The sequence below is a fragment of the Pieris brassicae genome, chromosome 5, assembly GCF_905147105.1.
Source record: "Pieris brassicae chromosome 5, ilPieBrab1.1, whole genome shotgun sequence".
NCBI classification, from domain to species: Eukaryota; Metazoa; Arthropoda; class Insecta; order Lepidoptera; family Pieridae; genus Pieris; species Pieris brassicae.
Window position 1 is genome coordinate 2,951,307 of NC_059669.1, and position 135,081 is coordinate 3,086,387.

Consider the following 135,081-nt stretch of genomic DNA (forward strand, 5'->3'; position numbering starts at 1 on the left):
TCTTAGGAGATAATCGTATAAGGGAAAAATTAAAAATTCGTAAACTACATCATAATTTTACATATACCCCTAAAAATATAATAAAAAAGAAAGAAATAAATAAATTCAAAACTACTAGTACATTTTCCAAAATTCACACATAATTATACTTGTATACAATATAAAAATATTAACATTAAATACTATACAGATTTATCGCAGACAAGTATTACTTAGGGATACGGCTGATATGACCATTAGTTTTCATTAAATATTCTTATTAGACTGTTCTACTCTGGCTGACCTTTTCCTAGCAATTAAGCTATGAATTAAACATTACATTGCATAAGCTAGATATTATTTCTGGAATTAAATTCCAAGGCAGTATACAGTGAAAAGATCAATTAACCCACATCCAAGTGTCTAGTCTGTGCTAGAATATCTTAACGTATCCATGACAATTGGCACCGATTTATCTATTCCACTGCTCAATGAAATATTGCATACTATCGCATGGAAATGAGTTAAAGTCACTTGCGCCTAGCATGCTTGCGCTGTAACTGTTTTTGTGTATTTAGTCGAAATATAAAAGCACACAAAACTTTGTTTACAGATTCTGTTGAAATTTTAATTGCAACATATTTTTTACAGTTGCCATGCAACTAGATGTTCTGCAAGGAAAACGCTGAGGTTGCGAAACGGGTGAGCCGTGCGGCGAAGGTGAAGGCATCGCCAGTCGCTTGCACGAGAGAGCGGGAAAACGACGCTTGCGCGACGCACCTGGCATTACAACGCGCGCGCATTTTCTCAAGTGCTCGCTGCACTATTCGAAATTCAAATTTTTCGTGTAACCAGCCAGTGAACTGTGGATTTGTGTGTGCCGACTGTTTAGTGTTAGACTAAGTGACGTGTAACGGTGATCTGACGGTCTATCGGCTGATTAATATCGAATTAGTGTTGTGTTAAAAGCAGTGTGCCAGAATTTTAACGGACTGTCTGAACGGAGGTAAGATCGGATGTTTACAGTTATGTCGTATTGTATAACCTGCGATGTGAAAGCTCCAACAGGTTGCATTTGATTATATCTCATAATACTATGTTATTATTGGTGTTATAATTGCGTTTCTCACGATTTTAGGCTCTTCATTGAGCTTGTAAATGTTCACGTAAAATTGGGAGGTAAATGCTAGTTAAAACTATGAATATTGATTCGAAACTTTGTAAAAGACAATACTGGTGGAAACGGTATAAAAACGGGTTTACATAGACATGAGAATAAACAATTTACTAGTGAAAAGGTTCCTGACTCATACGCTGCGCTCGTGAGGCTTTTGTTTGGAATAAATTTACTTTTAACGTGACTTGAAATGTCTATTTAGTAAACAAGAGACGGAGTTGACCTTTTCTTTTGGACATTTTATTGTCTTATTGGCATTGAGATTTTATAATTACCTTAAGGTTTCGTAAACAGGTACGAAAATATAAGAAGAAATATAAGAAAGGCTTTATAGAATCCATGGGTTAATAAATGTTATACTTGAGCATGGTTCATCATTATTTTTAATGTGTGGTGGGTTAGGTACCCCTTGTTTGAATAAAAGACGTTACAAAAAAAATCTTGTAACTAATAGATAAATGAGATATAATTTATTGTCAATTTAAAAGTGATTAATTTCATTAATTATCAACGGTTTAACCATGGTCAAAGTTATTTACATTTTACAAAGCAAACCCGAATTTGATGATACTGATTATGTAGGTATCTTGATTGGAACTCCCTCCTGCCAATATTGGCTGCCGGAGTTGTGTCTTAAGTATAAAAAAATTAAATTAAATAGTGTGTATTGTATTGAAGCTATACAAATAAGTATTATACAAATATTTATTTGACATTAACCATAAAAAAAATATGTAAAAATTCAAATACTGATCTAAAGGAACTTACATTTTAAGTGTTTAGAAAAAAATATTTTTTTGTAATTCCAATAGCTTCTCAATAGGTAAACAATTTAAGTGGCAAAGACCGAATTACTGGCAATTAATCTGGTTTATTAATACAGTTAGCGTGCAAGAACTCGCGTTACTTGCATACTTACAAACAATGGTATAACAGTTTAACTCTAAGGTCACATACTAGAAAATAGAAAAAAAACACGTTTACTCTAGAAATATAAATCAATTACTCCCGGTTTCTATATTCAACCTATTCGTACCAGTTTTAAGAGTTTTATTTAAACGATTAAACGAGGCATTAAATGTATAAAATTATACATTTTATATTTAAAAAATCCTGGAAAATTGAAAAAAAAATCTCATACAAAGCCATATTCAGTTTTATTATACTTATGAGTGTTTTACAAAAACTATGCGATCTCGCTGGAAGCAAAAATGCAGATCTTTAAATCACGTTCATATTTATTAAACGAAAATGTCTGATATCTATAGACACTCAAGACACGACTTATGAAATCAGGACTATAGATATCATATTTATTACCATTATAAAAATGGTAACCATGGTAACAAAGGCCATATAAGGTGGTAATAAAAGGCCGTGTTATTTCTTTGTTTATTAATATATTAATAGGTCTTATACATATACAATGTATAATATTATTTTATTGAAGTAGTTTTAAAACGAATAAATTCATTTTATTGCTCATACACGGATGTATTTAAGATTAACGATAGTAAAATGATTTTCATAACACGTTAGGAATCAGTTTCGTCATCTTCAGATAACGTTCACGCACTTGCTTCGAAGCTAATATTATATTCACATTACATGACATCAAGTTAATAACCTCACCACTATAATTTGCTGAATAGATGTTGTAATGAATTTTCAATTTGATGGAATTGATAATCTCTCGAGACGGTGCAAATAACAAAGGGGTTTCGTCTTTAAAAGGATTCTGATACTCTCACTTGGTAAGCTAAAATTTCAGCGCAAGACCAAAGACACATATATGATCAAAGATAGTAATTACGCCACAGCTAGGTAATTCTTAGTTCTTAGCCATGTTTTTAAGTACGAAATAAATGAATAACGACAAATTTATTGATATGGCGGATAAATAAGGCGTTACACAAATATAAATATCTTAAAATACCAGTGGTTTTTGTTCTGGGGTTCTGATTTCTATATCTGTTTCGTGATCATTTGATTTTTTTATAGTAGCTCAGCTCTCTGTGCCTGATATGGAGTCGCCTTTTTTATTTTTTGGTGCATGCTGGCATCACAGTGATTTTTTCCTCCGCCGTATGAGCAAGTTGTAAATGCTCGCATGTAAACAAAGTCCATCGATTCACCTGGAGTCACAACCGGGATTCGAACCTACAACTTGACGACAGAAATGAGTCGCACTCTGAAGCCACTAGGTCAACACTACAAGGACAATGCTACAACTAACACTAAATATAAAACTATTAGTTCTAAATGTGTTACAGATAAAAAAACGTTTCGTTTTTGGTATCAACTAAAAAAATGACAAAGATTTGCGTACCATATCCTAATGGTTGCAGCTACTTACAAACGTTGTAAGGAGCCTCAGAATCCTCCTTTAAAACTTAGCGATTAAAAAGAGTGGCGGAGAGGTTATTGCCAGTTCTTCTCTTCCGTTCTACGCCCTTGATTTGAAAACTGGCAGTAAATGTAAAATTAGAAGCATTTAATAACTACTTCAAATTAGAAGAAAGAAAGAGTGAAACGTTTAAGCTGGTACTCCATTTACCCACGAAAACCTAGCAATCATTTATAAGCTTGGTATAAAATTTTAAAGGCCAAGTAGTATAATTTCCAATCCGGGGGCGTAATAGTCCACAATATACCTAAGTTGGCATCACAAACTTGTTTCGCCATGTTCAATATTGTGCTTGAATTGGGTCGTCCAATGAGTCAGAGAATGGTGAAACTTGTCTCTTTGGTTAAGTCTGATTAAGAATCAAATGCACTGATAATGAAATGGGATGTTGTCGGGTTTACGTTATGTGTCCTTATAATATTTTTAGTTTAAATTTGTTTGTTTAAAACAAACAGAAAATTGTTAATTTTCTTCTAAACTGATTTAATCTGAATTATAGATCCATGATGGTGGCAGACCAGGCCCATCTGTGGCCATCATTTCTTCAAAACGTGCTCAATATTTACCTAACACATTAAGTGCACAAAGAAAATAAACCGGTGACCAATTGACAACGGTACTTTGCCATTTTTGTTCTTTTTTCAGCTGAAAAGGCTGTACACAGCTGAATGGCAATACCTTGACATTCAACATATTTTTACGTTTAATAGTAGTACTTCAAGAACTGCGTTCATATCCCGCAAGTGAAAATTGTTACATACCTCTTTACCATCATCATACACACCGTATACGTCATATACGTAACTTCTATATAATTGGTTGTTACATGCGACAATAACGCGTACCCAAAGTTTCCTGGTGTTAAAATACTGGAACACACGTATACTCACCTTCACCTACCTCAACATTACCGGCCTGTAGCTTTCATTAGCGGTCCCGAATTCAATATTGAGTTTTTGTACAACGCGAAGCTTGCGTCAGCCACCGTATTCTGAAATTATCGCATGCACTTACGAAGTCATTATACCTACTGTGGTGATTGGTCGATTACGCGTCTTCGGCGAATCATAGAGCTAGTGAAATCTATCAGACATTAACTAACAGGATCGCCCAACTGAGGGTTGAAAAAACTAAATAGAAATTTCGTGAAAGTTATCCCTATTCGACGTCATTACGAACGATAGTGCTGTTTGTATAAACCCACAGTTAGGGGTACCATTCCCCGTATCATTGTCACTTATCAGGAGCTTTATAACGCCCTTGTTTGAACGTTAAAGTTAACACGCGTTCCTATGATAACATATGTACATAGATAAAAATGTTGACGTTCAGAGAATGTCTACGTGGTGCTTAGAGTAGATTCAGTGTTTACAATAATTCACTTATCTCTATCGTTATGTTTATGGGACTCGTGGATTAGTTAAAATGATTGTTGATGGTATGTATTTATTGTACTTATCAACTAAAATAGATGATATAAAACTGTTGTTACAAAGTTGGTTTAATTTGACAAAATCTTTTAATTTCATAATTTTTTTCTAAATAATAAGAAGAATTATATTCTCAATAGAAAAATTGTGTGCAGTATACCACCACATAGTAAAAGTTTTAGAAGTTTAATAAAATCCTTATCTGTGCAAGTAGTCTATGGTCACCTTTTTGGCCATCACTTGTAACGGCGTAGTGCGTGATTAAACAAAATAAAATCTAATCTTCGCTAGATTGTTCCTCTTAAAAACTTAACATTCATTGTCCACTTATCATAAAAAAGTGACAGTTAATTTACGGTTAATGTAAATATCCCTTTTGCATTTACCAGACTGATTGAATAAACCAAGAAACTTGAAATTCCGTAAATAACTAAAAAACAACTATTCCAAGTTAAAAAATAAAGTCTTTTTCTATTTATTACAACTTAAGTGCTTTATGTTGCTATGCATTTTGTTTTTATTGTATGCAGTCGCCAAAAGGCGATAAATGATATTCATATTGTCTCTAAATCCAAAAAGGTCAAGATCAAAAAGTTTGACATTTAAGCGTCCGCCTTGTTTGCGAAGATTTTATTTATGTATGCTTAATTGCGATGCGATAATGACGTAGGCCGTTCTACGAGTTATTAATTAACTAGAAACTGATGTTTGAGCTCTCTCGTGTCAAACTTGTTTACTTAGTCTGTGGGATATTTTGTTTTCCATTTAACAAGAACTTGATTTCATGTTGAATTGTTATTTTTTTGGGTTTGTGAAACTTGATAATATTTTTAATGCATTGTTAGTGCGAGTTCAACGTTATATTATTTAAAAGTTGAAATTTGGAAATATAGACTCAGTATGAATCTAAAGTAGAAGAAGGTAGGAGGAAACATTCATATTATTTATTTAATTACGACATATACGCCAAACAATAATGAAATACTAACTTACATTCATTTCTCAAACAGTCTTCCCAAACCAGTCACAAATATATCATGATGCCGAACTAAGGAAACGCTTAACCAGGAAGATCATTAGTGTAATCGGTCACTGCTGGTGGAGTACAGTTGGTGAGCTTCACTCTGACAACAGAGTATGCCTCCGGGATCTGAAATAATTTTCAGGCCCGTTCAGTCTGTTCTACGCCTCAAAACATTAAGAAGATTGCCGAAACTTAGATAACTCTTGTATCCGTTTCGGCCTTGTAACAAAAGTGTATCCCTGGGATAAATTTCAAATTCGTTTAGGTAATTTGACGTCAACATATAAAAATAATATTAATTGTTCGTGAAATAACTACTGGAATATTACATTAAATAAAAACGCATTCTGTGCGTCCCTAGCATGCATGTTTGCACAATTTTCGCCCACATGTTTATTAAGGGCATTTAACTGGAGCAAGGCAATTTTTTTGTAGAAGCCACTTTTAAACTTGATTTTTGTCCTGAGGTATTTCATATGACACTAAAAGGTTATAAACGTTAAATTGATAAATATTGGCAGCAGCTTCGATTTTTAAAACACTACGTATTTATTAAAGTTCACCTCATTATATATAATGCTTATATCTTATAAAAAAATCAAATCAAAAGTTGAAACAAATTAAAATAAAAAAAAATTCAACAGAAATATAACACTTCCAATTTTAGATTTTTTTAGTAACTTTTTGCTTAAGAATAAGCAGAACAATGCTTTTTTTAACGTAAAAAGTACATATCAAACCTATTAATATGTATTTAGACAAGATTGCTTTAAAATTTAAATAAAAAAAATCCGGTAATCTATACTAGTTTTCATGCCTTATTCATGATTATACATTAGTTGATCTTTAAAGCTAACTAGTTCAAAATTCTCAAGGTTTAAAGAAAAGGCAACACGGATCTGTAAAAATCGTGATCTTGGTAAGGTCTCTTGCATCAGCGAAAAATGGCGCCATTTCGACGCGTTACTCTTTATTTTGCAATCACAAAGAGATACTATTTAATGATTTATAATGAAGATATAATATAAACACTTCTTTATTAGCTTATAAGTATTTATTTTATGGTTTTAACAATATAGCTTGCATTTTAAAGGGTTTATATCTAATATTATATTAACACGTTATTATATGTATGTAACATCTATGTAAAATTATATTTAAGACTAATTAGCAAGCCAGTGGGGCAGAATATGCGAGCCTTAATATTTTTGTAACAAATAAATTATTATAATTAAAATTATTAATTATAACTTTATAACAAAATGGTATTGAAACAAATAATTACTTAGCAAGATTAGAGAAATACATTTAAAGCCCATGACAATATTGGAGTTAACGCCATCTAGTAAACGATAAAGGAAACTCTATATTAAAATTATTGTCACGACGAAAAGTAGATATTGGAGCTTTTATTGTGTTTATTTAGTGGACTGTCGGACCTCGCGGCGACCTCGCAACAGCCTCGCTGAGCGCATTCACCAACGCCATTGGCTATACCCGATCGCAGCCAAATATAGAGTTTTTATTGGTATCAACCTTACAATAACTTTTCTTTTTGCATTCAATAATGTCGCAAATCTTATTTCACTTTTACAGATTTTAAAAACACTCAATTCGGCGGAATATTTTCCATATTATACCATTAACTGTATTAACAGTGCATAATATTGTATGCACTGTTTATTCGATGGGCTTTTGTTTATTGTTTTGTAATTAAAAAATAGGTGTAATATTGGTTACCACACTCAAAAAATAACTTTATAAGTTCTCTCTTAGATGATCTATTCGGTATCTAGGTGGTCCAGAGAGATCTAAAAACAAAAGACAACTATAGTGTGGAAATAAAAGTATTCTTTTATGTCGGCGATTGTACATATAAGATCATATAAATATGTAAATCACCTTGAAGTTAACGATATAACTGTTACGAAACGTGTATTATATCATAGTTGTAATGAGGGTCATTCGTTCGCACGCTTTGCCCTTTTATTATGAATTAAATATAATAACAGCACTAAGGTCAAAACGATACATATTGATCCTTATCTCTATACAAATAAAAATTAGATAATTTTGATCCTAAAGGATTGGGGACGTCTATTAAAAGTATCGAAAAGAAAAGTCCAAGAACATTTTCTAGTTCTTTCACCTTCCGGCATTATGCCGATTCACGTTAGCCGTCTAACTCGAACGATACGTATATTTTTCAAAGAGATGTTATAATTAAGTGTAATAAAGCGATATAAATACTATTTTATTCTCCGGGAGGAAATTATCAAAAAAATGAAAGTTGAGAGAATGTCAGTTTAAGAATCAACGGAATTATTGAATAGGTTACCATCTGAGAACGAAATATTGTAGGTCGAGTTCTTACAGAAACGGGGATAGGTATAAAATTTTATGTGTAGCAATAACACGAATCGTGCTTGACAGCAATTGTAACAATTTTGATTATCTTTCGACACACATGTAGAAACTAGAGACGAAAATCAATTATAGTAAATGATTGTGTCAAACTGTGGTTAAAACGTTGCCATAGGTCCAAGTAAGTAAGTAAATTGTAACCCAGATATTGTGACTAAGAAAATGATACAACTCGCGCTTATAGGTTTTCATACCTTTTTTTACCTTAATCAAAAAGTTGCTGTACACAGACAAATAAATATATAATTTAACAGTATGAAAATTACTAGCCGTATATATACATAACTGCAAAGTCTTATTCATTAACGATAGTACACTAGAAAAAGGCATTCGATAAAAGAAAAAAAATGGTAGTAACTTTTTGCAGAGTATGTACTCTGTCCTTATATGTAAGTAGCACTTTATAAGCTTAAGCTTGTTCTTGCATCACTGTACCCGTAAGAATTACTTTTTTTTAAAGTGAAACTTCTTTATTTATTACCGTCACATTTTTCCGTTACGTGCCATCATTTTCTTGGCCCTACCACGGTTGATTCGAAGCCATTAATAACAAAAACATAATTACGATAACAATGATAGGAACATTTTTTTTAGTAATAATAAGGTAAATGACATAATTGTATTCATGTCTATGATAATAAAAACATTTTGTTAAACTTTATCTACTTTAATTTTATTTAACCAATTTCTGTAAAGTTGAATATATTAGATCATTTTTTTAAAAATAAGGTCATAATGAAGTTTCACTTCTTACACGCACACATTTTTCTTTACATACAAATCAGTGTCAAGTTTTAGAATTTAAGAAGTTCCAAGGTAAACATTGATTAAGCATAGTGCCCTCAAACCGTAATCTATAGAGTACCCACTGCCCACCTACCAATTGTTTTGAAAACAATGGCCAAAATTACTTGCACGCATGAATCTCAATTGTTTTGAAAGTGACCTGCAATTTGTATTTAAATTGTTTAAGCCTTGTATGCCCCAGATGGATCGAGGCCCTTGTGGCTTAAGGGTTTCTATTTGTTTTTGTCAGATTATTATTACTTATTATGTTCTAAGCCTACTTTCCATCCGTTCTCTCATAGGGAAATGTTGTGCTGCAAATGCAATTGTTCTGTTGTTGTAAGGACATTGATAATAATATAGAGATGCTCGACCAAAGACTAAATTATGAGTTGTTTTCACTAGGCGGTGACAATAAAGCAAGTTTTCCTGGATTTAGAGATTTCATAAAAAACAAGAGCGCCGTTAAAGTTAGAATTCAAGTTTTTCACTTCCAGTTTTATTACCGGTATATTATTGTTCGTAGTAAAATCTTAAATGTATCTCAACAAGAATATTGGATAAAAAAATTCGTCTAAATTATTATACAATAGTCAAAATTTTGTAAAATCGTAGTTTGTTTAATCAAGATAACATACCATGCTGTACTTATCAATATTTTAATATAAAATATTATTATCAAACTTAAACTGGTTGTTACTATAGTAAGGAAGCGTCATGGGTATATGTTAAGTATAACATTGGGTTAACAGCCTGCCCATTTGCAATTTGCTTTTAAAACAATTGAGACCATTGAATTATAAAGACTAGTAATACGGAAATTCAACAATATTATACGTAATTGTTCTCATTATGGCAATTTTTCCAGTAGAGATATCTTTAGCAATGAAATGTGTCTATCATGCGTATAATTTATACCGTGTGTATCTGTAACGCATTCCTAATACATTCCTAATTACTCTACACTTCAATTAATCGTAGAAATTCAATGTTACTGTTCAAGGTTTGGATACAAAAACTTGTTTATTAGGCTAACATTTTTGTACATGTTTGCTTTTAGTGTTGATTCTGCATAGATGGAATCATCACGATTTCTTAAGTGTGTGGAAAATTACGCAAACTTTACATATAGGTGTTAACAGTTTTGTTTTGATGAGTATGTTTCGAAGTGGGTTAGTTATACTGGCCTTTTGCTATTGAAGAATACGAAGAATATGGAATATGGATTTGACCCAATAAAGGCTCTACCAGATATGATTGCTCTACCACTAAACTAGAGTAAAAAAATAGAGTATTTCCGCCATGTTAAGAGTAACATTCAGAATGATAAAAACGTACTAGATTCTGACATAGCTTGAGTTACATCACAATTTTGTATCCTAAGAGATGTATATATTTTTTCTTAAGGTAATAGAAGGCAAACGGACAGAAGCCTCATCTGATGTTAATACCGCTATTACACTTATATTGCTAGAAGGCTCGCAAGTGCGTTGCCGGCGTTTCAAGACCATAATTTATTTTTAAATGCTTGCCAACGCTCGCCACACTGACACATTGGTACTAGAAAAATAAAATACAATATTTAATGTGACAAGCACTATAAGGCAAACATAACATACACGAATACATATTTAAAAAAAATATTTACAAAAACTAGAGGATAAGGAAAAAGTGTGAGGGGAGCAACTATGGATATCCAGACCGTGTTCATTAGAATGTTCAATCTGGACATGGGGAGTTTTGGCAAAAACCAGTTCTTCTGAATGTAGGGACAACTACGATGATGGGATGCCTATGTAACACATTAACAACTACTTTACAATAAACGAAGCCATAATATACTATTAAATATATAATATAGCAGTTTTATGAATCTATTCAATAATGTCATATATGATAAGCTTCATTTTGGACAACCGGTTTTCTTACATAATCTGGTGAAATTGGAAAGCATATGTTAGGTTGATAATGGACTTTCTATATCTTGTCGCAAAACACCTTGTGACTTAATCAGCTGATTATGATAACGTGATTTACGTATTGAAAGGTTCATTGATGTTTAGCCTTTACTTTTTAAAGTAACTTGCAAGATGGTACAAAAATTATATTGAATAATGCGGTAAAATTAATAGCCATTTACTAATTGTGTCTATGGATAGAGAAGCGGTAATTATTGTTTATTACAGAACTTCATAGTATGAAATAAAATTTGCCTCAATTCCAGAACAATAATAAGGATTACCTTAAGTTATTATGTTCAATATTAGTGCACGACCTCAGACGGAATGATGGCCTCCTCGAGGTTCCTCCATTTGTCAGTCAATTGTTCCACTACTTTCCAATCTTTCCCCACCATCATATTATCTGCCATCTTCCCAGGTTTCTGATGGACGTCGTCTCTTTTTTCTTCCTATAATCATGACCTAATTTAACTATTACTTTTATAGAAAGTTGAGTTTTGCTTAACCATAGAGTGAAGAATATTAAACAAATATGCATCAGCACGAGTCCTCCTCCGAATTGATCCATGTGTACTCCACACAGACATCTTCGGTACTATGTTCCAATCTTTCCCCGCTATCTGTTTTATTTCTTTATCCCAGGTTTCTGATGGGGATCGTCGTTTTTCCATAATTATTCTGTTATTTGACTATTAGCTTTAAATAAACAGTTCATTACTCAACCATAGAGTGAACAAACATGCACGAACACAGAAGTCACATAAAAGGCTTACAAATTCTCAGTCTCAAAACAAACCATAACTAAAAGATAGTTAGTTACTTTTTTTAGCTTAAATTAAAAGAGGTCGATGTCACAAAGAAAACAAATGTATATTTGAAATAAAAAAAAAACGAAACTCAACAATGGTCACGTTACATATAATACTAGTATATTAGTTTAGTAACTAAACGATAGTTCTATTTACCTCAATACATTAGAGTCCCTAAGGTATTGTGATGCTTGCAACTGGCTCTAACGGTATCATAGTTGCATTGTCTCTTGTAATTACTGACAATGTAACTAATATCACTTTACCGTTTTGTGCCGTACATAATATTATGTTACTATGACAAAACCTTCCTATATGAAACTAAACTTTACAAATATATTTCCCTTTCAGTGATTCTAGTAAGCAAGATGTATCGATTCTGAAGTGTTAATAACATTGATTATTAGTTATCTAGGTGAAAAATATTAACGAAGAAAGTTTGAACTAAACATTTTCCTTACCTATACAATCCAATAATTCAATTATAATTCAATCGCAGAAATATTAATTAGGTTTGCTTAGCACGAAATCATGATGGTTTTACTAATTAAAATAAGTATATTTTAAATACATATTTGCCAATCTGTTATGCAAATTAATTATATTATTTGATCGATAATTTTTGGAAATAAACAAGGAAGAAGATTTTATTTAAATAAAACGAAGTTAAATATTTTGGATAAGCATGAATGAGTAATGAAATGAATTTAAAAATGACTACAATTATCGAATGCTTTCCCATTTCACGCGTTAAAGATTTCAAAGTCATTTTGTTAAACAAAAAAAACAGATGTTTATAATAGTTAATCGGGCCATTGTCCTACTGTAACCTCACTAGTTTGATGATTATCTGCAATATAATTTAACTCTTATTTAATTTGTTATAAATGCTATAATCGAGTGATAATATTAACTTGTCAATCATTACAATTGTGTGCTGTTGTGGCATACTGAACTTTAGCTTTTACTTAAACCGTGAGAACTGAATTTTCTTTAATGCAGCTACAATGGTCACTGGTTTGTCAATAAGCTGGGTATGGGAAGTATAAATTTTTTTATTGAATTATTGGTATGATTTTAATATAACAAATAGGCTTAACTTGATGTTAAGTGATACTGCCGCCCATATTCACTCAAATTAGCAGAAGGCTCGTACGGTGCCAGCCTTTTACGAATTGGTACTTGGTTTTAGACATTATAAAAAAATATTTTAACCTTTGAAATTTTTAATCGAGGTCGATATTGTGATTCTATGATAATTTGTGATTAGCTTGATAGATGAGAGTAAAATTTAACAATTAGCCTTTATTCATCCACATATTATCGACATACATAAAACAAAAATAGATAGGTATATATAGAATTTTATTATTCTAAGATGCGGCCTCTATCCAGGAGAACCTCCCCCAACTTTTTCCACTCTATTTTATTTTAGGCCGTCATTCAATTTTTATATAAAATATATGAACATTAAATATTTTATTTACATATAACCTTATCGTTATGTACTAAGAAATTCTCATGACTAAGTCTGAGAATCGACCTATGGCTTTTAGAAAATTAAATGTTATAACAATATACACTTTGCTTTGGGAATTCTAAGTTATTTGACATATAAAAGTAATTAAAAATACTTCTAAATAAGCTTGTTCTTGGTCAAATATAGACTTTTGAATATGTGAGGGCACGGATGAAAAAAAGCGGCACATCGTTATTGACGTTATTACTATGACGTCGTATTGTATATAATTAGAAGCCAAATTTTTCAGTTATCAGTCAGGGATTGTATAAACACGGTATATTTTTACTGTCATTCATACGATTTATCCACGTACGTTTTTCAATTATTGTAAACAAACTAAAACAGCACATACGATTTGTGTTACATCAGTGCATATAAAAATCCAAATGTTTTCACTTTCGTCAAACAACTTTGATGCTAAAGTTACTCCTGAGAAACAAATCTTTAAATTTTAATTCACCATATATTATATTTTATTTGACATTTTTTACTAATCATTGGTTTGATTTTAAAGATAACTACAATAAATAAAAACTAATAAATTTAACCTTTATTCGAGTACTACATTAGATTACGTTAAGTCCATGTCATTATGTTTTACACGTGACCTCTGACGGAGTGAAGGCTTCCTCCAAATTCTTCCACTTGTCTCTATCTTTCGCCCCAATTTTCCAATCAATATCCCTTTTATTTCATTTTCCCAGATGTCTGGTGAAAGTCCTGTCTTTTTTCTTCCAACCAAACCAAGTAAGGGTTTTTTTTAACCCATCCATCATCACAATTCCTGGCAATATGTCTGGTAGTGTAACTTTTTTGCATGTGTTACAAGTTTTTTGTGTTTGTAAGGCTTCGTATTACATCGTTTTTAACTTTGTCTTAAAGTTACAACCGAAAAATAGAATGTTTAGCCCTTTGGCATACTCCAATTTTCTTTATTAGCGCCGTATTGAATAACGATATTGATACTAAAACAAAGAGAAAAAGACATTTCTAAACCTTTCCGTACTTTCCACGCTCTACACAACATCATACCAATTAAAGCTTATCCGTTATATTACTTGGAACTGAAAAACTAACGTAGGCAAAGTACAAGAAGACATTCTCAAGTACATTTATAGACGCACATGTGAAAACGTCGCGTGCGCATTCGAGATTTCTTTTAACATTCAAGGAGAGATACGAATGATAGGGTTGTCACGCGCTTTTCATCATAATAATAGTTTTATAGAAATAATAGTTCTATATAGATTTAAACGGCGGTTAAACAGGCAACTCCTGGACTCCTGGACTGCCCTCCAATAGGCTACATTTCACCTAACATCAGGTGGGATTGTGGAAAAACGTCTAGTCCTGTAAAAAAAAGAAGATAAATAATTGAAATTATGTATTTTAAAAAATTTACTTTTTAAAATTCTAATCATTTCAGAACATGCTGCTTTGGAATACTGTTCCAGTGCCAATAAATAACACCATAGATATTTAGCTTGTGATAACCCTATTTGTCTCCATCGATGTTGTAAATGTTGAAACTCGGATACGGCCTTGCCTGTTTACTTGACCGAGTCGCGTTGGGATTTTAAATTATTAAAAAATGCATAATGTATGATGAAATGCATTCAATTGCACATTTATGAAGGTCACTGCTACGACTTAAAACCATTTAGAAATTTTCCATCCAAAACTTATCTTTGGTTTTCAAATGTCTGTATGTATGTAGGTCAATTCATTATACATTTCCATCACCATCCAACAATAAAGCAAAAAAATAATAATTTGATAAATAAATTTTACTACAGAAAATCTTATATAAATAAATACGGCTGTAAGGCATGGACTTTTAAAGAAGACACAGTTGCACAGACACATTTTTGAGCTGTGGTGTTACCGTTGCATGCTTCGCATCAGCAGGAATGACAGAATAATTCGTCGATAATTATAACTTACAATGATGGGCAAGATTCGAGGCAAGAGGTGAGGGAGTGGACCGGCTGGCGGACCACATCCACTGAGTAGCAGACTAGACTAGCCCAAGATACCCGGCAATTCAAGTTTTAAAGTGGCCTCTGAAGAAGAAGAATGTAAATGCCGCAGTTGTTTTCTATTACATGAAAATGGAGATTGAATTCTAGATAATTTTGAGTCTCATTCAATGCCATATCCAGGCGTTACATAACATCCTCGATCCTTAATGCTCAATTAGTTTATAATAGCTTGCATTCACTATGGGAACGCGGTAAATGCTAGTACCGAGCTGTTGTTTGTTGCGCAAGCGATTATCGCCCATGACACAATTATTGCTAATATGTATTAAAAGTGCATTTGTGAATATTACGTTTGATAAAGGAAACGAGCGTTTACCAAGCTTTTTAATACAAATAAAAACTCTTTAACTAATACCTAAAGAGGTTTTCTTAAAATCCAAATTTATTAAATATACATAGCTCGACGTATATGCAGCAGTAGTATTCGGCGAGGGACTGCCAATTCGTTTGAAGCCTCGCTGGAGGACCGAATGGCCTTGACAGGTCTGTTTCGGCTGTTTGACGGGCATAGATCTGCCAGAAAGTAGGAATTTTTCACGTTTAACAAAGGCCGTTTCTCTGCGAGGCTCCTACCTTGGATTTAGTCGTTGTGGCGGTGACATAAGATTGACAGATAGGTCTATAAAATAATGCCACATTAATCGTTCTGCCCGGAAATATTCCACAATATTTTAGGACTATGAGTTCCGTTTGTTGGTTGTATACTTTCTTATTTTGAGTTACCAATCTTAATAAACACAGAGACTTGTGATCTAGCTGTAAAGATATATGAAATAATTTATTAAAAAATCGTTGATACAAACTAACTTGTAACTAACAAACTACTTGCCTTCTATACTCGCCTTGTTTGACTTAGGATGACTTCTGCGATTTCTGAAGTCCATACACAATAATTCCTGCTTATACAAGTATAATATGGGTCGAAGTCATCACTTGTAATTAAGTTTTACAAGTAACCGGTTCCATTTTGCGACAAATATCGAAAATATTTCACCTAACGACCTGAGCTCGTGCAGGTGTTGCTAAATGTTAGATTAATGGATGGTAATTAAACAAATTGACGAAGTTTAAGGAGAATTGGGCTTTTTAAAATATAAACTGTGAATACGTTTTGGAGCTGTAAAATAATCTATGGATTTAAGTTTGACATGTGACATTTTATTTATCTTAGTTGTATCTGTCACCTTATTTTTTGTTCCTAATTCTTAATAGTTTTAGGAATTACCAAATTATATTTGAATATTTTTTTCTCATATTAATTTGCTTTGAGGGAGGAAGGACAAACAATAATAGAGGCATAACGTTTAAAACATTTAGCAGTAATGCTCTTTATGGGTCATTGTGGTTTCTCATGTCTCATTTCCTATGTGAAAAAATTTCCCAGCCTCTGGAAAGGCTATTCTTGCTTATGCAATTACCACGTGAGAAAATTATTAATCAAAACTGCGGTTGGTTGCTTGCCTTATAATGAATAATATTTTTTACAGTTTCCATTTATAGATATTGCATTACAAACAACTTTACATAACTTTGATTTCGCAGGCAATTCTTATATACATTAGGGAATTAAATTTAAAGACTTTGAATTGATTTTATACTATTTAGAGCAGTGATTCATAATTTTTTGTGCCATTCTAAAGCCCTATGTAACGAACATAATTTTTAATGTTAAATTTTATTGAAGTATTTTAAAAATCAATAGGGTATAACGAGTAAGAGTAGTTCCAAAACAAATTATAAAACAGGAATTCACACACAAAATAATGAAAAAAAAAGCTTTTTCTACATTAATTTAGTGCGTTTGATTTACTGTACAGAGATTTTATATTCAATATTTTATTAAGTTCCAATTTGGTTAGTTTCAGTCTCAAGAATAATAATAGAATGAGAAGACTCATTATATAATATCCAGCCGATTTCGATTGCCCCCTTAACAATCAATTTGCCCCCTTAACAATCAATTTGCCCCCTTAACAATCAATTTGCCCCCTTAACAATCAATTTGCCCCCTTAACAATCAATTTGCCCCCTTAACAATCAATTTGCCCTCCTGCGGGGCGTGGGCCCAACGTTTGAAATCACTGATTTAGAGAGTTTATTCGTTTTATGATATTTTAGATTAGCTGTAATTCTCTCCCGGCTTCGCTCGGGTAGACAATTATTTATTGTTTTATATATAGCCTTTGTTACTCAGACCTGGAGTGTAATGGTCTCCTTCTGTGGCCATGTAATGCAGCAGGAGGCTGGTGAGCTATTGAGGGGGAGTTCTGGGGTTGACTGTAGACTGGCGGTTCAAAGCTGGGATCTCGGTCTCGAGTGGCCTGAAACCGCAGGTCGTGATTGAGCTGTATGTCGGGTATAAACTCGGGTCCCTTGGGTAGAATGGCGAACCACGCGGGTCCATCTTAAGGTCGTGTGTTTTGTTGAGCTGTTTTAGTGGCTGCTCGCTACCCCTCTAAATAGCAGAGGGCTGTAGACCCACCCCATAATCCCCGCTTCAATCGCTTCAAGATTTATTCTGATGAATTTTTGATATACGTTCAGTTAGTTTCAGTTTTAGTTCTGTTTTAAAGCTTATTCCTTATAAATATAAAAAGTTGAAAACTTTCACTTTTTAAATATAATATAACCTGGCGTGCCATACTGCGATCAAGAAACCAAAATACATTTCGGCATTATGTAATTATTTAATACTTGAAGTGTCTCTTGATGACACTAGATTACTTCCGATGAAACTTTCTCAGCCCATTTCCGTTTAATGACAAGTACTTATGATCGTTGTTATAGGAAGTAATTGTTAGAGGAAATACACAAATGCATTTTATCTCATTAAGGTTGAAGAAGTATACGCTAGATGTTATCTAGACCCATGTTAAAAAAAGTATTATGTTAAGAGGTTAGGGGTGGCAACTCCAAAGTCTTTTGAAGTCTTCTGCCATCTATAAGGAGCAGATGGGGCTGTTGGTTACACTGGGTCAATTGCGTCTAAAAATTAATTAACTCAATGCCAGATGTTATATAACAAAAGACACGCTATCTATGCGTGTGTGTGTGTATATATTTTATTGATTAATTATATATATGTATATAATATAAAGTAAAGTTTTATTATACGACAACAGCAGCAAGATTTTAACGTTGACGTGGTCATTCAATGTTGAGTGACCACGTCACAAATAGAAAACTGAATAAAAAGTATTGAGGTCTGCACCGAAGCGTGTAGCGTCTTGTGATTGTATCGTCATTGTTTATCGTAACGCATTAAATACTTTATAATGGACGCTCTAAAGACTAACGCAGATAGAAAAACGCATTAATAAAGAAATAGTTCGTTATTAACCAAGACGCATTGGCTCTGTGTAAATTTTCTTCGGTGCTACTTTTGAATCGGTAACGCGACGTACTGGAGCAGTCGCGGATCACTTGAGTGTCTTTATGGTCATATATCGATGTAACCTCACCATCTATGTTCCGTTTTCGGACTTCCATTATTATATAAACGCGCATCGAAACAAGAAATCGAATTTAGTGCAATTTGTATCGAAATCGATTATTTATTTCCTACTTCTAAATTTATACTCGTAGTACTTACTTCAATATATATATACTATAAGTACCTACTTATTAAGATATCTTAATATATAATTTAATAGAAATATAATGTACTTTACCAGTGTAGGGCCCAAAGAAGTAGACCCTCGTCATGTGTGTGTCACAGCACAAAGAATAAAATATAAATATAAAAGCTTTTTCTTCAACTTTGATTTTGCTTGACTCTTGTACATTTGAACGCCCATGGGGTTACAGGCGCTAATTAAAGATTGGCGCCTGGTAGATAGTGCCGGTGACCCCGGAGCTGGTGCTTTCCTCGATCAATGAATAATTATCGCAACACAGCGAGAAAATTCTGCCAGCGTTAAAGATACACTGCCACAGGGACCATACTTTTTAAATTTGTTTTAATTTTATATTTATCAATGTTGAATTCTTATTATTATTACTATGTGTATTAAGGATATTGTAAATACTTTATAATTGTGTATTGAAAATAAATCGACAAATATATGTATTAACTTTACAATCTCAAAAAAGAATATTTCCTGTAAACATTGTACATAATTGTATTGTCTTCTGTTAACATAGCTTTTACACATTAAGAAAACACTTTTTATACGGATTGAAGCTATGTATTATTATTATAAACTTATAATTACCGTCACCACGCACGCTGTAAAGCACGCGAAACGTCGGAAAAAAAATTAAATTTAAAATTATGTAAATAATTATAAGTTTATAATAATAATACATAGCTTCAATTCGTTTAAAAAGTGTTTTCTTATTGTAAATAAATACAGAGAACTATAAAAATGAATCGTTCCCAATTATCTGACATAAAATGTCACAGTTATGCTAAATTATTTTAGATTCGCCTTGCTTTACTTTCAAACTTGCATTTGCCCACGCGGCATTTTATCACGTAGTTCAGCGGTAGTAATCTTTAAGATGAGTTTTAAAACAATTCTTATCGATACTGTCAGAACCGTAATGTTATATTGGTGGGCTATAGTTGGATTGCGAAAGTATATGCGATGTGGGGATAACAGGTACTTTAGTACAAATATAATGTATTGGAAGTGCAACTCTACTTAAAGGGGGATTAATTATGAGGTACCGTATTTTAACCCCACCCTAATACTCTTTTGTGCGCAAAAACTACAATGAAACAAAATATAGTAAAACCCGAAAACCTGCAAAGAAAAATTTTCAATTACTTGTGTGAGGCATATAGGATTAGTAGGACCAATAAGTTATGTTTAATTTAGCTATACTATGAACCTTTAAAATGTTTTGTTAAGAAATATGATTAAAGTTTGGATTGGTTTTTAGTAACATTGCAACAAACATTGATTTAAAACTTCAATTGGGATATATTACTCCACCGAACTGAATAATTAAAATAATGTTCAAACGATAATAAATTATGAGAAACTTTCATCTGAGCTAATTAGACGTTGACTCAATCAGTGAAGCGAAACCAACAATTTTATATAGACACCGAAACAAAAACGACTCTTATTGTTCGGAATAAAGGTTATAAAGCGAGAAATAAGTTAATTTAAAAACAGACAGATGTTTTTCGAAACGTCTATTCTAGTGGAAAATCGTTTTATTTCCTGACAGTTCAATAACCTTTCTTCGGTTCGGTGCCTATAAATGTAGAAAGAAAATGTATGGCCTAAAGAAATCTATGAATATTATATATAAATTGCATATAGGTCTGACTGCAAAGATACGTCTGACTCTAGTACTGACTACTGACTCTGACTATACTCTTTATTAAAAGTCTGGCAACCCTATCATGGATGTTCAGAGTCTGTGGTCGCCCATGTACTGTGGTTGTCATAACATAGTTATAGACCGACTTACACGACGTTTGATTACCTATGCTAAAAAACGGTTAACGGTCCGATTTTTCATGTTTTGGTGCCATGACGTATACGTACGTTTCAGTCGCTAAAAGCCGATAATTGTACTCTCCTGCTATTTAGTACCACAAACTGAAAGCAGGTCAACTAAGTTGTTGTTAAAATTTAGACTGGAATTATGATTAATAATATATACATTCACTATTATGAATGTGGCTTTAGAATGAAGTTATGTACTTGCTCTATTAGATTTGAGCTAAATTAGATTTTTAATATTTCGCAGAATATAAAACCCATGAAAAATATCTAGCTACCTAAATGCTATTTGTTTCTTTAATATTCTCGCTAAGTGTGTAATTCTCACTTCACTACGTAGATAAATCTCTATTGTCTGTTAACAAAGCTTTGTGACGCAATTTCTTTGTTTTTAAAGTCAAGGACTTTATCGTGTCTTTTAACCATTTCCAGTTTCTTAGGACGTGTGTAGAAATATAATCTTAGATTTCATGATTGTCTAATTCGTATAGTCACGAATCGTGATTTACATGTTAAATGCTTTTGGGCGCGAGTGACCGTTAGTTTTATGGATTTGGTGTTTTTTGTACGAATGCATGAACTGGGGCATTGTACTTGATTTTTGTTAAATTCCAACGGTCACTGAACAATATGGTAATTTGTGAAATATTCTTTATGGTTTTGTAGCATACATTAAAATTTTTAATTATTGCAAAACAAATATATTTCTATGGTCTGATTTCATTACCACTAAATTATTACTTAGAATTAGACCTAAAACTGTGTTCGCCCTATATTTAATTACATTTTAGAATACTTTTAAAGCAAACGATACAGTATATTTTCTTAATATTAACTCTTTCTATCCTATAACGGTTAACGATGGATAGTTAAAGAGTGCACCTGCCTCTTTGTACATATATATACCTCATGGCCAGTTTCACTCGATTCGCCGCTATAGCCAAGTATGAAGGATTCGTAGCCAAATTCAAGGTTACACTGGGGTGTACGAGATCGCTTCGATTTGACCAGTTCTGAGATCCGGCTGCGGTTTAGGTGTCAATGTCGTGGCAAAGGATTGTTGATCGTGAGAATGTGATTTAACCCTTATATTAAAAGGTATAATTAATATATGCGCTTGCAGCTGCTATTTGCGTTACAGGAGTTATTTTACTATAATTACTTGAAGTATTTAATGATGTATTAATGATGGGAACACAGTATTTCTATTTCAGCAATAAACATAAAACAAACGTGAACAGTAAAATATTGTTAGAACATTTCCATTCATTTTGTCGAGCAAACAATTTTTATGATAATAATAAGATATAACAATAAAGTAACGGAAATTATGGAGCTAGACAAGCGTATAGCAGACTTGTTATATAATTATGAATTATTTGTTTGTTATGTGTTTTGTAATAAATAAATATGAACCAGTAAGAATAACATTTTGTATACATAACAACGATTTAATAGTTGATTTGTAATTTTTTTATTGAGGGTACGTTAAGCCTGACACGTCGTCGAACTCTTCCTGGGTTTAACCTTCAGATTCGTTAACAGAAACATGCGCTAAGTGACTTCCGTATGTCAAAAAACGTGCTAAATTTGTCATAGACTGACATACACACAGTGATAAGATTTTTTTCTCACCGACCAGTGTTAATTGTGCAAATAAACAGTCTTTTATGTACAAAAAGTATTTATACTTCAAAACTTTATTTAATTCGCCTGATGGAATACCGTAAATGACAACACCTTAGTAACCCGTGACGAGCTTTGTTGTAAAGTTCGCAAAACGAGACACTAATTGAGCTGCGGGGACTTTGGAAATTATGTTAAGTTTCGCTTTATAACTAAGAAATGTTAACGAAAACTGGAAGACGGATCACCGCCGTACATTAGTAAATTATTTAGGCCAGACGTGAAGACTACAATCATAACAGTATCCATACATTACTTTTACCTTGCGAAACGCATAAGATTGGATTCCATTTTAACTGTAAGTTCTATCATGTTTCATATCGAGTTACTGTCACTGTAACCGATATTAAGCGGGTGGAGTGTGACTTGATCGAAATGAATTGCAACACTAAGGCATGGTTTAAACTATTGGTTGAACATCAAGACTTACACAATGAAATTATGTATTTTTTTATGTGACAGGACTTTAATATCCAGTATATATAGATAGATATCGGGTGTGTTGCCGACCTTTCGGGGAATGGTACGCTCTTTTCTTTCCCCTAATTCGTATCGGTTTGGAAATACCTCCTTAATAAGCGATGTGTTCTGGAAAGGAACATCGAATGAAAGGATGAAATTTTGCATTCTGCCTCGAATGGAATTTAGCCGCAAGTCCAGACAATTCTTCAGAACACTCAAAGTATACAATCAGCATGAGTCAGCGCCATCTGTTTTCCGGCCCCTTTTTCTTTTTCAATTTTTTGTACATCTGAGTTTTAATAACGCTTATGCATGACAAACACTTAACCTAATTTGATAAAAATTAATTTAATTTTAGCCCTTATTCATATCTAAATCAGGTTAATTGCACTGTTTTAAATGAAGTACTCTTTTGTCCTTTTCCACCAAGTTTCATTAACGCTATAGTTAAATGAGACAGATCAGTTGCTTAAAACGGTGTAATTAGAACGATATAGATTTTATGAATAATGAAAAAGTTTTTAGTAGTTTTATTGGCATATTTTTCGACGATGTTATTAATAATCAGAGCAGTGGTTTTAGCGTGCGACTCTCGTCCCTGAGGTCGTAGGTTTGAGCCCCGGCTGTGCGCCAATAGATTTTCTTTCTATGTGCGCATTTAATATTCGATCGAACGGTGAAGGAAAACATCGTGACGAAACCGGCTTGCCCTTAGACCCAAAAGCCAACGGCGTGCGTCAGGCACAGGAGGATCACCTACTTGCCTATTTGATTGAAAAATTACCATATAACAGATTCAGAAGTCTGAGGCCCAGACCTAAAGAGGTTGTATCGCCACTGATTTTTTTTATTAATTCAAGATAGTAATGAAGATTTGAATTAAGACGAAGAAACTTTATTCATAGGGTTATACAATTTTAAAAATAACATTTGACTTAAAGAGCTATATCCCCCATCGAAGAAGCATTCACCGAAGAAAACCAGACTGATCGGTACTGGGCGGCTCTTTTAGTTTTACTCCACGTCATTCTAGCTTCCTCGTTTTTGATATGATGCTTCGTTGCTTGGTCTGGTTTGGGCGGGGGAGGATTCCAGTCGAGCGCTTCCTTGACAATGTAAATATTTATAATCAATGACATTCAAATAAATTGTTTATTTCTTTGTTCTCAATAAAACCTCGGAAGTCTGTATTCAAAATTAAAACTATACAATCGCTATTATATAAAACACTCAGATTAGAGCTTTCGAAAGAAGTATACTAACTTTCATATAACTTTAAACTCGGCATTTTGATTAGCATTCTGGGGTCATAAGGCCAGGGGTAGGTATTCGAATATACGATAGAAGCCTTTTCTCAAGGTCGATGACGAAAGAAAATTCGTATTCAGTCTTGGGAAATTTACGTCACTGAATATTTAATTTCTATCGTTAATATGCAAAAATAGGACATCATTAAATCGAAGGATTTGTTCATTTCACAATTTCATATATCTAAAATAACACTTTTATTTTAAACTTTAAAGACATCGCAATATTAAATTTACGCAAACCACGTGTGCACGAACGCACAATTCGATCAAAAATATCTATATTTTGTGACCATAAACAAAATAGAACTTTTTATATAATTATAAATTAACTCAACGCATTTAATTAAAGTTAAATAATCTAATAATAATAAAATTTATCTCTTTCGCTTTCTTCTTCTTTGTACTTTGATTTATTAAGAAGTGAGTAATACGTACCAATGCTTTAATTTACATACTGTTATGCGTAAAGCAGTTATAACAGTTATTACAGACATGATTGTAACAAAAACTAATTAGTGAAACGATCTTACGTGTTTCCGTGGCTCAATCGTATGAAGATATCTTGTGAGAAAAAGGAAGCGTAACTTTCACCCGCCATTGTAGTATGTTGGTACATATTTGTCTAACAATTGAGGCCTGACTTGTGTCGATTTCGAATCTTCGCGTATGTGTCGTCGAGATATACTGCGTGAAATATCTTTACGTAAAATGTATCTTTGTACGACGGGAACAAGCCAGACGAAAAGCCTAAAAAAAAGAAGTCAAATGAGGGCCATAAAGTAGTGATTGCGTTGTCTGCTTAAACGTGTTCCTTTTTAGAACTGAGGTTGACAATTTGTCTCAGAAGTTATTACCAACATTTTTTGAGCGTTACAACGGAGAGTTTTGGATTTAATTCTTCATCTAATCATCAGTGATGTGAGCAGTATTGGCCTAGTGGCTCAAGCGTGCGACTCTCATCCCTGAGGTCGTAGGTTCGATCCCCGGCAGTGCACCAATGGACTTTCTTTCTATGTGCGCATTTAACATTAGCTCGAACGGTGAAGGAAAACATCGTGAGGAAACCGGCTTGCCTTAGACCCAAATAGTCGACAGCGTGCGTCAGGCACAGAAGGCTGATCACCTACTTGCCTATTCCATTAACAAATGATCATAAAACAGATACAGAAATCTGAGGCCCAGACCTAAAAAGGTTGTAGTGCCATTGATTGTTATTATTATCAAATCACAAGTAGTTTAAATCTAAGCGTAGTTAAAATTTCACTACTAGTTAGTAACGTCTTAAAGGTAACACACCACATATATCAAAAATTATAAAGCCGGCAACGCTATTGCGAGTCCTCTGGCAATTTGAGTGTTTATTAACATCCAATGCCTACTGCCCGTTTGCCCCTAGTTATATAAAAAAAATGTTTGGAGTACATCGCTATCAGATTGCTTGAAATATATGCATTACTGACTACTTAATGTTCCATAGGTAGTTCTTTAAACCTTACAGAAGCTTTTAATCATCTTTCCGACCTCAGACCAACTAAAAATTGTACGACCACGTTTTATTACCGCGTAGTATTGTCGTACGTGTCTATTTGTTAATTCTTTTGTGTAACACATTTTCAAGCCTTAGAAAACGTTACCACGTCTAGCTTTACAAGTGTTTTTAAATTGTTATGTAAATGATTTCTGACACCAAGCCTTCATAGTTTCACTTATTTTTATTTTTACATAGTCATTGACCTCGTAAATAATTATCAGGGTTTTTATAAATTTTTGTATCTATCATTCATAACCAGTGTAGGAAACTGGTGAGATATTTTAAATCTACTATGGGAAATGATGTATAACGTCCCAAACCTATTCGCCATGGGGTTGACATTTCCATTATTATGTATCACTTCTTTGACGTGTCTTTAAATTTACTACGAAACCATAAATCCATAAATCTCTCGTCTGTCAATTGAATTATACCACTGGATAGCTAAAGAATTCACTACTATATACGTCATCACGTTATTTTTCTGAAAGATTTGCAATTAGTATAACTTGTGTATCGGAGAAGCTGTTCGTTTCAGTTTTATTCATCAAATCAAATCAAAATATCTTTATTCATATAGGTAAACATGTACACTTATGAACGTCAAGAAAAACAAATTAAATTAACTGTAAATTTACATTTACAACCAGTTCGCAAGTCAAGGGCGTAGAGCGGGTAAGAAGAACTGGCAAGAAACTTTCCGCCACTTTTTTCAATCCCCAAGTTTTTAATACAAATTGTTTGAACTGGAGCATCAGCTGTTGTATAAATATATCTATAATAACTTTATAATAAACGTATTCAGGTACAACACACGATTGTGTGCAGGACCTAGCCACTCCCCATTTGTTAAAATATTGGTCAGTACTAGTTATCAGTTGTTTGTAGTCTAGGGACTGAGACATATCGTGACGAGTCTTCGGTTCAAAGATACTTTAATTTCTCAAAGAATTACGTTCACTTAGTAAGAAAATTTAAGGTTGGTACTAACGTACATTCACTACTAAGTTAACATCATGTTATCATATTATTAGAAAATGTACGATATTCTCTCTGTCTTATAGCGATTGTTCCGTACGTACAAGTTAGACGCACAGAAAAATGTAAATAACTTGAGTATGGAACGCGTGATACCGAGTAAGAAACGTTTAAACATTAAACAAACAATCATAAACTGTGATTTAGGTTCGCTAGACGTTAAATAATATGACACATTTTTTTTTTGCACAGATAATCCAACCATTACACGCGAGTCTGTTATTAAATAGTTAAACATATAATGGATGAAATAACTATGTGTAATGTGGTTATTAACTTGTCTTAAAATGTCATGCTTATTATAGTTTATTATATCAAAAATAAAAGAAGAAAATACAAACATAGTATATTTAAATAAGTTCTCTAAAGCTTGACTTCATTACAATTTTTTTAAATTTTGTGCAAAGTGCCACAGATTCATGGCAGTAAGCATAGATTTGTGATATAAAACTATAAAATCAGTTTTAGCCAGCATACAATTTCTTTAATTCATAGTATATTTGTAGTTCCAGTGAATAGGCTATCTCGCTCTTAAGCCTATATCTTCTACACTTTTAATACTTGTAAATAGTGGTTCACGGAATACCTACCCGTCCAAATCTTTCTAGCAGGTTTTAAGTACGTAGTCCAATTAGTTTCGGAATAATAGCCACTAATTCGATCATAACCTAGCTTTTTATTACCCTTAAAGGTTTATTTTTGCCATTCGACAATAAAGAGATATGTATACGCAAGATATAGTTTGGCGAGATGAAAAACTAAAGAATCAATGTAAAATATCGCCTGATTTTTGAAGACTATTAAATTACACAGCACAATTTAGGTCATACAAGAAAATGCATACACTCTAAATCTCAAATATAATCTCTAACACTATTACAAACGGAATAAAATCCTATGTACCATAGGGTCATTCTCAATACACAACGCATCGTCATTGACAATATGTGAATAGAAAGCACGTGAAAATGACATTACGCGTGGATTAAATTTGGTTAAATAGATGATGAAAGTGATTTTCTATTGGCTTGTTTCTAGATCGTTAAGAACAAAAGAAAAGCTATCTCCGTCAGAGCTACGAATAGAACAATAGGTTTATTAGCAAGACGAATATTCCTTGCATTTATTGCACTTCTCCTTTGCTTTGCAAGCATTTTAAATTTTTATGTTATATAGTAGCTTAATGCTTGTATAGATAATAATGTAACTATTGTTAATACAAATAAATTATGAAAGACTATTTATGTACTTTACCTTGCGTGGAAGACATCACTTGTTAGCAAAACGTCGCTTGTTGTCATTATATTTATAATTTATCGTTTTTAATTTGTTTAAAAAATCATTATGGTCTGCACATTCATCAACCTGATTATATAAGACTCATAAGACGAGTTCGATTTGTATGTTTACTTAATGATTTTAATTACACTAGGACCCTTTTTAATTTATGCCATTTTCTGTTTTTGTTATGATGGTTACGGTGGGTGAGTTTTGAGTAAATAATAGAGGAATCACGACATAGAATAAATAATATAGGTATTGAGATTCTATTACCATTTACAAGTTTTTAATACGCATATAAATAAATTTAAGCAATTACTATATTAAGTACAAACTAGTATTACAGAATCTTTAACGTTGAAGATAAGATCTCTTAAATATTTAAAACATTGCGTTATAATTATTATAAATACAGCAATCAGAAGTATCTAATTTCATTATACAGTAAGTAGATAATTGTCGAATTAAACTTGTTCAAGCCGGATATAGCATTATGCAACGTTATGTTAATGTAATAATTGTTTTCCGTTTAAGTTTAAGATAAATACGGTCGGCTAATGAATGTTCAAAAAAGTTACATAAAATTTGAATACTGCCGCACCCAACTCTGCTAGCTATGGAAGCTCATTAAGAAAGTATTAAGCACACTATCGCTTGGCATCATTACAATTAACATGCTGATTTTCTATGAAATGTCCTCTTAAAACGTTCGACTGTGACGTTTAAGACTTGTATTTCAGATTATAATATTGGTGTAACAGACATACTGGACTAGGGTAGTGAGGCGATTACCATTTTCCCCTGAAAGGCAAAAAGATTAGAACAAATCATTGGAATAATCTTATACAAAAAAAGCCCGTACCGCTAAAACCTTCTAGGTCCTGTTTCGTTATCATTTGTTTTTTGTGACATTCGCTGTCGACTTTTTGGGTCTAATGTAGGCTAGGTGATTTTCTTCATCATCATTAAAATCGAATACAACAATTAAACAACTATTATATTGCTATATATATATGCTTGGCCATTTTCGAACTAGTGAAGTCTTTTGAAAAACGATATATGTGTAACCCCCTTTATCAAACACGGAAATTATTGAGTAATTAAAAATGATATAACCAATATTGATGTAGTTCAGTGAATCAGTGCAGACGTATAAGGTATGGTGCGCAAGAGTTAATTGCTGGTTACAACGATTAGAATTCAATATGCGTATGAGTTCAACGTCTTATGATCATGCCTATGGGCGACATTGGTCTATGTTATAAGCGGAGGCTGTCGAATTGACAAATCAATTAACAGGTCAATGCAAACTTGGATCATGGGTTTTCTCTACGTAGTATAACTGAAAAATAATGTACATTACTATAGACTTTTTGATGTTTAGTAAATTACAATGCAATTACTTCAAATCGTCACAATTTTATCTTTCAGATAGAGTTCACAGTTGGTCATTTTTATGTTACTTTTTTTCCTTAACACGAAAAGTCACATACACACGATGCACTTTACTTACCTGTGTGTCCTAGTTTTAGTTAAATTCAATAACAGTTTTTATAGAGCAGGACGCAAGCATGCGGGAGGCTCATCTGATGTTAAGTGATACCGCAGCCCATGGGCACTTTCAATGCCAGAGAGCTCGCGCATACGTTGCCTGCCTTATAATGTCATGTCATGTCTCAACGTAGGCCTCCTTTTTTAGTACATCAAAATTAAGAAATTTTCTGGTCGCACGTAGTACACACTAAAGTACAGTACAGCTTTAAGCTTTTTTAATATAATTCAGTTATTGCTCGAATATAACCAACGTCATGGATCGCTTACATACGGAAGAAACAATTGGATTAATGGATGGATTAATTTAATTATAGTCGTAAAATTATTTATAAGCATTTCCGCTTCGCGCCTTTAGAATACGTCCGGTGTCAGTGTACTACTGAGATTACGTTTGCGTAACTAAACAATTATAAGATGTTTTATTATTTATAATAGAAGAAGGTATATTTAGGTTTATTGAAGGTACAGGATTTAATGACATACAAATAAAGATTATATACAGCTAACATACATATACATGACAGTATCGCAATACAGCGAGGATTTTTCTTATATTCTATGTAGAATGTAGATATTAGTTCATACTATTAGTATTTAATAGTGATCTATATCTTTGAAATTGAACATATTAGATTTAATAACCAAAGTAAATGTTGTTTAATTTAAATTTTAAATAGACTACTACCATACTTTTACGATTCAGAAACGAGACTTAGCGCGAACTATGATTTCCGTTTGTCAAAATCCAATACCTTTTTGACGTACGGGAAAAATGCAGGGCCATGTTGACACATCAGGTTTGCGCGTGCCTTTCTAGCTAGAGAACTTCTTCTAGTTCTAGCTAGAGAAGTATAGTTAGTAAGTTTAGTTAGAAGTATAGTTTAGTATTATTTTAACTCACTGTTAACACAAGTTTTCACACCAATAATGAAACTATAAGTTATAAATAAAATTTCATTTTTCTTAGCGTATATTATGGTCTATCTTACGTAATATGGAAATATTTTAGCGATAGTTCTATATCTTCTATAACGTTTCCTACAACTCGTGAGAAACGAGTTGTCCAAATATGCCAAAGATTATTGTAATTGAACTGACATACACATTAAACAACATGCATATTAATTGCGCCAAAACATGTCCGATTACATAACTCTGATAGTTATTTAATGAATAAACTATCTCTTTCCCACATACGGAATAGCATATTCTCATCTCACGCACGGCTTTGTCAAAATGACCAAACCTGTCTGATCACCTGTTACTTTCGTTATTTTCACTTTCAATAAAGCAATGTTGCATTGCGTTACCTAATTTGGTTGGGCGTGTTTACTTGAGATGTTATGTATTATATAAATTTATTTCCAGGAATAACTGTGGAAATTTCTGTACTCACGACAGGTACAGAATTAGAATTTTAAAATTAGTATTGTGACAGTTCACATGAAAATTCGATTTATTTACAGATATAGCTGACATTTGACATTTAAGTTTAAAAAGCAACAGACTATAAACATTTGTCAAATTCATAAGCAAGCACAAGTGTGTTTTATAAGACGGATACAAATCACTCATACTTTGAAGTGATTTCACGTACGAATTATACTTCAATACGACAATGTTAGTTTTTGACAAAAAGTATATTTTCCATTTAATATTTTGTTAATTGTTTATTTTAATACTTTTGTTTATTTTTAGATACACTGCTCAACTTATTCCCATAATAATCTTCGTGTCATTCACGCGTAGGAGATATTTTTTAAATCCCAAAGTAATTACGAGACCACTGTGTTTGTATTATACGAACAGTGACGTTTAAATTGTTCCAAAACATCGTATAGAAATTAAGTTTCCGGCCAAGCGTTTATTTTAAATATATAATAAAATATTTTTTTATTTCAGATTTTTCTGCTGAAGTTCGCACCTCTCTTTACGTTCAAGGTAAGACCTTTGTTTTTTAACCTCGAATTACATCACCTTTTTGTATATATGTGTGACAATTTTAATATTTGTCTTTGAATACAAATCACTATTAATAAAGACAATAAAGTGCAATGTTTATGATTTTTCGATACATAGATCTATACACAATTTGGGGTTGTTTAAAATGTGCAATGAACAATTCGGAGATCGCCGTTGCATATGTACTCGTAAATGATGTAACTGCTATATAAAAAATAAAAATTTAAATTATGACTAAAAATTAAAAATCTGTATACAAACTATCGAATCGAAAATTTAAATAAAAACTATGACGCCGCTGTGTTAAATGTCAAGAACATATAGTGACAATTAATTATATATTCCTTCGGAAAGGTCGTGAGAGTAGAAAAAAATTGCAAAATATACTCTTGACATTGGGTTTGCTAAACTTTTTATCCAGTGGCGTCTTATATATATGCATCTTGTTTGGGTAATATGTCAAATTCCGGGTCCACATTAAAACAGTTCATCACTCGATAATGTATTATGCAATAATACATCCAATGTGGTGGCGCATGCTTAACTCCATGAAAATTAAATAAAACATGATTTGTGAAATAAATAAAAGTACAAATTTGTGGCTTTTACCTAATCTAACCTAATCCCATGTGTATGTTATAAGCTCATCCCAAACACAAACACAACTTAGAATAAAAAACCTAACCTAATGTAATTCACTGGGAGCTGAGACTAGAGAGAATATAATTTACATCATGCATGTAATATTATCAGTTTTTTTAAGCGGTACAAAACCATGTGTCTACTTAATATTACTTAGGGTATTAAAAGTAATGAAGATAGACGAAAATTTGGACCTGTTTTGATATAGCCCCGAGACAAATTTACCCTCTTAAGTTCTTTAAAGACAATTTTTATATAGACTTTTTTTTCACAATAATTTGCCGTTCGGTAAAATGTTAATTGCGCACATAAAAAACAACATTCATAACGTCGAATTTTGCTTGATTGCTGACTTTAGATACACATAAAAATCTTTAAAATATAAAATAATTGTATTATAAAATGGTTTTGAGTCAAAAATTATACGTTCATTCCACATTATTTAATGAAACTTCTTGTTCACGTGGTTACATACAAAGCCTCTTAATGTAGGCTTTAGGCTCAAAATATCGCGGCGCGCACACAATATGCCTGCGGGCGAGAAAGGTTTTTTGGCTAGCAACGGCAGGCACACTCCCATGTATCATTGGATATATGCTTCTAAAACAAGAAAGGTATATGAAAGACAGTAATCCTTAAAATATACAATATTTTTGTAATATATATTATTATTACATGGTATACAAACTTGTGTTAATAATAGAAATAATTATAAGAAAATATTCTTTGAAAAAATTTGAAAATCTTGCTACCGAGTATCGCATACACACAACACAATATATGTAAATTGCTTTTTAAGATGATTTCCAGATTAAGTAGTTGCTTGTGTTCCGTTTACCCTGAGGGTCTTATTATAAGCACGATAGCATGCAGTTCAATAGTTCATCATTACCTTTTAATGACTTTCAAAATTGGCGTGATGGTTATATGCTTGTATAATTTAGTATAATTAAGGTTTAGGTTTAAGGATTTCGTAATGAAATTCGTGTTATCAGTATGTATGTGTGCAGTGGCTAGTTAGTGGCTTCAACGTGCGACTCTCAGATGAAGGTTCGATCCCCGGTTGTGCACCAAGGGATTCTCTTTCTATGTGCGCATTTAAAATTCGCTCAAACGGTGAAGAAAAATATCGTAAGTAATTCCGGCTTGCCTTAAATACAGAAAGTCGAGGGCATGCATCAGGCACAAGAGGCTGATCACCTACTTGCCTATTAGATAAACAAATGATCATAAAACAGATACATAAATCTAAGGCACAGATCTAAAAAGGTTGTTTTGCCACTAATTGTTTTATCAGTATGTAACCGTGCCATTCTGAATACTGAGATTTGTGCACCAAACCGTCTTGTATGATCCTATGTGCCAAATTAAGTCGCATCCGTGCGCTGCCCGTATAGTTAAGGAAACCTTCGTTTTTTCGGTCCGTAAATCATGTGTAAGACTCAGAAGGCTGAACATTTTGCCTTTGAAAAAAAACGGTTATTACAAGTTTAGTATAGTCATGTTTTTTTAAGAAATTTATTGCTGGGTTATTAACATTACACCAATAATATCGGTCTCCTATATTTATTGATTTGTGCTATGTTATGTTATTCAATGTCCGTATGTCCTCACCGCGTATACAAAATATTTGTTACTGTGTTGATCTCTATTTTTTATATAGTAAATTTAGTTTTAAGAATCGACGCCTTTTAAATTAGCCTTAATAAATTAATTAATGAACTAAAAATCATTGCTGTTGCAAAGTGGTTAAAGTTTGCCGGTGACATGTTACAGGACTTCTATAGTTTAATATAGGCCAGTCTCTCTCCACAAACATGATCAAAACCTGCATGTTTTCTAAATCTAGTCCAATTTAACCCCGTCTGCGCGTTTTCCGCTAATAAAACTCCCTTTGTCGCTACTCCCCTCTTTGAAGGCACTCTCCTTAAAGCCTCAGCTAACATCGGAATATTGGGCGTTGACATATCGAATAACGTCCAGTTTCGCGGTCATTTGGAAGGGAAGGCTAAATTAGCCTCCAAAAAGCTTGGTGTGCTCAGCAAGGCGAGACGGTACTTCACTCCGGGCCACCGCTTGCAACTCTATAAAGCGCAAATTCGGCCCGACATGGAATACTGTTCTCACCTCTGGGCGGGAGCTCCCCAGTACCAGCACCTACCACTTGACCGTAATCAACGAAGAGCGGTTCGAATCGTCGACGACCAATCACTTTCCGTGCGGCTTGATCCCTTGGCGTTGCGTAGAGATGTTGGGTCCCTCTGCATCTTCTACCGCATTTACCATGGGGAGTGTTCAGAAGAGTTGTTCGGTCTAATACCCGCAGCTGAGTTTCATTATCGGACGTCAAGGCAAAATACAAAATACCATCCGTATCACCTCGACGTCCGTCGTTCTACAACTGAGCGTTTTCTAAGGCAGTTTTTGCCGCGCACCACCACTATGTGGAACCAGCTGCCCACTGAAGTATTTCCGAACCAATTAGACTTAGGGTCCTTCAAGAAAAGAGCGTACCAATTCTTGAAAGGCCGGCAACGCACTTGCGAGCCTTCTGGCAATGTGAGTGCCCATGGGCGGCGGTATCGCTTCACATCAGGTGAGCCTCTTGCCCGTTTGCCTGCTATTACATAAAAAAATGTAAACCTATTATTTTAAAGAAGCATATAGACATTATTAGTATTGCATTTACCGATACTGGTAAAGGGCTTATAGGTTAAGAGCAAACTCAAAGTCTAAGCTATCAAATCGTTGTTCATCCTTGTCCACTGTCACTCATGTCAATTACTTCCTACGAAACATGCATCAGGGCTGTCCGTCAAAGTCATAATCTATGTCTAGCCGGAGATGTCCATTTGCATTAGTGTAAATGCAAATCCCTGATTATTATTAGTTTAACTGTGTTAAATTATAATCTAGTTCCAACGGTAGACATGTTATTATAGTGGATAGCATTACATACGGCTTGTAAATGGTGCTTTTTTATATTAATAATGTTTACGTACAGCCTTCCTCGTAGTCCAATAAATTATTCGTCGTCGAAAATTAATGCACGATTACCTAACGACTAATTAAAGTCAGTGAAAAATCTTAAGTCTACTGACTTTTCATAATTTATGTAAATCTATATCAAAGACAATATATATAACTGTTACACATTCTTCTTCAGTAGCACTCTTCATTTTTCTCAACTCTCTCCACTCTTCCCTGTCTTCGGCAAGCCTTTGCGCCTGGGTGATGGTCAAACCCATAATGTCCTTTACTTGATCGGTCCAGCTGTAATCCTAGTATTACTGACAAATTTTTTAAATTATATATTTTTTTGTTTCATTTTTAATAGGTTATTTCAATTAGCTAGAAGTGTATAATGTTTATAAACGTTATTAAAACCATACAATTATTTAAGGAATAATATTATACCATGTTCAAAAAACCTTGTGTAACATAATTAGTGACCGTAGTTCCGTAAGTAGCTTTAATTATGATAACATGCGTAGTTTATTTTAATTTCAAATATAAAATCCCAATTTCCAAATGTAAAAATGGTCACAGACTGACAACTGACATTTCGTTAAATCAATGATAATCGAGCGAAAAGAGACATTGTTTTGTTTTAAATAAATTGTATTGTATTATGATAAATTTATAAACTTAAACTAACAGAGTGTTAAAGTCAATTCTTTTAAATGTGTGTTCAAAGTTCTAAACATATTTATTAATCTTTTTAAGCTGACAGCTGCAAATGAATCAAGTTTATCCTTTCGTTCTACAATTATTTATATAAACTCAATTAATCGCCGAGCAACCAGAATAAAACTAGCAAGAAGTGGTTTAAGTATTTTATAAATAGCATGAGAGATATTTACGGTACGGACTTGACAATTCAAAGTTCTTGTGTTTCTAGTACCTGTCATTTATACAAGCGCAATATTGACACTTATGTGACATTTAACATATGTATATGAGCTTTTTTATTTATTTATTAGTAATTTTACAGCTAACATACATATTATAATACAAAAGACTCAGTCAATATACAAAGCCAAAACAGATTATATAAATAAACAATAGACTATGAGACAGAAAACTTAAGTAAGTACATTAATAGACAAAAAAAATTTCTTTTTAATTAATATGAAATTTAACATTAAACAAAAGCCACTTAATACTTCAAAGACGAAACTAAATAGTTACTGCTAAACAAAGTGTCTTCCGGCCTCTTCAAATATTTCCTCACATCTCTTTAGTAAGGTGGAAAATATCAACATCCTCACAATCAGTGTCATAGTTAGATAAAACCCGAAATATTGGCAAATTATGCAAGCAATTCCTGTTCGTTCAAGTTACATGGAACAATTGTATCTTGTCGCATACTTTCTTAGAGAAATTAACGCCAGCAAATAAAAATTAAACTATTTTGTAGGACTAACCTAAATTTATATATTATCTATTGATTAAAATATAGTGTTAAACAGCAACATTCGTGTAGCATTCTGTTTATTCTAAACATTCATTTAAGAAGTGCTCTATATAGATTAGGTATCACATTTATTCACTTGTTTCATTGTTTTTTTTATTAAGTCGTCTAATGTCCGTCTGATAATGTTTCGCCGCCTTTCGATACTATACTATCGTATATCGATACTATACTTCAAACTATAAAGTGGTGGAACGCCACGTTGGCTTATAAAAATACAAACAATAGAAAATTATTTAAAATTTCATATTTTTTAAATCTTAAATTAAGATAAGGTCAGAGGCGGTGGTAATAACATAATTGCAACATTTCAAATGATCGCGTGACCACTTCTCGAGTTATCACTAATCAGTACGTTGTACGTGAATGCAAGGTTCTTAGATTCGGCAATTGACTGCAAATATTTAAACGATTTATAATATTTCCGACTATACGGTCCACACAAGGCTAATAATATTATGGTTACTAATTTAAAATACTAGATCCCTTGGAGGATGGGACCGGCTTTGGTATGGGATACTACTTGTGCATCCCCGTCTTACCTTCCTAGGACAAGCACAAAAGCTGGAGCAGAAGCAGAGCTTTCGGAAAAAATGAACGGCTTAAATATACTTTCCTCCCACTTTGATTTTGTTCCCATTGGAGTAGAGACCTTTGAGTCGTGGGGTTCAAATTTACGGGCTCTACTTAAAATTTGGCGTCTGGTAGATAGTACTGGTGACCTTTTTAAATTTTCTATTTTTAATTATTATTATTATTACTATGCAGGTTAAGAATGTTTAAATACTGCACTACTATATGTGTGTTAGTAACAAATATTTGTTTATTTACAATAGTAGTTGTTTTCGATGCATTAAAGACTAAATCATTATTAACTATATTTTAATTTTCAATAATATTATTTTGCATTAATGACATGCGTCAACTATGTCCCGTTGTGTCCCTTTTAACCTTACCGTTAAGTAAATAAGTCACAAAAAGTTTGCTTTACATGAGGTGATAATTACTCAATACTGAGAATTGTTAATATTTGTGAATTTTCTTGAACAATAATTGGTTTGTTTATTTTATTTGATTTGTGTTTTTGATTTTTAAAGCCAAATTATAAACTTAACGTCTCCATGATTAAGTGCTTGACACTTTGCGTAATGCCCAGAAATCCCATTAAATTCCTGCGAATGAATAATATTGATAATGTTACAGCGATCCAAAGCTAACTATAGAGGGTTAACGTAGCCTTCTATAAAATCCTCATTGCCAACATAAAAAGTTTAAAACTTGAAATGCAAACCGTGTTTTTATGTATTATACGCGGCAATATTTTTGACTTAACAAAAAATAAGGAAACATTCAACGTGACAAATTAAATTTAAAATATTAATAATGTTTGCTTGGACTTTGCGCAGACGCACAAAAAATAGGATCAGACCGATATTGATATTGAAACAAAAGAAGTAGGTAATTGGAGCTTGTTACCTTTCTTCCGTGTTGGGAGGTCAGCCGTGACCAAGGCGAATTCTTCAAGTGAATAGATTAAAAATGGCGGCCATTAAAGGGCAATTAAAGTTATGGATTTTGTTCCTAGTTTTTATTGCTTTACGGCATAGTTTGTTCGTTTTTTGGCTTCAACTTTCAATTATTCTCTAAGAAACCATTTTTTTTTAAATGAAACTCATTTCAGGCCAACTTTCGTATCTTAAGTTACAATCTCTTGAGAGAACTCAATCTCTTTAGTAGCGTTTGAGATCTGGTTATCCACGCATTTCTGGAGGACATATTATATAGATACCTAGGTAGCAAATATATTGTTTTCTTTTTTATTCAATTGACACGTGTTTGACTTCTTTTATTCCAATTATAAGCTGCCTGTTCTTGGGTCTTACGTATTTCGCTACGCTAACATCTTCGCAAGCTTCGGTGCTAGTTATCGAAAATACTGATAGAATTATCTCAAGATTATTGTGTAAATGTCTTTCTCATAGTGTAGAAATACGGCTTACTTTTCTATGACTTAACCTTAAAAGTGTTAAACATACTCGCAGTTTCTACAGTTTATAGAAATTTTCATTGTTGCATGTAAATTGCGGATAGGAAGTGGATAAAATGACTACAATCTCATTTAAATGACCTCGCCTACTTTCCTTGGTGCCTTATAGCATTATGATTCCATTATAAAACCATTAGATAGATAGCTCTGCAGTTCTGTGTAGTCCCTTTCGAAATTGAGTTTGCATTTTGAGTTAAAAAGCGAGCGATTATCGTCGCGTGGAAACAAAGATTTTAATATATTTACGCAATTTTTTTTTCGTTATTTATGTTATCAAATTATTGTTATACTGTTATCAAAATATGTTTTCTTTTAATTTTTAAGCCTTCAAGTTTAAGAAAAACAGTGTGTTTGTTTCGTTATTAGACAAGCAGGTGATCTTTGCCTCACACACCCCGTCGATAACTATAGTTTGGGTCTAAAGCAGTCTGGTTTCCTTACGATTTTTCACCTTCACCGTCCGAACAATTGTAAAATGGGTAAATAGAGTGTCTGTTCATTCGTGTACATCCGGGGATCGAACCTATGACGTCAGGAAGAATTCGAAAAGAAAAAGGTCGTTCGCTGAAATCACTACGCCAATACTGTTATTCAATAAGTTCGGAAGGCCTATTAAAATGGGTAAAGATATTCACGAAGCCTTTCGAATTTTTAGACTGAATGATTTTAACTAATAACTAATAATTGTGCAAATGAAATAGAATCAGAATATGGTCTAAACTCTAAAGGTTCTCTTGGATACATTTTCTATTTAATATTCTATTAAGCATAACTTATTAGGTAATAATATAAAATGTGTACATCCATGTGTGTGTATACGGATACTTAATACTTCATTGGATACATTAGATTACACAATACAGATGTTTAAGTAAAACAACTATAAGTACCATCAGATTAGAATGTATGAAAACTGTGTGCAATATATTTTGCCGTTATTACAATAACGTACACAAGTTCATATAACACAGAGTTGTGAAATATTACTCCGCAAAAATCACGATTCCGACATTTCAAGCATCGTTTATGGGCTAAGCTTGGCATTTGTACGCATTCCTTATGAGTCTCCTACAAGTTCACTTGCTCTATAACGTATTCAACACTTGTATAATGTATTTAGAATTTGTTAATAGAATTTCGTTGGCAGACAGTCTGATGATATATCTGAGTTTCAGTAAAAATAATTATCAAATCAAACTGTCTAAAGCCCATGGGTTTGAATTGGAGACAAGTTAGCTTTTTAATATAAAAACGTTTACTGTCTCTGTGGCTCAAAAGAAGTCCTTGTTTCTCTGTATAACAATTACATCGTTCGTTTGACTTAAAATACTTCTACCATTTAATTTTTTTGACATTTTACATTTGACGGATATGAAATTTCTATTGTGTTAACTAGTTTTATTAAAAACAATTTAACATAAAACATTATGCAGATATGAAACAATATATAATTATAAAACAAAGCTAATAAGGAACCGCTTATCTGGGTAGCCGCAGGTGTCAATAATTCATTTTGTCCTCATTATCAAAGTAATTAAATCGTAATTGCTATTAATGACTAAAGTTAATTCACTTTCCCTTGTCATTGTGTGGGGTTTGGAAATTAAATAACCTTGACTTTTTTATATTCATTTGTTTCTATAGTCCAAAGTATTGAGTATCAGTTTTGATCAGACTTAGTTCGAATAAAACAAAACAATAAAAACCTTCCATGTGTATACTGTGTGTAATCTCTCAAGTTCTTTAATATTAAAAAAAATGATTTATTCTTCATCAGTGTGACCTACACTTCCTAAACAAGACATTGGAAAATTAAAGAACTTGGTCATTTTATTTTCTTTAATACAAACATAAAAATTAAAATTAAAATATCATGCGTCTGTTAATACAGACTATCATACCAGACCTTATCATATAGTACCAATATACTATATAAAGAAAAATAGAAAGCTAAGACTTATTACTAAAATAAAGATACAGGTTTGCATGTTTGAGACATGTACATGCCAGAAGTGAATGAATGTGATAACGTTAGGAAAGGGATGCATGTGATGGGAGGTGGGGAGAGGTTATCCTTGGCGCGACAGACTTCCTTGTGCAGAGGCTGTTTCTGTGCAGAGTAGTCCTGGAATGCGTGGGTATATCTTCCCAACCACCAGAAATCCTCGAAGCGTCCAGGAAACTTCTGGAGCGCACCAGACTAGCCTAATTAGCCAGGATTTTACGTACAGCGGACCTAAATACATATAGGAGTACAACAATATATACAAGACCATGAGGGCAAGATTCAGAGTTCAGACTTAGATTTTTGATATATACGAGTCATAGTTCGCACTAAGTTTCGAAATTAAGATCAAGTCACTGTTTTATTAAATATTGCATACCTGCAACAACAATCTGAAATATTTACAAACACTTTGACATTTGACATCGTTGCTCGCCGAGGTCCAGCTAAACAAGTTTAGATTGACATTTCGTTAGCCTCATACGGCTACCTGCTACCATCTCGTCCTCGTATGCCCTTTTCTGGAATTCATAGGAAGGAATCGCAAGACTTGATAAGAAATATTACAATATTTATGGAAAATTATAAATAGGAAACTAATAGCGCATGATTTTTTTACGCTGGTATAACGGTAAAACTTTTGATTGACGTTATTGTTTTGGTAATTAATTACAATAACGTTATGTTTTTTTTATTAACATGTTTGTTGTTTTGCATTACAATATAAAAAATGAACATCATTAAATTATAAGGAAGGCAACTGGTGGTTATAGTTAACCCTTAGTACACAGATTTGCTTCTAATTGTAATATAACTAAAAACTGTGAAGGGTTATAAAAAATAAACGTTTGAACCGTTTTAACTAGTCGCCATGTGTCTTGTGACAATTTGACGAAAACAGATGAAGTGTGCGGATTTAGTTTAAATTTTCGATATAGGTACTAACGGAAGCGAAATCCACAGTGTATTTTTAACATATCATTTCCCTATAGAAAATGTTATTTACAATCTCCGCTGGCTCTGTGACCCGAAAAGCCACTTGGCCTCCGAAATGAGAGTCTTTTAGCGCTCCCTGTTCTGTGCTACCTCCCGCTAATTGCTGGCTTTCAGCTTCAGCAGAAAAAAGAAAACGTCAGGACCTGTGTATATTTCACCTAAACAATACGTTCCGGAACCACTAGAGGTCGTGTTCTTGACATTTCAACACCTGCTTCATAGAATATATAGATCTGAGCGCATTGCAAAAAGTTCGTGAATGACTCCCACACCAAAAGCATTGCGTATTCTCACGCTGAGCGACAAACGAAAGTGAAATCGTTTAATTAATTACATCTGAAAAATTAAGTTCAAAACTTCTATGAGCGATGGCGCAACACTTTCATTACTTATGCACGAGATCGTAAAGACTATTACGTTATCTCGTTTTATTTACAAACGCCATTGTAAAGGTCTGGGAAGATTGCGAAAAAAAATTCGATCATACTTTCATCTTTCTCACTTTTGTTTTTGCGTTGCTTTCACAGTTGAATGTTACTGATGTTGTGTAATATTCTATATAAATATTTTGATTTTATTATGTCTGCATGGCATTGATAGATTAATTTTTACCAACTGTTGCAAAATTGTTTCTACTCGGCCCTTGGGTTGATGGATGACGTGCGCTTCTTTGGTATATTACTTTTGTTTAAAAATATATAAAATAATTTATCTGATACAGTAAGAATAAAAACGAGCCTAAAGAGTTTTGTTATTTAAACAATGGGAATACTGTACTGGCTCAAAATATATTTCTTCAAGTTAAAATAGATATATAGAGGTTAAAGGTTAAAGGATTATAAAAGATTGTATTAGCTGTTATTATTAGCAATGATATTTAGTAAGTCCTACTATCCTTTTAAATCACAGTGCACTTATGGGCCTAAATCATACCATAAATCGGTGTTATATGTCAGGCTCATAACCAATTTTGGGGCTTTGGGGAAAAAACTAACCAAGAAGAAGCAGGTACAGAACTTCAGAGTTCTGTCAGGGACAGAAAACCTCTGTTCAATGCCAAAGGACGCTATTTTCTTTTCACACTTGTACCATAAACTTGGTGGTAACTAGCAACCAGCCCTGCCTCCCCCGCATAATATAATACTAACTCGTAGTTTTCAGGCGAAAACTCGAATATTCTTCTAATTAATTTACCATTTAGAAATAAACATTAATTCTGAAATAATTGGTTGTTTTTTTTAAAATAAATATCGCAATTAAATTATCATGCCATGTTGTAATGTTAACAGTCGATATGTACGTGGTATGTTTGTGAAATTGTGCCTTCTCAAATCAATTAAGCTTAAGTAAGCTTGCTTATTAACTACAGTAATTGCTAATTACTAATTACTTAGACCCAGTTAATCAGTGTTAACGTGGCGAAAGCACTCACAAATACTATAACTTATGGCGTGTTTGTCAACTTGTATTACGCTTATTTGTTTTTATGTAATTGCATTGGAATACAGTTTCTATGTCCTTAATATTTTTTTCTTAATAGGCATATAAGGGCGTACTGGCACACATCGATATTTGTTTCTTTATTTCGATCCGTGCTGTGTCTTTACAAGCTATTATTAATTAAGTATTAAGCACTTTAAGCACAAGAAATTTGGAACCACAGATAGAGCAACCAGTCGGCGGATATTTTGCTGCGAGCCGGGCAGTTAAGATTTCCGTTTTCAACCGCTGCCAATGTTAGACCGGAACTGGAAGTCCTTTTAAAAAAAGAATGTAATTTGTTTTGTAAATTAATATTGGGGCATCATCTAACAATATTCACTGCGTACTGACTGTTATTCAGTTCAATCATCTGCCTATATTCGTAGCTGTTGATGTGTAATTGAATAACCCTTTCGAGGTTACTCCTGATAATTTTAGGGATGTGTTACGAACGTACGCCCTCAGTATTGAGAGTTGTGTTCGAAGTAACTTGACACCTATTCTATAATATTAAGACTTTTTTGTTAGAAATATTTTGGAGAAAATATTGTTAGATTCTTATTGGATTATTCAAAGAGAAAAGTTTAATAGTTTCATTTGCTTCATCACAGTATTGCAATTTACAGTTTTACATACGAGTACTGCAGCTATTGACCATCTTTGTGAGAGGCTGGTGCCTATAACAGGACCTTGAAGTCCTGTGGTAACAGTAGCGAGAGATAGTTTAATTTAACGTCTACCGGAAATGACGATAATTTTTTTTCTGTTGAATCGTAGACAACGATTTTTAGAAATTTAGAAAAAATTGTTGTACTGTAATTGTATTTTGATTGTCACTTAAGGAACAATTAAGATGAAAAGATTATGTGTGTGTGACGTTAATGACTGTATACTTTGTCTGTAATTGAATCTTGTCTCACTCGTCTTTTCATTAAATACTTCATAAAATAATACTTAAAACCTAGAATTGAGGTTTAGTGTACACAATCTAGTTATTGCAACAATGTTATATGTATAAATGTCAAATACCAATGACTTTGTATGTCGCAATAAAATGTTTAATATACTATGAAGTATCAATAAAATATTATGCGTGTAATAAAATTTATCTTGGCCTTTGAAGACTATACGGCGATGTCAACAATTGTTAATCAATCTGAAATTGTCATATTTTCATACATATTAAATTTGTGTTGAAAACAAATATCTTGAACTCTTGGAACTGGAAAAAACTTCACGTATTAAATAGCATTTTCATTCATTAAAAACCATTACACAAGCAGTGTGAATATAAATGAAATAGATAGTTAAACCATAGATTTTTATGTTCATAACAGCAGAAGTGCAAGATTTACATAAGCAAGATCATGGAAACCGGAAACGTTTATCTCTCATAAAATGGACTTTTGTCTGGTTCTAGAAAATCGAAATTGATATAGGCACGATTGTAGAATCTGTCATATTCATAGTCAAATCTTACGCGTGAATGAAGGAGCGGTTACTTCATTATATAAAAGAAACAAAGAAGAACTAGACAATGCACGGAGGTGAACGTTTACCTCCAGTTTGATTGATAGGTACAAAACGCATGTAATAACATTGTTATATTTGATAATGAGCTTACATTATGTGACCTTACAGCTGGCCTCACGTACGAATCACGAGATTAGGGGAACGACCTAGTTTTATATGTGATTTTGATGGCCTACATTGATGTAGATTGATACCAGATTTTGGAATTGTTCCACGGCATGATTAATACACAACTTATAAGGATGATTTTTATGAAACCTGGAAGAAACAAACCACAACAACAGTATTTATTAGCTTGAATGCCAAAAACAACAAATTTCAAAGATAGTTTTATTGTATTATTCATATAGGACTACAAGCATGTCATTTTACCTATAAATACTGATATATGTAAGTTATTGTATTCGAAGGAGTGCCGCTTACACTTACGTACTGCCCGAATTTTTCTCACCCATGCCAGTTAAAATAGAAATAAAGTAGACTTTTTTTACAAGATATATTTCATATTTATATTTGCATTTGGCTAATCGATTAAGAAAGCAGTAACTCACTATAGAAAGCCCTGTCACCTCCAGCGGTGCCCAAATGTATGTAACATAAAAAAAACGGGATATTTGTCTATATTTTAAGAACGACTCAGACTCACCTTATTATCGATATATAATTTGTTCTAAATAATTCTATATCCAAATTAACATTTCATACATACGTTTACACCTACGCGTAGATGTTACATAAATACTATATTACATAAAATTGATTAAAAATCCAACTCTAGGATATGGGCGAGCCCATTTTTTTGATTAATGAGATGTTTGCCAGGCTAGCTATTGTTATTTAATATTACGTACATTAAATATATTTTCAAACAATGACCCGTGATCGATAATTTCTTATAACTCTAGGTAATTTCATCAGTTCCGGCTCTCTAAGCGAGACGAAGCGTCATTGAGTCTAATCAGAATTTTCCGTCTTTCAGTTCATTGCACATTGAAAGTACATTTTATTTAGCAGACTCATAAAGAATACATTTTGGCATTTAGATCAACCATAAATTATCGATGATATATGCTTTATGTGCTAGATCCAAGGCCCGATATAAGTAAGCATAATCGTTTCGAGCTCGACTTCTTTTGCTGTTTCTGTGGGGGGAGGGGGTGTAGACTTGTATAAAAGACATCTTGGTGCCCTGCACATTCATGTCTGTGACTCTGTCAGAAATTCCAGTGAAGCTTTCAATTTTTCTCTGGTATAAATTTATTAAAAAGTCGACTCCATATTGACCTTAATTAAGTCCTGGCACAAGGGAGTACACAATGACTTTATTCTTAAATACTTGTTCCTAAATGTTGCTTTTTCTATAATCCAATAATTATATTGTGATTTATATTTTTTAGACAGGGTTCTGCCATTCTGTGTACTAACATACTCCTATTTATCTGCCCGTACCACTGTACGTGGAAAGTGGAAAAAAATATTTTTTTAATTAAAACAATGTAGCGAGGCAAATAGATTTCATTTTTAAAAGGTTAGATACTTTCTGCCTCTTCCTAAAAACGGGACCTTATGAGTTTAATTTCAATACAATAAGATGAACAATTGTTACCGATCCTTATCATGTACAATAAATCTTAATCACTTAACGAAGGCAAGAGGAACTATTCATCATCCCGTTTCCTAATCGAAAATAATTTAATAGCGGAACTATAAGATAAATGGTCTGTATTGTGTTATTAATGAAACAAAGCGTTGTTATTGTGTGATAGAACTCATGTTATTACTTGAATAACGTCATTTTAGGTGTTAAAGTGTTATAAATGACAAGTTATGAATACACACACAATTCCTGAGTTAAACGTACAACTTCGATAATGTGTTACGGATGTTTTATAGTATATCAAATTTAGGTTATCATTTATTAATTTAGGTAACACAATGTAACAAATATCAATAAAGAAATACATATAAAATGCTTCTAATTTACGGATTTACGTTACGTCTAACTTACATTACGAGAAGAACTGGTAATAAACTAGAGTTTAGGCGTAGACGCCACTATTTTTAATCGCCAAGTTTTGTGTTTTACAAAATGTTTGTAAGGAGCTGCAACTATTACACCATGTTTCACATGATAGTAATTAATTATACTAAAAAAAAAACAAAGATTTGTCCTCTATCAGTCTCGTGGGAACAACACGCAATAATATAAATAGATAGATTGTGTATAGTATGAGAAGGAGAATCAATCCTGAGGTCCAACGCAAGACCACTATCCCGGCTACCACCTATACATTTGTATTTCTATATACGCAATAATATGCATTAGACCCGGAAATTGACATATCTATAATAATTAAAGAAAGAAATTCAGAAAAATAGTAAAAGTTAGTAGTAAGTTAAAAAAGTTTGTTTTGAAACAGGATGTCTAAATTGTTATAATTCTAAACAGCTGTCGGATTGGTCTTCCGGGCAGGTGAATCTACACCCTCATAGTCATTAAACTTGCAAAAATAAACAGAATTTCGCTAAAGAAATGGCTGATTTTTAAAATGTTTATACTAACTTTAAACCGAAACGAACTATTGCAACTTAGGAAATAAAACTTGAAGCGGGAGTTTCTTATTTTAAAATATTTTGGTACGTATTGGAAAGCTAAATATATGAGAAATTCTTAGAAATAGTTGAGAAGTTTTGTTTTAATTGGTTCAATACATATTTGTATTGGTTTTGTATTTTTAATCTGTTAAATTATGTTTACGCTTTGACAAAAAGAGACAAATTTTACACTTAAAGTTTTTAACATAGTAGCAATTCTACAAGCATATATTCTAGACATTAGTGTTCCCATCAACACATATTTCCCTCGGTACACGGATTATTTATGATTTATATTAGAAGGAAGTATTTGCACCAAGGTGGTCCGCCTCTCACTGTCCACACCCATTATAACCGGTACATGACAATAAGTATACAGTTTTTGTTTCATCTTAGATTCTTGTATTATTGTATTAATCTTCTCATTAAGACTTCTTCCCGATAGCTGATTGTATTTTTGATAGTACTGTTTATCAAAGCCATACTAAGATTTTATGATATTTAGTAATTTGCGATTTCTTTTTAAAAGAAAGAAAATCTTTACTATATACAGCATATTAAGGTAAAGTAAAGTGAACTGGCCCCCATACTGTGATTCCCTGTGTTGTGGGCAGCCAGTCTCTTCCATTTAACATAAAAACTATATTTACCTTTATGATATCTACATAACACACATATATAAACTACTTTTGCACAATAAGAATATTTTCTGTATCAGCATAGGACAGGTTGATAATATTCTTTGAGATTTTTAGTAAGTAATTGGACTTTTGAAATGTTAGTGATAATTTTGTTTTTAAGGAAGTGGTTAAAGATACCAGGGCCTCGGAAGGAGAGAAAGTTGGTCGAAGAAAGTGCGTTTTTGTTCGTTTTTATATATAGGTCTGAGTTGTGTTTGATGTGGTGTATTGGGGTGATTGTTTCCAAAAAAGTGATTAGTGATGATGTTGTTAGTTGGTTGTTGACACAATCAAAGCTGCAAAGATATTGTTTCGCGTTTTGTTTTACATCAAGATCAGTGTTTTGTCGTTTGTTGGCGAATACAAAATGTATATTAAAAATACTTGTGACGTGTCTTATACTTACATACAACTTAGCTTAGACAAAATATAGATTCTAAGCTAAAAGACCGCTTAGCTACCGTTCACGGCTTCTCAAGTTTCTCTGACACAATGTATGCTCAATATGAAACCACATGTAGGTCGCTCTGAATGATATTTTTAGTTCACCTAACGGTGATTTAGGGTCATAGGTCTAGGTTTTACTTTATAGTATCTCTCTAATTGGGCATGGCAAATGGATTTCATAGATTTTGTTATTTTTATGAGGTATAAGACTAAACCACTGAGGTTCGTCCGTATAGGTTATATTTATATATATTATAGATATACGAAGCAGCAGTGTTGGCCTAGTGGCTTCAAAGTGCGACTTTCATCCCTGAGGTCGTAAGTTCGATCCCCGGCTATGCACCAATGGATTTGCTCTCCATGTGCTCATTTAACACTTGCTCGAACGGTGAAGAAAACATCGTGAGGAACCGGCTTGCCTTAGACCCAAAAAGTCGATGGCTTGCGTCAGGCACAGAAGGCTGATCACCTACTTGCCTATTAGATTAACAAATGATCATGAAACAGATACAGAGATCTGAGGCCCAGACCTGAAAAGGTTGTAGTGCCATTGATTTTTATAGATATACGAAGGATACTTCTAAATTAATCAAAGATTATTGACATATTAAGCTATTTGCCTACTTCGTCAAACAAGGCTTCTTAAATATTAAAATCTGATCTCATTTTGTAGTGTTGTCATTTATACGGGTGTGTCATAAGTTTAGATAAAATGTATATATTATATATATTTTAATAATACATGTCAATATTAATATATACATAATTACATATTTAATAAAATAATAAATAATAATGTATAAGTTTATCTAAAGCAATTTAAGTCGAAGTTAGTAAAAACATTAACATAGTTCCATTTAACCTCAAAACAAATTAAGGCAAGATAAGGCAAGCAGCGCAATAAAAATACTTTTTAGTACTTTTCGCCTTAGTTCATCTTTAGCGGAATAATTTCTTACGTAATTTAGTTAGATGGACTCAATACCAGAAAATACGAAGAGATGATTGCACAAGATTCGCTTTACATATAGGATTGATTACCGTAAGCCCGCCGAGTTAGTCTAACATATTTCTGTCTTTATTTAATACAGTCAAAAACTGCTATAACCACATCAAAGAGTAGTCTCATATTTGGTCGTAAAAACCGATAGTCGTAACAGCCGATGACGTTGCATTAAGTACTTAATACATAGACTTCAGCCGGGATCTTTTATTTTCGTCAATATAACCGGTTGTTCTAATCGTAAATGGTTTTAACTGATTTTTTTCTTAATAACCGACTTTAAATAATAATAATTTATTATTTATATTATTTACCTGGGGTTTTTTGACCTGCAAATATGTAGCATTGTTGGAATTGAATATTACCGACGTATAACATTCTATTTTGGCTTATTTAACTAAAACTTTAAGAGATTGACGCTGCATCATTTCATCGAGATGATAATAATAAAGTAACGAGAATAAATATGTAGCCACCCTAATAGGTTACAATTATTTATTATATCCTTTCATAATAGTAGCTTCATTACAAACAAATCAATTTTATGAGACTGGGGCTGTTTCTTAAGATGCAATATATGTGGGGTACGTAAGGATCATATCGTTTTTGAAATTTGTGGACGAACATACATTTAATTTCGTGCTTGCAAGTAAATAGATCACAAATGTTACATTTTAAAACGCCTACTTTTTGAAGATAGTTCTGTGCTCAACCGAGTGTGGGACAACAACGAAAAAAAAAGTTTACAATTGATGTACATTTAATAAATTAAATAAATAAATATTTAAATCACAATAAATGCGAATTTTAAATATCCAGATTAACCGTACTAGACTTCATCGTTTGAAAATCGCTTTCTTATCGAAGCCTTAAAGAAGCCTAAATAGAACATCATACACAAATGCCTCCTTTTTAAAGATTCTGCCCCCAACCGAGTGTAGGGCAACAAACAAAAAATTAATTACAATTATTATCTACATATTAAATAAGTATTTTAAACACAATAAAAACGGAACATTTTAAATATCCAGATTAAACGAACTAGATTTGATCGTTTAAAAATCGCTTTCTTATCAGGCTTCATCGGTTTTCCATGTCCAATTTGCATTTTCAAGTCTATTTACTGAATTGTCATAGTGTTCCGGCATAGAAACTGGTTCAGCTTATTGTACCGAGACTATTGGCTTTCTATACTTTATGTAGGTAGTTAGGTATTTGTTAATAACGTGTTGTTAGAATTCCAATGTAGATGTATTCTATTATATGTGTAGGCAAGTAAATTAATGAATAATTAATCAATCACCTGAAATATTTATAGAAATAACATTTACAGATTGTTATGTTAAAGTTCTACAAAACAATTATTTCAATGTAATCCCGAATAAAAGTCCGAATATGTTCTAAAAAAAATCTTATAAATATTCAAATGGCAAGCCAAAACTCGCGCCTTTTTTCACCGACTAACAAATTCAATGTTACTATTAATTAAAACATATCACATATAAGTTTTGACACATGAATCTAAAATAAATATTTTTTTTCCCATTTATATTTACGAAAGAATATATATATTCCAGTCTAAAAAACCACTCCAGCGGCTCCGGAAAACCAAGGCGGTCGTTTGAATGGATTTCAAAGCGAAAAAACAATTGAATGTGCGGCCAATAATCCGCGAATAATAGACCTAAGTAAAAGCTATCATTTCACTGACAAGATAACGGTAGACTTTATTGATAGCAGCGCTTGCCGTAGTGATTTATTTTGCTTTGCTGCGTAGTTCGTGGTTAGTACTAATGGATATTTTATGTGTATCAAATAGCTGATACTTTCAAAGTAGGATCACGAAAATTATCATTAATTTGTTCTGGAACTTTCTAAAAGTATAGACGATTGTTGAATTTAGACAAAAATCACAATTTGGATTTACAAATATTGTCTACGCTAAACTAATAAGTTTTTTTATTTTAAATTTAATAACCTTGACTCATAATTTATTGGAATTTTATGGCACAGACTAAGTAATGGCTTTCGCTTTACCATTATGGAATGTTTTATATAATAATCGTTGGCGCTACAACCTTTTTAGTTCTGGGCCTCAGAAGATTAATAAATATGTTTCATGATCATTTGTCAATCTAATAGGCAAGTATCACACTCGATTTTTTGGGTCTAAGGCAAGCCGGTAACCGGACGACGTTTTCCTTCACCGTTCGAGCGATGTTAAATGCGTAATAATGCGTAATAATTAATAGCTTTCTATGTCTTTCTATGAAAGTCCATTGTTGCAGCCGGGGACTGAACCTACGTCCTTAGGGTTGAGTGTCGCACGGTGAAGTCAATAAGCCACTATGTCAATACTGCTCTTTATGTCGGAATTTTGTATATAATTTACAAAAAACAAACACCGTTTGACATTTGGGTGTATTTTCATTACAGCCTAAATTTAATTGAACAATAGAGCCTTTCAGTTTAGACAGTGTAATCCTGATTGTCTTTTAATAAGGTCGTACGACGTTAATAGAAACTGGTGTTAACTTGAAGTATCAAAGAATGAGATCACCAAAATACGGAAATGCGAACAATGCAATTTACTTTCATCTATTTGTAATGTGTCCGTTTTTCAATGGACCGATTTGATGCTCTGTTGAACGTAAGAATGGCTTTCGGAATGATGAATGGAATTCTGATATATTGCGACGATTTGAGTGAAGAAAATTGAATTACTTAACTAGTGAAGGGTAATCGTAGATATTTAAATAGGGTTTTTTGAAGGACAAGGAAATCCAAGTTTAATATGAATATATTATGATAGTCTAGTCAGGAGCAGAAGGCTTACTAGACTACCCGACTACACGAAACATACGTTTCTTGAAAAATAAATCGCACCCTTAGTTGAATTGAATCGTTCCGCTCCGCCTCGGTTTCGAAATTAAATGCATTTTATTAAATTCATGATAATGATACTTTATAGATTTGTGGTTTGATCATGTCACCGAATGAATCTTTGAAAATTTCTTTCAATGTTTTATAAATTACTGTTGATTAAATAACAATTAAGTAGGGCCAATCTTTTAGTGCTAACCGCTAGAGAATTTGATTTTGTGTTTGTAGCAGCTAGGTATAACCTTGCTTAACCCAAAAATTCGTTATTATTCACTTTTATCCATTCGTGTTAATTTCATTTAACTATTTTCGAGATGACATAAAAAAAACTAGTTGGGCCTGACGTACAGAGCCTAGCGGTACCTATGGCAAGTTTGGCTCTGTACGTCGAGAACAAACAACGTATACGGCGAGTTACACGCAACGTATACCCAGTCAGTTATTAGATAGCCTATGGGGGCAAAATTATCACGACCCAGGAGTGGAATTTGAAGCCACAGGTTTTTTCCAATTCCAAAATCAAGACAAATTTTCTCTGACCCACCATAATTTCATATAAATTCGCCTTGCTATAAAAAGTGAAATAAATAGCCAATTTCAAAACATCATAAAACACCAACTGGAATTCCATATCTTCAGAGAGAATCGAGTTGTTTTGTTTATCTACTAATTGTGGTGTTTAAAATACTTCACATAGAACAATGGTTGTTTATTGTTACAAGACAATTTAGAAAGCAATGGTAACTCCTAACATAGAAATCGAATTGTTAACTGTTTTACTATGGCTGTATTACAATTAGATACTTTAAGTGGTGCGTGAAATTGACTTTATTTTTCAATGTCTTCGTATGCAAATTGGGAACAAAATGTTTGGACGAATAGAAGCATTTGTTGGCTGAATTGTAACATAAAAATTCTGGCCTAGTCGTTTGTGTGGGCTAGTCGCGTTTACACTAAGACCGTGTGTTAGAATCATGACTGTGGAGTAATAGATTTTTAGATTTTCGATGTGCGTTCTTAACAGTGATAAAATTACGAAAAAGACATGCCTTGAACCCAAATCGACTATCTGTGTAATCCATAGGACTATAGATCCGAGTTCAAGACCTAGGTTGTTGAGCTACTAGATTTTTAAGTAAGTTCATTTAAAAAATCACCGCAAAACTTGTTACTTGTAAGACACTGCTTAGGAACCATAAATCCCGTTCGTCCGTTCAATAATTACACTGTTTCAGTGTTTTCGTATTGTGTTATTTATAAGGGTACTTATTTGCCTAACAACATACAATTATAAGTAGCATACAAAGCTACAGGTGTGTCAAAGATCCATGGATCGATAGGGAAGAAAAGTAAAGACAAAATAAAGAATTCAGCGTTTAGAAAAATAATTAAGGTAACAGATTTTACATTAACAATAATTAAACTAAATTGTAAATAGGCCCCACATGGCAAGAGGAACAGAAAAATGGAGCAAATAACTACTGAACTGGTGCCCAAGGTACAGCATACGAAAAAGAGGGAGGCAATTGCAAAGGTGGATATAAAAACAAATCAATGGCGCTACAACTTTTTTAGGTCTTTGGCCTCAGATTTCTGTATCAGTTTCATGATCAACAAATGATCATCTAGCAAGTAGGTGATCAGCACTCCGTGCCTGACGCACACCGTCGACTTTTTGGGTCTACAGCAAGCCGGTTTCCTCACGATGTTTTCTTTCACCGTTCGAGCGAGTGTTAAATGAGCACATAGAAAGAAAATCCATTGGTGCAAAGCCGGGGATCGAACTTACGGCCTCAGGGAAAGTCACACGTTGAAGCCAGTAGGCCAACACTGCTGCTATGAAGGTGGATATACCACGTTAAATAAACAGCAGGTAGTACATGGCAGAGAGGAATTATACACTAAAAGAGGATTGAAATGAAAATGTGTTTAAATGCAAATGTATCTGAATTAAAGACTTTCAATATTATTATTATTATTACACAATTATAAAAGTAATAAACAGAAAGAGAGAGAGTAAAGAGCTTCATCGAGATTGTATGTCCTCTTGACGTAATTGTGGTTTGGTTTTACAGGGTATAATATAATAGCATCGATAAAGTCTTGTTTTTATGAATATATACTAGCTATACTCGTATAACGTTAAAAAGGTATATGACTGTGGTATGGGATTGACTTAGGTTTCTTTAAGACTTCTTGGGCATTCGATTTTAGGTATTTACAAATTTTCCTGGGGACATTCGCTATTTATGTGTTTATCAATAAGAATATATGACATCCAAAATACAACAAATGTAAAAAAAAATATAAGTTACAATTATAGACGTGTCGCACAGATATTATTTTTTATTAAATAAAAGACCAAAATTTAAACATACCAATTTACAATACATACACAAAAGACAAACAATAATAACAACGATTTCCAAAAGCGCTTGATAGCGTTTGGTACTCCCCTACTAGGGGAGTACGAAAACATCAACTTTGAAGAAGTGATTGTTGTAGGAATTACGTTACATGTACTAACTATGGAGGCAGTATATAAATTTTTACATTTAAATAATTACACATTTCGTTCTAGGTTAGTAGTATCTGCCACAAATTGTTGAATGGATTATCAAATTCAAGCAAATTGCGTTTATTATCGACATTGAGATCAACTTTCACTTTGCCTAAATTTAGAGTAGAATTCAAACCATCAAATTGCTTCATATTTGCGGTAAGTTTTGTAAATTTCGCTTTTGTTATAAATAAATTTTTAAACCAACAAAAAAGGTCAATGTTTTTGCGTGTTTTTAACATCCAAACCACACCATCCAGAAAATACTATACGTATATATGGGTACATAAGTAAATTTTGCAAAGAATCCTTATTGTTATGTTATAATGGATTGAGTAAATCTGGTAATTTCAATAAACTCGAACTTAAAAAATGCGTTGATACGTTATGTTATATTAGGTCCTTATATATGAAACTGGCGTTTTGTATGGGAGAAACAAAAAGTCGAATATTTTTAAATATAATATATATCAAAGTATAAACCATTGTTTTCTATGCACATTTGCCATCTCATAGGTAGTTCATTGATCCCTTTACTAAAAAAAAACAGTCGGATGTCGGAGGAGAACAACGTGATTAAAGTGGCCAGTACGAAATACGCCAATTTCATATGTAAGGACCTAATATTTAATACAACCGACTACAGAAGGGACAAGTCCAAACCACCCATAACCGACAAGCATAGATGGCGAATGTCATGTCATGAAGCGAGAGAGGTATGGCAGAACCGTAGCAAGTGGGTATCCGAGGTCCGGGATAGCGAGATCTGATACGGCGAGATAGATAAAACTTTTATTTATACACGTGCGTATTTTTAATGAAATCTCTTATACAGGTGTTATTTTAAAATGTTAAACTTGACGTTATTGCGTTTCAAGAACAACTGCATAATTAGCTGTCTGAGGTTACCAGAAGACAGGTGCTGTATCGAACTTAAGCATATTAATTGCCACTTTTACTGCAATGCAGATGCAGTCCTCTAGTATATGTGGTACTAACAGGTACAAAAGTATAAAGTTAGATGAAGTTTTTCACGGCACGTTGTTTGACGTAACACGTAATGTACGGTATAAAAGTTCAATTACTTGAAGGTATGTTATGTACGATTGAATAATCATATGATTTTAATGTGTCTGGGATGAAATTGTTATTATTCGGCGATATTGAGCGTAGGAATAATATGGCGGATAGGCATTCTGCCATACTTCAGCTTTTTAAGAAGCTTTTTACTTAGATCTTTGGAGTCGTTGCAATTGAAACTATTTCACCTGAAACTATTGAATATAAATTAATGGAATAAATTTGTATTTACAAAACATCAAAAAGGCCCTTCTGATATTTATTTATTTATATCTGTAAAATAATTTCTCGCCTTAAGAAATTATTTCTATTCGATAGTCACATATTGCATGTTGTAACGTCAATGCGACCTACCTGCACTTTTGTAAATAATATTGTACAAATTGTTAGAAACTAATATTTTGTATAGCTTATTTTGAAATAATTTCATAACACATGTATATAACTAATATATTCAAATTTTTTTCGCTAAATGAATATAATTCTTTGAGAAATAAAGTATCTTTAAACCGAAATTAATAAGAAGTTCATAATTTACGCCTAAAAAAAACATTGCCACACAATTATATTGAATTACAACTGCAAAGAAATTTAAATTGTTACAAGGCATAATAAAAAACTACAATTTAAATCTCTTATATTGATAAAAATAACAGCTGTATGTATAATACAATTATAGCAATTAGAAATTCGTGCTTATATCACGAAGTGCACGAATTATTGCAAAATTATTGTGAAAACGTAGCGAATTGCCAGGCCTAAGGCCTTTGGTATCTACTTTTGTATACAAATTTTTCGTATATTTTTATTTCTCTTGTCAAATTTTACTCCAGAGATCATATTTTAATGAAACAAATGTACTAAGCTCAGCGTGTACATAAAGAAGTTTTCTATTTATATTTTTTTGATCACGTATTGTATTTATTTGATTACTTTAATTAATGTATTACTATAATGAATGTAAAAACACTAATGAACACTAAATTAAGGTAGAAATAACTTCCAAGAAGATTTCTTCTGTAGTTATATTTAACATTCTGTAAAAATTGTAAGTAAGCTCGCTGTCATACGTCAATCATCAAACATAAACTCCGACTGACCATTCCAAGCCTCAAGGAATAGTTAAAATCGTAAACTTTCTCCTCCGAATAATTGAAATGTTCGTCACAATTCAATGGCGCCGCTTGTATTTACGAGTACATAACATGTGTTATTCCAGCCTTGACATACCCTCACCTTATTTTTTGTGATTCGTGTTATGTTGATAGATTTTTGCCAATATGTAAAGTGTACAACCGCGTTTACACGTGACGTCAGTATACTTTTAAGGAAATGTAAATTTAAGAAATAACTGACTTTTGGTTTTAGTTGATATACTGTGACTTTGAATCAGGTGTGCAAGTTTGGACTATAAACAAGGATTTCGTGTGTTTTCCTCAGCTTGCTGTAAGTCCTGTGTCTATTAGACTAAATAATTATTTTATTTAAGTATTCCTACAGCTACTCATTAAACAATATTCAAACAATTACATTATACACAAAAGCCAAAATCGGAATACACATTCAAACATAAACATAAATCACAGTTTTACCAATTTATACAAAAAATATAACAAAGTACAAATTCATACTAAATTCTAGATTATAAGTTCTAAGATTCATTGATCATTTTAATAAATATTTAATATGAAGGAAGTATAACAAAGCCATTATTAATAAAAGATACCAGAGTTTTTAAAATATTTTTTTAAGCATTCTTTAGTCACATTAAATATATCTATTTGCTGGTAATTTGTGTGTAAAAATCTGAAGGTATACGATACATGGCTGATTATAATAGTATGAATCTTATTATTAATATTTCTATATAAAAGTAGGCATGCAAATGTCATAATAATTTTCATAATGTCATGTTATAAGTACATTAACGTAATAATAAGTTGAGTTATTTATAATTGTTATCAAACTTAAATATACGCCCACGCTATAAAGGAACCTTGCCTTTCAAAATTTAATCACTTCCCCTTGGATTCTTATTATATTTCCCTTCATGTCTTATTAAAATAACTGAATCAGATATTTCTTGTTACATCATTGATTCAAAATTATGCTTGCAAGGACCTCCGTAAGTACGCGTTACATCGTTATAAATAATTAATTTTGAATTTAATTGAGCAAAATAGTCTTGATACTTGAGTTTTTCACTAAACATATAATTTATCTATTGCACAACGATATTGCGCTCACATTATGTTTACATTCGGTATAGTTGCATACATCTACAGCGCTCTATTAAGATAAAATGATTGTAAGCGTTTGCGCAGAATTCGACCTACATTATGCTTGCATAATGCGCGATATGATACTATAATTGAATTCGCTTCCGCGTTTGAAAGGAAGTTTCGATTTTTGAACAATTAATCGCCAGTAATTGGTACTGATAGGTTTTTGATGTAATCATTGTGATGTAATTAAGATCAATCAAGCGTTTAATTTTTAATTAAATAATGCTATTAATGAAGTAGTCACTAAAAAATTAAAGTGACAATCGATTTGTATGCTTTTTATGTTATTTTGTAGGAAGGCTCTGTAAGGGCACGATTATGTACCCTTATGGCGTTCGTATGAGTTTTTTTACTCAATATACGCTATTAAAACTACGTCGACGATGAAGGAAAATATCTCACGTAATTTTTTTTTGATACAAAAATCTGATGTTTTCAATCAAGGGCCGAGACTCTTTTAACTCTTATATTAGTAATAATAAAAAGCAAAACAAATGACGCTACATTGAATATATGATATTAATATTGTTTTGACGAAAGATTCGTTCAGATTTTTTGTTTACACGATGTGAGAGCGTTGTTAAGTAAATATCTATTGTATGTTTATTGGGCATTTAAAATCTAATTGATTACTTCTAACTCGAAGTTTAACTCCGATGTCATATAAAATAGACACTGAACAATTGTTACAAAAATAACTTGTTAGAAAATGTTACTGAGCTTTTTTATGTTATCGTGCGATTGCCATTTTATTTTTATTGTTTGAGATTGCGTGTGTTTTCTTTTGCCGTATTTTTGCATCGACATCGCGTGAGGTACTAAACGTTTGCATATAATTATTTTGAGACTTTGTAAAAATATCGTTAACTTTAGCTACTTGTCGAACGATTTTATTATGAACAATTTTGACAGCTGTGCTTTTGTTTAGGTTTTATTAGTGTTTGAATTGGCTGTGATCTAAGTTAGACGTGAAAAGTTTCGGCATAGGATTTGATGCAATTGTTTAACACTGGTAATTTGTTTACTGCGATGGCCAAAGAAAATTAATAACCAATTTAAATTGCGTTTGAGCAACTCAGTGCCTCGGATGAGGACGAGAAGCTGTTCAGCTACTTTCACAACACTCCGATGTACATCTCAACGTGGTAAGATAGTTGTGGAAAAGGTGCACTTAATCTTGTGTCTGGTCTCTATTAGGTAGTCTACCATTTATTAATGTTATTTAAAAAAGTAGAAGAATTTCATCCAATTTGTTTCTCTTTTACCATGGTTTTAAAACCAGACTTAGTGTTAATTATATTTTTAAAGTTGCACCTCAAACCGTTGTTACCTTACACTGTATCTCTTTATATTCATCATTCCTACAATCACTAATTGATAACGTCTTATTTTACAGGTAATGAGCGGATGTCTCGTAAGTAACACTCGTAATTTAAAGTCAAGCCAACCTGTGGAATAGCTAATTAGAGGTGATGACAGAATGCTTACATTTACAGCATCCAAAGATCTATGGATGTGTCAGCTTTTAGGAAGTACCTACGCTCTTCTCTAGATATTCTAACTTACTTAGTTAGCAGAACATAGTAACCTATCTAAACTAATGTAATTGTAACCAAAATGATAATAACTGTTTATGGACTGTCCGTCAGTTATTAGCTTTGTTGCCCATATCACAAATATTTTATTTGTAATCTTAATAAGTTGACATCCTAGCCGACAACTTTTGAAATGATACCACTAAATTATTATTTGTAAATGCATTATGAGCACTCCGTTTCGAGACAAACGCATTATATGTTATTCATCGCTCTATTTACCAAGTAGGCTAACATAACAATAGCCAATTAAACAGCGTATGTGCCTGTTACATTAAACAGGTGATACGCTTGAAACAGGATAAATTAACATCTCATTAACTGAACATGTTAGATCAGGCCTTGGGGCATATTGGGCATATTTCTTTGATGTGGTTCACCTTCTATAACTTGGTACTGTTTTACTTCTAAAAGTGACAGTGACTGCGATTTTGACGTTTTGTATGAATTGCGATGTTTTCTCAATATTAGAGTAGCCTTTGTTGAAACCTTGGACAATAACTTAACGTTTGAGTCTGGATCGCTGCCGCTTTGCAGAATGGAAGGAACTTTGTACCAACAACATAATTAAATTAAATTCTCGTAAAGAGATGATCGATATGCTTAGTAGGTCACACAGGTTAATAATTATATGATTTTAGACTTTAAAAAGCCGTTATTTATTTTATATTTACCATGATACTAATTGTTATCGAATTTACATTACATAACTTTACCTATTTAATAATATCTAGTCTTATTTACTAATGAAAAGTTTATATAGTCTTAAATTGAAACCATTCAATTAAAACGAATTAACCGTTACGAGCTATCGCCTCGATAATTCGTGACAGTTTCCGGTAATAATTATTTTTTAAATATCTCTTAAAAGTGTTACTTTTAAGTACAATAATATTAAAATGTACTGTTTTTTTCAATTACTTTAGAGATTTTGGGTGTGGATCGTGCGTGTGTGTAAATATGTATTATGATTTTGAAGTGTGATAATTTCTATCTTGTTATTAATTAAACCATTACAAAAATGTTTGTCCCGTGTCCCATAAAGGTCAGTGTATAATATTTTCCTAATATTTTTCATTCGGGTTTGAAACAAAAAATATGTTGTTAGCTCTTATTCATATCTCTTTATTATATACGTATATGTCAGTAGAATCCGACGCCATTAAAAAAATCGTATAAAAATCGTACGCAAAGCTTTTAAAACCCTCAATAAATCTAAATTGAGATTTAATTTTTAATTTATTTCGATATATTTCCACAATATATATGTTAATTTGCATTACCTTAAGGCGTATCAGGGCCTTGCTCACGGCTAGTTCGCTAACTATGAGATTCGTTCGCCAGCAACGGATGCTTGGGCATCCGTTTAAATATATTATGACTGATATTAATTACACAACGATGATATTAGTAAATCAATTAGAACCTACACATCCACCAGTTACGCTAGTTTCAAGATATCTTAAATATTGTATTATGTCGTATGTATCGAACTGTTTATAATGAGTTTTCTATTTGTAAGGAAATCGCTGCAGCATATCACCGGTCTACCACATACCTAGCTTTAATTAAGGACGGCGAGCTTGCAAGTTGGCACTTTTATCTGTCGCTTTGAGCGTAGGATTATAGCGATAAAGAATTCAATACTGGTGTACAATTAGGGCGGTAAATAACCGCGAACTTTATTTATAACGACATAGATAATAAAACGAGTTCACAGAACTTTAACGTCCTTAAAATGTCTTTGCATTATTGAACTTTTTGTTTAATTACGTCGTATTGATGAAAGTTTTAAGCAGCGACAATTTCCGATTGAATGGAGATTTCTCCACCTTCGATGTCATTTTAGCTTTTCTAAGTCAGAATTATTTTATGTTTCTGATCCTATTTCGAGCATCTGAGGCACAAAAATTTAATTTGGACTGTCAGTTTAAACAGTAATCAGAATCATCTTTTTTAGTATTACTTCTAGTTAGATGCCGTAGTTTGGAAACATTTTAGACTGACTGTTGTGGAGTTGTCTTAGCGGCTGGTTTAAAAAATATTGAATTCTAATATTCTAAAATTGTTGTTCTATATTTTATTAATCCTCGCCAGCTTCATCACTTATACCATACGCCATTTTTTATTTGTTTCTACCGGTAGAGGTAACGGTGATCCGGTACTAATGGCGCTTCGCATTGGGCATTATTAGCACTGACCTATAACTGCTAGCTATAATTAATTACTATTTTGGTCCTTCCGCTTCTTTATTATCTAATTATGACGATAAATCCCATTACAGATAGCTGGTCATGAACGGATATCAATGTAGCTCTATCAAGAGTTTATGGATGGTTTGAAATTATATATCTGATTCAAATGTTTATAACAGAAAATTCAAATTTTCCGTCATTACTTGCTAAATTTATCGTGGAAAATTTTAGACACGATTTATTTATACATTTTTTAGTTCCGATATACTATGTTTCAAAGTGGAGATCATACGACGTGGGGTTGGATGCACCAGGATTATCGATATTTGGCAGCAGTATACTATAATAGTTATTTTTATCTTCTCTTCTGTAAGAAATATAATTTGTATAAATAAAAAATGCATCGCAACATATGTGGCTAAGCGCAAAACTCAAAAAAGTACTTTTTTTATTCCTTGAACTCTCCAGAGTTCAAGGAATAAAAAAAAAAAAAATCTCCAAAACTTCCTGGAGGAAGTTTTGGAGATTTTTTTTTTAAATATAAACAAATAAAAAATTAAGTTTTATTTTATTACTTAGGTTATTTTTGCCGAAAAGCGCACAGACACTGGGGTAGCATAGCACAAGGTTTCATATGTATGTAGCTATTAAAAAGGTAGGCTTAGTAAAAAAAATTGATGGCAATGTGATGCCGAAACAAAGTTTACGGGGGCTGCTAGTGCTTCAATAAAAAAAATATTTTTTATACAATAAATAAGCGGACAGGAGGCTCACCTGAAGTTAAGTGGACACTCGTATTGGCAGAAGGCTCGCAAGTGCGTTGCCGAAACTTTAGGAATTGGAACACTCTTCTTTTGAAGAACTCTTAGTCGAATTAGTTCGGAAATACTTCAGTGGGCAGCTGGTTCCACACTGATGGCTCGCGGCACAAACTGCCCTAAATAATGCTGCCAGCGGTGCGATGATGAAAATCAAAATAAGCTGGTTATTAAGCATGTTTATAATAATAGTAATATAATATTTCCTGTGCCATATGGTGAGCGTGAGTAGAAATTATTCCCTGTATAAAATATGTATCGTCGTAGTTTTGAATTGTCATAGGAACGTGAGAAAAACTGATGTTATGTCGTAAAACAGTTTAAAACGTGATTGTAATAAAAATTAATAGAAGCGCGGCGCACGCGCAGTTACGTTATATTGAGTGAGACAATTTGTAACGGACACGTAGTGTCATTTGATGTGCATTCACAAAATATGATTATCTCTTTATTCACGGAATAGATAATCATGAATACAGATGATTTTGAACCAATGTGCAAAATCCATGAACCATAACTGTTTAATCACATGGCATACTACACTTGCGGCACTTCTGCCTGCCTTGCTCCTTCATACTTATTAATAGTGTTATCGTTACCTTAATATAAGAACCTATTATATATATATATATAGCTGATGATACCTAAATATGTATATCTATATCTAAAAAATTCAAGAACTATAACTGCTTTCCGGTTTCTATGAACTGCCAAAACGTATTTGAATTAATTATTTTTGACATAAATTACAGTATGTCATATGCAATTTACAATACTCCAAGACGCTTCCAATTATTTACCACAGAATACAAACAAAGTCAAAGAATAAAATTTAAAATGTATTTTATTGCAGTACGTTTACAGAAGTTTTTAAATGAAAAGTAGGTTAAGAACCTCACATAATGCATATTTTATGGATAATAGATAAACATATTGAATAGTTCTATAGTAGTTTTGCCTAACGCAGTGAGTCTAAATAGGCATAAGTCGTATTGGACATTACGCGTTTCTCCATACTAGAAAGCGGAGCTGTACGGTGACTGCTAATGCAGTTTTTAGTTTGTTTTTCGTTCCGGTATTGACACCCTTCGGTCCAGTGACCTAGTTACAACTTTGTTCTCACATGTATATAATGTTAAAGATAAATTTATATGTTTATTTATGAAAATAAACAGCGTAATGCACGCACAACTAACAAAAAAGATGGACAAAGAGAAATAAAGCCCGGCGTGAAACAGAATGGTCAACAGGCGGTTAGGCCTAAAGGATAAAACCAATTAATACCCAAATATAATATCAAATTTTTTAATGTATCGACATTTTTTTTAATTTTACAGCAATCTTTACTTAGTTCAGTTTCCCTACAAATATTACTTCAGCACTACGTGTACATACTAATTAAATAGAAGTAATTCAACAATTATCATTCATACTTAAATGTAATAAATCAAGTTCTTAATGGTATGCCCAATAAAGTAGAACTTTTACAGTACCATCAAGCATAGGAAATACTCATAATGGCTTCATCCGTCATTTTCGTAAACTCGATAGGCGCAAAATAATTTGGATATAGAACACACAAGAGTGGAATAATTGGTTATTAGCAATGAACAAGACGTGATAATATATATTACTAGCGGACCTGATATTTACTGCGTTTACGACATTAAACAAAGTAAGAAAATACCGACTACAGCGCCATCTGCCGGGCTGTTTTGTGAATCTAAATCATCCAGGGCTCCACCCAAACGCATACAAAAAAAAAATATTCAAATCCGTCCAGCCGTTTACGAGGAGTTCAGTGACATATACACGTACAGTAGAATTATATATTATGCTATCCCATCTTTTAAGTTAGTGCAACGGTGCGCAAATTTGATTGAAATCGGTTAAGTAATTTAGGAGTCCATAGCGGACAAACAAAGTGACACGTAAATATAATATATATATATATATATATATCAGTAATTGGCTCCACAAAATACATATGACAATAGTACCTTTACAAATTTTTCATGGTATAAATACACTTTAAATGGAATTAAAGAATTTTAAAAGCTATGTATTTCATTAAAATTAGTAAGAGATGATTAATAAATAGTTTAAAAATAAAAAAAATTAAATAAAATAATTAAAAATCGTTGCGTCAAAGAATATATGATTAAACATTATAATTAATTTGATATATTTAAATAATGTGATATTTTATCACTGCATAATGTGCTATGTATAATTCCTTTTAAGACAAATTAGTACGCCATTATGTGACGTAGAAAATACCATAAAAATATAATTTAAAACACAGAACAAATTTATTATAATTTTCAGATATACGTTGTACGTAACTAATGTACCGAATGAAAGAACCCTTAAGTAGGTTAATTAAACCAGCTGTGTGATATTAAAAAATGTGTACTGTATAAAAGTAGAATTCAGCTCAGCGAATATTTGACTTTCTGTACTAAACCTAAATTCATGTGAAAGTTAGGCCCCGCAAAGTAAATTTTAGTTTAATTGTATTTGCTGTAAGATAATTATTATTTATAGCTTTACCCACTTTGGTGAGGTACTTTACACGGTTTTATTCATAGACAAGTTTATGAATAAGGGTGTTAAATCTTTGCCTAATTGCCTCTTGCGATAACAGGTTTATCTAGTTATTATAATTAATACTATAATTGGACTTAGATTTATAATATTTTAGTTAAGATTTACGTAATATCTTTAAACCCAAGGCAATTAATGCGAGGCAATGAATCATTTTTTTACAAATAATGTATACTTAACCGATTCTTTTATAAACTAAAATATTGGTTCCAAATTCAGGATCTTCTGAGACGGTATGTCAGCAGTTACTTTCTTAGTTACAAACTCGCTTTAAAGCTTTAAAAGAATGGTGAACAAACCTGGATATGTCGAAGATAATTAAAATATATTAAAATAATGCTTTATGTGAAAAGTAATAACTAACACTTTATTAACGCGTGTCATTATGACAAGGCAATAGTTTTTTGTAAAGCATTGTGCAACACGCTCGCATCCGTAGACAGGTCGTTGACCCCGCTTCCTACAACCACTGAGTTTCCCACACAGGTGGTTTCTTAGTACTTGTTAGTGGTAAAACTATGCATAATACTTGAATAATTACTGTGGTTCACCAAAGGTATTCGTTTTTCTATATTAACGGATCATTAGGTACCTGTTTCGTTAGATTGTTCATACAACCGTCTTAGAACTTCTGATTAACTGAAGGACATTATAAAAAACAAGAGTCAGCTATATGTTTAACCGGATTTTTTTAAATTTTATTGTACTCGTATGTTCATAACCGTTATAACTAAAACGCTCTGGGTAAAACTACAACAACGTTAATTATATTATTATTATTTTTCTATACCAATAATTTCATTTCATATTCTATAAATATAATTATTAGCAAGTATAGTTATAAACTTTAGTTTCAAAAGTGAAAGTGTGTTCAGTAAAGGGCTTAAAAAAGTACGGTAGATACGCAGAAAATCCTGCTTATTAAGATGTCTTGGAGTTTATTTGTTTATATTTTATTTTCAGAGAAATGTCTCGGTGGAAGGGCAAAGTGAGGTAGCCGGCAGATGGCAGCTGTAAGTGCGGCGATGTTCCGGCCCGGGGGCGCTCTTGACCCCCCTTGCTACGCGTCTCAAAGGGTACGTAGTTTGACCTTATTATACTAGATGGCGCTTAAACAAGTTTAATTGATTAAAAAAAGGATATACAAATGAAATGTAAAATTAATTTAATTCAAATCATACACTGTTCTTATACGAGTATATATGGAGTTTCACAAATACTATTTTATCGAATGAGACTATTTCTAGTTCCCTGACAAAAAGTATTAATAAATTTTGTATAGGTTATGCAGTCCAAAATAACCATTGTATGCTCAATTAATTATGCGAATATTATTGTTGGCAATGTAATGATTATGCGAGAACACGTGCGTGTAATCGCATGTGGCGTGTCGCCGGACAAACCCGGTTCGACGGTGATATTAATGGATTTGAAGTATACCTGACCTAAACATGGGTATTATGTCATCTTCGCACATCAACAATAATATAAAACCATTATTTGATTATGGTTTGATCTGATCTAGCTAACTATAAATTATGTAAGACTTTTTGGTGCCGACAGCACAAAACGTTTCAGATAAAAAAAATCCCATGGCCTTACGACGTGGTGGCATGTATCGTATAGTATAATCATTTTAAGATAAACGGCCGCGAAAACTGTCAAACCCAATCTCCATTGACCCCAATGGTTTAAACCATGTGTGTTTCGTTAAATTGGTTAAAGACAACTATAATATAGGCCCTTAATTTAGATCGAATTAGGTACAAACATAAACATTGATCATTATATTAAACTAGATATTAGAAGGTTGAAAAAAAAACGATTCCAATATTTGGATCTTGCTTGATTTCTGCAGATCTGTTGCCACTCGGCAAAGGCCTCCTTCAAAGTCAACTAGCCGAATACTCGACGAAGCTCGATACAGAAATGTGAGGCCCAGATCCAAAAAGGTTATTTATTTTTTAGATTAAAACTGCACTAGGTATTATAAATGATGCAGTGTGAAATGAATCTATCTAAAGGTGAAATGTATTATCTATATTTAAATGGGAGAACTCGACATCGTGAGAAGTCACATTTGTATATGAAAGTAACTGTGAAATAGAAGAAAAGTGAAAATTCACTTGCATTACCACTTTACTAGTAATTACCGCCCAAGATATTGCAATTATGTAGTTATTATCGTGAATACACTTTATGATACTTTTTGCTAATAATGATATCTAAGCGGTTAATTATGCCTCAAGTCGTGCTTGCCCCGACTGTTGATACTTTGTGCACTCTGTCAAGGTGCAGGAAACACTAGAGGCTAAGGCTGGTAGTACAGTTGTGTCAGCACTGTTTAGAAAAGGCGTGAATAAAATGAATCGGTGGCTGTACAACCTTTTTAGGTTTGGGCCGCAGATTAATGTACCTGATTCATGATCTTCTTGACTCAAAACTTAGCGATTAAAAAGAGTGGGGGAAAGTTTCTTGCCCGCTCTACGCCCTTGACTTGCGAACTGGTAGTAAATGTAAATTTACAATTAATTTAACTTCTTTTCTGACGTTCTTATGTTTATCTATATGAATAAAGTTATTTTGAGTTTGAGTTTGATCATTTGTCAGTATTATAGGAAAGTAGGTGATGAGCCTCCTGTGTCTAACGCACGTTACTGTTTTTGGGTCTAAGTGTTATCCTTTACCATTCGAGCGAAAGTGCGCACATAGCCAGAATATCCATTGGTGCACAGTCGAGGATCGATCCTACGACCTCAGGTATGAGAGTTGCACACTGAAGCAAATAGGACACTGTTGTTTCGCCGTATTGATTTTGGGAAGGTTTTTATTATATAAATTATATATTTAAGTAATAGAATCTGATATTAAGAAACAAAGAACTTACGATATATATATGGTGTTATGTGTTTTTAACATTATTTTAATTAAGCGCATATTTCTAATTAATGTTAATTACACATCAAAAGCTCACATAATTTCCTCATTAACCTATGAGATCGTGTAAATATTATCTTGAGTAACTTCTCGGATAATATATTCATTTTAACCTGAGATTTCCATTTCAACGATAAGCAAGGATTACAACTTTCGGTATCTATGATATTATCATAAAACTGTATGTAAATAGCATTCCTTGGAAAGTGAATACGCGTCTTGTGCGAGGCGAATGCGTAATGTTGAGGTTAGACATGTTCGCTAGCAAAGAGTTTTTGTTAGTTCTGTAATTTATTTTGTGTAGAACAGGGGGCCAATGGGCAGGGCAGCAGGGCAACATCTGAAGTTATGTAACTGCCCATGGACACTCTCAATACCAGTCGGCTGGCGAGTGCATTGTCGGCCTTTAAAATGTAATAATAAATTAGATATTTATTTATTCAGACAATCATAAGTGCATTTGGTTATTTTGCACTTAGTTATAATAGTGCAATATTAAAAATAGTTACAGTATTGTCCTAAATATTATCTTCTAGCTATATTTAATCAGTAGTATATTTAATCATTAAAATAATATTTTTGGCAGTACAGACAGAAGTTACACGACTAATGATAAATTTTCTTCGATTTATAAATACTAAGCGTGGCTCAAATTTTTCTGACAACTTTCACAAATATGTATCTATTAGTTGTAAGCATATACTGTCACACCATACATTAAAAAAATGTTTTCGGAATATACTAGGTATGTTATTTCGTGAAAGGCAAAGGTCTTAAAAAAATATAACAATACAGCTTATATAAGAATTTAAAAAATGTATTAAAGTCACAAAGGGAAGTTATTTGCAGGTCGTGAACCACGTGACCTCATTACATTATTAGAAGTCGTGATGTCTAGATTAGGTTTTCAGTGCAGTAGAGTAATATCGATCGAGCTTCGAAAGGGAGGTCACTTATTAATTAGAGAGTGCTTAAAGCTTTGATACTAACTGTAGCTTTTCTTAAGATTTTCTTTTAGCGGAAATAAGGCATTTAGACAATTTCACGATGTATAATTTATTTATGAAATTCGTAAGTAGTATTAGTATATTATGTATTAAAATTACAATTTACGAAATAATGTATCAAGTAAAAGGAGATCGTTGGTAAAAAGTTTAATCTTGGTATCACCAAAGTTTATAAGGGAGTTTTCTTAAGAAAATTTTACTTCAAAAGAAAAGTTTTGTACATATTTCGATAAATTCACGCATCGCAAATTCAAATATTTAAATCTGATTTAAAATAGTATTCATCACATACTTAATGAATCATTTACCTTGGACATTCTCAGAAAAACCTACTTGCTACATTTTTCCGACATGTAGGATTAGCTTATACAAATGAAGTCCAGTGGCATCGTTTCTATACCTAGCTAAATAATTTGTGTTGTTAGACGCAGAAGGCTGATTACCTAAAAATACAAATATTAATAGTTATCTTCATCATGTCCAACTGAACACCTCTATATGGAAATCCTTGTGTTGCGTAACCATTCTACCAAGATATAATATGTTGATAATGCGTCTCGGGCGTAGTATGTTTAAATATAATATCAATACTTAACAAGTCAGTAGGAGTTGGAACTCGAAAGTAAAGGCGGTAGAGCAGGTGCTTTTCTCAATTAACACCCACTAAAGCTTTCAAATTTCACGCTATTGTTCTTACAATTGCAGTGAGGCTGTCTTCAACAGCTTGCAAATGAAGCACTGTAGCCACAACTGCAATCTTTTGAAAGTTTTAATGATGTAAGAGAATTTATTTCATATACATAGATGAGCAATAGTATATGTATATGAATACATAGTTTAAGCAATGATTTCAATATCAAGTAAACAAGTTATAATTAGTTATATTTTCTTTTTATTTATACAATACACATGTAACATGCCAATAGACAGGCTTCATGTCTAAGATTCTTTTTTGTCAAGAGAAAAATATCTTAGTGTAGAATAAAGTCTTGTATCCCACTGTTTAAAGATTACTATTATTATAATTAAACACTAGATTGCTATATATATATAGGTAGATAGGATTCGTTGAGAGCGACACAGGAAAAATAAATGTTATCGAATTCCAGCTTTATCACAGTAAAGTCGCCCTCGGTCTCAGTGCAATTTTGTTCCTCAAAAAGTTATTGGGCTCCAGGCTATTCGGTTACAGCTTCGTAAAAAATTAAAACTTTGTTTCGTGTATCAGTTTGGCATAAATCTTTCTAATGCTAGGATTTAAAAAAAAAACTTAATAATATATTAAAATCTTCACCCAGATAAGTTTAGCAGCAGGCTGATGAACTTAGTCGACGCAATCCGCATTTATATCAATATAATTTATACTTAAATTCCTTAAGTTTCTAATAATTTACTAACAAATAATTCGTTGTCCACTTTATTAAAAAGGGTACGAGAACTATTTTAGAAACCGGGAGGACTTTAGTTATACTATTAATTTGTTGTTTAAGTCACCGTGACCACGCACGCTGAAAAGCACTCGAAACGTTGGAAAAAATTAAAAATTTAGAATTATGTAAATAATTATAAGTTTTTAATAATAATACATAGCTTTAATCCGTTCAAAATGTGTTTCTCTTAAGTTGTTGTTTGTTTAATGATTTTTTTTCTATTTATGTACTTAATTTAGTTATATTTTCTGTTTCGTATATTTTGTTTAAAAATGTAATCTTTGTTTTTATATGTTGTCCCGGATTTATTTTGTGACAATATCATAAATAAAGCAATTATTTTCATAGAAATCTTTGAGCATTTAGCAAAAAGCGAATTTTCCTAGAGCTTGCCCTAATTACGTCGTTTACCGATAGATGACGGTGTCCACAAAAAGTGCCATTCCACATTGCGGTATAATCGCCGATGTGGAGTAATGAAATGGCCTGTACGGGTTAATGTTCACTCTTTAACAGGTTATCGCCTATCGGAATGAGCTTTTTTCAGTAATGTCCAAGGCAATTTATGGACAGGTTTATTTAACGGGGTATCAGTTATTCAGGACAATTACGTAGGTATGGGATACATTATACATACTCTCCGAGTATTTGAATGTTGTCCAGGTAGGAGTTGTCGCACTGTGGCATTGTGGATCGTGTTACAAATGTTTGTTAATTTTATTTATTAAAAGCGACCTATAATTGTTTTTAATTTAAAAACGTTTTAAAAAATTTAATTTTTTTTGTCTTTAATCTTCTTAATGATAAATAATTTATTTTTTTCTAATATGACAATGTATACAAGTCAGTGAAAGGAACAAATTAATTTTAAAATAATCTCAATCAGTTTACCAGCAAATATTAATACTAGCTAGTATAGTTACGGACTAAGTACTTGGGTCCCCTCACTAAAGTCAAAGGCTAATTATGACATGGTACTTAAAGCATCTTAATTCCTACACACCATAAACAGTAAGGGAAATGGCCCATATAAACAGATGTGAAATTTAATTGTAGTAAAAACTTGGATTGTAAGGAAACCTCTTAATTGGAGTTTTAAAATTATTTTGTCGACTCGAATGTCGATTGCAATTTAAAATTGTGTTGATGTAATTATTGAAATCGTAAGTCTGTCATACATTATAGCTCGTAAGTTTAGTTTTCTTTTGTTTGTTTTTTCTTATATCATTCGGTATCGGTAACGTCATTAAGTTTTCTGACTGTTATAGAATTATATAAGAAGAAATATTTCTTTAATTAAAGCATATACATTGATACAAAAATAAATGCAAACTCTTTAATCTAAAATTGTCCCAACTTAGTTTTAAGTTAAAGGCCTTTACGCGCCACTGATTTTTTTCTGAACCATAGTATTATGGGCTCACTTATTGCCACTTGGAGTTACAGCTTTACACTAAAAAAATGTATTACCAAAGAGAAAGGAAAACAAATATTAATATATAAATATCAAATTCTTTGGTGATAACAATAATAATAAATACCTAATATTAGATATAATTCGAAGTTCATTTTTAACTATAAGATAATTAATATTACTTATAACTTTATTTACTTATAACTTTTTAATATTACTTTTAACAACTTGGTATATTTTTTATAAAAGATAAAAAAATCTGTATAGGTAATTGATTCCGTAGCTAAGTGAATTTGTTTAACACACATAATGCCAAAACAGTTATTATTTTGAGTTAATAGGCACAGGGCTGAACTGTAAAAACCAATAAACGAAGATGAAGCTGACATTGAAATGTCTGCCTTGTAGAGAGGTTTTGAGAGTTTTAAAAAGAAATCGTTTAAAATCTATTCCTATATTTTTTATCCCTAATATACATATACTATAATACAAACGGACGATAAAGTGTAAAAGCACCATGATATTCAATAACAATTAGAAGAATCAAAAGATTTTTGAAAAATTATTTTCTAATATAGATCCAACCATTTCATCGTGGAACCTGAAAGTTAAACCGTAATCATTCAACGATCGACGATTGAGTCAAGTATGGTGACATGAAAGAAGCTAGTAGTCCAGTAAGGTACCAGTACCTATGTGATACCAGTACCTGTGTGGTACCAGTACCTATGAGGTACCAGTATCTGTGAGATACCAGTCCGATCAAATCAGAACGTGCTTAACCATGATTTCCATAAGGATGATTGGCGCAGGGATAGGGATAATAGTTACTCTAAAGTGTGACCACTGCTCTGTCAAGGCAGAGAAGTTTTTCTACGTACGAAATCAAAAAGTTAACCACACCTTATCAGAGGCAGCATTCGAAAAATCACATAAATTCTACGCTCACAAAGCTATTTCAAGTTTCAACATTAACAGAGTTAAAGTTGTTATTGTTGGTCTCAACAGAAATTAAAAGTTTAAGCTTCATAATAGAGTAGTAGGAAAAGAAAATACCAAATGTTCTGGCTGCATTTTATAAATCTTATAAAGACGTTTTCTACTGATTCATTTCTTTATGAGTTTTTATAGCGATTAACAAATTTGAAATTTTAGTTAGACAACCGCTATAATTGGCACCGTTTTTTTATATTAATAAACCTTGTCTGTGATGAAACATGATTCGTTTTTTATTTGCCTATATAAGCAGGAGGCCTTGTTTGACATACCCGGTTGACTTTTGGATCTCAAACGAGGTAAATTGCTAACGATGTATTCATTAAACCAAATAAAATTGTGATATTTTTAAGGAATTTGTGAATTATTTTCCTGTTCTTGGGACAACACAATCGTCACCGTTTTTTAACACGGAATTACCTACTCACCTGTCTCTTTCAAATTGTGATGGTAATCAAAAAGTTAAGGAAAAGGAAAGGAAAATATGTTTGTATTTTTGAAATGTTTATAAATATCTAAATGTATATTATTAAATCTTTAAGTAAACTACTTAAATATGATATGTTCAATTGTCATTAAGTTTTTCCATTATGTTATGTGTGTTGTACTTTTTGACCGAAACAAAAGTAAATAACGTAAATTGTTTCAGTAATATATATTTAACTAAATGAAATTGCAAAAATTGCTCATTGTTCGTTGAAAACGAATGTCTTGTTACATAGCTTTCACTTTAAGTATTAAATGTCCAAGGTATTTACGACAAGACAACACCTTGAGGTAAAAAAGGACCTTCGAACATACTGTACTTTTATATTTATTAATTGATAAGTAAAGGTGCTACAATTGTCACTTCTTGGCCTCAGATTGCATTCGTTTCTTTGCGATTATTTTTAAACTAGCCAAGCCTGTGGTCAGTCTGACAAATGTCGGGTCAAATGCAATTTATTCACGATACTTTAACTATTCGAGCCAATATTAATTGTACACATAGAAAAAATATACATTGGTTCACATCCGGTATTTTAAGATATTACGTTAGGCACAGAACGTACTGATTTTCCGTTTAGTTAGAATGGTCTATCATAATCGTTATATTCAAGATATAAATTTAGTTGCGTTTGGTTAACTATTTCCTTTAAATAATAAAACAAAAACATACATATAAAAACTCAGTACATAAGCGACAGGCGGCAACTAGGTGACCTTAGTATGGAAAAATAAAAAAAAAACACATACAGAGGGTAAAATAACATAAAATAACAAAAAAAAATATAAACAAAAATGTGCAAGTTAATCTTAGGGTTACTGAGTCACAATTAAAATACGTATATATAAGTAGCTAATTACGAGGCAGAAGATAAATGCTGAAAAAGAAGATTTTAAACTTAGAGACTGAGCTTGTCTGATATCTAGAGGTAAGGAGTTCCAAAGCAGGATTCTTTACAGAAGGAGTAATAGAATTCAGTTTATTGATTAGGAGTTTCAAGAATTAGAACTGTCAAGGGACCGCAAATCAAAATCTTATAATATACTCATAGACAATTGAATTACAAGGACTTATGCTTATTTCTCATATATCTTTAAGGAGATTTATTCTATGATGTGTGCGGTCACCTTAAGTATTTAATAAATAAATATGTATTTAGACTGACGAGAGTAGGCGTAATCGGACAACCGGCTTCTGTACTTAATGGCCATTTATTAGCGTCTGATATTACTTTGACTATATAGCACAGACCCAATCAATCTCATAATGTATTATATATTCTATATAATAATTCAATGGCGCTACAGTACTTGTAATAGACTTTAGATCGTATCTGTTGCTTTGGTCATTTTTCTTATAAGAATAGGGCTCATTAGTTAAATGATTTTTAGGAATAACGATTTCGTCGATTCACGACGTTCATCTTTCGTGCTTCAAAACATGCTTTGGTGTGGATTACGCAACCGAGGATCGAATTTTATACCTCATTTAATATCGTTCACCTCTACGCTAACATTATTTATTTATATCTATGAACTAGAGTCTAAGAAATTATTTCTATTCGAAAGTCACTTAATGCATGTTGTAACATCAATGGTCGCATTATATCTGCACTTTTGTAAATAATATTCTACATATTGTTAAAAACTAATATATTTATTTTATATAGCTTATTTTAAAATAATTTCATAACACATTTACATAGCTAATTTTATCTAAATTTTCTCGCTAAGTGAATGTAATTCTTTGAGAAATAAAGTATCTTTTAACCGAAACCGAAAAATTCATTTGTAGTGAATTTGCCTGTTAGTTAGACAGGTAAATTGAACTGAGACTGTACTACCAAAACTTATACAGGACAGTAGGACATCTTACGAGTCATTAACGGCGAGTGAAAACGTTGAGCCTGAAATATTGGGATCTGAGAAAACTATATTTGCCGAAGAATTTAAAAACCTTGAAGAAAAAATTGTCAAAATCATGACTTAAACTGTCAAAAATGTTAGACAAATATGAAATCAAATTTTATCCAACTATGAGCGTATTATAATGTAATTCATCATGTATGTCGAGTGTTTAAGTACATATTAGATTTAGACATTTAATAATACTGTGACCATGTTGGTCAAGGCAAATATTTGCAAGGAACTGACAAAAAACGCATCGAAATGTCAGGGTTTGCAATTCGATTGATGCATCTATTCAAAATTAGCGTTATATTTATAGAAAATTGTGTGAATAAATTATAATATTAACTGTGGAACTTAAAACAACTTAATGTTTAGATTTAGAAAAAAACTTGTTTCTCTTGTGTAGTTCTATTGAAGGCTTTGTATGACTGCAATTACTAATAATTACTACAATTGTGTGCAAGTAGCCGCTGTTATAATAACTATACCATTTATTTCTTACTAGATAATCCGGTAAACTTCGTATCGCGTATATAAAATAATTGTATCCAAATTTGATACATTTTTTAAAACCATCTCATACTTCAGCTATGAAATAATCTCCTCTGAAGGCATATCTATATCTATGACAACTAAATGACAATTTTTTATATCTAAACATCAAATATTTCAAATTACATTTCAATTTACATTTTTTGTTGGAAAATGTAATTATCGGTGTAATTAACAAACATTCATTATATATACATAAAGATCCATCATTCGCCCATCACGTGGACTTACACTAGGAATCTCCATACAATTTTCCTAGACATTGAATGAGCTCTCGTATATCATCACAACTATTCTATGTAAAAAACATCGTACATATAAATCTAGTTCTGGTATCTTGAGTTCATTGTAACCGCAAGTTAGTCAAGAGTCGAAGGCCTAGCGAATAGTGAGAGTAAAAACGATTTCGAAAGTATCTCGTGGCCCTCGCGATTTGTAAATCTTACTTTACAATACAATAGCTGGAGTGCGTTTAAGAATTGGGAAATTCATATAAATTTTACCTTAGAATGAACAAAATCACTGTAAAGCGTCGATGAAATCGCTAATAATTGGGAATTTTGAAAGTAAACGGTCTTTGTTACTCAGGGATACTGCGGCATTCTAATGGTGAAATAAATTTTTAAAGTGTTTTAGTAGTCGAGTTTATTACGAAATTGTGAGATGTCAAATTGGAGTTCACGTGGGCTTTTTTATACAATAAATGTATAGTTATTATTACAGCGGATAATAACAACTATTTGTTGTTAAATTTCAAGTGCAGTCACACAAAACCACCTACTTACATACAAAAATACAAATATTTCCTAAAAAGGAAATAAAATATAAATGTAAAATAAGCAACGGCAATAATTTCATCACCAGCAACATCACAGTTGCCAAAATTAAAAGTAAACTCAATTATTATATTAGGTACTAAATGTCCTCAATTTATGTAAAAATTATATTAGTTTTTTACTTGAAACATAATGATATATGTAAAAACTTTAAATTAGTTTCACATTTACATTAATATCTTTAAATCATAAATAACTTTAAAATATTGTATACACTCCACTCGAACCTTGTTTGCACTATCATTCACACAGACGCAACGAAGTAAAACGTTCGAGGCATGTTGTACTTTGTAAAGAACTATGGTACAGATGTATTACTCTTACTCCGACCACGGAAGCATCCCACATTTTATTGTTGCCATAAATTTTACCTCCCTATAGCAGTTGAGATTGCGAAGGATTTTTGTTCATCCCAGATGTAGGTTTATTGTCTAAGATAGCTTTGTTTGTAATTAAACTCCTAAAAGTTTTACAGGGAACGTAAATATTGTTTATTCCAGAAGTAAGCTTTGGAAGTCGTTACGGAAATAGGACACGTACTAATTACGAATACTATATATAAATCGGTTTGTAAAATACTCAAATGTTCTAGCGCTGTTATTTTTTATTGTTTTACCTGACGCTAAAATTCAAGAGTTTTACTGGCTTTAATTGAAGGCGTAAGCATATTTCAAAGATGAAATAAAAAATAAAAAGAAACAAGAAAATTTGCGTCCACACGTTAATTGGATTGGCAAGGATGTGTGGCTATTTTTGGGGAATGTCAAGCTTTTGCTAATGAATTAGTCGTAATATTTTTATTAAATAAGTACGGGATCTCTAAATTTTTGCTAATGGGATAGCTATTGTAAATCCCGAACAGAAATAATATATACTTTAAGCTATAAATGGAATACTAATATTATAATATTGATATAATAAATTTAAACTATTTATTTAAATGACATGAATGAGGAAATAAATTCGCATATTTTCATTAGAGCAATTCGTTAGGCTTAAACTATGCGTTTCACAAAAAAGTGAAGGCTATGATTTGTTTGTTTAAACCGAATATTAATATGCAAAACCAAATTCAATTTATAAACCTATGATAGATTGGACACAGACTAAATATAACACGATTGTCAATAATCGTTTGACGTGTGTAAATTGTCACGCTCATTGTATTCTATAATTGTATGAGATCTACACTCCTTTGATAAATATAAATTGAATTTCTATATCTGTTAATTTGAAATCACATTAATTTTTATTCTATTGCTCCAGATTATGATTCATTTGAATTTAGAATGTATAGAAAAAAAGTGCGTGCGTACAAAACTCAGACGTGAAACTTCTTTGTAAATTAATTATTACTAAGGTAAAAAGCCCCAATAGATGATGATATAGCAGTATATGATCACTCCATGTATTTGTATATCTATATTTACACTGTTTACACTCAGTATACGTGCTAATGATAATTTAAATAAATAAAAAATCTTAGCTTACTGCACAAAACGTTATTCGACAGGATCGCCATCTAAAGTTCTAATATGTAACTACTAAACGAAACATCAACCAATACCGTGTATTTTTTTCGATCTCCCTTTTCGTCGACAAAAACGCTGCACATCTTCGTGACGTTACCGTCAAATTTTTATGCTCATGCGTCTAAATAAGGTTCACTTCGAAAATATTTTCAAACGTACGTACGATTTAAAATAGTTACTTAACCCAGATGTTTATTTATTTCGTAATTCAACAGCTAACATAAATTATTTATAACAAAAGACAATTTTACTCAATATATAACCAAAACGGGAATACATAATATAAACAAAAAGCTTGAAACATTTACGAAAGAAAATATTCAATAAAACATATTAAATAATAACTAAGTACTACCTAATTTGGCTGTGTTGTGTGACTTATATGAAATTGCTTTGTGAGAAGACATATAAACGTAGTAGTATTGTAATATTTTATTCTTGAGACATTACGAGAAGTTTAACATTGTTAGTTTATTATCATAACTGGAATAAAAGCCTGTCATTTATAGTGAAGGGAGCGGAAAGGTGTCTATACATGGACTAGAAAACTTGATTTTCTATAAAAAGATCTACAACTTATAGAAAAGTTAACTATTTATATATATATAAATAAATTTAGTACGCACTGGGTTGATTAAAAAAAAATGTGTGCGTGTACTAGTGTACACACGTAAGAAGTGAAACTCCTTTATGACCTTATTTTTCAAAAAAAAGTCTACTATATGCAACTTTTCAAAAATTCGTTAAATTAAATAAAGTTTAACAGACGGCTTTTATTATTATAGACATGAATACAAATATTATATTTTAGAAGTACAGAATTTCATTAATTGTAATAGATTTATTACTATCATTGTTATCGTTATTATATATTTTTGTTATTTAAGGGTTCGAATCTCTTCGAATCAACCGTGGTAGGGACAAGAAAAAGATGGCATGTCACGGAAAAATGTGACGCGTAACCCAAAAATGAGACGGTAAATATTTTTCCAACGCTGATAAAGTAGTTTCACTTCAACAATCATTTAAGTAATGATATAGAGTAGAAAACTTCTACACTTTGTTATTTCATTAACTAATCAAGACTTAAACTTCGTGATTTGAGGTATAGCTTAGATTTACAATTACTTTGTAATTAATAACTACATTAGAATCTATCGTACATCAGTAAAGTAAAAAAAATATAACTTAATTTAAATGTAGTGTTGTCATTGGTTAGCATGGCTTTAACACATTGAAAGAAAACAATTTTTTCACCGGATTAAAGCTTAATAATACAAATAGCTTTAATCCGGTTAAAAAATTGTTTTCTTTTAATTTAAATGTTTTTAAGTTATGACTGTAATAAATAATCCAAAATAAAGAGACTTACCTTTATATACTGAGGGTTCCAACGCGGCTGTGGGTGCCATGTTGCATCACGACGTTGTAAAAAAATTGTTACGCCATAGCTAACTAACTATTTAATCACCTTCTTAGAAGCAAAAGATCACTGCCGTGTAATGCTTTCAAGGGGATGGTGATAATTTTTTTAAAGGCCTTTATAGCTTGATCGAATATTTAAACCATAAAGTTTGACATTTATTGTTATAAATTATTATTATGACATTATGTTAATGTTATTATTACATGACGTTATGAAAAATGCATGCCGGTTTTTATATGGCTTTATAATTAAATTATAACCATTCCATACTACTTTAGTAGAAGTAAACATTCAATTCTATTATATAAGTAATGCGCTTATCGTGTTTGTCAACTAGTATTCAAGGAATAACGAATTTAGTTTGCGAGTGACGAAGCAGCACCCATCGGAGTTCATACTAAGTAGTAAGTACCCAAGTTGTAGATCTGGTAAACTGTAGGTAAACGGGGGTATTAATATTGTTTTGACTAACAATATTGAATGTAAGGCAAATTTTGTAGATAATTCGACAACCACAACGGTTCAGATTTCTGCATTATTTCCTCAACTTACACCTTAGCTTTTTATGATACACCATGGATTTTTGTGATAGCGATGTTTTTAGGCGATAGTTTTGAAAACAATGCGTTGATCGCCGCATTACTATTGATTACTAGCCAAATAATCCCTTTGACATATAAATACTTATAGGATATTTAATAATACTAGTATTTCGCATTCGGCCTCCTACGCGCATAACGTATACACATTGTTTAGTAGATGTAGAGATAGATTTGAATTTATTTATATAGATAGAGGAAGGTTTTTAGTTTTAATGTTTGAATTTTATTCATATTGTATAGTTTGTTTACAAACTTGTTCACGTGTAAAATATTGAGCTTTTCCCAAAATAAAAATAAAAAAATTGTTCATAGAATAAATAAAAGTCTAGCGAATTCAGTACATTGGATGGTACAGTACATACAAAATGTGGACGCGATTTGCTTGATCGTTATTGCTCAACATCATCTTTAAACCAATCACAGAATGATCTGTCATTCCGTTTGACAATTGACATTGAAACGAAACCCGCAATTGTGTCTGTCACCTTTCGTTTAAAATTCTTACCGACCAGCATTAGCATTCCTAAATATGCTATTCTTTATTTAAATATTCATAAAAATAATACCTTCTTTGTATAAAAAATTGAGTAACATTCATAATTGAAACATAGTGGTCAGTTAAGACTCTTAATTCCCTTGTTTTGGATAATTAAAAAAACTTGTGCATTTATTACTAGAAAAACAAAATAAAAGCTGGATATCTTTGAAGTATAAAGCTTAAGTCTTATCTTAGCGTAAATATAGTGATCGTGTTTGTAACGGGATCACGTACGTGTTGATGAGACCGTGCTAATAGTAGTTTAACTTGGCTCTAATTAAATAATATCCGTTAAATATCTTCAATCGTATTTCGGTTAAAAATACCAGTTATATTATTCTAACTGGCGGGAAGTGTAATTAAGAGAACTTCTCAGCACTGATCAGGTTGGTTATCTACGCTGTCCTCTTTATTTTTTTTAAAGTAAAGTTTTATTAAATAAGGCGAATTACCATTAGCGTGTACTTGGCCGGAGTAATCTGTACGAAACATGACTGCGTTATGGACTAATAAGATTTATACGTCAGTTATGTCAGAAAACGGTCACATATTAGTGAAATCGACGTGTCGTAGGATGTCGTAGGATGCCGCTTGATTATATATCTTTGCCTAAGTTAAGTTCGGTGGTTCGCTCTTTGTTTGAAGCTGGGTGTTAACTGGCTTTAATCTTTTTTTTTTAATGGAATCTCTCTGTTGGCCTTAAGGGCCTTTACAGCTCAGCACAAGCTTTTTTGGCGAGCGTAGTTCGTTCGCCTGAAATGGCGTTTTGTCCCGCGGCTAGCGCAAGGGCGTCTACTGTGAGACTCGAACCTTGGCTTGGGCCGTCGCGGGGTGGTCAATCGCCTGAAGGGCAGGACGGAAGCTCACTGGAGTGAGCGAAGTACGAAGTAAAGGTCCTCACCTTCTCCGGTGAAGGCGGTTTTTTACACTAATCTGTTTGGCTTTAATTGTTTAAAACTTGACCGAGTTAGGGATAGTGGGGCTGCGACGCTGCTATAACAAAAAACTTACTTGACTTATTTAAGGTTGACACTGCTACCTTCAAAGTGTATAAGTGTAGTTGACCTATTGGACATTATCGAAAACGAGAATATTATAATACAATTTATGACTAAACGGCTCATTTTAGCATTAAGTGTGCGATAATTGCTAACATTTGGTTTGCGCTTCTAATGACATATTAAGTAAGATTACATAACTCATGTCTAATCTTAAATCTTGCAATGTATTTCTTCGAAGACTGTTTTTGATTGAAATATATGTGCTCTGTGATTTAAGAATGATAATTACACGTAAAGAACTTTTCGTTTGTTGTGTTACATGGTACTTAATAAGGAATAGTGTAACGCCATCTTGTCTAGAAAAGCGTTTTGGCGGGTTCTTGGAATTATGAATGTTTAAATTTTATAACCTTTTCTGAATTCAAAAATAACTTTAAATTTATATAAGTTCCTGTGACTAACAATTTGAATTTTAAAAATATGGTTAAATAGCCCATGGTTTCGCGTTGGTAGGCGTTGATAGCCTTAGAAATAACGAAACATGCGTACGTCCCGTGTTCCACTGAAGCGTTGAATAAGACAGTTGTTTAAAGCATTATAAGACAATTATTTATTTATTACATAACACAGAAAACATAAATAATATATAACAAAAACTATTCTACTACAGATATAGCCAAAGATGGAATACATGTGTACAAAAAGGTTCAAACATTCACGAAAGGAAAAAATCAATAAAAACTATGTGTGATTATGTGAAAGTGAGAGAATGTATCTGAGCGTGTGCTTATGTTGTTTTTTAGCGCTACGGATATTTTTAATATTCATTAAAACATAATCCGCGAAAGCTTAAACAAGTCAAGGCTTAAATGGTGGTCGTTGTGTATCTGGGCTGTGTAATACAAAATGATTTTTACAAGCAATGTATTGATGGGATTACGACAAATCAATACTACAGTTGAAAGACTTATACTCTCACTCTTAGTGGCATTATATCGCTAATTTAGAAAGTTCTAATGAATACAATACAGCTACTTGCGTGTGAAAGGATCCCTTTAGAAGTTCGATTTTCGAAAGTTAGCTTGTAATAGTAATCTAGAACTTCACGAAATTACTTTAGTATTAATAATTATATGCTACGATTATATTGCTAAGCTATTAGTAGCTGCGTCACACAAAGTAACTAACTGGCTAAGGTGGCGATTTTTTTTATTTTTTTTGGTTTTTCCTTCATGGTGAGAAAATGTCTTATTTTATGAAGTGCATTAAACAAATATAACAATACCAATGGTGCTACAACCTTTTAGAATTCTGTGTTTTGTGATCATTTTATTTCTTAATATACCGAATACCTATCAGCCTTATGTGACTGAAAGACACTGTTGATTTTTAGATCTAAGGCATGCCAGTTTCTTCACGTTTTTTGTTAACAGACATATTCCATTGGTTTGATAGTTGGAGATCGAACCTACGACCTAAAGGAGGATAGTCGCACGTTGATAGTACACTGCTCTGAAGTGCTGTATTTTGTTTGATTCCAGCTTCAGTGTTATTTAAAATTACATTTTTTATATCACAAATGCAATGTACAATCCAATTTGTATTAAGGTCAGCCTGAGTTTTAATATCACTATGTTTAATAATATCCGAAGAGCTGGCGGCTACCTCGGACAAAGAAATAGTCTAGCTATTCAAAGGGGTTCCCAGTATCTTAGAAACCTTGCCTTAAGGGACTTTTAATAAGATATTTTAGTTATTATATTGTTAAAGTTCTATAATATTATTTTTTTTCCTTTTTACTATATTAGAATAATATCAGATATTACACTTCAAAATCAAACCTTTTTTGATGACAGCTTCTGACAATTTAGGTAAGACGTTTAAGAATACGGGCTTAGTCTTTCTTTCCAGAGTTTTTTTATGTAGTAAGGATATTGAGGAGTTGAGAATATTTTTGGCGATCAACTAACTAGATGGTTATGTCAATACATATATGTATATACCTTCGGAGCTCAAGGGCCTTAAAAAAGTAATACCAACTCGATATGTTACTGTATGTATGTTACGATAACTGATGATTAATAGCTTTGATATCGCGTGTTTCGAGAAAATTGCTTTAAGAAATTAACGCCATTTAATTTTATGAATAAAACCCATAATTCGCGCTTGATAAAGATTTTATATATTGAGGTCATCGGTCATGTAGCTTTTTAATTCGTTTTTATCTCCTTCATACATTTATACCAACTATAAATGTTACCATGTTTTTATATAAACTTACGCTTAATTCTTTATATATATAGACGATGTTATAGTTTTTCTGTTTATTAAAAATGAGCATCAGCTTAAAATTATGCAAGTATCGTAAAATATAAATAAAACTTATTTAAAAAACTTTATAGGTTTAAGATATTTCTCATTAAAAAATTTACAATATGAGACAAGGAAATCATTTCATAGTTCTTATATTTTTATAATCTTTACATATTCTACGATAGAACACGATTTAATAACCATACGTATAGAAAAACATGTGCATATTTCAATTGAAAGAACGTTTACACAGTCACAAAATTGATAAAACGATAATTCATAATTCAAAAGAATTGGAATGCATCAGGAATCACTTTTTGATTTTGATCAATTGACTTACGGACACTATTAACAATTTGAAAAAAAAGCAGAAGTTAAACACACACAGTTACGTTTACGTAAATTCATATGGATCTGAATTTTGTTCACCGGTTATTCAGGGATCCTTTGTCGGAACCGATAATTACGTGGCTTATACCCCTGGGGTTCATCTTTTGACAACCCTTGGTCGAGCGTATAATTTTGGCCGATAACAAATTTATGCGTTGGATAGAATTAGCATGAACATTTTAAATATTAATTTGAAAATGATAATCCTGCTAATTATATCGTTTTTTATTTTTTTTATTCAGAAGAGTTGACTCTTTTAGATCAAAAGTAATCGAACAAATTGGCACATAATGAAATGAAAATAAACTTTAACACAAAAATGTTTGTTATGTGAAACATTTTTCCAATGTATTCAGCATTTAGATGAATCATAAAATAGTAGTATCATTTATTGAAAGAGGTTCTAGCACTTCAACGTTCAAAAATGCTCCTTAATTTTTTAAGGGAATTTGGGATCGAGTCAGTGGAGTAAGTATATTTACAAACAGTTCAAATAAACCCGTAAAAGGCACGTGAATGACTAGAAATGAACTCTTCGATACTTTTTAAATTGCAAATCGGTAACATAGTATTCCATGTCTGAGTAAAATTTGAATGATACTAAATAATGATAATAAAGGTACTGTTCGTACCGAACAAATACCTACGCCACGTTTACTATTATAAGTTTTCTAGTTATAGTCGAGAGATGTTGACTTATTCATTTAACTAATTTGTAACTTCTTGTTTCAGGTATGTAATGTTGAATCTTCACAATACGAGAAAAATACAGAAAGTGTATGTATTATTTATATTTTCACGAAAGGCTTGAAAAAATTTTTTGTATAAGGTATATTTTTTTATTAATGAGTACTGGTATATATTGATAGTATTTAAGGCATTATCTGATGCATATTGAATCGGAGCGGATTCTTATAAAAAGTATATAATCGAGTAAGAAAGTCATCTACAATTATTTAGAAAGGTTATACCAGTTATACCATTACGTTACGATCGAATTAACGCTGATGTAACCACGGCAGCTAGTAGTGCTATCTAAATGGAATATCAACCAAATTTTATTGAAAACCTGAGCTTTAACGAAAGTATCGTAGGGTAAAAAGCACTCGAACGTTACGACGCTCTTGCACATAAAAATAGACCGATTTTACACATCGGAAGATCTCATACGGGATTTTTATATGACGACGTAAAAGTTCAATAAAATTTTAATGGCGGACTACGAATCGCATCTCCTTAATACGGCTATCTTAGGTGACCTTATGTTTTATAATGTTGTTCGAATTTATATAATTGATTGATTTTACTTACTTTACCGAAAAACCAATCAATTACAGACGACCTATGGCATTAAATCGCGGACAAAAATTGCTTTTAAGAATGTAAAAACGCTTAGCAACGACACTCGACTAGCCCGAGCAGAAATGCTTATATACAATCTGTAAATTATATAGTTTCAGTGCGTTGTTGTTAGTCTCACTTTTAACAGTTCAAACTCTCGGTTTTTCTTGGATTTAGACTCGTGAATTCAGCCACTCCGATAGCTAAGTATCAGTAATTTGAGAATTAAGGATCGAGTTATAGTAATCATGGAACATGGACCTATACTAGCTACCAATGGGTCGTCAGGACCTGACCTAATGATACTTTCACATGGCGGGTTCACATACAGGTTGGATACAAAAGAAGAAAAATACAATCGGACAATTCCCTGGTCGATCGTTGGTCCTTATGCCTTAAATAATATTTTTTTTATGATAAAGCCAGCTACGCAAATCTAGAGTCCATAGGAGAGGATCTAACTGCAGGTTAAAAAAAAAGGTTTTGCGACCTAAATATGTGTGCTGTGTATTATCCTCCATTCAATTTTATTGTAAACAATGGAAAAAAGTCTACGTTTGCTAACCATAATTTTCAATGAAAATCGCGTATTTGCCTCTATTCAAAAAATATAAAGCCTAAATTATACACGAATGCGCTCAATTCTGTGTTGAAAACTCGTTCGAAAGCATGAACATAAAAAACATTTAGAACATATTATGCAGCCTCGACGCAAATACGGAGCTTTATTGTTATTATTCATTATGAACAGAATGATTTCAATAATTGTTAATTACCAGAACATTACGATTTTATTTGGAAAAGCTTAAGAATTATGCAAAGCAGTATGTTGTTAATTTTGATTGTTATTGTTGTTATTGAAAGTTTAAATTTCAATAACAGAGATATAGAATAGAGACTAATCAGTTTACTTTTTATAAGTAAGAAGTTAAATATGTATGTAATGATTTTTATAGAATCGTGGGCAAATGGGCAGGTGGCACATCTCATGTTAACCGATACCGCCGCCCATCCAGGTTAATGCCAGAGAGCGTTGGGGGAATTCGTAGAAATGTGCTTTATTATATTCTGCAATCGAAAACAATGAAATATTTTTTAAAGTATTTTTTTTGTTTCAAGTAAAAAGTTAGGAAAGTACAAACGAGAAAAAATAAACAAAGACATAAAAAAAAACAAAGGGATAAGCTAGTTGTTCGAAATACATAATTTCAATTTAATAATTTTTGATGAGGGTGATCCCAAATATGTTTTTCTCGGCCGATCGTCACATTTATTAGTTGAGTCATTGTTGAGATTTACTCGGGTTACGTTAGATACATTTTTATTTTGATATATACTTTTTGTTAATTGATAATAGTTACGTCCACTATTTAGAATTTTATAGTGAGTGTTTAGTGCATTTTTGAGGCTAGGTATTAGCATCAGTCTAACCTCTCTTTGTTCCCAAACTAATAGAATTTCTCCAAATCCTTGCGGCTGATAATATTGTGTTCCTTTCTTCCTGGTAAGAAGATATTATAACGAGGTATGTACTCAGGACTTATTATTCTAGTATAAGATTGTGTATCGACGGCCACCGAACCGTTCTTTGTGGTACACTAGTTAAAAACAAAATATGTACATAAACATATTACATCTTAATATTATTATTGATTATGAAAGAAGATAATACATTATAATACAATAAAGGATAAAACAAAAGGCAGGAGATTTTAGTCGGAAACGGAACATGTAGTAATTGTACGGAATACAAAAAGGAGGTGCGATCATATTCGGAACAAGAAAAGAAAATATGGTCGAGGTCACCAATATTTTTTTAAGTTCCTAGGACATTAAAATCACATAATTAAGTGTCACGGGGCAGGGATGAAAGTTTCGTTTCGGAGGCCACGAATGGTTGCCTAATTGTAATCGCGTAGCAAACCAAAATATATACCTTAATAAAAACTGAATCAGCCTATTTACCCCTTTCCGTTAGAGGGTAAACACAATTGGTCAAAATGTACTTCCTTTAGTGTGGTACTCGGTAAAAGTTTATTCGTTTGAGATATCAAAAACCGATATTGCTCATTATAATTACACTTAACCATTAAAAATGCAATCGTTTTAAAACTTAAATCCCTGTAAATTTTCCCCACATTAATTTTCTATTGAACGTGTATCCTCAATAAACAGCTCGATAAAAATCATGGACTCAGTGAAGTGTGCTCCGTTATACGAATGCGTTCAGATAGAAACGTTCATATATTGACTAGGCGTTCTCCTTGTTCTGTCTGATTCTTTGTTAATCCTCCACTGCGTTAATGGACTAGACTAGTTTCCTGTTAATGTCTCGAAGAGTATAAAATCAAAATCAAACTAAAGATATAAATACCATATTATTTATCGTGAAACGAATGAGCACGTGTAGTAGGTAGGTCCGTAGGTGTGAGAGTTATGGACTACAGAGTGCATTTATGTCTCCACACACATTTGTGTACTGTTATGTTAACATGCTGACCACGACTCTCAGACATGAGCTACTGAGCAAAGAGAGAGTGAGATGTGTCTTGCATCAGTCTAAAAATTTGCCGCCATAGCGGAGAGAAAACATCACTGATTTTAAAACCTATTTTAATCGTAACAGGAGTTTGACAACTCGATGTGTGATATTTTAAAAATTTGATCAGTATTCTAATTTCAAGTTAAAATAAATTATTGGGACCAATAGCTCTTTAAATCTAAATGCTATTTTAATTTAAATATTTCATACTCCAATAAATACAAAATATTTATCATAAACAAACGCACTTTAGCACTGATCCTATTATGTAATGCCATTTAACATTAATATTGTACGAAGTAAATTATATTAATAAACGTTAGGGTAACAATGTTACCTTAATTCTTGCCTTCGCGGTAATGCTCACTCAACTGTAAATTCATTACTTTCGTTTTTTGACATAATAGCTTTTCTAAATATATTTCAGAAAATAATATAATTAGTCTGAAACGAAATCACTTGAGTTTGGAGGCTGTTTTTAAATGACATAATTTGTGATGTTTAAGCATAGATAACAGACACAGCAAGTACTTAAGCATTCGGCTATACATCCGTATACAATATTATAAATTGAAATACGGAAAATTTTCAAAGAAAAATTCGATTTCAAAACGAATTTGATGCGAAAACCATTAGTTGATGAAAAAAGAATTTTCCAGTGAACCGCAGCTTTTGGTTCTACGTATGATTCCATTAAATGAATATACCACGTTTCTTTTAACAGATTTACCAAACGCAAACCATATTATAATTCGCCTCCTAGATAAAGAAATATTGTCGTTGAGAAAAACCTGTATATTTTATTCTTAATAAGTCTTTTTGTTTTTTTTTAAATTATTGTGCCTAAATTACCTATACCAATACTGATTACCTGGTAGGTAGCTTATAACTAATCTTTTAATTAAATGATTAGGTTGAAAAACTTTGTTTAATTATACGTTATTATTGCGAAATATACAAATTTTCTTATTTGTATATTTCGCAATAATAAATAAGCCGCTTATTATATCGGGTTTAAATTAAAATATAAAAGTACTACCTCCAATTAACATCATAGTATCTACAAATGGATTTAGTTTTGGTAATAAGAGATAAGAGAAAATCTAAAAAGAAATCTCTGTGTGAATTTGATCCAAACTGCGAAGATCCCGTAGCAACCCGTTTGTTACACTCTCATAAATATGTTACTGTAACACAATATTGTGTGACAATTGAAAGTAATGTAGGAAAATATGTAATATGCTTTACGAAGTGTTTCAGAATTTTATCCTCGTGCCAAATATTTTCTCGTACATTATCAACCTATGATATGGTGAGATGGGCTCAGTTTCCGCACTTAGACTCGTAGTTGGTCTGTCGTGCGTAAAGTCCTGGCAAACTAAGCCAGCCTAGGAGTCTCCTGGGCACTTAACAGGCTTCACGGAGCGACCTTACTGATCCGGGGATTTGTGTACGTTGTTAAGCCACAGCCTCGCATTCCAGGACTACGTGGGTGACTTATTCCTCTGCGCTGTAACAACCTCTGCAAACACGGGGCTGCCTGTAGCGCCCAGGACAAAAAAGATGTTTGACCTGGATTTCCTTTTAGATTTGGGCAGTTATTCCATGTAAATAATTATAAATCTAATAGAGAAATGATTATGAACAACTGATAGCTTGTGACTGTACCCTGTACCGAATATCCTCTCGACGACTGTTTATTCATCATGGCTTTACATATCTGCGTTAGACTTTTTTGTGTTTTGTAAAGTTTGTGTTAGGAAAAATTATTGTGTTGTTGCTGGGTTATGGTCTTAATCTTCATCTATTGATTGCTAAAGGTAAAAAATATAGTTCAGTTCTAAAACGAATTTAAAATATATTTGGCCCATGATCTCATGTATTAGTCAGAAGATCATGCGACGCAAGTGGAAATAGATAGGCCATACACTCGAAGAGATTCCCTAGAGGCTTGATTGGAACCCGAAAAGCGGAAACGTGGCTATTTCAAGCAAATCTAGCGTACAACTGTACGACTTTTGCAGAATCAGAAAGACTGAGCGAGGTGTAATACGAGGCTCAAGACCGAACGCGATAGAAACTTACTGTTTTGACCCTCTGCCCCATCTTACATCCATCACCATCATAAGTCAAAGTCATCTCAGAAACTACCAATGCATTTCTTATACTAAATTAATATAATACCTATAACTAAAGTTTTGTATTACAACCCAAGTAAATATTTTGTCAACAACATCATTTTTGAAAAGTTTGAACGGCATACTTATCGAGTTTCTAGAAGTAAAAACCGATATTTTCTTGGGATGAAGTTTCCTACGCTTGCATCTTGAAGCCTTCAAGTTCTTCACATATAATTTTTTATTTATTGTATAATCAACATCTTGAATATTCACTGCTATTGAAAATATTAAAATAAAATTTATTTATTTCGTACAGCTAATTCATAGTATATATAACAAAAATCATACTAAATATGTAGTCAGAGATGGAATACGTAATGTCTACAAAAAGGTTCACACATTTACGAAACTTGAAGGGAAAAAAATATTAATTACAATTAACTAAGTAATACCCAATTCGGCTGTGTTGTGTGTAAGTGTTATATTATAAAAATACGCATCAATGATTTGTATGGTGTTTGAACGCAGTAATGCACATCTATACGTCCATTACGTGCACGTTAAGTATTTTGCGCTGTTCGTTTGTTTGGGTGTCATCAAAAACACCTATTCCTTGAGGTCCTTGACAACTTCATTCCAATAACCACTAACGCAGCCTGGCTCTAGAGTGTAGACTCTACAGGGTTTTTACGGCTTTACCGGGATACTACACTCTATTGAGACGGACCGGGTAGTCTCAATAGACGGGAGTATCGATCTAATTTTATTTATTCAATCGCGGTGACGCTGAGTTTCAAAACAATTAATTTAATTACCACTAATCTACGAAATTCTGACAGCGTCTCAATAATGTTTATTCTGATTATTTGTTTTTGTTCTTTAGCAAAGTACAGGTTGATACAACTTATTAGTTCAAGTCATCGGGTCCGAGTAAAATCTACTTAATAAACATAATTTGTTTATTATGAGTTTTATAAAAAAATCACGGGTAACGGTTTAATTAAATACTAATTGATGACTAATACTAAATGAATAAAAAATGAACACAATCAATACAAAAGCAATAAAAAGACAACATCCTCGTTGTCGTCCTAATCACATGTTATCCAGCATATTTATAAAAATGAGAAAATATTATTCGTAAATTGATGCCGGTTCATGAATTAAATGCTTACTTACTTACAGACTTATGTTACCTCAGTAAATCAATACTAATGACGGTCTCTTAGCATCTAGGTAAGGTCGATGTAATGACACTTCAGTATCAGATAACTGACCGCATTTAAATCCGTGCTATGTAGTATTTATATGTTTAATTGATGTTTTACCTAAAGATGATAGAACAATTTAACTAACAATAATTATTGTCTTTTGTTAAAATAGCTTTTACACATTAAGACAAACACTTTTGAACACAACTACACAACACACTTTTGAGAAAAACACACATTCTAAATTTAGAATTAAGTAAATAACTATAAGTTTTAATAATAATACGTTATATATTATTATATATTTATTATATATACTAATAATAGCATTAATCCGTTCAAAAAGTGTTTTTCTTAACAATAATTAATTCAACTACAATAACAAAAATAAACGTAATAAATTATTTTGAACTTTGTATTATTCAATTAAATATTTTTTGTTTAATATTCTTTATTAATATTAAAATATAGATTTTTTAGTTTCGCCTTCGCGCTTCTTTCACTGAAAATGTTTATAAGCTTTCAACTCTAAAATAACGGCGCGTTTCTAGCTTAGTGTTTGAGTGAACTGAGTTCTAATAACTGACTTTGATTACCAGCAAGATACTGAGTTCTGTATTATCCGGTTAAATCCATTGTTGTAGTTAATTGAAAACCGCAGAATATCTGCAATACTAAAAGCCTTGCCGTTGTTCACGTTAACTAGGGTCAGGCTCTATTTACTTCTTGATGCCTTACTAGGTACCTAGTGGTTAAAGTTTAGTGTTAAAATTGAACGACTTAAGATGAGCTTATAGTTTAAATCAGATTACAAAAGGGGCTTATTAAATTAGGAAATAATATTTTTTAGAGCAGTATTGGCCTAGTGGTTTAAGCGTGCGAATCATATCCCTGAGGTCGTAGTTTTGATCCCCGGCTGTGCAATGAAATTTCTTTATTTTAATGTGCGCATTTAACATTCGATCGAAAGGTGAAGGAAAACATCGTAGGGACTTGGATTGATTTAAACCCAAAAAGTCGACGGATGTGTCACACAGGAGGCTGATGACCTACTTGCGTAATAGATTGACAAATGATCATGAAACAGATACAGAAATCTGAAGCCCAGATCTAGAATGGTTATAGTGCCACTGATTTTTTTTATTTATATAATTTACACTTGAATGCACAGTCGAAAATTATACACACAAAACACATAGTGTTATTTACACTGTCCGCAAATTTATAAGTTATTACTATAGTATTTTTTAAAGAACACAGTACCAAAATATTTGTTTTTCTAAGGCTTGTAAAGCTCTAGTCCCTCAATTCACTATAAGGTAACACTATTTTATTTTTTGCGCCAGCATTTACAATAATAATAATAATTAAAGTAATCAAAAGCTTGATTTATATATAAGAACTATTTTTACCCGACCATAGGTATAGTTAGTTAGTAGCAAACAAAACTTTAGCACATGTATGAAATTATAAATTTATTATTTTCTCACATTTGGCACATCTTCTCTCTGATGTAAAAAAAATCTTGTGTAAATGGAGTAATCATATTTTTTTTTGTTACTTGCAGTGTCACTGAAATCTGCGGAGATAGTTAACTGAATATTTTTTAGTTTAAGAAACGAACATTTTTGATATCAAAAGGCATACAATCTTAGTGTATGGTTAAGCATCTGCTTGCATGCTTCTATTAAATTTGAACAAAAACGTTATTCAGCAAAGTTTACAATAATACCTGTCATGTTACACATTCGAATTTCGAAGCTATACACCTTTTTACGTGTCACAAGCAGCTTATTGTTCAGTCACAGTTCTCATTTCAAAACGAAACTTCCGTATTGCAATCCAGAGGTTTCGATTCAGATCCGACTTAAATCCCAGCAGGGATTGTTCGATTCCAATCACGAGTCCGGATTGTCCGGCACGTGCTTTGTCCAAGCAGATCCCGGAGGACAATACGCCACGGTCACTTTCATTAGGCCACTCTCTGAATAGTTGGCTAAGTTTATTCAGAATTTGAAAATTCTCAAGTTTAAGATGAATGTTTGCAAATAATGTTTAACCATTAATGTATGTGCCGAAGTTTTGATTTCATCCTGTTCTGTATGGTAATTTATGAAAACGTAAGTCGGATAAATATGTATGGCCAAAGTTTTTTAAAAATAACTAGCTTAAAGCCTGACATGAGAGTACCTTGTTAACAAGTACAGAACAATGGAAACGCTTTGTAAATTAGGAAGCTTTGATAATCGTCGTCAATGAAGGTTTGTTTTGAAAATGCCACGATTCAGTTTCACGTTTTAATTGGTATATCCTTGTTTGAATAACAAATGAAACGTTAAGTTAATGAGAGCAAACGAAGGTTATTTTCTCTAGATTATGCGGTTTTACTGGGGTTTTAACTCTAAACATTGCACTAAAAGCTGGCTTGAATATCTTATTTATTAAAAATACATAATATATTTTTAATTTCCAGGTTTACGACACGGCAGAAACCACGCGTCCGAAGAAATGGTCTTCAAAGTTGAAACTAAATACATCAGGGAGTAGCAAATCTTCAGAGAAATCACCAGATAGTCCATATTTATATGGAACTATTAGTGGACCAGGGGGTTCAGCTTTATCGAAATCAATGAAGTATGCGGAAACCTGGTTGTACGGGTCTGTTAGGACCCAGACTCCGCCTCTACGGCCGAGTGTATTTACATCTTATTCTGAAAGTCCAGGACCTGTCTTAATCAGTACTCCTCAGAAGCCAACACCACATAACTACGCAGTCATACTATGTTCCTGTCCTGAATACCTTAATGGTACGAAGAAAACCAGCTCAACCAAAGTCAGTATTTGTAAGAAATGTAAAGGATCTCGTTTACCTTTAACAATAACTGACAGCCCACGGTTGCTTGTTGGTGGAACGGTGAGAGGACCACAAGTGAATCGTGATGCTGGTTTATTAAGAGCGGGCACTGTTCGTGTTCAGGGCACCAAGTCTAGACCTAGCATCCTCAAATCTAATGGTGATCCCGATCCATATGATTTAATGCGTCGAAGCAGATTAGCACCTCCACATGAAACACGAATCGGAAGTCAATTTTCAACATCACGATCTCGAGCAAAAAGTATAAGTCCATGTCGAATGAAAAATAAAAAACCAAGCCCCGAAGGTTTGATTAAAAATAGAAGTAAGTCTGTTAGTCGCGTAAATGAGGTCTGGATTGATGAAGACATTAATGTGCCAGATACAAAGAAATCTATTTTGTCGTGTGATATAAATCCATACGATTTAATGAAAATATCAAAATCGAACTCGGAAGTTGAATTTGACGATGATTTTAATGGACCATTTCAAGACTCAAATAAAAACGGTAGCCATCGATTAAATAAAGTTTCATCAGATAAAAATGTAAAAAATATTAGTGGACAAAGAATAAGAGTTTCGAATGACTCTAAAACAAACATCGTTGATGAATTATCTGTTTATGATCCTGTTAACTTTGATCTCAAAAATTATGACTTTAAATCAACAGATATGTCTTCAGCTTTAAGTTTACCAAGTATTAAAAATGAAAGCAGTAAATTAGGCACACTAAGTAAAGCTAGTATTAAGAGAACAATTAATACCACCTCAAATCGTACAAAACAGAAAAGTGTTTCACCGAAACGACCTCCTAGAAAACTCAGAAATACAAAAATTGACGATGATAGCGAAAGTGACAATCAAAGAATACCAGAAAGAAACTACAAGAAGGCCTCAATGGAACATTTACGTAACGTAAAAAATAAAAATCACAAACCAGATGCCATAAAATCTATTCTCAAAAAGCCTAAAATAAATTCAACAGATTCAACCACGAAAGTTGAAGTAACGGATAATTCATTTGATCGAAAAAGCATGAATCATTCGCATTTTTATCTTCCTAAACCTAAGGATAGTAAAAACAAATCTGCTTCGCAAAATGTTTTACAAAGAAAAAGGGTTCAATTTCAAGTGGATAGTAATGAAACTAAAGTAATTTTTACTGCTGAACTTAATCTTCACGATGATATAATAAAAGAAATGCCTGAAAATATTAAAGTAGAAAGCAGTGACGATAGCATAGCAGAAGGTGATATAGTTAGTAGGAGTTTACAACAAACAAAACACCAACCATTGGTTGAACTAAATGTGGAACAATCTTCAGCAGTGAACAATACAGAAAAGCAAGAATCGTCACTTGATATTTCTACAATGTCTACTTGTGAAATAAAGACGGCGCTTATGCAATCTGCTGAAGAAAAAATAAATTCAGTACAGCAAAACATTGAAAGTGAAGGTAATAATGAAAAATTTGCAAATTTTTATTTAATATTTTCTTTAATTAATTATTTTGCTTTAAATTTTCAGATAACGACGTGCCAAAAGTTCCAACACTGCGACGTTCTGAATCAGAGAGATTAACATCAACTATAAATATAACTCCACCAAAATTTTTAGACACTATGGCTTTAAGATCTAAATCTAAACACTGTCATACAAGCCAAGTATTTTTGGAATCACTTACTGAAAATGATGTTAATTTACAACAGAATGCAGATACTGTTAGTAACTTTACAGCTACACTAACATCTAAGGATGATAATGATATTGAAAATCTAAGTGATAGTAGTGAAATAACACGTAAAGTTTTAAAAAATTTACGTAATGGAATAACTGAGTTACCAGAGCCCCCACCGAGATTAAAATCGCGATCTAAAAGACAAAATTATGTTAAAACCCGTTTTGTTCGTAATGATTCTATAAGTTCTACGAGTGATGAGTGGTCAGATTCAAATGATAATGAACAAAAGACTGTTTTAAAAGTTAAACAGTTCGAGACGGAAGAAACACAAGAAATTTCAAAGGAATCTACTAGAATCCTGAAATTTATAGATAACGAGCCTAGAAAGACGTCAATACAGATAAATGGGAATGAATGTTATTCCACAATGAATGTCAGTAACGATACCCCAATTTATTTATCTTCAGTTGTAGTAAATGATGGGTCCAGTACTTCTTGTAATACATATCAGACAGGAACAACCGTTACTATAAGCGTTGGTTCTCCGCAAAATGATGGTAAGTCTAAGAGTCAAGTTTATATTGGAGCTGTGTTTCCTGGGGAGAATAAAAATGATGAATTCAATAATACTTATGAAGAATACTTTAATGAAAGTAATTCACCAAGTGTCAATTCTAGTATTTCTTCAATACTTAGTGATCCAGTAGAAGCTGTGAAACGCAATCTTATTCCACACGTCTGTGGGAAAAAAGATAATAGTTTAAGCACATCAGATTGTGATAAAAAAGCTTCAGAAGGTGGAAATCTGGTTGCTAAATTATTTGACGATCCTTTTTTTGCACATCTGGCAGATGGCTTAGACTCTGATTTAGTCAAGAAGTTGATAGAAAATTCATTAATAAAATTACAAGAAACAAAACATCAAGAAGGAGTTAATAATGGCAACGTTACAATCGAAAAGTTAATTGAAAGTTCTCTAATAAGTATGAAAGAAGAAATGAATAAATCTTGTATTATATCTGACGGAGAATGTAAAAATGAAAATGTTGCCAACAATATAGGGAATACTGTGTATTTTCAAAATGAAAATAATATCTGCTCAGCTCCCTATGAAAGTATGGAGTATGAAAGCGGGGTAGCTGGAGTTTTTTCAGACTTGGAACCAATGTCGGATTGTTATAATGCATCTGCAAGTGAACTATCAACAGAAGATGATACAAATTCAACAAGATCCAAATTTTATCAAATGTTGGTAGACGCAGCGATTTGTGATATTGAGACAGCTAATAACACTGATGATGATCACCATTACGAATCGATCCGCCTGAATAGTGATCCAATATACGAAGAAATAGGAGATATGCCACCTCCCCTACCAGTAAATCCACCGCCAAATTCACTTATAATTACTGATGAGGAAAAAAGGAGCGGTTCCCGTTCAATATTTGAAGGGGCATCAAAATATGATATCTTATCATATTTGGTTGATGCTAAAGAAAGAGGTATTGATGATGAAGAGACATATATAACAAATTATGGTAATACGTCAGAACATCAATCGTTATCAGAGAAAAGAGATAGTAATAGAAAAACTGATACCAAACCAAATGGAGTTGAAAGGAATACCAGTCAAGTATCGAATGCATCTGATTCAAGTGAAGATAATTCATTAATTATTACGAACGATAATGCAGAAAAAGCTTTACTTTGTAAAAAGTCATCGACAGAAATTGAAAGAAATGATTCAGGCGTAGGCTCAGAGACAAGTAAATCATCAAGGAGCAGACTTCAAGGAAAAATTTCTCCCAGGAATTCAATAAGTGATAAAGATACTCCAATACACTTATGTGAAGACTGTGATACTGCAGTTGAAACACAAGTTACAGAGCAAGGTAACAATTAACTTAAATATATATATTGAATAAATATTAAATAGCATTTCTATGGCTTTGTGTGATAAAAGTTACTTTTATTATTTAATGTATACTGGATATATTTATTCACAGGTTCAATATACGCACCCCTGGTATGCCGTAAATGTGCCAAGAAGAGAGCAGAGAGAAAAGAAATTATAACAGAAATAGTTGAAACTGAGGAAAAATACGGACGAGATCTTCAAATAATTCTAGAGGAGTTCTACAAACCTATGCTAGTGGCAGGCTTACTTACCCAAGAACAATTAAGCGCTATTTTCTTAAACGTAGAGGAACTTATTGATAACAATCAGGTTTTGTCGGAAAAATTAAGGGATGGTCTGGAAATTGCCGTGGAACAAGGAGATGAGGTACGCAACGAATATATATTATAATAGTGTTCATATTTACATAGCCTATGTACATATATAAAAATCACTTGAGTTTAATAGGTATATTTTTCAGTCCCACTTACAAATTACATGTTCTTAAAAATCAAATAGATTTTGGTGGTTTGGGGATTCTGACTCGGAACCTTTCGGTTAAACGAATCAAAAGTGCCTATTGATAACTATAGAGGATAACGCCTTTCTAAAGCTATAATTAAATTCTTCTTTTACGTAAAAGTAACAAGATGAGTCTTATAACAGTGGTTTTGCACGGTATAATTTTTTGTGTGAAACCATTTGCCTTATATTATTAGAGATTAAAATTCGACGTATATTATCTGGTACTTATTTTATTGGTTATTTATAGGATTTACTGACCGTGAATGTTGGAAAAATTCTCCTAGAATGTTCCGGAATTTTGACAGCATTCCAATCATATTGTGTGAAGCAAGCCGGTGCCGCCTTACTTTTGGCTGGTCTTGAGAAGGAGAAAGAACTTCTGAGGATATTCTTACGCGTTTCACAAATGGAAAATACGGTGTTGAGGCGCATGAATCTTAATTCTTTCCTCATGGTTTGTATTTAAATGTTAAATAGTCTAAGTATCTTTAATAAAAAAATACAAATGATGCTTAATTATATCGTCCTGCGGACGGTTGGATTTTAAAAAAATATTCTTATAATTTGCCTTTTTGTTTTAGGTAGGTTTTAAGTTAATTCGTTACACATACATATTCCCTTTTTATAATATTTGTATGCATCAGCATACATCTAAGCCGAATTAAACTTTTGACTCATCTATAACAATTAAGTAAAGCATTCTAACCCTGTTATTAATAGGTACCCGTTCAGCGCGTGACAAAATATCCGCTCCTTCTCTCTCGTTTATATCGTGCAACTGCCTCTTGTGCCTGTGAAAGAGATGACGTCAAGAATGCGCAGCGCTGCGTTGAGTCTAGACTTGAAGAAATCAACGCAGCGGCGGCAGCAGCCGCGGCTGCTGCAAGAGACGTTCCCCTCTGGAGAAGGCTGGCGGCCGCTCGAAGAACAGCACATGACCTACACGTAGCTGACATACGACTGAGGAAGATGGCAGTTGACGTCCTTGACTGGAATCATGATGATGCCAGGTTAGTTTCACATTTATTTCTTATTGCGATCGGTGGTAATTTTTGTGGGGGTAATCCTCCTAAGCCTTCGGGATAAAACGCCATTACTTACGATGAGTTATTTCTGTAGCCCTTTTTTCTTAGAAACAAGATCAGCTTTTTATAAAATGAAGCTTTTTATTACTTTTAAGAACATCACTATTTTAATAGCGCTTAGTCAAATTAATAAATATCAATAGACAACATAGCTTAGCGTAAAAAAATTGTTTATAAAATATAAGATTATGTTTGGAAAATTGTAAGAGATATACTAAAATGGATGGAGTAACAAATTGCTCTATTACAAGAACCATTGCTCTGATACGACCAAGTTTAAGATACGAGTTTTATCGCATACCACACTGAAAATCCGAATTATCACCCTCAAAGTATTCTATTGTGTTTTATTTGTGCGTTAATGTATTTTTTCAACTTGAGGGCTCTTTTGAAAGATTTTATTTCTACTATCGGAGCAATGTCAACTATGTCACAGGGCCTATAATGTAATAAGGTAAAATCAATCCAAAACCTTTAATACACCAAATACCAATAACATTGTTTAAAAACATATGCACTTTATAGTTCATATGCCATTCCTCTGATATATTATATATATATATCCCATATATATACAATCACGTTTTCAATACTTATTTATAATTTAAAATGGTTAGTTTTAAGAAAAACACTTTTTGAACGGATTGAAGCTATGTATTATAATTAAAAACTTACAATAATTGTAAGTTTTTAATAAATTATTATTATTTACATAATTTTAAATTTTCCGACGTTTCGCGTGCTTTTCAGCGTGTGTGGTACTGAATAATAATAATACATAGCTTCAAACCGTTCAAAAAGTGTTTTTCTAAATGTTTAAAAGCTATGTTAACAATAGACAATACTATGCTAAGCTTTATTTAAAAAAATGTGTAATAAACTGCATACAAACCTACCAATAGATAATATTATCGAAGTAGCTTATCGTATGACAATATAGATTGTATAACGTCTTTGTGTAGTAATAGCACTACACATCACTCGCCTGTTTCTAGACGTTTGCACAGCGGGAATTGATGTATTTCAATGTACAGATTCGCTATGGAGGGCAAGCTGCTATTCACTCAACCGAACGACAACAACTGGCGTAAAGGACGCACTATCAAATTGATGCCGATAAATGCTCTTTTGGTAACTAATGGAAAGGTGAGACTATACATAATTTAAGGTGTTTTTATGTAAGTGAAGGGCTTGTAGTTCTCTGGTTGCAAAAATCACAGCTCGTCCTTTTTTGGTCCGTCCAATTATACTTGAGGATGAAAAACGACATGAGAAAATCGGCATGCCTAACAAGTGTCTCAGGTATAAAGGCAAATAATTACGAAAAGAAAAGTAATTAAAATAATAACGAAAAATAAGAGCTAGAGGGTGTATTGCCACTTACAGAAGGCCCATGATGTGATTTTAATTACTGAATGAATCAGTGTAATATTGGTAAAATACTTTTGTTTTTTTTCAATATCGTGTTATAAAGTTACGTAAGCTTACTAAAACAGGGCTTAACAAAGTCCAATAGCAAGTATTTTAATTAAATTAAGACTATTATAACACGTGAACAAAACCTCATGTAATATAATACAATAAGGGAGACATGAAAGACGTTTTGCTTACAATATCTAGTCGTTTTTTTATGAATATATTTCTATTCTTGCAAATTTAACATGAAATTTAAACACAATAATACTAACATATTGAAAACGATATTTTATATATAATAGAAATACAAATATTTCCATGTTCTTCCATAAACTCCTTTATTATACGCGCCAGGAGGTTACACAAGAGATGTATCACGTTACAATATCAGATACAACTCATTAAGTTGCTCATCAACAAACTCCTAATGAACTCACTTTAAGCTGTTACTTTGATTGCTATATAAATAGTTTCGATACAAGTCGAAGTAAGATATATGAAAATATATATTTAACGAAAACATGCGTATTTTGTTTACACGAAAGAGCGTATCTTAACCTAAAAGCCGACAAGACTTACAATTTTTATTTAAAAGTTACTCCTATTTTATGAGACGGAAAGGGAAAAGGAAAAGGTGGGGCAGTTATAATGTGCTTAGACACATGAAGTTGCTTTTAAGTTAATAGTTATTACATGATTACCTTTACATTAAGAAGACAACCTCTATCCCAACAATAATATATTGTTATATATCTTTCAGCCAACGAACTCGCACAAAACGAACGAAATACGTGAGACAAGAGAAGCAAGGGATCGGGAGGCTCGCGAGAAAGAAGGCGAAGCTTTATTCGCCAGAAGCGGCGTTAGAGAAGCTGCCCTACTCCTCGTTAGGGAAAAGGCTGGAAGATACACTTTGCAGCGGGAGCCACTCTTTCTCGACCGCTGTGTGGTGGCTGCTGATCACGAGCCTGAACACTTCTTCGAAGTTCACGAGATAACTACTAAGGATTCTTATATTTTTAAGGTAAGTCTATTAGAAGGGAGGGGAGTTTATACTCAGAAGGATGTAATATTTTGAATGAATAATTGAAGACCTTCTTCGTGAACATATGAAGTTCAAATGTTAATGTTCTTAAATTATTATTAGTTATTTTTTGTTTGTAAGTGACCTTAGGAAAGTAATAAAACATTAACGTTTCTTACAACTTTGTTGGTTTGAAAGCTTAAGGATCGCAAAATACCGGTACAATTTCTCGAAAATGGAAACCACAAGCATGATCTAAACGACTTCAAGCTGATATGTCAAGCTGAAAGCCTATATCCGGTATACCTATAAATCGAATGCCATAAGTCGATTCGAATGCAAGTTACCTCAGCGTAGAAAAGCAAACTCACTCGCTATACATTTGGTACGAACCATTGCACTCTATTTACGGGAGAATGCGTTTGTTTAGTACTGGAATTTTTGTTATCGAATATAGTTGGATTTGTAGTGAATTTTTTGTTTGGTAAAATCTCTACGATTGATGTTTGTTTTAGCATGAATATATGAATTGATGAGCATTCCCAAGTAATTTTACAACTAAACCTGGTGAAGTAATGTTAAATGTATACTTATGTTGTCCTGTCATACAAATAAAATATTTTTGTACTGATCCAGTAAGGGTAAATGTAGTTCTTTTTTTATTTACGATTTGTACAAAAAAACTAAGGCCATGCAAAAACTTTCCATGATGCAAATTTCAATATAAGTTACCTTTGATTTAGAATTGCAATTTTTCAACTCTTAGGCACGTCTATGAAGATAGCTCATTCTACAATACAGGTTTTTTAAATACTTAATATAACACCTAATGCAACGAAATAACCAAATCCTTAAATATAACGTTATTGAATAAAACTTAGGTAAACACGGGATAGATGAACCACCAGTATCACCTCGACGTCAGTCGTTTCACAACTGAGGGTTGAAGGCAGTGTTTACCATGAACCATCACTATGTGTAATCAAGAACTGAAGTACTTCGATACCAATTCGACTTTGGGTTATGAAAAGAGCCTACCAATTCCTAAAAGGTCGGCAACGCATTTTCGAATGAGTACAAATATGTAGTGTGTATACCTTTTGCGGACCGTACATATTTCCTTGTGGAGCAAAAACAGGATGATGTCCTGATGATGACGTATGTTTAAAAATTTAATTTAATCTTTATTTATTTCAGGCGGATGAAAGTACACGCACTCGCACTTGGTACAGGCAGTTGCAGTATCACGCACAAGGCGCAGGCGCATGGAGAAAACGTCGCAACGCCCTTGCCAATATTATGATTAACCCTATGTTGACTAGAAATTAAAAGTAAATTTCATCGGGAATATTTATGTGTTTGATAATTGCACTTTGCCAAAATGTTATTAATACAATATGTTAAGGCAAAAAAGAATAAAATTGTTCATAATAAAATCTCTGCCTAGTTCATAATAACTTACAATTATCCGATGAAAATGGGATTTATTTCAGTTACGAAAGCTTAAACTATCAGTTTGAGCAGCGAAACTGGTCTTAAGTTGTTATTTGAACACAATATATTATCTAAGATCATAATAGTTTTGAATGGCGATTGAACTTAACAAAACTTTATTTTCTAGCCCACAATAAATTCCAATATATTTGAAACGAAATCATAAATGGGATTTTTAATCGCATTATTATTTCGATGCGAGCGACTACTTGGAGATCAGTTCAGATCGAATAAGTTTTAGTAAAGTTTAATCTTCATTCACAAGAATACAGCATTTGTACCAAACAAAGTTTCATTCATTGGATGCATTTATCGAGTGCAAAGTAGAAATCTTTCAGTTCCCTTTTTCAAAAGGCGAGAACTCTGAAACTACATAAATTGTTGTATTCTTCAATACGTTTATTTATGTTTCATAAGTTAATTCCTATATTTTAAGGTAATTTTTGCCACTATTTTAGCGTAAAATAAAACCAAAATTTAGTATTGAATAGCTTCTGTTGTACATAAACGTAATACCTTCTCTTTCAACGTTGAATAGAGTTAAAGATATTTAAAATGTTTGTGTAATTCAAAAGATAATGTTATGATAACTATAAAATTTAAATATTAAAATGATAGCTGTGATATCCCGACGTTAATGAAAAAAAGCTTCTTTGCAAAACTTATTTGAATAAAAATAGCTGTTATAAATAACTGTTATTTTGTAACTTGTAATGATTGAAATAGCTTCCTGACTAGTCTTAAGGTGTAATTTAAAATTATCATTTAAATTCAATCATTTGTATTTATTGTATGTATCTTATGTAAGTTATAGTAGAAATCAGCTGTCGCCTTTTATATTATTGTTTATATTTAGTTGAGGAAAAATGGAAATAAATAAATTAATAAGAAATCTTATGTTATTACACAACCTAACATTTATGAAACATGTTTAGTCATACAACTTTTTAGCTTTGAAATATATTTTTATTAGCTTATTAATATATATATTTAATAAAAACAAAACCGTGATAATATTGAATGCCGAATTTGTTTTGACCGTGTGCGATTCTTAATTTGAGGTCTTGCGTTCGATTACTGGCTGTGTACCATAAGATTTTACCAACAGTGGAGGTACGAAACGTGGCATGTCTTAAAGGTAAAACGTATACCAAAATATTTTCTGAAAATGACGTAGAAATCTGAAGCCAGAACTCATAAAAGCCTGCGTACCTCTCGGTGTATAAATATGTTATAAAACTGTGTAACAGATAATACAACACTACACAGCTCGATGGCCCATCCCTAGTTTTAAAATCAAATTAATTCCAGGATGAATATCAAACGTTAAAAGCGTTCTTAAAAATACTAGAGCTCCTAAGAATATTCAATGAAGTGACTACAGTTTCAATTTAAAATTCAAGTATGCTGCATTAACTTCTCTCAAGTAAACACATTGAGAAAAATCTTGCGTTTTCTAGTTGCAGGTAGACATTTATATTGTCTCGACGATCATTTGTTTGTTGTCTGCATTACGTGGATGTGATATAATTCAAAAATATGTATTCATTTTTGGCAACACTGAGATGATCCGACGTCTAAAATAATATAACTTTGTTCATGACAGAAAAATGGTTGTGACTTAATTGATCTAACATACACTAGATTACAATTATTCACGTGGTACTTGGTGCATGTTTAAAACAATTTTTTGAAGGAAAAGTAATTTCAATGTTACATCTAATCAAACAAAAGTCGTGTAAGACCTTAAGTATGCGTGGATGTACGAGTACGTGAATAGGTGTCAAAGAGGAGAACCTTGGAGTCAAATGAGGTAAATGCTATTATGATTTCGTATTAGACAAGAATATCCGTTCAGCTTTACAATTGCTGATTAAATGTGCATAAAATCAATATGGCCATGAGTCTTATAATCTAATGGCATCCGAACGAATTGGAAAGGGTCATTCAAGGAAAGGGCGTACTAATTGTTAAAAAGGCACTCGCACTCTAACATTGAGAGTGTCCATGCGGCGGTATCACTTAACATCAGGCCCGTTTCCTGTCTTATATAAAACAATGGTTTATCCACAGCTATATTTTTGTAAAGTGAAGGGACTAGTGAAAAGTATCCATAACCGACGAGCATTCATGGTGTATGTCATGAAAGTGGAATGGCAGGACCGTACCTAGTGGAGCTCTGTGGTTTCTGCCTGCCCCTTAAAAAGGCGTGAATATATAAATAAATTAAAGGCGCTAATTATAGATTCAAGTTGGCGCCTGGTAGAAAGTACCGGTGTATCCAGAGCTGTTGCTTTTCTTGCTCAACAAATAAGTATCGCAATATAGCGAAGAAATTCTGCCAGCGTAAAGGTACACTGCCACAGAGACCAAACTTTAAATTTGTTTTAATTTTCTTTGTATTATTGCTATGTATTTTAATAAAATTCTAAATACTCTTTTATTTGATTGTAATAATGAATATTTTTTTCAAATAGAAAAATATATTGATCTAATAAAATAGTTCTATGACTATAATATTCATAAATATTTACCGGTGTACGAGAATTCGAAATAATGAAATAAATGTTCGTTCGAAATTGATTAATTCAAAACTGTCAGTAGTTGGCCTAATGTTTAAAATAGGTTACGATTTATCAGTTTTATTGCCACAACCTTTGTTTCACTCAAGCCACGTCTCCAAAATGGCGGCATAAAATAATTTTTACGATGGACATCCCTCTTTATTATTCCGATAAAAGGTCGCAGTGTTCGTTGCAATTTGAATTTAACTGCCACATAAAATAAACTATTGCAGTGGGCTACTGAAAAACTAACTTGCTAGGTTTTTGTGGGCAGTTATTTGAAAACGAATTTTCGAATAACGGCCCACGATTTGCGATAACCAGTGCCCAAAATGCCATTCAATTTTAGCCCACTACTGCACATAGTAGACTTTATTGAAATAAAACTTCTTTCACGGTTATAAATACAAATCGAACGCATTCCAGCAATGACACAGTATATATTCTTATTTGACAGTGTATATTTCTGGATATTGAAGGAATTACAAATAAAGCTCCTTTTAATATTCAGTCTCAAGGCCGGATTTAGGGGAGGGCAACCGGGCCTTCACCAAGGAGGGGGCCATACATAATAGAGACCTAGTAAACAACTAATTTTATTTTGATATATTTTTATATGTTTGTTAAATACAAAAAGAATCTAATTTTAAAACTCGACAGATTTTTTTCATTTTATTTGGTAAATATTTCTCAGCTACACTCCTTTGTTGCCCCGAGATCTCTAAACCTCTAAATCCAGCCCTGGTCAGTCTAATTCTCCTCTACATTAAGTTGTGAACGAAAGATGGTGAACAGTTCCTCCAAGCTATAGTCAAAATCCTCGAACAGTAATCACTCACTGGCCCGAAGGCTACAGTGGCTAAGATCTGTAAGTTGTGTATATAATTAACGGTCGGAATAACTTTGCCGTTATCGTAGTGATGGAAGCTGTACATTGTTGGTGTCGTTTGGAAAGATATCTAATAAATTATTATGTCAGTTAACTATTAAAAAGGTTTTTTAATGAGGCAAAAATTCGCTCACGCAGTCACAGATGGACGCGGTCTGTGGCACAGGTCCATCTTACACTCTGAACCTTCAGCTAGTCAAAGGGGTGGCTAGGAACACCTATTAGAAGACTAATGTTGACTCTTTTCAGATGGGCTCGAGATATGGCAAGGCACCTTCAAGCAACTAATAACTAAACTAACATCCTTAGTTAAATAAAAATGTGATTGTTTTTTATTGTTTTGCCACAGAAAGCTTTTTGCTGCACCCGTCATATTATTATTGAATATGTGTAGATTTAACGTTTATACGTTATGTGTTATAAAAGACATTCATTCGAACACGAAAACAGTTAATTAGTAAATCACCTTACACTGGAGACGAAGCTAGTATTTAAGTTTGTAACTGTGTAGAACTTAATTCCGTTGAACTGTAGGTAAGAACCGCATCCGAGGTTAACCGACGCAAGTTTGGCAAAGCTTATTCTTGGCCTCCATACTTGGCTCATATCTGGAGGAATATGGCGTAACCTTGAGAAATTATATCAGGTCTTAAAACAAAAATTGAGTATTAATAACGTAAAGTTGAAATGGCGCATATGGGTACACCCTGCGGACGTGCGGTTGAATACCGGCTGTAGTAATACTAAATAAATATTCAATAAAAATACGATTAATTTCAGGCTTAAAAGCTATCTAAGTTGGAATGACGTCTTATTAAACCTGCACAAGGAACATAACAATTCGGTAATTGGTATTATTGATAACAAAAATTTCCTTCTCTACAACCAACTGAAAATAAATATTTAAAAAAATGCATTGTTCCACAACCTAAGCTTGAATCCACGACCCCAAACTCATTGAAAATGCACGCTTAACCTCTAGCTAAGAATTTTTTTTATTCATTTTTCACACGTGCAAAATTTGTTTACTTTATAATGTCGTTGTAAAAGTAACAATGGCTCAATTTAATTTGTTATCGATCTTCAAAGATCACAGGACGTTTATAATTAACGGATTGCATATAAGCGGTATTGATTTCATGCTTGATATAAGCATTACTAATCAATTGGTATAGAGAATAAAAATTACCCCTCACAAAGATAAGCATTGTGTATGTGTCTTGTCATACAATCAGAGCTTCTCGTTACGCCCTACAGCAAATGAGGCACGCATTCAAAGAACGCTCAAGCAAGGCTTTCGTGCCAAGGCTCTTTCAAGAAAGGCACCAACGAATCTTAACATTTTTAGGGACGTCTAGGCAAAATTAACTCCTATATTAAAGAAACTGGAAGGTTGTCGCTATTGACTGATTTTTGTTTTGTTCACTAACCAATACTATTATAGCTACTAAAACTGAATTGTTACTAACTCTATCTTAAACTATGTTATTATTATTAAGCGAAGTATAAAGTTAGTTCAGTAGTACGATTATTGGTTTAATCAAATACAATATTATAACGTTTCGTGACCGCTTTAAACCAAATCAACTCGAGGAATATGTATATAATATGTTCATAATGTATTTGTATTTTTAGTAACAGGCTTTCTAATGAACACACGAATAACGTTATGTTACGAAATCTTATACCTAATCTCACTCACTCTCACTAAATACCTTATAGCATGAAGAAGAGTACGGAGTTAGTGGAGAAAATTGCTCCACACGGTGACTCTGCTTATTACTCTCACTATTATTTGCCAGATCTTCTTGCCCGGCGCCCTTAACTTGCGAACTAGCAGTAAATGTAAATTTAGAATCAATTAAACACCCTTTTTGTTGACGTTCATAAGTGTAATTGTTTATCTATATGAATAAAGTTTTTCGAGTTTGAGTATTCCAGATTTGTAAGAAATTTTTGAAATTTCAGGACGCGTGGAAATGCACATCTTATCTAAAATTATTATCATATAATTGGAACATATTGTAGGTATTAATCCTTCCAGATAAGCTAAGTCAAGGTTAGATACTGATATAGCAGTACACAACCCGACTAAGACAGAATAGCTACAATCAAAGGCTGCGTGAAGCCGTTGTGAATTCACCCCATTCGTCACTTACACTACACTTCTAAGTGCTCCTCGTTTCCAACTCCTTTGGACCGAATATTAACAATGTTGTAAAAGAAATTCTATTAATACAACTAAAACTTTATAAATAACAAAGTTTTCGTCTGTTTTTAGAAAAACGATAGTCTTTAAACACAAATGCTTTTTTTTTGTTGATATTAATTATTAACCTGGTTAGATGGTACATGGCACAGAGTGGCATAGTGAAAAAAGGAATTGCGGGATTTGGAGTGGGTACACAGATACCTAATAATAATAATTAATTAAGAAAAAGAAATATAGAACGTAGAAGTGTAAAAGTATATGAAATAAAAGGTTAATTTTACTTTATTTATTCAAACGTCGTTACTTTTATACAAAAACACATACATAATACATACAAATTATAAGGAATGCAACGGGCGGCTCATCGCTAGAAAGCGTTCTTTTAGAGGCAAGACTAGTAAGGGAAAAAACTAAATAAAGAAATATGATGGTTAAAGTGCAAAAAAAAACCGTAACGAAATCTTAAAAAAAATAGAACTTCAATCTAAATTAATAAAGAAAATATGAATAAAACAAACTATAAACTGAAAAGCTAATCTCATAGATTCATGAATTGCGATGTAGAAGAAAAGGAAATACAAGTAATACAAAAGTCACTATTGAGCAGGATAATGTCGATGCTGTTGATGAATAATTAATGGTTATGCAGAAGAGTTTTAAAATATGTTAGGGTTAGGGTAGCCAATCGTATGGATTCGGGCAGCCTCCATAACTTAATTTTTAACCGACCTAATTTTTGTTGCTTTGATTGTTTTTTTGAATGATAATGAATTTAAACAGGTTTCATCATAAGTCATCTGATGGAGGGTTTCCAGGTAAACCGAGGTAATTTAAAATAATTATACGCAAAAAGTGATTGATTCGTGCATTTGCTATCGGAAATCACATCTTGCGTGCAGTGGAAAGTGTAGTTGCAACTTGCAAATATGACTTTAGTTCAATCCGGAGACATATTAGTTTAGTCGCTTAGGGATTTTTTTTAACATATTTAAATTATTCTGCAATTTTATAATACATTTTTGGTCTGTAACTCGTTAAAGCAACCGCTTCTTTTAAAAGCACTATAAAGACGTTAAGACTTTAAGCAACAAATATAGCGATGAAACAATTAAAACTTGTCACATTTACTGACTATTCCCAAGTTTATAGCACAATTGCGGCCAAGTTTGTCTTAAAATATTACTTTTAAAGTTTCTTATAAGCCAGTCCTTTGTGTTACTCTGTGACCATGCTTTTCGCTATGAAATACATACTAACTATAACTATAGATATTATTTATACATATTTTAAAATTCACAATGAATTGCAGTATGGTATAAAAAACATTTCAGTTACTTTGTAAATTATCCTTTTTTCTAAAGATTATAACGCAAATTCAATTTTTTACGTAACGACGTTTTGATTTTTTTTGCAGTCGCGATCGATATTGTATACATAATTCACGTTTATTAACATTATTATTACCGTATATACACGGTTATTAACTTTGTAAACAATAATAAATATGTTTATCTAAATTAGTATTTATTTAAATACTATTTTTAGAAATATAAGAAAGAAAAACAGAAAAGTTTTAAAAGATTGCCAACATTTTACGGCGGCTACATATCACACAGAACTGCCGTAGGTACATTTTAACGTTCATTTAAAATTTAAAGTGTTTCAATGGTGCAGTGCCTCGCATCTAGTAGAATATAAAAACGTTTAAAATAGTCTAAATGTACGCTTTTAGGAAGCGATCCGAATTTTCATTATGAATTCAAGTTTTTAATTTACCTAAGAACTATCCAAGAAACTTATTAGCAAAACGATAATTAGTTAAAAAAAGTAATAATTTTGTACCATACTTAGTTGGGCCATAAATACTGTTACAATTGAAAATTAACAAAATAATACATTTGAATTTGGAATTTGTTATTTTTATATGATTGTGCATTGTACAAAATTTTGCGATATTAAAATGGAGAGGGATGAAAAAGAGAATCGAATAGCTGTGATTGCATTACAAAGTAGGTATGGAGCCAAATGCAATTTTAAAACTCTCCATACGCTTGGTTTTAGTAAAATGTTTGTATACCGGGCTGTTAATAGGTACAATGAGACCTCCTCTGTTGGAAAAGATCTGGCCGTCAACGTAGTCTTCGTACGAAAAAGGTGGTCAAAGCAGTAAGGAAAAGAATTCGCAGCAATCCTGTCCGAAAGAAACAAATTTTATCTCGGGTGATGAAGATAGCACCTAGAACCATGTCACGTATTTTAAAAGATGACTTAGGACTCGTAGCGTATAAGACACTGATAACTGATATCTTAACTGATAATTTAAAAAAGTAAAATGAGTGGTAAAATGAAAGATATGTATTGAACATCGGTATTAGTGTATCAAGATACCATTCTTGAGAACAAGTTTCTTGTGAAGCCCATTATCAACACGATGTTTAATTACCAAGAATGGTCCTTCCAGCAAGACTCGGTCATAAAGCTCTACGCAGTCTTGGTTTTAAATAAACGTTTCGGACTCCATCAGAGCTAAAGACTGGCCGTCTAATGCCGATTTTAATCAGCTGGATTCTGATTTATGGTCAGTTTTAGAGAGTACGGCTTGCTCTAAGCGCCATGATAATTAGGAGTTCCTAACAATATCCGTACGATTGGCAGCGAAGAATTTTCCCATGGAAAGAGTGCCTGCTTCTATTTATATCTGGCCGGCTGGTTTAATAGACTGTATTGCAGCCAATGGAGACCACTTCAAATTAGCTTTTTATATTTTAAATTGTTTTATATTGATGTATACACTGTAAAAGTAATAAATGTTATTTGCAATAGAAAACATTTTTTTTCCTTTGTTTCAGTAATAAATACTATAGACTAGACTAGGAGGTATAAATAAGAGCTATTACATTTTTCCTATTTGTGTTGTAAAAATATTACTGTGCCCAATTTAAAAATTCCTGTGAAACTATATTTATTTAATTTTTTTTAAATTGTTCAGCATTGCAAAGCCGTAACAGGTACCTTGTTATAACATGTTTTATTTGGTGCGGGATTCCAAAAAAAAAACTTTGTACCTCTCGTACATTTTACATTGTTTATTGTATTTCATGCAAATAGGGCTTTGCCGGGAATCTTCTTTCGTACGACTAGACCAAGAATGACTTGATTGAAATATGTCGTATGTTTTTAGTCGTATATAAACATAGTCAGAAAATAACATTTAATAATGGCTTAGGCCTCTAATGGAAATTGAGGAAAATTCCACAAATCCCAACGGAACATAATTAGACATTGGTGAAAAATTGGCGTACTGTGTCCGGCTGAGTGATTAGAGTGAGACGGATAGAGGCGTTGATGTGTCCCTAATTACGATCATAGATTATGGCCGCCCATCCAATGAGGGCGATTTGCACCCACTGAAACAATTTCCTAATAGTTTTCCTATATTTATTGAATTTTCAGATCAAGAATTTAAACTTGTTTTTCGACTTTGTTTTAGTAGAATTTGCACAATTGTTAATTATTTTAAGTTTCAATGTCATGTGATTAATAATAAAACATTTACCAAACAGCTGGCTAGCACCTAAGTAGTACACTTTGCTTATGATTTTACAAGAGAATGTTAACACAAAAGTAAAGAAGATTTAGTTATTTTTATATCCATATTTTAACGGTCTCAGTTTGTGGTATCGTTTTGTAAGTAGGCATTTAAAAATGTGTAATAATTTGAAGCTTATATTTACTAAAATATATGTAGATACAAAAACCCTTTACTCACTAAGACCTAGTAAAACCAACTAATTCCACCTATATCCAGACTAAAATTACATTAATCAGGACCATTGACCTCGGAAAATTTTGAAGAATGAAACAAATAACTTGAGCTTTACCAAATTGTTAAAGGAATATAATAAATGTTATTATACCGTTACAGAGTATCTAAATGATAGACTATAATTTCATTATAAAAGTTAAGTTTATTAATAATATAAGGTACATTCTCCATTTCGCAACGTAAAGCCAAAACAAATAAATAAAAATGTATGAGAATAGAATTAACTATAGTAAAGCATGCCCTCTCACAGCATTGCTGTACCCAACCAAGGTATCTTATTGGAATAAATTATAACGTGTCACGTATAAAATATGAACATAAGGAATGCAATAAAGATTTAACTTTGTCTTTGGCTTTGTGTCAATGAAAAATTATGTAATGTGTAAAAATGTAAGGTATCAGCAATCTTAATTACTTATATAATTTTTTTCTACTGGCTACAATGGCAACAGTACTAAAATACAATACTAATACGCAAATATTTCTTCACAATTCTTAATTTCACATTACACATTGGCCCACAACTACGAACAGACACAGGATAAACCTAAAAATGTTTTTTTGTTTTCTGTTGTGTTCTTAAATAGCAAATTCATTCTTATTCTTGAGTTCGTGAGTTCGAACACCAGCTATGCACCAATTAACTTTTCTTTCTAGCACAGCATGGTGAAAGATACCAGTTGAGGGAACCATAGTTTTGGGTGACGTCCGTCCCGCTATTTAGACAAAAATATTTACAAGTTGTTATTTATTCAAGCGGATCTATTCTAACCTACAACCTGACATTCCAATAATTCTTTAATAGCAAGGCTTCCAGAAAATAACTCTATTGGTAGGATAGCATACCAATATATTTTAGTAAATATTAGACCATAAAAATAAACCTAAAAATACATAATTATCGAACAATTAACGAGCGCCAAAACGAGAAATTAATGTTTAAATTTTAACAAGCCTGAACACTAAAACAACACCGAGCCAAACAACGTTAGTATATTTTTCATTAGCACGTAGGCAAAGTCATACGATAAAATTGTATGTATCTATTGTCTGTACTTATAAATGCATAACAAAACGAAGAGTATACCACTTACTGAAAGGCAAGCAACGCACTTGCACGCCTCCTGGTGAGGCCTATGTGTATGATTATAAGTATTATTCCATAAAATAATAATTCATCTACTGGATAAAAGTTTATCTAGGTTTGTAAGAAATTTTAGGACTTTCTTTAATAAATGATTAAAATAAACGTTTTAAAGGAAATGTTATAAACGCATTTAATTACATTTCCTTGTAGTCATCAAAAAGTTTTTTGAAATCTAAAGAAAAAATAAATAAATGAACAATAATATATATAAAAATAAGTAAAAGCTAATCCAAGAGTTAATTGAGTCACACTGAAAATATATAAATACATAATTACGAATTTATTTACGGAGAAAAAAATCGCGTAATGCGTTATCGCGATCCGGGCATATCCTTAGTATTTTAATAAATCTCAGAGCGCTAGTTAGCTCGAATATCTGGCAACAAACATAACTGGGTGAGCGGTGGCTTATTCACAAATCCTGCTGACTGCAAGCGTAGTTATTCTGGGTACCGGAAATACTAACAAACTTTAAACTAACTAACAGCGATTTAGTAAAGATTTTTGTTGATATTATATTTATTTTATTTATTATCACATCGTTACACTACAATAAAAATAATTGAACGTAATTAAATCAAAAGGAGGGCAACTGGCGGCCTTATCGCTTTCAAGCGATCTATTCCAGGCAACCACTATGAGTAAATAAAAATAATGTATTAAATTACATAAGATAGGCAAGTAGTGCAAAAATACATGTTATACACAGTTATTAAGACAAAACTAAACAGGAACAAAAAAAACAAACTAAACTAAAAAGATGATACATTAAAAATAGAAAGTAAAAAGTAAAAAGACACATAAATCACGATAATTTAAGATAAGTCTCACGTCAGTTAGTAGTTAGTAAGAAAGTTCGGGATACGATGTGGACTGCTAATGTTTGTACAGAAGAAATTTAAACATATTATTTATTATAACATTTTAATGGAACACATATAACATAATTACAAAATTTATTTATATTATCACGCCATTTTCCCGAAAGAGTAGGAAATGATTAGGGATCTTCATTTCCTACGGTACCTCCGATCTCTCTCTCTTTAACTACTATCATGGCATCCTCTATGCTCGTCGGTTATGGGTTCCTTCTCTAGTTCATCTTCTTCTAGTTCGCTTCGCATTTATCCGTTCTACCAAGCCGAACTACCATTATTTTTAGTATCCTTGTCATAACGTCCTTTTTCCCACACTGCTCACTATTATTATCATGATCCCAATAAAAGTAACGACCTATACGAACTTAGCTTATAACATTTTGGTACATCATACAATAATAATCCAGTTGCGCTACGGGTTTACGGGTTCTGGTCATTACATCCATTTCTTTCCGACAAGTTGACTACTAGAGTAGAGTTGACTACATAACATTGACATATTTACATATTTCGTCTATGTTGGGTCTAAAATATGCCGGTAAGAACAATTTTTAGCATATATAAAAATCCATTGCACAGCTGTCATTCTAAAATTCAGGGTTGAGTGGCACGTTTAAGCATCTATGCGAAAAATAACTTATTTCTTATAATAAAATAAAACTGCCCAGAATAAGTTCACGTTCCCACCGACACCGCATTGCAGCAGGACGGATTATCAAGGCTTTTTTCAATTAACAATCCAAATGAGATTAAGATTTACATCTAAGCTTTAATTAGCTGCGACCCTTTTAGCGAACAGCTGCTCCAGAGAAAAATACACACAAAGGAGGCTGAGTTTCCATTATTTTCATATTTCTTAAATGTAAAAGTGGGTTATAATGTACTACAGATGCTCTGCCTTTATTTTTTTATATTTTTACGTCAGATTAAGTTGTTTTATAGTAATAATTTCAGATTAAACATTCATTGTTAAATATTAGTTATGTATATGAGAAGATTATAGTTATAAATTACTACACGGTTCCTTATACGTTTTTACAATGTAATAATTTAATTGTTTGACTTATATTTTGAGAGTGTCATACTGGTCACACAATCGCCTATATCAAGATTGTCCGGTGTTTTGTAATTAATCTATATTATGCTATATATAAATATATTACTTTTATGCTAAATAAATAAGAAAGAAGGTCAGAGATTGTATTATAGAAATTTATAGACGCTTACAGCTAAGAGATGGTACCAGTATTTGTGAGTGAGAGAGTACATAAGTAAAATATATTGATAATGATAAATTTATATGAATGAAAATACAAAAAAATTCTTAAGTTAGCAATTAAGTAATTGAAGATGGCGTTTTAAACATAATTGGGACTGCCACTGCAACGATAACAAAGGGTGATCGTGCTGAATATAATTTTAGAAGATTGAAATTCGATTTTAATATTAAAAATCGTATGCTCGGTAAATTATTAATGAAAAACATGGCATTTATAGTTATAATTACATATATTAAAACCACATGTTATAATTTTATTATTACATTTAAGTTTCAATTTGACATTAATTGCATGTACATTTAATTAAACGTACAAAGGGCAATTTAGAGTGCAAAATCCATGGTAAAATTTGCGCTCCATTTTGCGTTGCAGTTAATTAAAACTGTTACCTTCATTTAATTTATTTCACCTTAACAGCCGGCTCCCTAAGAATCTTAGTGTTCCAAGTGAAGTGTAAAATGTTAATGTTTTGCACTGATACTTTGTTATTGAGTGTTAATTGAGTTATGTATTTCGAGTTGTTTGTGATTATAACGGGGAAAGAGGCTAGCGGTTTATTTGATGCCGAGTACCATAAACACATTGCCAAAAGGCTTGATTGAAGAAAACTTGAAATATTTGAAGTATTGATTAGGAATTACATCATGAACAGTCGGTTTTATATAGTAGTCGGTAGTAACTGTCTTAGAACGCTCAGTTATGGTCAGGACATCTATATTTTGTTGCTATTCTTTCATAAGTTATTTCGTGTATTGCTCTCACAATGTCAATGTGAGTCAATAAACGCTTAGCACGACTATGTTACATCCGATGGGAACAGGCTTCGATGAATTGTTTAATCTATGACGCGTTGACGACCAACGCTACGCATATTGAAGTTCATTCAAACTGTTTAGAAAACGTGCAATTGATAGCAATGCAATTTTATGTCTAACATTTTCATTTAGATCTGAAGTATCAAAAGTAAATATTATTTAAGGAAAAGTTAAATAAACTATTTATAAAATAATAGTACATTTACGTTTAGAACGTGTTATTTTTCATACCTTGATTAGCACTCATGATAGCGTTGTAAATAGTAACAATACGTAACTTTCGTATACGTATAGCATACGGTAAATAATAAGCAATTGTTTGTAAAAAAAACTCATAATATTAAGTAGCTGTTAGTAGAGGATAATTAAAAATGAAGCCTCGTCTAATTAGGTATTTATTACCGGGGATTAGACATGGTACAAACGAGCAGTTTAGCCGTTACTACTGAAATAAACACTGCTATTAGCTGTTCCTCTACCACTTCTTTTTCACTGTCACTCGGCTTCACTCTCGACAATTTATTAATTACAATGCAATTTAACTGTACTTAAACAAGATTAACTTGGATTTTTTTAATACTAAAGTTATTTAAATTAACAACAAATCTATGACACTCCGGCATTACTTTCTACTGTTATAATAATTATTACTAGATCTGTTTGATTATATTTATTTACCTCTTTCCTAACAGGGAATAGAGTTTATTATATACATTAATGTTATTTAATTTGCTGGGACTATATTTCATGGGATACCGAACTGCCTGGTGTCGCAGGTAAAGCTCTTTCATTTTTATTTCGTATTTGAAGTTGCTACTATCTTTAACTATCTTTTCGGCGTGTTAAGCCATGAGCCATGTTTGATTTCTACTCGATTTGTACCTGGATGCCCGTACGCCGTACGCCTGATAGTCCAGTAGTTCCAGAGGTACTCTTACTGCTGCGAACAAGCACTATATCTTTATTTGTGTTAAAAACGCAAAATTGCAAAATTGTAAAATATCTTAGATTTTTTCTAACAGTTATAGCTCAATGTATTCGTAAAAAATAATAAAATAATTTTATTATACATCAAGAAAATAAAATAAGCTATCGTTCCTCGTTTTCAAGCCAAACAGGTTTTTTTAATTTAGCGGTTAATATTTTTAAATTAGGTAAAATATTTACTTCTTATTAAGTAAGTTCTTACAATCATTATGATATTTGCTAAACTACTATCGCTTTAATACGAAAAATAAACTAGGAACGCTAGAAAGGAATTATATGAAATAAATTCGTGTCCTGCGGGCGGATCTTCTAAGAAATGGATGACATTTTGTTGGACGCGGACCGTAGATCACGGACATACCGCTAGCATTGAAAGATACTCTAATATCCGCCAAGGAACTATGTACCACTTTCTATAACCGGTGCGGAATTGTAAACTTCGAATTTCAAATTTATTTTAAAGATTTGTAAACATTTTCTAAAAATGAACGATCGCGTCTGTATGAAGACAGTAAACTGAAAAACTACCGAACGGAGTTTTGTACAGATTCACCAATAGATAATATAAGGTTCAAGTGATTTTAGGTAAATTGACTAAATTAAATTGAAAATTAAAAATTACTTTATTTGACTCCAAAAAATATTACATTTTGAACTTACATTCTAAAGGTTGTAAACATACAAAATGTTGCGATTAACGAGGGTTTTTTTATGTAATAGGAAGCAAACGGGTAGGAGACTCAGCTGATGTTGGGAGATACCGCCGCCCATGGACACTCACATTGCCGGGCTCGCAAGTGCGTTGCCGGCCTATCAAGAATTGGTGGCTCTTTTCCTGAAGGACCCTAAGTCGAATTCGTTCGTATGTAATATAATATGTATTTACTTAACTTAATACATGAACTCTAAGCAGTTGAAGCTGTAAGAGCTAGCTAGGTAGGTATTTAAAACCATACCCAATAATTGTAAAATATTAAGTCCTTACAGATGAAATTGGCGTTTTGTATGGGAGGAACAAAAAGTCGAATATTTTTAAATATAATATATTTAATTAATCAAAGTATGAACCATTGTTTTCTATGCACTTTTGCCATCTCATAGGTAGTTCATTGATCCCTTTACTAAAAAAACCAGTCGGACGGGAATCAATAAAATTTGTGAAGGCGATTTGGACTGCTCCATCAGAGTAGGAGGTAGCAGTAGAGTAGGAGATTGGGGAGGTACTTTCAAAACCAATCTACTAAAACTTGAAAGAGCCCAACGAGCAGTGTTAAAAATAAGTCCTTCCTTCCTTACCGTTTCTTTTTCCCACTAAAGAGGTTTATGCCCTAGCCGATGTGTTAACAATTCGTCAATTATTTATTCTTAATACAGTTTTAAAACAACATTATAAAACTAGTTACGACCCCGAATTAAATATAAAAAAGCGGATTAAACATAAAGTTTGCTGTCGTATTACACGATGGACAACTTCTTTCTCGCAAAGATTTTTTGGTTTCCTAGGCTGTTACCTGTATAATAAATTAAATGAAAAAATTAACATTTACCCACTATCGAAATATGAATGTAAAAAAATGGTTACTAATTGGCTGAAGACGTTGAGTTATGATGAAACAGAAGATTTAATAACTGTTACTCTGTAACACACCCACTCGCCCACACATACACACATACGCACGCGCACACACACACACGCGCGCACACACACAGAGACAAACACACACCAAATTTATTTTTACGACTCCTCTTCCATTTTTTTTCCTTTAGCACTTGCTTATTTTCTTCTATTGTATCTTATGACAATGACCTGATTGTACGTGTTCCGGTCCGGTGGTGGAGAGGCTGGCTATCTGTCACTCAGGTCTCCTGTTACAGAGACCAGTCTATCACATACACTTCCAAATGTTATCATCTTAGTTTAATCATAATAACCTTCTATGTATGTATATGTGAGAGAAGAAATAAAGATTATTATTATTAGAGTTAAATTTTTTCCCTTGCCAGAAGTTGTCCAAATTTCGAAAAAAATGGTAATCTGTTGGAGCAAGGTTCGGGGAGTACAGAGGATGTCTTAGACATTCCAAGCTCTGAAGCTCTTCTAATTTGGTAGCCATCTGTTGTGCAGTGTGTGGTCTAGCGTTGTCGTGAAGTAGCAGTGGCGTGGAGCGATTGACCAGCCTAGGTTGTTTAGCCGCTAGCTTTTCCATCATGGTTTGCAATTGCTGACAATAGACATCAGCCGTAATAGTCTGGCCAGATTTGAGAAAACTGCAATGAACAATACCGGCACTAGTCCACCAAACGCTTACAAGTAACTTTTTTGGGGTTAATTTTCGCTTGGGACAGGATTTGGCTGGCTGGCCAGGATCCAACCACTGCGCTGAGCGCTTCCGATTATCGTAAAGAATCAATTTTTCACCACAGGTAATGATTCGGTTTAAAATACCTTCATTATTGTGCCGGTTCAGTAATGTAACGCAGCAGTCGACGCGCGTTTGCCGGTTTGCTTCAATTGCGTCAATTCGTGAGGTACCCACCTTTCAAGCTTTTTAATCTTCCCAATTTTCTTCAAGTGAATTAAAACAGTTTTATCACTAACACCGCAGCCTGCAGCTAACTCAGACAGAGTGGTTTGCGATGGATCTGTTTCCACAATAGCCTTCAATACTTCATTATCAACTTGGGTCTCAGGCCGTCCACGGGGCTTGTTCTGCACGTCGAAATTTCCAGAACGAAAACGTTGGAACCAAAAACGAACTGTGTTTTTTTTTGCAACATGACCGCCATACACATCATTCACCCTTCGAGACGTTTCCGCAGCACTAGTGCCACGGCGGAACTCGTACTCGTAAATAATGCGATACTTTAAGTTTTCCATTTTGTAAAATGAGTGACGCAAACAAAAAAAAACAGAAGAAAAAAAACAAATGAATGACGGTCATCGAAGCACAAATACATGAATAAATAGCTGTACAAATTTGAATTTGGAATTCCTTACCAAAGAGGAGGTATTTGAGGTCAAAGTGGCCAGTACGACAAAACGCCAATTTCATATGTAAGGACCTAATATATAGAATACAGCTTAAACTTTACCTTTTATTGAAGTCTTCAAAAACTTAAAGTAACAATACTTTATTTCAGAGCAAACAGATTAGAGGGGATAAAATATATTCGTGGCAATGGTTTCAAAACACATAATATTGAAGTTATAAAATTTCCTCCGTAAACGTTCCTACAAATAGGGTCCTTAAACTTTTTTCATATTTTATGAAAGTGGAGTGTGATCGCAATAGGAACGAAGGCCGACTTTCAAACCGAAAACTTTTTTAATATAACCAACCGCGACATAATTTCAGTCTCATTTTAACTCATACGAACTTATGTGTTTTATTTAACGCGATACAATTGCGAACTGAATATTTATAATTTCATTTATAACTGAAATATATTCACACGGACTTGATTTTCGGAACCTGGGATTCAAACTTGACAACTGACAATACTGCGATGTCTATTGAATAGTTATATATCAACACGTTTATTCGCCATAAGCTTGATTGTTAGGTTATAAGCGCTTGGAACTGGTCGCTGGCATCATTCCAACACTGTTAACTGACGCCACAAAAACCTTTGGCTTTTTGTTTGTCCTGCGGTGATTAGCGAAACTCTGTATATTCAGGTAACTATCTATTGTACAACATAAATTCTTGGTAAAAACCACGTAACTCCACGGGGACAATTTGAGCTACGGCTGTAGTTTAGTAAAAAGACAGGAAGGTATTACTTTCGCTTTAAGTTATTGTTGTTCAGGCGGGGTTTATGGACTAAGTGTATTGTAAATACTGTGATAACGTCTTTAGGAAGTGTAATTCTTTGGAATTTATAGTATTTCCTTATGAGGTTTTTATAAGATGCTTCAAAATTTGTTATATACCTACCAAGATATAAAAGTTATTTATTTATTTATTTCGTATTCCTACATCAAACCAAACATATAGTAACAAACAATTACACTAAATATATAGCCAGAGATGGAATACATAATATTTACCTACAAAAAGGTTCAAAAATTTACAAAATGGAAGAAAAAAATAAATAAAATTAATCAATACATTTAACTAAGTGGCTATGTTGTGTGAGGGTGTAAATGTGAGGGTATGTACTTGTAGATGTGTATGTGGGGTATGCTCGTGATGCAAATGACTTTGCGCTATGGATATTCTTAATACACCTTTTAACTATATTCCGCGATAGCTTAAAAAAGTCAAGGTCAAATACTGGTCGCTTTACATCCGAGCTGCGCAATACAAAAATGAGATTTTTGCATAGTTAGTGTTGATATGAGGAACATGAACCGAAGCACGATTATGAGTCTGTTAGGCAGGCAGAAGGAAGGGAAATTTTTCTAGAAGTTTATCTAGATGCTTCATTATTTATATTGAGAGTCTTTTAAGACAAATTAAATATATGAAAAATGAATTCCTGTAAATTCTCCATTTTAAAGAATACTAGTTCTAACAGAGTATCTAGGTTTTTCTGGTCCGACTTTGGTTACAATGGTCCATCTTATGAGTCGATATAATGTTTCTTATTTCTTCACAATAGTTACATATAGTTAATAAGTTAAAGTATAATTAGGATACTTCTAAATAGGATAAATCTAATAATTCGTTTTCTATACATAGTTGATACAATGTCCCCATAGGGACAAAGCTCAAACAATAGAAATTGTTAAGACACTTTTACGACTTTTTTCCATTTCCGAACACATTTATGCTACTCCGAAAATAATATAAATTTTTCTTCTAACATAAGAAATTCTCTACAGACCACTAAAATAACACAATACAATATTCAAAGTGTGCAATAAATTTGAACACTATATCGGAATTCAATATGCAAATAGCGAAAGAAATCACTAGGGGAAAATAAGATGGAACAAAAAATATGATAATCAAAGGCTGCTTGGGTGTAATAACAAATTTCGGAAATCTTCGGTCAGCCAGCCGCTCTTGATTGATTGAAACAGTAAAAAAAGTTGATTTGGCTTTTATATTTTTGCATAATATTAACAGAATGAAAAATAGTAAATAACTTGGATGTTTTTCCTACTGGGTTTTATCCTGAGAAATACTTACGGTATGCATCAATACAGTCCAAATGATGTTATCGTTCACTGCAAATGCAACTGAATTGGGCATATGCAAAGAAAAATTAATTAGTACACAGCTATGAATCAAACGTGCGACCTCAGTATCGAGAATTCACGCTTTACCGCAACGTGAGCATTGCGTCATCAAAATTTTCTCAAAACAAGAATCTTTCATCTTCTGCCCTATGTCCGATCCAGAGGTACCTAGGCCGACGGTCCGAGCACATATCAGAAAAATTATTAAGCTCGTTTTTGTAATTTTGTGTACTCGAAATAAATGAGAATAATTAGCAATTTATTGATTTACATGTTACAAAGCCATTTATTAGAGGCGCAAGCCGAGTGCTACAATCGATTAGAATCTCATTTCATTGTTAGATAAAGCGAAGCGGCATTTGCAAATTACAAGGTCTAAATTCTAATTTCGGTCATTAAAACACTCCCGAACTAAAAACCGAAACATTAACAAGCAGATATAAATTAATTTACCAGACCATTTATTAACGTAATGACTATGGATGTAATTTGTTAGATGTTTAAGATTTATTCTTCTTTATAAACGATATTATAGGCATTACTTATTGTATACATACAATTGTACACGCGAGGATTACCTGATGTTATACATATACTTTTAGTCTTAGACACATTTATGTTGCGTCTTGATATTCAGAAACGAGTCTTATAATTTTTGACGTCCGGATGTCTTAGAGTCAAGTCCTATTTTGTAATCTTATCCTAAGATCTTCACGATTTTTACCGTACTAGAAAATGTTAATTTACATATTGTGCATCGCCGTGGTTTAACGGCTTTAGAGTTAGCTCAACTTAAGAAAGACTGATGGCTGGACATGCGTCATACTCGTTAACGAGTGCTACTTGCGGTGACTGGTCATACTTGAATTAGTGTATGCGGTAATGTTAGTTATTTTGACTACGTATTTGCGTGTTGTTCCCACGAGAATCTAAGTACGGGATCCTATTTCACCATGCCACCTGCTAATAGAGGACAAATCTTTGTTTTTAATTTATTGTATTATTATTAAAATCTTAAGATGAATATGGTGTAATGGTTGCAGCGTTACAAACGTTGTGTAAAACAAAAAACTTGGCAATTAAAAAGACTGGCGGAAAATTAGAAGCATATACATTTCTTTTTTAACAATATGATAAATGATTTTGAATTGAGAAGCTCAAAGACAAACTATATTTGTTTAATGGAAATCTAACCTTAATGTTATAAGGGCTTGCGAGTGTGTTACTGGACCTAAATCGAAATGAACACATTAAAATACCTAAAACTATAAGTAGTTTCGTATAAGCTTACTTCTTGCAACTATTTATAGCTTATATTAGATTGGAGCTCTCGCGACATCGATTACAACGCGATGTCAGATTCGGAGCAACATCGCGACTGTCGTTTAGTCCCAAGAGGTATCTGATTTTAGTGATAATATATATAGACCTTTCTTATAGATAAATCATAATATAGGAATGCCAACTAAAATAGCTTGGAAAGGGTTGTTTGATTTGTAGGAAACATTGAATTTTACTCAGTCACCAAAGTTGTGTAGTAGTGGCATTGCTAGAAATAAATTTCAAATTATTGTTGTTGTTAAAGTTACGAGTTGGTAAATAAATTTCCTCCGACTTCTAAAAAGTTTTAATTATAAGTCTAATGTAAATGACTTTATTTTTAATCATCAAAAATACATTCAGTTACACGTGAATTAGGGAACATAAATATACCGATTTGCGATTGAAGGTAAATCCTTGTTAAATACTTTGTCTGGTTAACCAAATATTGTCTAAATATTTTGTTCTCGAATTCACAAACACGAACACTACATCATATTCTCTCATTCATTAGAGCAGGTGAGGCAGACTTAAGGCCACTGGTCTAATAAGCCACTCTGACAGTGATTGATGGGGAGGTCTCATGTTAGCACCATTTGGAAGTTTTTAGAATGTATTAGATATTGTGGATGAGCAGTTTAAATCGCTGGCATGGCTGTGTCTGCGGAAATGTTTCCGAAATCTGAATAGAGAAGAATGCAGCAACCAAGGAAGTAAATTACTTTTTTATGCAACAAAGGCTTTCATCTATTAAAAAAAAAGTTTGTAATTTCTTTTTATACAAAGATTTTTATTGTAGTTTTGATAAGTTTCGTCTATAATCGCTGAGTTGACTTGAGTCACACTTAGTACTTAATCGCCTTTGATGATGATACTCATCACCGTGAATCTCAGCCTAAAGGTTACACCCGAAAATCGACAGCATGTATCAAGCATAGCCAATCATATGCACTTGTTTATCAATTAAAAACCTAAAGACAGATACTTTTGAGATCATTATTATTCACTAAGTTTATTAGTAAAAACATTGGATGTTTGTTAGTTTTTCAGTTTCTTTATTAACACGAGAATTTAAGTGTGTGCTCCTATTTCACCATGCCTCCTGTTGATAAAGGACAAATCTTTGTTTTTAATTTATTTTATTATTTTTAATTACTTAAGATGTGGAACATGGTGTAATAGTTGCAGCTCCTTATAAACGTTGTGAAAAAACAAAAAAATTGGCGATAAATAAAATTATGCAAGCATTTTATATACATTTCTGTTTTTGACGTTCATAAGTGTACATTTTGTTACCTAAATTAATAAATGATTTTGAATTTAATTTAATAAATATAACCATCGTAAAATATTTTAATGTAAATAAATTTGAATAATTCCTGAGAATCAAGTGTAAATAATTCTAAACCTAACTTGGCGATGTCGTAAGCGTCTTAAGATTAAATAAAAAAATATTTTCACTATAGAAATACAATAAGAATTTTATTACGACATTTTAGCTAATAAAGCTCGTTTGTTTTCTCCCGACGAACAAATTGCGGGTATTTATCTAAGCTTATTCCTGTGGTCTGTAAATCGTTTTAAATTTCAGAAACATTTTAAAAAGGGTTTTATTTTCACAGCGCGTTTTCTCTAAAAACAAAGAAAATTATAGAGTTTCAATGTTGAAATTTTACTTATATATTTATATTACTTTGCTGAAAAAGACTTTTTATTAATAAAACAATATTTATAAGAATATTTATGCGATTGGCATTCAATTTGAGTTTACACTTACACTTAGTATTCAAGAAATTTGGAAAGGATTATTTGTTCTTAACTTAGATAATCAAAAAGTATTGTACAGATTAAAAAAAAATCCGTCGAGTATGAATTTCTTGACATGACATTTATCTATGAGTTAAAACTAGTACAATTGGTATCACTGCATTTCGAAACCCAATAAAATTTCAATTCGAATATTTTGTCTACAAGAAACATTTCCCTCGTAATGATACAATCTAATTGCAAAGGAAAAATAGCTGAGTCCTCTTTTAATATACTTCTTATCCCACAGGAAGGTGAGAACACTAACGTTCGATTCATCCATGTCAACTCTGAGAAGGTAGACATCTTTAATTCCACACTCCATTTAAAGTTACATTCTTCAGAAAACAGGAAAAACTCATCCAATTTTATGTAAAGGAATGCCTACAATTTTATGTAAAAGTTGCTTTTTGTAATCAAACATCAACAAAAGGAAACAGAACGCAATTTTTTTAAGTTATGGTAACATCGTAGGCTAGTTTAAGCCTAAACAATTTTTAATATCTTTACTTCAGAGATGGTGGCGCTACCTTTATAGGTCTGGACCTCAGATTTCTGTATCTGTTTCATGATCATTTGCCAATCTTATATTAGTAGCAAGTAGGTGATCAGCCTCCTGTGTCTGAAACATGCCGTCGGTTGGGTTGGGTGGTTGGGTGTCAGGCATGCCGGTTTCCTCACGATGTTTTCCTTTAGCGAAATGCACACATAGAAAGAAAGTCAGTCATAGGTGCTCAGCCGGTATCGAACTTACAACCTCAGGGAAGAGAGCCACTACGGATGCCACTAGGCCAACACTGCTCGCAAATAATCCTAGACCCTAAACAATGTTAAACGCGCTGCGCTGTTAAAAAAAATTACCACCATAAGGTTAAAAAGTATATATTCAATCTCATATACTATATAGATTTCTAAAAATAAAGGAGAATAAAGAAAATGTATTGGAAAATGGCATTTGCATCGCATTCGAATAAGCTCTTTTCCGTTTTGAGTTCGTATGGCTTAAACTGAACATTATGTAAAGTATAATATAGAATTAAGTTTATCTATCAGCGAAGATAGTATAAACTACTTGAGTATAATTTAGTTCTCGACCTCAGGCTTAGTTATCGAAGTTGTTAATCCGTAAGCCGTTAACTATCCCTTGTTTATTTAACTTAAACAAAACGCTGTACACAATGTTTATTACGGGCCAGGTACATTAGTGCTTGAGTTTTTATAATTGCTACATATTTTGAAGTGCTGATATTTGTTTTAGTACCGTACCGTAGGTCGTACTACGATCTGGCCACAACATATACATTGATGTTAGCGTAAGCCTAAGGGCAAAATAGGGATGCCGATACAACGTAATGTAAACGCGCATCTTGTTTGATCTAGTTCGTTGCAAACGCTTTAGTTGACTTTTAACTGGTATCGCGCGTAGTATTTTTTGATTTAATTTTATGTATTAAGTTATTTATTTTATTATATAATTATTACTCTGAATTCTTAATTTTAATAATAATATCCCTTTAATATTATTTTAAGTTTGTAAATTTTCTTTTATTATAATAAAAATTAAAAACTTTAACGAAAATAGATATATTTTACCTGAATTTAATTTTAATTCAATAAGTGTTTGTAGCGGTATCGGTGATATTTCTATAAGAGTGTGCATCGGTATCGTATGCAGCCCAAGACAAAAAGTGAACTTAAACATTTCTTAATACATTGTTTCGGGATGTAGGCAAGGATTTGAAGAAAAAATATTATAGGAATTAAACTATCAGTGGTATCATGAAGCTGGCATAACTGAAAATAGTTTCACCATATAATTTGAATGTTATCGTATCGTATCATTATTCGTATGTGGTATTGACGCCAAAATGACAAAACACAATGGACAATGATATAAAAAATACAGATTCTACATTCAAGTGTAATATATAGTGTAACTATCATCAGTGTAACTATCAACAGTCGATGTGTTTGTTGATGGAATGGTAAAACAAAACGCAACTGACATTGACACAAACTGAAGTGATGAGTTTGGTTGAAATTGAACTTAATAATTTTAATATCATTAATGTGCTCATTAATTGACTCTTAGGCAGAACGACGTTTACCGGATAACCTGATAATATAGATTTGTGTTTTTTTCATTAATTATTATATTGCTGTATGTCCGCGAAAAGACGTCATTTAACATTACGATCTAGCCTAAATGAACACTTATCTAAAACTAGCCTGGTTTACTAAAAAGGATATTTAACATAAAGTGTCCAATAACACTACAAACTATATATACTAAGGGGAAGACACTCGGTTTTTGTGTACTATTTTTTTCCACTTATCATTATTTAGGACTTAGTTATATCATTAAATAATGTTTTTTTCCGTTTTTTGTCTTTCTAATCCATAATAAATTAAAATTTCTGTGTAAAAAATTGTAACAGAGATAAAAAATATACAACCATACATTTTTTTCCAATGCGTTATCTATAGACAAATTGATTACACTCGGTTCACAAGACACACATCAATCTTATTTTCATATTACTTGGAAGAGAATGAGTCGTGAACGATTGCGATGTGGAAAGTCCATTATAAAAGGTTGGAATGGATTATTTTAAGCATTCGATCATAAACGTAAAATATTTTCACATTTATAGAGTACAATCTCCTTACAATCAATAAAATGTCACGGTTTTCTCCAGCGTAAAAGGGTGCTTCACACATTGATGGGAATTCTCGGAAGCAAAATTTGGGGTGGAAATGTATTTTGAATTGGCTTATATATAATAACAATTGCACATTAATACTACTAATACTATTAACTCTAAAATGCGGGTGACATTCCTGGTATGCTTTATATACATTAAGGAAGGTAAGTTATCTTTTCGATCGATGTTTTGCAGATAATTGAATCCAGAACCTACAGGTCCCAAAAAACACATCCACTCCACGTGCGTACATGCATCATGGAACTACTGAGACATATATGTGTAGTGAGGAACGGAAATTACTTCGAAAAACAATAACATTGGCATGAATGTAGAAACATTAAGCCGTTTTTTAATTTTCTGAACATTTTCAGTGTTACCTAGGTACAAACATAAATTATGTTAAAAACATAATTTTAGTACCGTATCGTAAAATGATGGAAGAAACTTTAATCCATTAATTACCGAAATCACAGAAGCTTATGTTTTGTGAATTGTATCCGTGTAGCATCGTTGTAGCGAAATGTACAAACAGTTGGTTTAACGAAGCGTTAACGAACAGATAATAGCCGGGTTCCTATTTGTTTCCTAATGTTACTGAGAGGATTGTTAATAGATTGGCGCTGGAATAACGCCAGGACTTGAGAATATTTGAAGTCGGAATTCTAGCCAAGATCTTTAACGCGGACGTACACTTTTAAATAAGGCTTTGAAAACGGAGATAAAAATAGATTGAAACAGATATAAATACGTAGAACGAAATCTTAAATACAACTAATATAGTAATCACATAAGGTATTGTTACGAGCTAGGGGATCGGATAGAAAATGCCGTGTATTTATTCAAGGGTTTATTTCTTGAAAAATCAATGAGGAATTTATGGACACAAATTAATCGCAGAAATGCACTTATAACACACACAAAAACAGTCACTAATTACTTCACTTATGCACACTTCACACAGTACTTTATCACTTGTAATCACTTTATCGCTTCGGTGTTTCTCTCTTATTATCGCATTCAAAACTAAAGGTGACTAGACTGGGAATAATTCTAAACAATATTCGAGAACTCTCTAGGCGGGCTTGCTTGCTTGCTACTGAGTAGCGATTGCACAATTCTAGAACGTCCGCACTCTTTGTCTCTTCCGCACGTTGCTCCGTCCTAGCCGTACGGCGTTCTAGAGTGCTCAGTCTAGTTTCGAGAAAGTTCTGATCTTCTCTCTCTCTCTCTCTCGTATCATTTCGTCCTTGTCTCACACCTAGAAAGTTTGGTCTTGAATATTCCTTCATCAAAGGGGTATACCTAGGCCTGAAAATGCCTGAAAACTGGTCTCCTGAAAACTGCACCACTCTACTACACATTTCAGCTTCCTGAAGGCTAGGGTAACATTTTATTACAATTTTCTAATATGTGATTGACCCTCTCCTGAAACGGTCAGAAATCATATTACAGCCTGCTGAAAAGTTCTCTAACTAGTGGAAAAATCTAGAAACATTGCAGTCGACCCGTCTCTGTAACAGTATGTTAACCTAGTGTTGCGTGTGAATCTAGCTATAGGAATTGTGCTTATGTGACTTATCTTACGAGTACGTGTCTTCTCTGAGACGTTTAAAACTGACGCTTCATCATTTCCATGTGATGAAGCAGCAATATCGGAGAATCTTTAAGCAAAATTTATCTTCTTTACCTCGTGATAACTTTTATTAATGTTTTCACCTGCCCGTGTGGAATAAATGTTTTGTTTGTTTGTTCAATTTATCTCGTCGTTTTTGTACGCAATCTCAGTACTCTCTACCTGATATCGCAAGATTGGATGGCACATGAACTCTTAATTCAAGTCAAGATCTATCGATATGGAGTTACACAGTGGATATAGAGAAATTATATTAAATCTTATAAAGTATTTTTATGTTTACTATAAAGTAATACAAGTTAAACCAGCTGTTTTTAGGACATTAGGCCACAAATGGCTTAAAATCAATAGCCCACAAATTGCCGCTCTGTCAACCGGTAGAATTTAGGTTTATTGAGGATCCAGTTGTTGGCCAATTGTATTTAGACTTATGTGACTAATTACGGTTATAATAGTATCTAGATACTGTTAAAGCGATATCACAGCACCACAAACCATTAGATTATACATTTTACTTATAAATTATTGTTTAAATTGATACAGATGTAATACAATAATACTTCTCCATCAAAGGCTGGCAAAGTATTCACTGATCAAACTTCACACGTAATAAGTTTTACTGCTGTGGTGTTGCGGTCTTTTATAGTAGAACCGCAAGGTATTTTCCTCCCTAATTTAAAAAAAATAAAAATTGTTCTGTATCCACTCAGTGGGAACACACTCCTGCATTTGATATTTGTTTTGCATAAGTAGTGCATCCGACCTCTGTAACAGACGGTCATTGTTTTTGTTTAAGTAAATTTTAAAGCACATAAATTTAAAAATATTGCTTAGCTGGGATTGAAATGCACGACTCAGGGTTGAGAATTAAGCTAACACTGATTTAATACTTATAAGGTAAGATAAAGACATAGATATTTAAATTGTACTTCGAGACCATCTTTGAATAAAATATACTCGTATATGCTTTTAAAACTGAATTTTAAATTCACCACATATAGTCAGAATTATACAAGTACAATTAGAATTAATATGTTGTAATTTTTTTATCATACATGTGTCGTTACTAAGACATAATGGAACATTATAATCTAGCCTAACTTAAGACTAATAAGTTTTTAAGTCTAACCTAGTTTACTACCAAGGATTTGAATATAAAGGTAAAAAAATGCGTTAACGCGTGATTATGAATAATGCGTGATTCATTAACAATTAAACACTGGGTGTTTTGTTGTTGTGCTTATGATTATGTGTTGCCGGCTTTCGAATTCTTGAAAGATCGGCAACACACTCGCGAGCCTTCTGGTAATGTGAGTGTCCGTGGGGGGCGGTATCACTTCGCATCAGGTGCCCGTTTGTCTCCAATAACAGAAAAAAAATGTTTTTTATCATTATTTAATTAATAATAATATTCAGTAATTTCCAGCTGAAGAAGCGCTGACCAATTTTTATTCACGAAGTGGCATAGAGTTACATGGGAAATGAATGGTCCTTTAATTAGTGTGAGTACTATATTATAAGATATTTTTTTAATGAATGAATCAGATATGCTCTCAGCTATGTATCTAAATGTTAAAATTATTTTTATAGTTGTTTTAATTATACAAATAAATGATTGACAATTTCGCACACTTAAGTTAAGCTATTTAATTGAACATTTGATGGTTAAAATTTTTACTAAAAAAAAATTATAAATCAATAACGCTACAACCATTTTAGGTCTGGGCCTCAGATTTCTGTATCTGTTTCATGATCATTTGTTAATCTAATAGACAAATAGGTGATCACGACGCACGCCGTCTACATTTTGGGTCTAAGGCAAGCCCTTTTCCTCACGATTCCTTTACCGTTCGGGCGAATGTTAAATGCGCACATAGAAAGAAAGTCCATTGGTGCATAGCCGGGGATCGAACCTATGACCTCAGGAATGAGATTCGCACTCAACAATTTTTACTAAACTTTTTACAAAAACAAAATAATATCAATAACAATTAGACATGGTAGTTATTCTCCTACATAATACTCACAAAATAAAATAGGTAAGCAAATATTGCTTATATTTTGCAAATTTAGATTATATGAAATACGTTAAAACCATTTTCAACCCATACAGGACACGATAAGCTTATTCGTTATAGCTTAGACGTGGCAAATGGTCTGGAACTATAATCATTATGCGTATTATTGCATTTGTCGATATACGTTATAAAGCTGTCTACTTATAAGCGACTAATCGAGGCGCGTCGTTTCGGTTTTTCATAAGGCAATTCAGTATCCTGAAAAGTGTAAAATATTCCATCAAATCCGAATCATTCGACACATCGAACATACAGATTGGTCAGCGGACGGCTGACCTGTGTTTGAACATACACAAAAAGAAATATTGAACTTTTTTGGAGTTTTTTAAGTCGATTAAAAGCACAACAACAACTCTTTATAACGTAATATTGCAAGTCTGATATTTCATTAGATGAATAAAGTCATTCGCGTAGAACAAAAGTAATAAAATCTTTGCAAATAAATACCTAGCAATCTGAAAACATCACTTCCTTTCCTATTGCCCGATCGTACAACTTTTTCATTCTTTACGGCAGCTATAAAGCGCCATTTAAATTTTATTCTGGCTTCAATTGCGACGCTTTTTCAGTCATTTTTTACACAACATTAAGTCTGTTTTATACTTTCTGTTTACGGTGAAGTTAAAATGTTGCACAATTGTTATATCGTTACCAAGCTTGGAACTCTGCGGTTTTAGCTTGAGAGACACGATAGTGGAACCATTATTCGTAATATATGGAGAGAAATGGCGGCACTTTTTCTATTCGGAAACGTCAGTCTCCTACGTTTTATTGCCCTCTGATAGTCTTGCTATTTTTAACTTTTTACACGCTTGTATGAATGTATGTATACTTTAAACATTAGTCCTATATACTAAACATACTCTGTGTTTAATAAACAGTTCATTTTTGCTTAAGCCATTTATTAAGATAATAAATTCAACATAAATCCAGTCGGAACACTGAACGATCTTTGACAGAACTTTTACCAACTCCAAACAATAATTTCTTTACTTGCCTTAAGTTTTCACGTCATCTTTAAGCTAGGGAAACAATAACAGTAGTAGGTAAAAATTAAACCAATATTATAAAAACACTAGGTGAAAACCCATTTCCCGTCGAGCGTTATAAAATGTTTGGAGTTCGGTCGTACTGGAAAATCATATTTCCAATCAAATGTCGATTGAAGATCTTTATTTTCGAAATCCAATAAGACTAGAAGTCAAAACGTAGCCTTCAATTAATGTTTACTCAATGTTAAAAAAATATAATATTTTCACGAAAATTTGTATACTTCAAAGTTTCAGCATTATCTTAATAATTGGAAGATTCCTTTGGATATTGTACTGAAATGTAATACCACATTCTCTTCAGAATTCCTTACGCTAACGCGATACGGGTCAAGGCTTGGCCTTTATAAGAAAAACCTCGTTTCT

At 32.5% G+C, this 135,081-nt stretch overlaps 1 protein-coding gene across 2 annotated transcripts; it reads left to right on the plus strand.

Moving 5' to 3' along the window:
- Positions 1-730: 730 nt before the first annotated feature.
- Positions 731-105,193, plus strand: LOC123709468. 2 transcript variants are annotated; one of them, XM_045660855.1, is made up of 11 exons: positions 731-985; positions 31,788-31,826; positions 66,738-66,850; positions 94,833-96,669; positions 96,741-98,786; positions 98,901-99,178; positions 99,564-99,770; positions 100,037-100,326; positions 101,436-101,547; positions 102,578-102,841; positions 104,039-105,193. In XM_045660855.1, the coding sequence occupies exons 3-11, from the start codon at positions 66,779-66,781 to the stop codon at positions 104,168-104,170; spliced, it is 5,238 nt and encodes a 1,745-aa protein (XP_045516811.1). In that variant the 5' UTR covers positions 731-985; positions 31,788-31,826; positions 66,738-66,778; the 3' UTR covers positions 104,171-105,193. The 2 variants fall into 2 exon arrangements, with proteins under 2 accessions (XP_045516811.1, XP_045516812.1); XM_045660856.1 differs by lacking the exons at positions 731-985; positions 31,788-31,826 and adding an exon at positions 59,956-59,973.
- Positions 105,194-135,081: the final 29,888 nt, after the last annotated feature.

What these genes read in the sequence shown, in the direction of transcription:
- LOC123709468 (XM_045660855.1), top strand. Translation starts at nt 66,779, where the DNA reads ATGGCAGCTGTAAGTGCGGCGATGTTCCGGCCCGGGGGCGCTCTTGAC. An exon ending in GCAAAACATTGAAAGTGAAG is followed by an intron (nt 96,670 to 96,740) that starts GTAATAATGAAA and finishes TTAAATTTTCAG; the next exon opens with ATAACGACGTGCCAAAAGTT. An exon ending in ATCTTAATTCTTTCCTCATG is followed by an intron (nt 99,771 to 100,036) that starts GTTTGTATTTAA and finishes TGTTATTAATAG; the next exon opens with GTACCCGTTCAGCGCGTGAC.